This window comes from Cryptomeria japonica, chromosome 11 (assembly GCF_030272615.1).
Source record: "Cryptomeria japonica chromosome 11, Sugi_1.0, whole genome shotgun sequence".
NCBI lineage: Eukaryota > Viridiplantae > Streptophyta > Pinopsida > Cupressales > Cupressaceae > Cryptomeria > Cryptomeria japonica.
In genome coordinates, this window is record NC_081415.1 from 225,737,517 (window position 1) to 225,881,695 (window position 144,179).

Sequence of the window (144,179 nt, forward strand, 5' to 3'; positions counted from 1 at the left end):
TCTGAAATCTAGCAACAATACCAACCACATGGGAAATATTTGGTTTGTTGTGAACAACATAGTGTAATTTTCCATTCATTGACCTTGTAATGCCCCGCTAGGAACCCTAAAGGAAAACAACACAACTAGTCAACTAAAGGGTGAAATAATTTTATTTTTTTGTTAAAGACTAAGTGCACTAACTAAAACCATTGCACGTTTAACAACACAACGAAAGTCTACCATATGTTTTCCTAAGGGTAAGCAATGAAGATTAATTTCGTAGATTATATTAACACCACAGTTAATCCATTTAATTAGATAAATTGAAAACTTAAGTTTAAAGCTACACATACATCCAAATTTCATAATAAAGAAATAAAAGTATTCCAATGTATCCAATTTCCATAAACCATTTAAACATAAGATCAAAAAAATAACATTCATTTCACTGACAAAATAATATTACAATATCCATAAATACATGGCTTCCAATAATACCACTGATTACAAAAATATAATATCAAGGTTACATAAAAGTCTGATACAATGACCACAAGGTCTCAACTTAACAATGATCTCGAACAAGAACTGGTACATAAACCACGAACCAAGAAACACCAGCGAAGCCTTTCCTTTCCTAAAGATACAATCCAGAACATCCGATGGGAAGTGGCACTACCACCCGACCATGTGACCCTGAAATGGAACCACCCCACCGTGCTAGGAGATAGTAGAAAACCCTCAAGCAACCAAAGTAAGACAAGTATGAAAGGACTACAAGACTCTGCAAACATCCATGTGACTCAACTCACAAAACACTAGTGACTCTAAGAAGAGAGTGTCATTGCATAGCTTGATGGCTACCATGGTACAGCCTCCATAGGTCCCGGCCCCATCCTGGAGTTTCTCCTGGTAACCTCTCTTGAGACTCCAATTCCAACTAAGTCTCATGCAGACCCTACCAATCCTTTCGTGAAGACAAGGTGGTAAGTTTTCCATTCTAGGCCTTCTCGTAACATTATGAGCCTTGGACAAGCACTCACCTATGCACAAGGTACATTTATCTTAATTAATATTTAATCTACCCACCCCCTAATCAATTATTAGGTTATCACTTTTTAACTAACTTTCGACGGGTTATCCTATCATCCACTTCAGGCATGGCCCCCGCTCGAAAGCCACTCTCTCTCCTAGGACACTAATAGGAAATGTTTCTCTTTATGAGAACTCTATGGTGAAACAAACAACCATAAACAATCCTGACAAGCACAGGTGAAGGATACACAAATACCAACCCAAGATTGACCATTTGGACAAAAACACACAATGGCTCATATCAAATACGTTATACAACAACGCCTGGTCTAGGAGAAATAATAACATAGGACACAATGACAACTCAACCAGAATACCAATGAAATTTAAGCTTCACTGAAAAAACCATTTACACAAGATCCTAATACAAGCAATCTTTTCTTAAAACAGCCAAAGCATAAATTATTTGGGTAAGTGCACAAAGTTGTGTCCACTTAGTGTGGAAGTTTTACACTTAGAAAAAAAAGGCAAATCTCACAGAATGCATGAGAAACGAAACGGGATCCCATTTCTCATCGGGATCCCAAGTCAAAATTTGAAACGGGATCCCGTTTAGCTTCAGGATCCCAAGCCTAGATCTAGAAACGGGATCCCATTTCAAAAACAAAACGGGATCCTATTTTTTTTAAAAAATTTTTTTAAAATGCAAGCTTTATATACATGAAATATAAAATTTATATATAAGTCACATTTCTCTGTCTTTTTTTTCCTTTCCATCTCACTTTGTCCTCTCTCTCCCAAAATCTAAAACCATGTCTCTACCTCTCTCACATCCTTAACTCTTTACTCTTTATCTGTGCTATCTCTATACACCTCCCCTTACCATCTACCTACATAACATAGGTCCTATTATGTCATAATAGGTCCTATTATGACATAATACCCCTTAAGAAGTCCTAGTAAGGGGTATAAAGTCATAATAGGTCTTCTTAAGGGGTTTTATGATATAATATGACCTATGATGTCATAATAAGACTTATGATGACATAATAGACCTATTACATCATCATAGGTCTTATTATGTCATTATTAGTCTTATTATGACATAATACCCTTTAACGGGTCCTACAAAAGGATATAATGTTAGGTCCTCTTAAGAGGTCTTATGACATTATAGGACCTATTATGACATAATAGGTCCTAATATGTGATAATCGATCTTATTATGTCATAATAGATCCTACTAAGGGGTCTTATGTCATAATAGGTCCTGTTAAGGGGTCTTATGACATAATAGGTCGTATTATGTCACAATAGAACCTATTATGTCACAATAGAACCTATTATATCGCAATAGGTCCTATTATGACATAATGCCCTTAACATGTCCTAGTAAGGGGTATAAAGTCATAATAGGTCCTCTTCAGGGGTTTTATGACATAATATGACCTATGATGTCATAATAGGACCTACGATGACATAATAGGACCTATTACATCATCATAGATCATATTATGTCATAGCTGGTCTATTTATGACATAATACCGTTTAATAAGTCCTATTGAGGGGCATAATGTTATAATAGGTCCTCTTAAGGGGCCTTATAACATAATAGGACCAATTATGACATAACAGGTTCTCTTAAGGGGTCTTATGACATGATATGACCTATATGACATAATAGGTCCTATTATATGATAATCGATCCTATTATGTCATAATAAGTCATACTAAGGGGTGTTATGTCATAATAGGTTCTAGTAAGAGGTATAATGTCATAATAGGTCCTCTTAAGGGGTATTATGACACAAAAGGACCTATTATGTCACAAAGGGACCTATTATGACATAATAGGATGTATTATGATATTATAGGTCTTATTATGTCACAATAGGTCTTGTTATGACATAATACCTCTTAACAAGTCCTACTAAGGGGTACAAAGTCATAATAGTTCCTCTTAAGGGATTTTATGACATAATATGACCTATGATGTCATAAGAGGACCTATGATAACATAATATGACCTATTATGTCATCATAGGTCCTATTATGTCATAATCAGTCCTATTATGATATAATAACCTTCAATAGGTCCTACTAAGGGGTATAATCTAATAATACATCATCTTAAGGGGTCTTATGACATAATAGGACCTATTATGACATGACATGTCCTCTTAAGGGGTCTTATGACATTATAGGACCTATTATGACATAATAGGTCTTACTAAGGGGTCTTAAGTCATAATAGTTCCTATTAAGAGGTATACTGTCATAATAGGTCCTTTTGAGGGGTCTTATGACATAATAGGACCTATTATGACGTAATAGGTCATATTATGTCACAATAGGACCTATTATGACACAATATGACCTATTATGACACATTAGAACCTATTATGTACCAATGAGACTTATTATGACATAATAGGTTGTATTATGACATTATAGGTTCTATTACGTCATAATTTATAAGATCTTCTAAAATCTAGAATTTGTATATTATAACTCTTAGAGATCTGAAACCATTCTCAAACGTCCTGCTAATATATACATAAAATATAACTTAAAGTATAAGAAAGGAAAAAGACAAAGGGAAATATGACTTAAACTTAAATTTAATATTTCATGTATATATAGTTTGTTTGTTTGTTTGTTTTTTTTAAATTGAAAAAAAAAAATTAAAAAATTTAATTTTTTTTTTAAAATTTTAAAAGAAGGAAATGGGATCCTGTTTTTTTTAATTATTTTAAAAAATGAAACGGGATCTCATTTTGTAAACGGGATCCCGTTTCTAAAAATTTCAACTCTGGTTCGGTTGTAGCTTCAGTTTTTGGCTTGGGAAATGGCTTGGAGAGCCGACCCTTAGGCTTGGACCTGGTTTGACCTACAACTTGAAGGCCAAATCAATCTTCATATAAAATAATGACTTCAAAAATACATCTAAACACCAAATTTTCATAATTTTTTTAAACAATGAAAACCCATTATAGTAGAGACTATCTAGATTCTAAATATGTAATTTTTTAAAAAAAATTGATCAATATTTTTATTTTTAAAATAATTACTAATGAAAGAGGTCTATAAACTCGAAATAACATGGTTTTTTTGTTTTTTAATAACTTTTTTGTTTTAAAGTTTTTTGAAATTTTTTTTATATGGCATCAAACTAGAGACAATTCTATACAGCTTAAAAAAAAAAAAAACCCCAAAAATGTTAAGTTTAGGTCAAATTATGGTTGTCGTACACAAGAATTTTTCAAAACAATGATTATGCCCAATAAAAAATTAACAAAAAAAAAACTATGCAGAAACAAATTAAAAAAAAATATTCTCATCAAAGGTGAGTGAGTTATAGATCTTTCCCCAAAAGGATTTATAAAAAAAAATTCATTTAGGTCAAATTATGCTTGTCGTACACGGGCATGGTATGGTCCTGAAAAGTGACTTTTAAACTATAGGTTTTAGTAATGCCTATTCAAACTTCATTTTTAAGATCTCGGTATTAAAATAAATTACATATTTGAAAAGTAGACTTCGAGTACTACATTTTTTCAAGGTTCATTCTTTAAGTGCCTCAAATATTTAGGTCAAACGGGATGAAATCGAAAAAAAAGGGAAAAAACTAAATTTTTTCCCTTTTTTATTACTAAATTTTTTCAAGGTTCATTCTTTAAGTGCCTCAAATATTTAGGTCAAACGGGATGAAATCGAAAAAAAAGGGAAAAAACTTCCACTTTTTGGCCAAAAAGTGGACACAACTTCTTGCACTTACCCATTTGCGAATGAAAATTTTTCCAATAATAAGAAAATAACACTATTTAAAAAAAAACATCCTTCTTGTCATTTGTCCAAAAAGATTTAAAATAAAAATAATTCTCCTAATGTATTTTCAACATTTTTATAAAAATTATAAGCTCTATTCCTGAAACATTCCAAATTGTAATTAAATAATATTTAAAATATTATAATAACTACCATAAGAAAAACATATCTAATATATAAATATATATATAAACACATATATGAATACACATATATCTATTTATATACATATATACATAATAAATTTTATTTATCCAACCCCTGGGTACGAAACCTGAGACAGCCATACTGCAGTATGCACAGGGGTTAGAAATTAATTTTAAAAATTAAAACCAATTTAAAATTTGTTAAAAGCCCTTAGCACGGTAGCAGCTGCTACCACCGATAGCATTGCTACCGTCGGCAGTACTGTGTACTACCACCGGTAGCGGATGCTACCGTAAGTAGTATGCCCTACCCTTTATTTTTTTTAATTTATTTTTATTTTTTTAATTTATTATTATTTTTTTTAATAAAATTTTAACAGTAATAATAAAAAACAATATTTCTCCAATAACTCCATTTTCATAGAATTTAATCTTTCATCATCATCATCATCATATATATATATATATATATATATATATATATATATACCCAAATAAATTTAATGTGTAATTAAATTTATTTTCTTACGGTAATATATATATATATATCCAAATAAATTTAATGTGTAATTAAATTTATTTTCTTAAGGTAATAAAACCATTTCTTAGACAAATATCCTTTCTCACAAATATTTCAATTTACATGCATCCTAAAATCTTGACAAATTTTCTATAATAATTTCTCTTAATTTTCTCAAAATTACATACTTCCCATAAATTAGAAATACACATCAGGCATGGATTTTAAAACAAAACTCAAATTCACCAGAAGAGGGTTTGCATTTAAAAATAACTTTACACACACACATCAATCAGAGAAAAAAAATAGAAATATTTACTAAAACCCACAACTAAGAAATCATCCAACCTGGTAAAGCTTTCCTAGAAGAAATCTGTAAAAGAGCCCTAATCCCTTCAATAACTTCCAATAAATTTCTTCACCTAAATTCTGGACTTGTTCCTGTATAACTAAAATAAAGACCTAACCCCTATTTAAACTAAAATTCTAGGTTCAATAGTTTTTTCACAAAAAACACTTAAATTTAGAATAATAATAATTTTTATTTTATTTTCTAAATTTATCACAAAAGATAAGCTAATATGCAATAATTAAAAAAAATATTATTCTTTCTTTTTCTTTTCTCATGCACATTAATTAATTTTCTAAATAAAGAATTAAAATAATATTTTAATTCTAATTAATCCTTTTATTCATTTATTTAATTGTAACTTTAGAAAATAATAAATACAATTAATCTAATTTATTTTTCTATTTAAATAAAAAAATATTTCTAATACCATGCAGCTTAATTTAATAATTTCTTTAATTAACTAAATTTATAATCTCAATGTATAAACAATACAATAATGAGATAATTTCATAAACTTAATTAATTAATTAATTAAATCCACTAAAACACTCAAATTAAACAAATCTCAAGCAATTACCCATAAAAGATAAAATGACAAAATACAAAGACCAAACTAACTGACAAGACGACCAACTGACAACACTCATATGAGTGTAACTGAGTAAAAATATGGTCAACTACTATCTCCTCCACTTCCATCAAAAAATATAAAGCACGCTCAGACCTGTGAAGCTAGGTGGAGATGATACCCCGTACCTACCCGGTACTTGTACTTGCAATATCCTACATCACCAAACCACACATGCATATATATACAATATAGAAAACATGGCATACACACCGATGAAGGAGAATAGCGACGTTCCCTGTCTCACTGAAATGAGTGAAGGAAAATCATCCCCTTGCATCCAATATACTCGTAAACACACAACATATAATTACACATTGCACAAATAAAGTAAAATGTTAGTACATAGCAATAATCCATAAAATGCCATAAATCACAAGTACTGAAATACTGCAAATAAATTATACATCTCATCTCCAGATAAAGCGTAATGTCATAAAAATTTGAATAGCATATCATGGTAATGTATCCACTGAAAACAACCAATAATAAAATATGAGTTTAATGAGTTCAAACTAGTAGGGGTACTACATTCTCCCCCCCAAAACTTGGCTTACTCCTGGAAGCCTAAAATAAATAAGAATATAGTTCTCTCATCTTTGCTGCATCCTCCCACGTCGTCGGGGTCTTATCATTTGGGTCCCATTGGACCCTTACCTGGTCGATGGTATGACCCCTGAGGATCAATTTGGTGGTCATCCACCACTGCAAACACTCTATGGGATCTCCTTGCATCTCCCACTATAGCTCTGATGTTGCTAGCCTCTGACTACCTATATTGTGGAAACACTGAGGGCACTATGCGGCTTTGTGACCAAACTACCCACAAGAGAAGCAAGCTCCTCTACCTGGTCCTCTATTACCTGTTGGCATACTAGACTGTTGGAGAATTCCTTGGCTAGGGGCATGAGATTCACTCTGCGAGGACTGCCCTGAAGGGACCTGAAACTATTTTGGTTTCGATGGTTGCTGCTGTTGTCCACCCTTAGCAGGTGCCTAAGGAGTCCTAAATGGTACAACTGACTGGGACTGATTTCCCCGAGCTCTATTTCCACTGGAAGGTGCACTCCCTATCTGCACACTTGGTTGACCACCAAGTGCACAACTAAGGTTCAACTCAACTAATTTGGCTTTTACCACAACTATCTCCACTAAAGGTGGCTCAAAGACCCTCACTCCTCCACTAATGCGGTCATTCAAACCTCTCAAGAAGTGTTGAACAAGCATATCCTCATCATTACCTATCCTGGCATATTGTTTGAGCTCATAGAACCTGTGCTCATACTAGTCTACTGTCATCCAATAATGATGCAAGGCATAAAACTCATCTGCTCGAGTCTGCCTCCACTGGGATGAGAGGAATCTTGCCTTGAATCTCTCCAGAAATAGTTCCCATGTGATGGTGTTAATGCATACATCGATCTTCTCCTCCTCTAATCTCCACCAGATTGAAGCAAATTTATTTAGATGCATAATAGCACATCTTGCCTTGGTGTTATTGCTATATGGAAACATAGCGAAACACCGGTCCAAGACGATAAGCTAGGTCTCTGCCTTAAGACCAGTACCCATACCATCAAAGTAAGGAGGTTTGGACCTCATCAAGTCCTTTATGTGACCCCAAGGAAGGTGGATCTCGGATAGCTAGAATTTCCCCTTGCCTTGGTGATCTCTCTTTCTCTCTCTCTTTCCTCTGGAACCTGTTGAAGTGGCTCGTCAACCGAAGCACGAATAGGCTATTCAAACTCAGGCCTTTGGCCTAATCTAGCCAGAACCTCCTGAAACATTTGTCTCAGCTCTTCCCTTTCGGGAACATGTTCTCCTACATGCTAAGAGTTCTAATGAACAGATTGTTCCTACTCCTGATGAACTGACTATTCCGGCTCAACACTTACTTGAGTGGGTGGTGGTGAAGGACTGTGATGGTCAGAACCATGGCCCCATCCTACACCTCTGCCTCCTTTGTGACCACCCGTACGACCAACTCCTCTAGCTTTCCTAGCCATGACCTAGTACCATAAAAGAGAAAATGGTTCAGATCTATAGCAAGGATAAGACAAGAGAGATACAAACATTATGACCTAAGCAAGATGGTCAACTGAAAGGCACACTACAAACCCAAAGTACCCAGTGTTGAAACCTGGCTCTGATACCAAATGTAATGCCCCGCCAGGAACCCTAAAGGAAAACAACACAACTAGGCAACTAAAGGGTGAAATAATTTTTTTTTTTTGTTAAAGACTAAGTGCACTAACTAAAACCATTGCACGTTTAACAACACAACAGAAGTCTACCATATGTTTTCCTAAGGGTAACCAACGAAGATTAATTTCGTAGATTATATTAACACCATAGTTAATCCATTTAATTAGATAAATTGAAAACTTAAGTTTAAAACTACACATACATCCAAATTTCATAATAAAAAAATAAAAGTATTCCAATGTATCCAATTTCCATAAACCATTTAAACATAAGATCAAAAAAATAACATTCATTTCACTAAAAAAATAATATTACAATATCCATAAATACATGGCTTCCAATAATACCACTGATTACAAAGATACAATATCAAGGTTACATAAAAGTTTGATACAATGACCACAAGGTCTCAACTGAACAATGATCTCGAACAAGAGTTGGTACATAAACCACGAACCAAGAAACACCAGCAAAGCCTTTCCTTGCCTAAAGATACAATCCAGAACATCCAATGGGAAGTGGCACTACCACCCGACCATGTGACCCCAAAATGGAACCACCCCACCATGCTAGGAGATAGTAGAAAACCCTCAAGCAAGTAAAGTAAGACAAGTATGAAAGGACTACAAGACTCTGCAAACATCCATGTGACTCAACTCACAAAACACTAGTGACTCTAAGAAGAGAGTGTCATCACATAGCTTGATGGTTACCATGGTATAGCCTCCATAGGTCCCAGCCCCATCCTCAAGTTTCTCCTAGTAACCTCTCTTGAGACTCCGATTCCAACTAAGTCTCATGCGGACCCTACCAATCCTTTCGTGAAGACAAGGTGGTAAGTTTGTCATTCCAGGCCTTCTCGTAACATTATGAGCCCTGTACAAGCACTCACCTATGCACGAGGTACATTTATCTTAATTAATATTTAATCTACCCACCCCCTAATCAATTATTAGGTTATCACATTTTAACTAACTTTTGACAGGTTATCCTATCATCCACTTCGGGCACAGCCCCCACTCAAAAGCCACTCTCTCTCCTAGGACACTAACAGGAAATGTTTCTCTCTATGAGAACTCTATGGCGAAACAGACAACCATAAACAATCCTAACAAGCACAGGTGAAGGATACACAAATACCAACCCAAGATTGACCATTTGGACAAAAACACACAATGGCTCATATCAAATAGGTTATACAACAACGCCTGGTCTAGGAGAAATAATAACATAGGACACAATGACAATTCAACCAGAATACCAATGAAATTTAAGCTTGACTGAAAACACCATTTACACAAGATCCTAATACAAGCAATCTTTTCTTAAAATAGCCAAAGCATAAATTATTTGTGAATAAAGATTTTTCCAATAATAAGAAAATACCACTATTTAAAAAAAAACATCCTTCTTGTCATTTGTCCAAAAAGATTTAAAATAAAAATAATTCTCCTAATGTATTTTCAACATTTTTATAAAAATTATAAGCTCTATTCCTAAAACATTCCAAACTGTAATTAAATAATATTTAAAATATATTTAAAATATTATAATAACTACCATAAGAAAAACATATCTAATATATAAATATATATATAAACACATATATGAATACACATATATCTATTTATATACATATATACATAATAAATTTTATTTATCCAACCCTTGGGTACGAAACCCGAGACAGTCATACCGCAATATGCATAGAGGTTAGAAATTAATTTTAAAATTAAAACCACTTTAAAATTTTTTAAAAGCCCTTAGCACGATAGCCGAAGCTACCGCCAGTAGTTAGTACTACCGTCTGGTAGCACTGCTATCGTCGGCAGTACTGTGCACTACCGCTGGTAGTGGATGCTATCGTAGGTAGTATGCCCTACCCTTTTTTTTAAAATTTTTTTTTTTTATCTTTTTAAATTTATTATTATTATTTTTTTATTTTTTTTATAATAAAATTTTAACAGTAATAATAAAAAACAATATTTCTCCAATAACTCCATTTTCACAGAATTTAATCCTTCATCATATATATATATATATAATTAACCCAAATAAATTTAATGTGTAATTAAATTTATTTTCTTAAGGTAATAAAACCATTTCTCAGACAAATATCCTTTCTCACAAATATTTCAATTTCCATGCACCCTAAAATCTTGACAAATTTTCTATATAATAATTTCTCTTAATTTTCTCAAAATTACATACTTCCCATAAATTGGAAATACACATTAGGCATGGATTTTAAAATAAAACTCGAATTCACTAGAAGAGGGTTTGCATTTAAAAATAACTTTACACACACACATCAATCAGAGAAAAAAAATAGAAATATTTACTAAAACCCACAACTAAGAAATCATCCAACCTGGTAAAGCTTTCTTGGAAGAAATCTGTAGAAGAGCCCTAATCCCTTCAATAACTTCCAATAAATTTTTCACCTAAATTCTAGTCCTGTTCCTATATAACTAAAATAAAGACCTAACCCCTATTTAAACTAAAATTCTAGGTTCAATAGCTTTTTCACAAAAAACACATAAATTTAGAATAATAGTAATTTTTATTTTATTTTCTAAATTTATCACAAAAGATAAGTTAATATGCAATAATTAAAAAAAAATATTATTCTTTCTTTTTCTTTTCTCCTGCACATTAATTAATTTTCTAAATAAAGAATTAAAATAATATTTTAATTTTACTTAATCCTTTTATTCTTTTATTTAATTATAACTTCAGAAAATAATAAATACAATTAATCTAATTTATTTTTCTATTTAAATAAAATATATTTCTAATACCATGCATTTTAATTCAATAATTTCTTTAATTAACTAAATTTATAATCTCAATGCATAAACAATACAATAATGAGATAATTTCTAAAACTTAATTAATTAATTAATTAAATCCACTAAAACACTAAAATTAAATAAATCTCAAGCAATTACCCATAAAAGATAAAATGACAAAATACAAAGACTGAACTAACTGACAAGACGACCAACTGACGACACTCATACGAGTGTAACTGAGTAAAAATAGGGTCAACTACTATCTCCTCCACTTCCATCAGAAAATGTAAGGCACGCTCAAACCTATGAAGACAAGTGGAGATGATACCCCGTACTTACCCGGTACTTGTACCTGCAATATCCTGCATCACCGAACCACACATGCATATATATACAATATAGAAAACATGGCATACACACTAATGAAGGAGAATCATGACGTTCCCTATCTCACCGAAATGAGTGAAGGAAAAGCGTCCCCTTGCATCCAATACACTCGTAAACACACAACATATAATTACACATTGCATAGATAAAGTAAAATGTTAGTACATAGCAATAATCCATAAAATGCCATAAATCACAAGTACTAAAATACTACAAATAAATTATACATCTCATCTCCAGATAAAGCATAATGTCATAAAAATGTGAATAACATATCATGGTAATGTATCCATTGAAAACAACCAATAATAAAATATGAGTCTAATGAGTTCAAATTAGTAGGGGTACTACAAACCTGTATTCCTTTTCATCAACAGACTTAGATTCATCTTCCTTGGACAACTTACAACCTGTAACCCTTGGTGTTCCAACTGGTTTACAGTCACTCATGCCAAAAGTCTTCAAAACCTCTTTCACATACTTAGATTAAGTAATGAAAATACCATTCTTCATTTGTTGTATCTGTAAGCCTATGAAATTTTTTATTTCCCCTACTAAAGACATTTCAAATTCATTTTTTATTTCATTTGCAAAACCATTTCTCATGACATCATTACCTCCAAATATAATCTCATCAACAAATACTTCACTCACCAGTATTTCATCTCCTTCAGACTTGAGATAAATGTTACTATCATCACTGGTTCTTGCAAAGCCTATCTTCATCAGATGTGTATGAAGCCTTTCATACCATGCTCTGGGTTCCTGCTTTAATCCATACAATGCTTTATGCAATTTGCATACCATGTCTTTCTCATCTGTCAAAGTATAACCATTAGGCTGCTCTATGTATACCTCTTCTTCCAATATCCCATTAAAAAATGCAGACTTAACATCCATCTGGTAAACCTTGAACTTCTTATGGGCTACAAATGCAAGTAAAGTCTTAACACCTTCCAGTCTTGCTATTGGTGCAAAAGTTGAACAAGTGCATCAGGATATTCTTTACTAGTTTTTTATTTAATAGTTTCAGGTTGCAAAAGCAAAATGCAAGGATCTTCATCCTTTTTCTCTGAACTGGTTCCTTTTGAAATTTTAGGACATTCATCTACAAGAACATCAACACTCTCAACAATTATCTCTATCTGGTTGTTGAAGCAATTGTAGGCCTTACCCTTGGTAGAATAGCCAAGAAATATGCCTTCATCACTCTTAGCTTCAAACTTGTTTATATAATCACCTCTCCTAATAATACATTTGCAGCCAGATATCTTAAAATAGATAACATTAGGTGATCTGCCATACCAATATTCATAAGGGGTCTTGTCCTTACCTCTTTTTATCAGAACGCAGTTCATTGTGTATATAGTTGTACTTACAGCTTCTTTCCAAAATGTTTTTGCCACACCTGCTTGTATCAACATTGTCCTAGCAGCTTCAACCATTGACCGGTTGTTCCTCTCTGTGATATCATTCTATTGTGGTGTCCTAGGTGCACAAAGCTGTCATTTGATACCATTCTCATCACAGTACTTAGTGAATTCTGTAGAAGTAAATTGACCACCTTGATTTGTTCTCAAACATTTTATCTTTTTGCCACTTTCTTTCTTAGCTAAGGCTCTGAATGCCTTGAATTTACCAAAAGCTTCATTCTTATTATTCAAGAATGTGACCCACATCATCCTTGAACAATCATCAGTGAAGATCATGAAATATCAATCACCTTGGATGCTTCTTGTTCTTATTGGTCCACATAGATATGTATGAACCAAATCTAACAAGCGCTTTGCTGAGAAGGACTTGCTCTTGAAAGTTGAAGAAGTCATCTTTCCTAACAGACATTCTTTGCAAAGAGAATTAACCGGTTTGTCTAGTTGAGGTAGACCTCTTACTATTTTAGACTTGCTCACTTTAAAAATGTTATGAAAGTTTATATGAGAAAATCTCCTATGCTAAAGCTAGCTATCATCTATCTTTTCAATCAAATAGTTGCTAAATTTAGGATTAAAATAAAATAGACTACCTCTGGTTTGTTTGCCAATTGCAATAAATTCACCTTTGTTGTCAAATATTTTGCACATACCGTTTCTAAACTCCAGTGGGTATCCTCTATCATTAAGTTGTGCCACACTCAGAAGATTGTGCTTTAGACCTTCAACCCAATAGACATCGTTAGCACTGCTCTTCCCATTAAGAGAAATAACTCCCTTACCTTTAACCATAAAGGGTGAGTCATTTCCATATCTAACAACACCGCCATCAAATTCTTTCAAGGAAAGAAATTTGCTCCAATCACCGATCATGTGATGTGAACAACCACTATCAATGATCCAATCATCAGAATTATCCATCCTGGACACTAGTGCTTTCTGATCTGATCTCTTCCTTAATAGCTACAAACACAATATCTTCACTAGCATCATCATCAAACTCTTCATCAATAATACCACTGTCAACTGCTATAACACAATCTCTCTTGCCTTTACCCTTATACTTCTTGAATTTGTCTCTCTTGTATTCATTTTCACTATTAGGACAATTTGCTGCTATATGACCAATTTTGTTGCATGCAAAACATTTTAAAGGTAATTTACCTCTGTATTTCCCAGTGCCTCTAGGCAATCATTTTTCCAACAATTCTTCAAGTTCTACTAAGCTATCTTCATCATCAACATCTTTGCTGGATCTATATTCATAGCCATGACAAGTATCTTTACTTTTTCTCACAGATGGGTTAGAGATAGAAGCTCTGAAAGTATATTCTTATTTCTATACACTAACATCATAGCCATTTAATTTAAAAGTAGTAAGTTTTCCAATGATAGAGTCAAGAGTTACCTTAGTTTTGTCATTGGATTTCAACTCCTGAATAGCTACAACTTGAATAGTGTAGATCGGTAACAGGGTTCTCAGTACCTTACTGATTACTGTGGCATCTTCCACTTTCCTTCCTGCACTCTTTATTTCACCAACTATCTCTTTTATCCTTTGACCATATTGTTGGATATTCTCACCTTCAGACATTCTCATGTCATCAAACTTTCCTCTTAAACTATCTTCTTTAGCAATGTTAACATGTTCATCACCACTATAAATCTCTTCAAGTTTTTTACATACTTCATATGCAGTTTCAATACCATGAACATCTACATATTCAACATCAGACAGGGAACTTATGATAGCCTCTAATGCTTGATGATTCTCTTGTTGTTCATTCTTCTAATCATCAGTCATAATTCCAGTAGATGTAATAGACCAAATTTCTACATGATCCCAATACCGACTTCCAAGACTCTTGATGTAAATCTTGATTTTGTCACTCCATATCCTATAGTTTTCTCTATTGAACTTCAGACCTTCCTTCTTCATCATGATCTACAAGATCTTTTCATCAAGCTATTAGGCTTTTAGGTAAAGAGGACATGAGATGCTCTAATACCAATTGATGGTATGATGAAAGGATAAGTATCTGGTAGATAACTGAGAGGGGGGGGTGAATCAGTAATCTGAAAAATTGATACAAACTTCCCAAACTCAAACTTAAACACACAAAGTAAACTTTCACTTGACAAGATCAATACTCATAAGAATACTCAACATCAACCTGTTAATTTTTATACCAAGTTAACAGTAAACAACTTCAAACCTTGTAAACATCGAAATGCTTAACCATATATTAACATATTCAATCTCTCAATGCTTCTAGTTATCATACCTTATCAGAATAGGTAAGTAGTTAATCGAATCAACACATAAGATCATAACCACAAAAGCATTCACCATATGACACAAATATTTATATGTGGAAAACCCAAATAGGTAAAAACCATAGTGAGATGAGACTCACAAGATAGCTATCATGAACTCTTTTGAAGTTCACCTTGTTAGGAGCCAAGCCTATTAAAGCTTTTACAATAAGTCATGTTAAGAACTAATCCTGTTAGGAATCACCTGGTTAAGGGATTTCAATAATGGCTTGATGAAAAGAAAAATACCCTGTTAGGAGTAACCTCGGTAGAGGATTTGAAAATCCAAGCTAATGGACCACCTTGTTAAAGGATTTAAGATGTAACCAAGCCTGTTAGAGCTTACCTGATTAGGGTATTTCAATTCTGCTGTAATTGTTAGAAAACAACAGGTTTTCTTGATTTGTCTGAATAACACTACATTTTCTTGATCAAATCCTTTTAAGCTTCAATCTGCCTTTACACAAACTGCAAATCCATTCGCCGATTAGGCAACCAAAGACTGAACCGATTTCTACCAATTTTGCCAACACATTAACACAAAAACTTCATCGACCTTAAATACAAATCAACTAGTCGATAACACAAAAAAAACCTAATTCTCTCATAGAGATTATAAACAAATTGGTTCAAATGTGACTGTTGGATTTACATAGCAATTCATACATATTCTTCAAGAAAATTCCAACTGCTCCATGATCACCGCTTCATCGGACTTGTAACTCATCACGCACTATGCATTAGATGCAATCCACTTTTCTCATTCCCTAGATGATCAAACAAACAAATGTTCCAAAACAATCTGAACTTATCCTCATACAATGATCACACGTGTCTCCATCTTTACCACTCAACATTAGATCTTATTTCAACAAATCTTGATCGGCTAGGGTTTATCAAAAACAACTGGTAGGGTTTACCGGTTAACTAGAATAGAAAGAGTTTAACCTTATACACCGATTCACCTTACAAACTTACATACCAATTCCCAACATCTTCCACAAAGCCTTTCCAACCAGTTACAAGATAATATCAATAATAGCAATAACATTATCAATATCATAAATACCATTACCGGTTCAATTGACATTAATGACAACATATCATATCATTAATACAATCTTTATGCAAAATGCCAACAATCTCCCCCTTTGGCATTGATGGCAATACAAATAGCAACACCTCTGATTGTTGTTGTGGATGGGTGAATACGAATCCTGGTTAACATTACCAAGTATTCACCATACACTGTCTATCTTCAGCCTATCATTGGATTCTCTTTTCCAATCACATAATTCTTCTCATCAATCACATAATTCTTCTCCCCCTTTGATAGCAATCCAGAATTGAAAGTAAAACATGTAATGTTAAATTTTCATTGTGCATCAAATATCATTCTACAACTGGATGCTCCCCCTGTGGAATACATCCACTTCTACATCAATCCATGTAAAAGTATATAAGTGATTCAGGGAATGATGCAATTAGCATCATGCTCAACTAACTTCATGAAGGGGTACAAACCCTTGTTGTCTTCTAAGACACTCAAATATAGTCTTAAGTAGAGGTTTCGTAAAAATATCTGCAAGCTACTCCTTGGTAGAAACATGATCTAAGATAACATCTTTACTTTGAACTTTTTCCCTCAAAAAGTGATAATTCAATTCAATGTGCTTGGTGCGAGCGTGCAAAACATGATTCTTAGAAATATTTATGGCACTTGTATTATCACATAAAATCTTTATAGGTTCTAAGATCTTCATCTTAAAACCTTCCAAAATGTGCCTCATCCAAATAGATTGTGTGCAATTCATATAAACTCCAACAGACTCAGCTTCAGCAGTAGATTGTGAAGTACAACTCTTCTTCTTACTACTCCATGAAACTAGCCTTCCTCCTAGAAAGAATGCTCCACTCGTAGTACTTTTTGAGTCATCAACATTTTCTACTCAATTAGCATTTGTGTACACCTTCAAATCAAAATTTCCTCCATATGGATACCATAATCCATAGTCAACTGTACTTTTTAGATATCTAAAAATTCTCTTGGTTACTATCAGATGTTCTTCCTTTGGATTTTTTAGAAAATCTAGCAACAATACCAACCGCATGGGCAATATCTGGTCTGTTGTGAACAACATAGAGTAATTGGCCAATCATTGACCTATATTCCTTTTCATCAATAGAATTAGATTCATCTTCCTTGGACAACTTACAACCTGTAACCCTTGGTGTTCCAACTAGTTTACAATCACTCATGCCAAAAGTCTTTAAAACCTCTTTCACATACTTAGATTGAGTAATGAAAATACCATTCTTCATTTGCTATATCTGTAAGCCTATGAAATTTTTTATTTCCCCTACTAAAGACATTTCAAATTCATTTTTTATTTCATCTGCAAAACCGTTGCTCATGACATCATTACCTCCAAATATAATATCATCAACAAATACTTTACTCACTAGTATTTCATCTCCTTCAGACTTGAGATAAATGTTACTTTCATCACTAGTTCTTGCAAAGCCTTTCATACCATGCTCTGGTTTCCTGCTTTAATCCATACAATGCTTTATGCAATTTGCATACCATGTATTTCTTATCTATCAGAGTATAACCATTAGGTTGCTCTATGTATACCTTTTCTTCCAATATCCCATTCAAAAATGCAAACTTAACATCCATCTGGTAAACCTTGAACTTCTTATGGGCTGCAAATACAAGTAAAGTTCTAACACCTTCCAGTCTTGCTATTGGTGCAAAAGTTTCACCATAATCTTCTCCTTCTTACGCATATCCTTTGCAAACCAATCTTGCCTTGTTGCGAACTACAACATCATCATCATCTAACTTGTTCAAAAAACCCATTTAGTAGCTATAACATTTTTGTTTACTGGTCGGGGTACTAGGGTCCAAGTGTTGTTCTTCTCAATTTGATCCAATTCCTCATCCATAGCTTTTACCCAATGATCATCACCAAATGCCTCCTTAGCTCTTTTGGGTTCAATGGTGGTGATCATGCAAGAGTTCTCTTTTATTCTCCTTCTAGTTAGTACTCTCACATCCTTATTCCCAATAATCTGCTCAGGACTATGGTTCACTCTCACATACCTAGGAATAACATGATCATTCTCTTCAGGTTCAACTTCTTCATTATCTTCTTCTTCTAAAATTATTTGTTCCAATTGAACAAGTGCATCAAGATTTTCTTTACTGGTTTCTGATTTAATAGTTTCAGGTTGCAAAAGAAAAATGCAACAATCTTCATCCCATTTCTCTGAACTGGTTCCTTCTGAAATTTCAGGACATTCATCTACATGAACATCAACACTCTCAACAATTATATGTGTCTGGTTGTTGAAGCATTTGTAGGCCTTACTCTTGGTAGAATAGACAAGAAATATGCCTTCATCACTCTTAGCTTCAAACTTTCTTATATAATCACCTCCCTTAATAATACATTTGCTGCCAAATATCTTAAAATAGCTAACATCGGTTGATCTACCATACCAATATTCATAAGGGGTCTTGTCCTTACCTCTTTTTATTAGAACATGGTTCATTGTGTATATAGTTGTACTTATAGCTTCTTTCCAAAATGTTTTTGCCACACCTCCTTGTATCAACATTATCCTAGCAGCTTCAACCATTGACCAGTTGTTCCTCTCTGTGATACCATTTTGTTGTGGTGTCCTAGGTATAGAAAGTTGTCATTTGATACCATTCTCATCACAGTACTTAGTGAATTCTATAGAAGTAAATTCACTACCTTGATCTGTTCCCAAACATTTTATCTTTTTGCTACTTTATTTCTCAACTAAGGCTCTGAATGCCTTGAATTTACCAAAAGCTTCATTCTTATTATTCAATAATGTGACCCACATCATCCTTGAACAATCATCAGTGAAGATCATGAAATATCTATCACCTTGGATGCTTTTTGTTCTTATTGGTCCACATAGATATGTATGAACCAAGTCTAACAAGTGCTCTGTTGAGAAGGACTTGCTCTTGAAAGTTGAAGAAGTCATCTTTCCTAACTAACATTATTTGCAAAGAGAATTAACCAGTTTGTCTAGCTGAGGTAGACCTCTTACTATTTTAAACTTGCTCACTTTAAAAATGTTATGAAAGTTTATATGAGAAAATCTCCTATGCCAAAGCTAGCTATCATCTATCTTTGCAATCAAATAGTTGCTAACTTTAAGATTAAGATAAAATAGATTACCTCTAGTCTGTTTCCCGGTTGCAATCAATTCACCTTTGTTGTCAAAGATTTTACACATACCATTTATAAACTCCAGTGGGTATCCTTTGTCATTAAGTTGTGCCACACTCAGAAGATTGTGCTTTAGACCTTCAACCCAATAGACATCGGCAGCACTGCTCTTCCCATTAAGAGAAATAAATCCCTTACCTTTAGCCATACAAGGTGAGTCATTGCCATATCTAACAACACCGCCACCAAATTCCTTTGAGGAAAGAAATTTGCTCCAATCACCGATCATGTGATGTGAAAAACCACTATCAATGATCCAATCATCAGAATTATCCATCCTGGACACTAGTGCTTTCTGATCTGATATCTCTTCATTAATAGCTACAAACACAATATGTTCACTAGCATCATCATTAGACTCTTCATCAGTAATACCACTGTCAATTGCTATAAGACAATCTCTCTTGCCTTTACCCTTATACTTCTTTAATTTGTCTCTCTTGTATTCATTTTCACTATTAGGACAATTTGCTACTATATGACCAATTTTGTTGCATGTAAAACATTTTAAAGGTAATTTACCTCTATATTTCCCAGTGCCTCTAGGCAATCATTTTGCCAACAATGCTTCAAGTTGTACTAAGCTATCTTCATAATCAAAATCTTTGCTGGATCTAGATTCATAGCCATGACAAGTATCTTTACTTTTTCTCAAAGATGGGTTAGAGACAAAAGCTCTGAAAGTAGATTTTGATTTCTATACACTGCCATCATAGCCATTTATTTCAAAAGCAGTAAGTTTGCCAATGATAGAGTCAAGTGTTACCTTAGTTTTATCATTGGATTTCAACTCCTGAATAGATGCAACTTGAATAGTGTAGACTGGTAACAAGCTTCTTAGTACTTTACTGATTACTATGGCATCTTCCACTTTCACTCCTGCTCTCTTTATTTCACCAACTATCTCTTTTATCCATTGACCATATTGTTGGATATTCTCACCTTCAGACATTCTCATGTCATCAAACTTTCCTCTTAAACTCTCTTCTTTAGCAATCTTAACATGTTCATCACCGCTATAAATCTATTCAAGTTTTTTCCATACTTCATATGCAGTTTCAAGACCATGAACATCTACATATTAAACATCAGACAGGGAACTTATAATAGCCTCTAATGCTTGATGATTCTCTTGTTGTTCTTTCTTCTAATCATTAGTCATAATTCCAGTAGGTGCAACATACCGAGTTTCTACATGATCCCAATAATGACTTCCAAGACTCTTGATGTAAATCTTCATTATGTTGCTCCATATCCTATAGTTTTCTCTGTTGAACTTCAAACCTTCCTTCTTCATCATGATCTACAAGATCTTTTCCTCAAATTGTTAGGCTTTTAGTTAAAGAGGACATGAGATTCTCTGATACCAATTGATGGTATGATGAAATAATAAGTATCTGGTAGATAACTGAGAGGGGGGGTTGAATCAGTAATCCAAAAAATTGATACAAACTGTAGTCACATAAATCTGTCTAGTTTAGTTAAATGAATATTTGCTATTTATTTGATTAAAAATCCACTAGCCATCAGTTAATTAAATTAAATATTTAATTAATTCATCTTCAAATATTCTCTTATTAATTAAATAAATTATTCAATTTATTTTAATTAATTCATTCAACCAAACTCACAATCAATTAAATGAATAAATCCTATTTATTTCATTTAACCCTTTTCCTCTTTTAAATAAATTAAATAAAACATTTATTTAAATCATTTATTCCCCCCCCCCACTTGCATTTTCCTACAAATGCAACTTGCACAAATTTATTGAAATAAATTAATTTATTTTTAATAAAAATCCTATTTTCCCTCACCCACCTAACCCCCTTCTAGATTCTTCTAAGCCCTTCCTAATTAGCCTAATCCATTCCCTAATTATTGTCACATTCCTAAGCAACTTGGAGTCACTTCTCAAAGACTTCAAAGTCTTTGAAAAGCATTTAATGCTTTGTGTGTTCAACAATTTAACCTCCAAAGTCTTCCAAAACCACTAATGTCTCTTAAATGAGCATTAATGACTCTTACATAACCATTTATGGTTATTTCAACTTGCACTCATGTGTCTCCTCAAGTATTTATTGTTTTGACCATGGTTATCCCTTTTGCCTTTGCACAAGAGTTTATCCATTGGACAAAAGCTTTATTCTTTGAATAAAGAATTTATCCATTCAACTAACCTTGACCTTAACTCCCAAGGTCATGTCAAGCATTTAATGCTTATTCCCTCTCCTCTCAACCTATCTCACATTGACACTTGTCATCCTGGGATTGTGTCGAAAGCCCTCACATGGATCTCAAATCATTCAATCCTGACCCTTGTTGAGATTACTCCATCTCAACCATCCATTGCTCCATTTTTCCTATAAATAGAGCCCATTTCTTCATAATCCAGATCCTAGAAGCTTGTATGCATTTAAGCTATAGTGAATTTTAGAGAGCATTTTAGCATAATCAACTCATATATTGTCATTTTGGTTAAAATAAATCATTTAGTATCAATAGCATAGTATTAGCTTTTTATTCATATTTAGAGCAAATACTACAATCTCAAACCTCCATAAGCATCCATACTACAAAAAGTTGCTAAGAGCTACACTATTTTGGAACTTGGAGAGGAGAGGAACAAAGGAGAAGGAGCCAAGAGTATGGTAGAAGGCATTTGGAGATGTCTTCTTGCATTTACATTCCTAGTTAAATGTTTTACTTTGTTCTTGGTGTCTCTTTTGATATGCCTGCTTAGGTTCATCTTTGGTTGAATAAAACTAACCTTAACACTTGTTTCTTGTTGTTTGTGTGTTATTCCATCATAGATTTTTATCCTAACACTTGCCTTTTTTGCAAAGCATCACAAACTTCCCAAACTCAAACTTAAACACTCAAAGTAAACTTTCACTTGACAAGATCAATACTCATAAGAATACTCAACATCAACCGGTTAACTGTTATACTAGCTTAATAGTAAACAACTTCAAACCTTGTAAACACCAAAATGCTTAACCATATATCAACATATTCAATCTCTCAATGCTTCCAATTATCATGCCTTATCAGAATAGTTAAGTAGTTAATCCAATCAACACATAAGATCATAACCACAAAAACATTCACCATATGACACAAATATTTATACGTGGAAAAACCAAATAGGTAAAAACCACAGTGAGATGAGACTCATAAAATAGCTATCATGAACTCTTTTGAAGCTCACCCTGTTAGGAGCCAAGCCTGTTAAAGCTTTTACAATAAGTCTTGTTAAGAACTGATCCTATTAGGAATCACCCAGTTAAGGGATTTCAATAATGGCTTGATGAAAAGAAAAATACCCTATTAGGAGTAACCTCAGTAGAGGATTTGAAAATCCAAGCTAATGGACTACCTTATTAGATGATTTAAGAAGTAACCAAGCTTGTTAGAGCTTACCCAATTAGGGGATTTCAATTCTACTCTAATTGTTAGAAAACAACAACTTTTCATGATCTATCTGAATAGCACTACATTTTCTTGATCAAATCCTTCTAAGCTTCAATCTACCTTTACACAAACTGTAGATCCATTCACTGATTAGGCAACCACACACTCAACTAATTTCTGCCAATTTTGCCAACACATTAACACAACTTCATTGACCTTAAATACAAATCAACTAGGTCAGTAGCACAACAAAAACCTAATTCTCTCACAAAGATTACAAACAAATCGGTTCAAATATGACCATTGGATTTACATAGCAATCCATACACATTCTTCAATAAAATTCCAACCGCTCGATGATCACCACTTCATCGGACATGTAACTCATCATGCACTATGCATTAGATGCAATCCGCTTTGCTCATTCCCTAGACAATCAAACAAACAAATGCACGAAAACAATCTGAACTTATCCTCATACAATGATCATGCATGTCTCCATCTTTACCACTCAACATTAGATCTCATTTCAATAAATATTGATCGTTTAGGGTTTATAAAAAATAACTGGTAGGGCTTACCAGTTAACTAGCATAGAAAGGGTTTAACCTTATACACTGGTTCACCTTCCAAATGTACATACCGATTCCTGACATATTCCACAAGGCCCTTCCAACCAGTTACAAGACAATATCAATAATAACAACAACATTATCAATATCATAAATACAATTACTATTTCAAATCACATCAATGACAACATATCATATCATTAATGCAATATTCATGCAAAATGCCAACAATCATGCAAATGCCAACAGGGTCACTGACAATGGTCCTGGTTCTATATTCAGTCATCATGGAATTAATCTTTTCCAAGCCATCGACGCTATTGTTCATCACTTCCCCACTGATTTCCACCAGATTGTTCAGGTTTTCCTTGATCTCACTCACATCCTCTTCTAGCTTCTCAATTCTATGCTCTTGGTTAACCTTCAAGGTTTCCACATCCTGTGAAATTTTCTAGATCATACTCATGATCATCTCAAATTTATTGGGCCTAGGGGATTCCATGAAGGTTTCAACAATTCCTTTAATCCCATCTTCTAGGGATCCAATTTCCTTGTCCACCCACTTCCAACATTTCTCTTGACTTCTGGTAGCCTCCAGTAGCAAATTTCCCATCACCCTCTCCTCCTTTATCTCGCCTTTATTTTCCTTAATCACACTCCCCTAATTCTCATCATCCACCTTGATATGGATGTCCAACCTAATCTCGTGGTCCAGGACTTTGGACCTGCTAAATTTGGTAAGTTTTGATTTCTTTTTGGTGGGTGGCTCTAGGTCTTGTATTTTCCTGCTCCTAGATTTGAACTTACTAGCCACCCACCTTGGAGGATTGGTTTTTGCTGCTACTGTTAGTTCCCAGGGTCACCATAAACTCCCCTTCAATTTTTGGTTTATACTCAGGGTCCTCCATATCCTTGATATTCTGTCAGTCCATGGCCATACCACTGTCATCCTCATCCATTTTTGTATCAGAAACCAACTGCACATCAGGGTTAGAAGAGAAAATGTGGGTTTTATCCTTGGGGGAGGGTTTCACTTCATGAGCCTGGGTGTATTCCATAATCAACAAGATAAGCCCTTCATGAATCATAGGGTTATCCTAGTTTTTCAAAGTGTTCAACTAAACTATTCTCCAAGGACAAAACCAGATAAAAGGGAATGGAAATCAATCTACCATGCCTAAAATGGTTTAATATAATAAAATGATGAGAAAAAATACTAGGAAAAGGTAAGTTAAAGAAGCAAGATTCCCTCGGTAGGAATGAATGCTTCCATTAAAGTAATTCTCTGAAAGATCAAGATTTGTAAGGTGGGTGAGGAAACAAACATGAGGTAGAATCATCCCACTAAAGCTATTATCATATAAAACTAAAGAGTGAATATAGGGAAGATTGTTAAGGCAGTAAGGTATGCTTCCATTCAAGTTATTGTGAGAAAGATCATGGACTTTAAGGTGGGTGAGCAAACAAATGAAAGGGGGAATCATCCCACTAAAGCTATTATAAGATAAAACTAAAGAGTTAATATAGGGAAGATTGCCAAGGTAGGAAGGTATGCTTCGAGTCAAGTTAATGTGAAAAAGATCAAGGACTTTAAGGCAAGTGAGCAAACAAATGAAAGGGGAATCTTCCCACTTAAGCCATTATAAGATAAATGTAAAGAGTGAATAGAAGAGAGATGTCCCAAACAGGGAGTAATGGTAGTATCTGGTGTTACTACTCCTCGTATAGTGAGTGATGTGAGAAAATGAAGTTGGCACAGGCTCTCAAATATCACACCTTGAAAAATGCCTATTATTTCAACAGAAACAACGTGGTTGGTGTGATTGTTGTAGGATATGCCATACCACTGGGTGTAGTAGTATGTTCCATTTACCCACGAACTCAGATATCCCTGGGATATAATTTAAAAGTGAAAAATTATATATATTTTTTTCAAATATATAAAATTTGTTTATTAGATATTCTTTTATTAAATGGATAAGGGGTTTTTACTAGTTTTTATACAGTGAGGAGAAATAATTTTTTTAACATTTTTATTAATATATTATAAATAATTTTAAAAAATATAACAATAATAATATTATAATAAAGATATTGAGATAGGGTTTATAAATTGAAAGTAAAAATAAAAATTTATTATTTAAAATGTTATATTTGTACAGAAATAAATAAATTTCATTAATTTCTTTTTCTTTATAGATAATTAGGCATAGTTAAAACATTGAGAGTGATATAAATAATAATATAATAAAACTGATAAAAAGATAATAATATATTAATTATAATAAAATAAAATAATGTCAATATAATACACTAATAGTAATATAATTTAATTTAAATATATTAATAATAACATTATAATAATAATAATAATAATAATTAATATTGAATTTTTCCAATATTTTAATACAAAGGGTAGTGCTCCTTCAAGTCCATTCATTAAATAAATAATAATATTATATTAGAGTTTATAAGTGATGTTTTTTTGGGGGGGTTCATATTTAGGGTTGGGTTAAGATTTAAAGCATTGAATATAATATTTTAAAATCAAAATTATATTATAACATACAAATATTATAATAATAATAATCATATAATATTAATATTAGATATATTTTTATTAATAGCATTTATTAATTTATTAAAGGATGTATGTTTATCATATTTGAATTTAAAGTAATACAAAACATAAATTACTATATATAATTATTAAATATAACATATATATTATTAATATATTAATTAATTAGAATATAGGCTTAGATCTATAATATTAAAAAAATTGAAGTCTTATCATAATTTTCATTAAATCATACTTCTAACCTTAAAATTCATAATAACTTCAAACTAAACCAGAAACCTTAATTTTTTTATCTAATGTTAATAATATTAACTCTGACACTAGCCCTAAACCATACATTAATCTATTAATAATTCTCTTATATCCTCATTAAATTAAATTAATTTTTATTGTATCAATATAATTTAATATATTGATTAAATAGACTAATAATCTTCTTATATTCTCATTTATGATTAATGTTATACAAGCATAAATATCAATACAAATAGGATCTAATTTCATATTCAATAATATCTAGATTTCTATACACAATTTAAGATTATTTGTCCATTCACATCCATAATCATGGAGATTCTTCTTATAGCCATAAAAGTAATCCAAAATGATAAATAGAAAACAATATAATTCAAGCTTTCAGATATCAATATATATTGTTTTCATCTTTAATATTATACTATGTATTCTTTATTTTTTTAAATTTTAAAAAATTCTTCCCATACCTTGGCCAAACAGGTCTTTGAGGCTAGAAATATCCTCAAAAAATACCAGCAGGTTAAAATTAGAGGTGCTTTCATTAGAGCCTGTAACCACTGGCTCCAATTTGGTGATAAAGGCTCCAAAATTTTCTTTAATCTACTCAAGAAAAAATGAACTAGAGAAAAAATAGATAGAATAATGGTAGATGATAAGGAACTCCTAGATATCAATGATATCAAAGAAGCCTTTTAAGTGTTTTACAAGACTCTATTTACCTCAAAGGATAATGAGGCCTCGATAGATGCTCGTACCAAGTGTAGGACCATTATTCCTAAAAGAATCTCTAAGGATGAAGCTCGCCTCCTCAAAGCTAAGATAACTGTGCAAGAAATTAAGGATGCCATTAAGGCTCTCAAGGATAACAATGCCCCAGGCCCCGATGGACTTCCTGCTGAATTCTACAAAACCAACATTGAATAGATCTCTAATGACCTCTATGATATCTACAAGGAAGCCCTTGACACTGGCACCCTGGGGGAGTTCATAAATAGGGGTATTATTAAGCTTATTCCAAAAGAGGGGGACAAAGCCCTAATTAAAAATTAGAGGCCAATCACCCTCCTCAACGTCTCCTACAAAATCCTAGCCAAAGCCTTAGCCTTTCACCTTGAGAAGATACTTCCCAAATTCATCTGCTCTACCCAAACAGGATTCATTAAAAGCAGATATATCTTGGAGAATCTTGTAACTAGTTGGGAATCCATGGAATGGGCCAGAACCTTGAACCAAGACACTGCCATGTTCCTTGCTGACTTTGAGAAAGCTTATGACAGGGTGGAATGGGACTTCATCCTCATGATGCTCTCCACCTTCGGCTTCCCTAGCGAGTTCTATGATTATGTTCGGATCCTCCTCAAGGACGCATCCGCCCTAATCGAAGTCAATGGGACTCTCTCCCAACCTACTCCTTTGTCTAGATCAATTAGGTAGGGTTGCCCCCTTGCCCCTGCTCTGTTTGTCATTGCATCAGATGCCCTATACTATCTCCTTAGAGATGACACCCTATCCCCAAGAGTCCAAGTCATTACTATGCCAGACAACTCTGAACTGATCAACATCCAGTTTGCCGATGATACCTCGCTGCTCCTAAAGCTCTCAAGGCACAATATTGATTCCCTTAATCAAAAACTTGACACCTTTGGTAGAGCATCTGGAGCCTAGATATCTAGCACCAAATCCATTCTACTTGGGTGGAAAGATAATCCTCCAGACTGGCTTCACTAGTTTGGATATGCATGGGGAGGACCAAATAAATTAGTCAGATACCTTGGTATCCCCTTTTCTGTATCTCCCTCTCTTAAAGACATGTGGAGTTGGTTCAAGGGAAAAATAGACAATAAACTCAACAAGTGGGACAATAGGGTCCTCTCCCTTGCTGGCAAGATTCAAGTCTGCCAAAAAATCCTTTCTTCCTACAACATATACTACTCCTCTGTGTGGATGTTCAGCAACTACCAAGTCTTTGAAATCCAAAAGGCTATCAGATGATTCCTATGGTCTAATGGCAAGGGTAAAAGAAAAGCTCACGTGATCAAGTGGACTTGGTGCCACTTAGACAAAAAACTTGGTGGGTTCGGCCTCAAGGATCTTAGGCTGCAAGATATCTCCCTCACAGCCAAATGGATATTTCACTCACCGGAAGGACAAGAACCTTGGAAAATCCTCGTCAGAAGCAACATACAAAATGGTGTTCCCAAAACTGCCAAATCTTGGAAAGCCCTCCCGCTCAGTGATTTAATTGTAGGCAGTTTCCTTGTGTCTGTCCAAGGCATCTAGGTGTTTAAATCCATCTGGAAATCTTGGGAGCATGTGTGTGTTCTTATTAACAACTCTAGCATTAATTGTGACAATACCCTCCATGGTGAAAGGTCAATATGGTGGAACCTACATCATAACTGTAAACCCCTTGCTTTAACCCAAGGTTGCTCTACTAAGCACTGGCATAATAAAGGAATCAAGTATATTATGGATATCCTAGAACATGATGACCTTATCAGCGGGGAGGCTCTTAGCACTAATTATGATCTCCCTGCATCACATAAGAGGACCTACAACATGATTAAAAATGCCTACACTCACTTTAATCTCCCTAAGAACACACAAGTAGACACCCATAGGTACCTTACATTCCTATGGAAGGATGGCTCCACCTTCCTCAAGATCAAAGCCAAGTCTATCTATACCTTGCTCAATAGTGATACCTCGGTGATCGAACATATCAACACTCTATGGTACATCAACCATACCCCCCACACTTGGGAGAAAACCTTTGAGAAGCTTTGGCGATCCCCCATCCCCCCTAAGGTCAAATGCTTCAGATGACAACTTATATTAGACAGACTACCTATTAGGAATAAATCGACTGCATATGATTGGTGTTTTGTTTGCAGAAAACCTGAGACCACACGCTACATTTTCTTTGACTGCCCTTTTGCTAGAGAAATTCGGCTACTGTTTGAAATTTCTATTACAGAATATGTTTACACTCTTGATATAGTTACTGGTTTTATTCAAGGACCGAGGAAGGATACTAATCTAGTTTGGCAAATTCTATCTTCTTACATTCTCTAGTATATTTGGAAACATAGGAATGAGGAGAAGTTTCAAGGTATTACAAGGGAACGTACTGAGTTTTTTAAAAAACTCACACATTACAAAATTATTGTGCAGGTCTTCTTTCTGATGAACATTGAGAGAAACAAACTCTTGTGATTCCTCAAAGATGGCAGTGTGACCATGTTTGTTTATGAGATGCAAGATGGTTACGAATGGGCCAGGCTTGTAGAGAATCAGACCTCCTTTGATAAGGCAGTAAAGAAGCTGATAAAGGATCTACAGGACAATAGGGCTCCTCCCTTCAACAGGGTAGAGATGTGCTCCCAGATCCTAGCAAGAAAGAAGGTGGTATGGATGGAAGGAGAACAAGGCTGGACCACATGGCTGGAGGCCCAGGATGAGGTTCTCCAAAAGTGCTATACTCTGTTGTGTCCCCACATTTTAGAAGTCACAACTTAATGAAATTATTTACTGTTTCACTTTTTTAAAAGTCTTATATTTACATTACGCTCATCTGTGCATAGGAGACTGTGCATTCTTTAAAATGGAATTTAAAGGTGGGCCCACATATGATAGCACACACTAAGTCAATGCTTAGTGTGTGCCATTTAAGCCAGCCCGTTCTCAACCTACGTGTCGGTCAACAGGTCAACGATTATTTTATTTCTAAACTAGATTAATTTAGTACCACTGTTAATAATTTTCTTATCCATTTGATGTACAATAATTTGACAAGCACTTTTCAACTATAAGCTAAGTTTGTGGTGAAATCTTATTTTGTTTTCATTTTTAGGAGTCATAGTTTTGTGTCAGATAGATTCTTATTTATATATTTAAATAAAATCTTTTTTATTTTATTTTTTTATTATAGAAAAAAATCATTAACACAGCTGATAACCAAATCAGCAGCAGATTAAAAAGATTATCAAGAATCTTATTATATCTGAGCTAGAAAAGATCTCTTTATCTTTTTTTCAAGAATAATTTAGGATGTTAATACATGTTTCTACATCATCTAGAGTCCCATTATGTCTTGTTAAAAAAGATCTCTTTATCCTTTTTGTTTTCAATTTTTTCATTCAAGAACAATTTAGAAACTATGGTAGTGTATATTTTTCAATCTTTGTCAAATGTAATTTATTTTAACTTTTTATTTTGTGCTTGTAGGTTTATACATAGAAAAATCATTGCAAGGAAAGTATGAAATTTGGCATTATTTTCCACATTTTCTTTGTGGGTGTCTAAATAATTTTTCATGTTGGATACTTGTTATACTTTGACATGCATCTTCATAGTAGTTCACACGCAAGTCAAAACAGGACTAAATGTTGGGATAAGTGTCATATGTCTTCTAATCCTAATGTTTTAAGTTATTTAATTAATTGTTTATTTATTATATGCACATAGATGAGGCATCCTACTTGGAGCGGCACTTTATGGCACCTTTAATTTGAATATGGTAATTAGTAAGTCTCTATTAGTATCATGAAACTTGATAAATGCAACTATGAAAATTTTCAAGACATTTAATAATTGTTATATAAAATGAACTATAAGAAGAGTTAAGTGTTAGAAAGGAGAAAATCAAGTCCTATAGGTAATTGGTTTGTTATTACATCACTATACACCTTGGGACTATTGGACCAACACTCCCGAGCTAGGATGATTAATACAATAGCTTCCACAAAAAGAGAGAGATAAATATTTCACTAGGAAATGCTACATGATATTGCTAAGAGGATATACAAATGTACAATAGACTTGCTTAAATAGGCAAGAAATGGTGAGGTAGATACAACTAACCTTGATACCAAATTGAATGCATGATGAAATATAATAAATGCCTAAAATAAATATTAGCTAATGAGACATGGCGTCATATCTTCTAAAATGCCACTAGGACAACTAACATGATTCTATGAACATTATTAAAGGATGTAACTTTATGAAAAACTAACTTATGCCAACCAAGACCAAGTAATCTTAATGTGTAAATGATATTTACTCTAACACCCCCTTAAGTGCATCTTAAGGAGAAGAATTATTATGGATATGATGCAAGACTAATATGAAAAATACAGTATGGGCCTTGGAAACAATGCCATATTAGGTACCCATGCACAACCAATCATGCAACTGATCTCTCACAAATAGAGAAGAGGACAAAACCTCATAGGAAAATATTTCTCTCCAAAAATAGCTAATAAAAATCATGTGCAAGTGAAGAATGAGGTGATGTATGGAGGTCTCAATACCAATAGCCCCCAAGAACTACATCCATCATTGGGATATAATTGGCCTCCCCACATAGGAGGGATGGTGAGAAACTATGTGGCTCCTCTATAAAAAATTCCTACAAGAATGGTAAGTGATTGAAGGAAAAACATGATACAATGCATACAAAGAAGTTTTCTCCTTCTAGGAAAAAACAAAACCATATATAAATGTAGGAACATCATGAAATTTGAGTAAAAAATAATAATATGCACACTCTAAAATACTAGAGGGAATTGATGATGTGGATCCACAATCAAACTTGAAAAAATACTAATACAATAATTTGAGAGTGCAATATGAAGCATATTGGGTTGTGCCAAATGAATTGGTGGAGAGATATATTGCCAATCTTAAGACTCTCAAGATCTCAACAAGGCTTGTGAAGGGCCTCATGCTGGAAAGGAGAGAAAATTGAAAGGCTCTAATACCATGTTTGAGCAATATCCCAAGCTCAAATCATGACTACAACAATTGAAAATTGAGAGAGAGAGAGAGAGAGAGAGAGAGAGAGAGAGAGAGAGATATCACTAGGAAATGATAAATGATATTATTGAGATGATTTACAAATGTACAATAACCTATCTTAAATAGGCAAGACGTGATGAGGTAGTTGCAACTAACCTTGATACAAGATTAAATGCATAATGTAATAGAATAAATTCCTTAAAGCCAATATTGAATAATGAGACATGGCCTCATATCTTCTAGAATACCACCTAGGATAGCTAACTTGATCCTATGAACATTATTAAATGACAAGTTACATAAAGTAACTTTATGACATCTACCTTATGCGAACTAAGCCTACGTAAACTTAATGTGTAAATGATATTATAAAGGAAAATATCAAAATTTTATCCATACTAATAAAATTTTGTGTGAATGGTTGGTCTTCTTGAATGGTAGTACCTGGTATTAGTACTAGCCCTTAGGGTTAACTAGCAGTATTTTTCATACTAATGGATAAAATTTTGATATGCATACATTTACTACTTTCAAATAAAGAAGACAACAAATATATGCCCCAAATTCGCCAAAAAGAGATTTTTTTGGGGATTAGTTTATATTTGAAATGTGTACCAACCAAGCTATTTACATGGAAGATGGTGGACATAAAAGGGTACTCACATAATTAAATTACTACACACTCCTAACATTAAGGTGAAAAATGTGAGCAGATCCATATGGATAAGCACTTAGAATTAGGTATTATTTGTAATTGGATATTTTTAAAATTCTTTTTTCTACACACACACACATACATGTCTATGTGTGTATATGTGTGTGTGTGTATATATATATGTATACATATAGTTATGATGCAATGTATGTTACATTGCAGTCCTAAGCCTTATAAAAAAACATAAAATGAAATATATAATTAAATTCATTGAAGCCATCATGGAAATCAAACATAAATTGCATATGCAAGTGTGAAAGGAAATATTGTTTCTCACGTATATTCAAATTTCAAAAACAACTTCCACAAACTAATTATGTATTCATTGTTTGCATTTGAATGATTTAATAAGGGGGAATTTTCATAGTCATTTTTATTACAATTTCTTCTTTCTTTTCACTGAATATCCTTTGTAATATTTAGAGCTTGGGAATGTAACTATGACATGAGGATATTTTCATGTTCTCACAAATCAATATGCACATGTATATATGTATATTTGAATATGCTTATGTATATGCATATGCATATGCAAATGGATATAAATTTCTCAGCATAGATATGCATGAATTTTTGTACTTGGATCCAATTGCATTCAATAGTGTAAGGATGATATCATGTGAGAACTGTACTACCTATAGTTATTATGATTTTTTTTGTAGGCATGTGAAAGCCTTGAGAGCTAAACCAAGTAGATGATTGAGCCTTCCATATAATTGTTTTTGTTAACACACTTAATTTTTATAGGATATTTTTCATGGACACCATTAATGTGAATCCAAGTTGATGTATTACAAAAATTGTCTAACATCAAAATTTTATCCCTTAGTATGAAAATCGTTGAAATTATGATTAGATTCACTGGTTAGGGTTTGATTCACTCTTTCTAGATTAAAATTGGATGCAAATTATGTAATTAGGGTAAAAAATGAATAATCAAAGTAACTTGTCAAAAATAGACTGTTATGGATATCCCACAAAGCCACAAACTAAGAGGCAAAAGAAGAAGTTTAAAACTTGTTCCCAAAAGTTCATCCTAACTTTTTGGTACCAAGTAGTATGAATTCACCTTTGTCCTCCAAATTTTTCTCTATCTAAAGATGAACATGTTTTGTTTCATCAACTCTATTGCAATCCTTTAGTACATCTCCTGAACCTATTTCCTGCACATAGAAAGAGAGGGAAAGATGTTGTGGATAAGGGTTTTCCTTAGGTCAAACCCCGATTTGGGAATTAACCTTGAAATAGAAATTGAAATGGAAATTACTGAAAGATGCTTTCCTTTTGAGGGAAAGGCTAGATCTAAAACAAAATGCTTGTAATTAACAATGTATACCTTGACGAAGTGTTGCTTGATCCTTATGCAAGGTTTTTAGGATGTCTTATAGAATGTCTTCAAAGAAGGTTGACCATGGATGCCATCTTGATTGCATAAACTTGAATTCACTTATTCTCAGATGCTTGATGAGTGACTATTTTCTTGCTCACTTGAATTCGATAGAGTGTAATTGAGATCTTGATTGAGGTTAGGTTTTAAGTGAGGGGTAGACCTCCTTGTATAGTTGACTTACCAAAAATTAATTGAATTTCTAGAGTAGGCCAACACATTATCAAATTTCCCACTCATTTGACATGATCGTTATGAGGATCAAACAATGGGCCCTAATTGAGAGGACCAAGATGCTTAGTGCCCTGGTCCTTTCAATAAGGACTCAGGCTTGGAGGGAAGGCAAAGAAGGTGGTGAAAATGGAAATTTGGTGAGTGATGTGACCAAAATCCAAATAGGCATCAAGCAAGAAAATCCAAAGCACCAAGGTGAGGCCTAGGTGAGGACAAAATTGCATGTGGATACAATTTACAATGCTACACTATGACTCTCTATGGGTTGATTCCATATTTTGAAATAAATTTGTATGATGTGGATCTAATTTAGGTGTAGTCTTGATCTATTGTATTGCAAACATCTATTACCCAATTTGTGTGATATTTAGTGCACACTAATTATTAATAACTAGTTTTATTTAGAAATACCTTATTGAGATAACTTAATTTCTAGTATGTGGAAGCATATAGCCATGTGCCACTTGTGGGACATTTCACGAAAGTAGGCCATTAGAGGAAAAAAAATGATGAATATCTTTGAATGAAGAACCTTCATTAAAGTTAAAAGGAAATTTTGTTGAAAATGAGGTTTGAATGAAGGTATTGAGGTAGCTTTAAATGAAGGTAATTTTTAGTGTTTAAATATATAAAACTACATAGAACTAGGTATTCAACTACATGTACCTTTTAATGAAGGACCTTAATTCAATGACCCTTCATTATAAAGCCCATTTTAAACCTCTTCATTTGGCTATTCCTTTTTTTGGTCACCCATGTTTTCTCAAAAAATACCAAATTAGGTAAGTTTTGACAATTTAGAAAAGTCACCATGACCCATATTTTTTCTTGATTGTATCTTTTATAGTTTTCTTTATATAAAATATAATATACAATCATTTTTAATTTATTTAGTTTCTATTTTTTTATTAAACATGGGTTTTTACTAAGCATGCAAAAAAAATATTGAAAAAAATGAATACCCTTTATTATAATGGTGTGTCTATTTAAGAAACAATAATTAATTTGATTATATACAAAAGTATTATTCTAGATAAAAAAAAATATAATACTCTCAATTATTACTAATCATAATTACCATTTTTAATAATAACTAGATTACACAACAAAAAATTAAAATAAAATTATACCCTATATATTAGTGTTGATTATATATATATATTTATGAAATTATGAACTACTATATTTATTTCTAAAAAGATTACATCTAATGGGAAAATATCATTTATTAAAAAATTATAAAGAATAAGAAACAAGTTATTACCAAATCTTTAAAATTGAGGCATATTATTATTTGAAATTGAAAAATATATATTTAGAATCTACACATGAAATCTCAAAAATTGTCAGTTCACATATTTTTCAAATTCTTAATTGTTTGCTTGTTATATAAGTGACAAATTTGAAAATTTAATTATTTTTTATTTCAGTGTCCCACTTAGACTAAAAAGTGGGATACACCTTTATGCTTCAACCCTAGTGTTAGGTTTCTATAGGTTAAGGCCTTTAGTGATAATTTATACGGCCTTGATAAATGTTGGTAGACAACAAGCAAGCAATATAGTGTCCTATCTAAAAATGTTGAGACAAATATTGTTCCTTTTAATATTATAAAGTGGCATGTTCATGTAATGTATTCTCCTTGAAGTGATAGGATTGAAAATGATTCTATGATGATCAAATGATTTCTTGATGTGCTAAAATGTTCAAGTAGTGAGAATATATTGGATTGTGTCTCTCTGTTTTATTCTAAATTTGAAACATATGGAAAGTAATTCACCATGGCAAATCCAAGATAGAACTAAGAAAACACATTTCTACTTTTAATGCTCAATTTAGTTTCATTAATGCCCATTTTTTACTACTGATTTCATTGTGTTGGTATCTTCGGGTCTGTTTTTCATTTTGTTCTTTTTCAATTCACTTTAATTCTTCCTTGGTGAGGAAAATATGTGTGGTTGGCATATGAGGAAGCATATGACTTATCAATTCAAATTGGATCAGTTATAAGGAGCTGTGATGTTAGTTCGGTGAGTATTATTTGACGTAACAATTGATTGTCTATTTATTGACTTAATTAAAATTATTTGGTTTTTTTAGATTAAAACATGTATTTGGAATAAACTGTGTAATTTTTTTATCAATGTTTTGGATCACATTTAGTGATCCATCAGTAGAGTGAGGAAGAAAAACAAATTAGATTGTGGATTAGTCTCCTAAAATACTACAATCCATCATTTCTTCTCATTCTCTACACTTTTTCCCTCTCTTTCCCTCTTATAGTATTTAGAGAGACTAATCTATAAACTAATCTAGTTTTCATCTTCATCTTGATGGTAGATCACTAAGTGTAATCTAAAATATTGACGCAAATAAATTACACAAATTATTCATAAAACATAACCTTATTATCCGATTTTTTATAAAAGATAAACTTAAAGACAAAATTTGATCTCAAAATCCACTTGAAATGTTAATCATATTCTACTCCTCCCTTCCATTAATTAATCTTTAATGGTGACAACAAATTGTCATAGGTTACAAAAATTGTGCCAGTTTCTAAAGTTTCCAAGATGCCAACAGCTTAATGACATGACTATATATTTATAAAACGAAATGCTTTGCAATGTAAACATTTTGCAGACATTAAAAATAATTTCAATATAACATACTCAACAAGTCAGAATTGATAAACCTAAGAATATTGTCATAGGTCCTGGCATTCATTGTTGGCCTTGCAATTTCAAGAGGTTACATATGAGTTCCCACTAATCATTTGACTGTAATTATTTGTGATTGTTAGTGTCAAATTATAATTATAACAAAATTCCCTCCATTATCACACTTTAAAATTGTTTGATTTTTTTTATTTAATAATTTTGTAAAAATATAAGACTATAGATTTATCTTTCAGACTATTCCTAAAATTAATTTTAGTTTATGAAAAGAAGTTATTTCCTGAGTGTTTGTAGATTTAATTTTGTGAGGTTTTGGAAGAATTATTCTGGCAAAATCTTGCCAAGATGTTTTACCATGCTTAAAAGTTGCAAGTTTTGGTAGAAAATGGGTTTTACTAGAGAAAATATTCCCTCTTGTTTGGGTTGGGTTTCAATATTTGGCTATGGTTGTTCTGTCAATATTTGTGTAATCTCTATGTAATTATTTAGTTACTATAGTAATAAATTTAATTTCAATTAAATTTATTGGGTTATTAAAAGTTTTTGGGAAATTATTTTATTTTATTATTTTGGAGAAAATCTGTACAAATTAGATTCCTTGGAAATAAATTTTATTGAAAATAAAATTTAATATTTTTTTTAGGTTATTGAAATTTAATTTTTTTATGTTATTGTTGCTATCGATGGTAGTACAACTACCGTACGGTAGCAGTACTGTCGGCGATAACACCTGGTGTGTTTCCAAAATTTCGGGTATTCGAGCTTTGTGCCCAATTTTATTTAATTCGATTTTTAATATATATATATATATATATATTTTTTTTTTTTAAATTTTGGGCATTATGTCAAATAAGAATTATTTAATATACTTTAATTCATGTTTTAATATATATATATATATATATATATGTTTGTAATATGATTATAAGTATATGATATATATATACAATAAATAAATATATATATTCATATACTTATATTATTTTATTATATATATATAATTAATTCAAAATTTGGTTATTTCCAGAAAAGCTTATAATTTAATATTCTATATTTATGCTTGGAAATACATTAGGAGGTTAATTTTAATGTGAATTTATTTAACTTTATTGGACAAATGACAACATTGATTTCATTGTGTTAATATAGTTGTATTTTCTTATTTTTTGGAAAATCTTTAATTGCAAGTATTTTATGCTTTTGGCTGTTTAAAGAAAAGATTGTCTGTATTAGGATTTTGTGTAAATGGTATTAGCAGTCAAGCTTGATTTCTTTGCAATTCAAGTTGAGTTGTTGTTATGTCATATGTTGTTATACCCCTTGGTCAGGTGTTGTTGTATAACCCCATTGATGTGAGTCATTGTGTGTTATGTTTCTAAATGGTCAATCCTAGGTTAGTGATTGTGTATCCTTCACCTATGGTTTGTGAGGATTGGATATGGCTATCAGTTTTGCCATAGAGTTCTCATAGAGAGACCTTTCTTATTAGTGTCCTATGAGAGAGAGTGGCTTTCAAGTGGGGGCCATGCCTAAAGTGGATGGTAGGATAACCCCTCGAAAGCCAATTAAGAAGTGATAACCTAATAATTGATTAGGGGGTGGGTAGTTAAAAGATTAATTAAGATAATGTGCCTCGCACATGGTTGAGTGCTTGTATAGGCTTAGGATGTGGTGAGAAGGTCTGGAATGGTAAACCTATCACCTTGTCTTCATGAAAGGATTGGTATGGTCCACATGAGGCTTAGATGGAGCCGGAGGTTCGAGAGAGGTTACTAGGATAACCCAGGATGGGGGTCGGGACCTATGGAGGCCTACTAGGGTAACCACCTTAAGCCATACGATGACACTCTCTCCTTAGAGTCACTAGTGTTTGTGAGTTGAGTGACATGGATGTTTGCGGAGTCATGTAGTTCTATCGTACTTGTCTTATTTCACTTGCTTGAGGGTCTTCTACTATCTCCTAGCATGGTGGGGCGATTCCATTATGGGATCACATGGTTGGGTGGTAGTGCCACTTCCCATTGGATGTTCTGAATTGTATCTTCAGGTGAGGAAAGGTTTCACTGATGTTTCTTGGTTCGTGGTTCATGTACCTACTGATATTCATGATCATTGTTCAGTTGAGACCTTGTGGTCATTGTATCAAACTTTTATGTAACCTTGATATTGTAACTTTTGGATTTCATGGTATTTTTGGAAGCCATGTATTTATGGATATTGTAATATTATATCGGTGGAATGTATGTTAATTCAGTTGCTTTGATCTCTTGTATAAATGGTTTATGGATAAATAAATGCATTGGAATACTTTGATTCTTTCATTGTGGAATTTAAATGTATATGTAGGTTTAATCTTAAGCATTTAATTTAACTAATTAAAATGGACAATTGGATTAACCATTGTGTTAATGTAATCTATAAATTAATCTTCATTGGTAACCCTTAGGAAATCATGTGTTAGACTTTCGTTGTGTTATTAAACGTGCTATTGTTATAATTAATGCACTTAATCTTTTAAAAAGAAATATTTCACCCTTTAGTTGCCTAGTTGTGTTGTTTTCTTTTAGGGTTCTTGGTGGGGCATTACATTTGGTATCAGAGCCCAAGTTTCAACATTGGGTACTCTGGGTTTGTAGTGAACCTATTTAGTATGACCTTTTTGCTTAGGTCTTAATGTTTGTATTTCTCTTGACTTATCCTTTCCATAGATCTAAACAGTCTCTTTTGTGGTGCTAGGTCATTGCTAGGAAAGCAGGGGGAGGTGATCATATAGGTGGTCACAAAGGAGGTAGAGGTGGAGGATGGGGCCATGGTTCTGACCATCACAGTCCTTCACTACCACCCACTCATGTGGGTGTTGAGCCAGTATAGTCAGTTCATTAGGATCCTCAGCATGCAGGAGAGCAGGTTCCCGAAAGGGAAGAGCTGAGACAGATGTTTCAAGAGGTTCTGGTCAGGTTAGGCCCCAAGCCTGAGGTTGATTAGCCTATTCATGCTCAAGTTGAGGAGTCGCACCAGTAGGTTCTAGAGGAGAGAGAGAGAGATCACCCAGGAGAAGGGAGATTCTAGCTGGCCAAGATCCACCTTCTTTGGGTCACATAAAGGACTTGATGAGGTCCAACCATCCCTTCTTTGATGGTATGGGTACCAGTCTCGAGGCAAAGACCTAACTTATCAATTTGGATCAGTGTTTCGCTATGTTCCCATATAGTAGCAACACAAAGGCGAGATGTGCTATTATGCATCTCGATAGTTTTGCTTCGATCTGGTGGAGATTAGAGGAGGAGAAGATCAGTGTGTGCATTAACACCGTAACATGGGAGCTATTTTTGGAGAGATTTAGGGCATGATTTCTCTCACCCTAGTGGAGGCAGACTCAAGTATATGATTTCTATGCCTTGCATCAATATGGTATGACAGTAGACCAGTATGAGCATAGGTTCTATGAGCTCAAACAGTATGTCAGGATTGGTAATGATGAGGCTATGCTTGTTCAACACTTCTTGAGGGGTTTGAATGACTGCATCAGTGGAGGAGTGAGTGTGTTTGAGCCACCTACAATTGAGATAGCCGTGGCAAAAACCAGATTGGTTGAGCAAAATCTTAACCATGCACTTGGTGGTTAGCCAGGTGTGCAGATAGGGAGTGCACCTTCCAGTGGGAACAGAGCTCTAGGAAATCAATCCTAATCAGCTACACCATTTAGCACTTCTCAGGTACCCACCAAGGGTGGACAGTAGCAGCAACAACAACTATCTAAACCGAAATAGTTCTAGGGCTAGTAGGGTGGTAACTCTCAGTATAGGAAGAACAGGAACTGGCAGAGGGGCAAACATGGCCCTTTAGATTAGTCCTCGCAGAGTGCATCTCACACCCCTAGCTGGGGAAGTTTCCAGCAATCTAGTGGGCCGATAGGTAATAGAGGACTAGGTAGGTGAGCTTGCTTCTCTTGTGGACAATTTTTTCACATAGTCACGCAGTGCCCTCAGTGTTCCCACTATAGAGGTAGTTAGAGGCCAGCAACATCAAAGCCTATAGTGGGAGATGCAGGGAGATCCCATAGAGTGTTTGCAGTGGTGGACGACCGCCAAGCATATCATCAGGGTATAGTTATTGAGGCAGCAGGTATGTTGCATGGAATCCCTATCTCTATACTTTTTGATTCTGGTGCTTTAGATTCTTTCATTTCTTCATCCATTGTGGAGCGATGCGAACTCACATCTGCTAAGCAAGTAGATAGGTGGCAAGTAGAGTTGGGTATAGGTGTCTGTGTTTCTATAGATGCCTTTATTCCCAGTTGTGAGTTGGACCTAGGAACCATAGTTACCTCTGTTGACCTTCGAGTCATTCCTTTGGGTTCTTATGGAGTTGTGTTGGGGATGGATTGGCTATCATCTCATAATGCTCATGTGGACTGTCACAAGAAGACAGTGGAGTGTTTAGATGACCTTGGTAGAGAAGTGGAGATTCTTGGAGTTCAGAGACCAATATCCCTACGTATGATCTCTGCTCTACAACTTAAACGGTGCATGCATAGAGGGTGTCAGCTTTTTACAATTACTCTCGAGGATGTAGATGAATCAGAGAATTGAGAAATCACTCTTGATAGTCACCCTATTCTTCAAGAGTATGCTGATTTGCTTCTATTGGATATTCCTAGTATGCTTCCAAAGTGAGACACAGACTTTTGCATTGACTTGGTTCCTAGTGCTAAACCTATTTCGAGAGCTCCATATCAGATGACTACTCAAGAGTTGAGTGAGTTGAAGTTGCAGATAGAAGAACTGTTGGCCAAGGGATTCATTCATCCTAGTGTTTCTCCTTGGGGTGTGCCTATTATCTTCGTTAAGAAGAAAGATGGTTCTCTTTGGTTATGCATTGATTACCAACAGCTGAATAAGGTAACCATCCAAAATCGATATCCATTGCCTCGTATAGATGATCCTTTTGATCAGGTAAAGGGAGCCAAGGTGTTCTCTAAGATTGACTTGAAATCTAGATACCATCAGTTGCACATTCAGGATGTAGACATTCATATGACAGCTTTTCGTACTTGTTATGGTCACTATGAGTTCACAGTGGTGCCATTTGGGTTGACGAACGTGCCTTCAGTCTTCATGAGGCTCATGAATGGGGTTTTTTGTACCTACCTTGATCATTTCATCATTGTAATCTTGGATGACATTCTGATTTATTCTAGATCTATGGAAGAGCATGAGGGTCACTTACGTCAGGTATTGCAGTGCTTGAGGGAGAATCAACTTTATGCCAATTTGGCAAAGTGTGACTTTTTCTAGTCTGAGGTGAACTATCTTAATCATGTGGTTTCAGGAGAAGGTATATCCATGGATCCTTCAAAGATCCAAGCCATTGTTGATTGGCCAGTGCTGACCAACATTTCAAAAGTTTGGAGCTTTATGGGTTTGGTTGGATATTACCATCGCTTTGTTGAGGGCTTTTCGAAGAGAGGACACTTGATTACTTCTCTTCAAAGGAAAGGGAAGAAGTTTGTTTGGTTAGAACAGTGTGAGTCAGCTTTTCAAACCTTGAAGGAACTCCTAGTTAGTGCTTTGATTTTGGCAGTTCCTGATCCATCTAGAGATTTTATGGTATGCACAGATGCCTCTTTGGAAGGTATAGGTGTAGTGCTTATGCAGGATGGACGTGTGGTTGCTTATGAGTCTCGCAAACTCAAGAACCATGAGTTGAAATATCCAGTTCACAATTTAGAGTTGGCAGCTGTAGTTCATGCTTTGGTTAGATGGCGACATTTTCTGTTAGAGAGTCAGTTTGAGCTGCATAGTGATCATCGCAGTCTATAGTATATATTCATGCAGCCAAACTTGAATGCTCGATAGCAGAGATGGATGGAATTCTTCTGTGAGTATGATTTTGAGGTTCATTATATTCAGGGGAAAGAGAATGTAGTGACAAATGCTTTGAGTCGTAGGCGGCATGAAGTTTCGACATTGTCCCTTGGAGTAGACTTGAGAGAGAGGGTTCTTGGAGTTCTTCCTTAGGATACCTGGTATCAGGATGTTAGAGCCATGATAGAGTCTGAAAGGCTTTTAGAGGGTAGATTTTCTAGATATAACCTTGAGGCAAATGGACTTCTTCGTCACCTTGGACGGATCTATGTACCTCCTTTAGAGGGTCTTTGCATTTTGATCATGACTGAGGCCCATCGTGTAGCTTATTTGACACATCCAGGTGTCAAGAAGATGCACGCAAATCTTAGACAAATTTATCATTGGGGTGGTATGAAACGCGACATTACTGATTTTGTGTCGAAGTGTTTAGAGCATCAGCGGGTGAAGGCAAAGCATCACGACTCAACAAGGCTTTTACAGCCTAATTTAGTACCAGATTAGAAATGGGATATCATTTCCATGGATTTCATTATTGATTTGCCTATCTCTTCACATCATCACGATGCCATCATGGTCATAGTTGACAGATTGACAAAGGTTTCTCACTTTGTTCCTATTCAAGCTCCCTATATGGCAACAGTGGTGGTGCGAGTCTTCTTGGAAGATTTAGTGAGATTGCGTGGGATTCTGAGGCAGATCATCTCTGATAGAGATCTTGTGTTTACCACAACATTGTGGACCTCACTTCAACATGCTTTGGGGACTTAGTTGAACTTTATTTCATCTTATCACCCAAAGATAGATGGTCAGACTGAGAGAGTGAATTAGGTTTTGGAGGACATGCTTCACATGTATGTTATGGACCAGCAGTCGTGCTAGGAGGATTATATCTATCTAGTGGAATTTGCTTATAACAATGGATATCATAGCTCCATAGGTATGTCCCCCTTTCAGGAATTGTATGGTCATCCTTGCCGCACTCCTTTGAGTTGGGATCAGCTAGAGGACATGGTGCTCGTACGACTGAATATTCTTCAAGAGATGGAGTAGCAGGTTGAGTGGATTCATGATCATTTGGTAGCTACACAGGATAGGCAGAAGAAGTATGCAGATGCTCACAAGATAGATCATCAGTTTTCTATTGGTGACTATGTGTTCTTGAGAGTGCGTCCACATAAGAGTCCAATCCGTTATGGAAACAGTTTTAAGTTGGTGCCTCGGTTTGTTGGCCCTTTTGAGATCCTTGAGAGGATAGGACCTATTGCCTACCATCTTACCTTGCCACCGAGTCTATCCCACATCCATGATGTCTTTAATGTTTTAGTTCATCGACCTTATCATCCTGATGTGACACATGTTCTTGATTGGAACTTTTTGCAGGTCGAGAATGGGCAGCTTTCCATGGAGCCTATGTGCATTCTTCAGCATTGGGATTTGATCCTCAAGGGTCGCACCATCGACCAGGTAAGGGTTCTATGGGACCCAAATGATGAGACCTCGGCGACTTGGGAGGATGCAACAAAGATGAGAGAGATGTACTTTTATTTGTTTTAGGCTTCCAGGAGTAAGCCTAGTTTTGGAGGGGAGAATGTAGTACCCCTCCTCGTTTGAACTCGTTAGACTCATATTTTATTATTGTTTACTTTTAGTGGATACATTTCCATGATGTGTTATTTAGACTTATATGACATTATTTCATGTTTTATTTGGATATGAGATGCATAATTTATTTGCAGTATTTCAATACTTGTGATTTATGGCATTTATGGGTTATTGCTATTTACTGACACTTTACTTTATTTATGCTATGTGTAATTATATGTTGCGTGTCTACGAGTGTACTGGATGCAAGGGGATGATTTTCCTTCACTCACTCTGGTGAGATAGGGAATGTCATGATTCTCCTTCATTGGTGTGCGTGGCATGTTTTCTATATTGTATATATGCATGTGTGGTTTGGTGATGCAGGATATTGCAGGTACAAGTACTGGGTAGGTATGGGGTATCATCTCCACCTGCCTTCAAAGGTTTGAGCATATCGTATATTTGTCTGATGGAAGTGGAGGAGGTAGTAGTTGACCCTATTTTAACCAGTTACACTCTTGTGAGTGTCGTCAGTTGGTCGTCCTGTTAGTTTGTTCGGCCTTCGTATTTTGTCGTTTGACCTTTTTATGGGTCTTTGCTTGGGGTTTTCTTAGTTTGTGTGTTTAGTGGATTTAATTAATTAATTAAATTTATGGAGTTATCTCATAGTTGGTGTTTTTGAATTATGTATTTTATGCATTGAGATATTAAATTTAATTAATTAAAAGAAATTATTAAATTAGATTGCAAGTTGCATTGTATTCAAATTATATCTTATTTAAATTTTAGTGAAAAATAAATTAGATTAATTTCATTTATTGTTTCCTAGAATTTTTAAATAAATAACTGAATAAAAGAATAAATAAATGAATAAAAGAATAAATTAGAATTAAAAAATTTCTTTATTTTCTTTGTTTAGAAAATTAATTAATTTGCATGAGGAAAGAAAAGAAAAAATGATTTTTGCTTATTGCATGCTAATTTATCCCTTTGTTATGAATTAGAAAAGAAAATAAAATTGGTTTTATTACTAAAATTAAATATTAGGGTTTTTGAGAAAAATATATGCAGCCTAAAATTTTGGTTTAAAAAGAATATATTTTTCTCTTTTTGGGACACAAGGAGGTAGAGATTTTGGGAAGAAAATTATTTTTGAAGTAATATTTTGTTGAAGAAGAAATTATCAAAGGATTGTTGGAAGGGGGATTGGCTTGGATAACTGGTACAAGACTGAGTTCTTCCACGTGAATCTTCCAGGAAAGCTATACAGGTTGGGTGGCCTCTTCTGGTTGTTTTTTTAAAGAAAATATTTTATTTCTTCCCCTTTTCTGAATGTTGCGTGTTAAAATATTTGTCAAATCCCAAACCCTTTTTGGTTATCTCATGTTCTTGGCTAAAATTCATTCCTCAAATTAATTTTAGTTTATGGAAAGAAGTTATTTCCTGAGTGTTTGTAGATTTAATTTTGTGACATTTTGGAAGAATTATTCTCGCAAAATCTTGCCAAGATGTTTTACTATGCTTAAAAGTTGCAAGTTTTGGTAGAAAATGGGTTTTACCAGAGAAAATATTCCCTCTTGTTTGGATTGGGTTTCAATATTTGGCTATGGTTGTTCTGATAATATTTGTGTACTCTCTGTGTAATTATTTAGTTACTATAATAATAAATTCAATTTCAATTAAATTTATTGGGTTATTCAAAGTTTTGGTGAAATTGTTTTATTTTATTATTTTGGAGAAAATTTGTATAAATTAAATTCCCTGGAAATAAATTTTATTGAAAATAAAATTTAATATATTTTTTAGGTTATTGAAATTTAATGTTTTTATGTTATTGTAATTATATATAAAAAAGGTTTCGGTAGTTGCTACTGATGGTAGTACAGCTACCGTAGGGTAGCAGTACTACTGACAGTAGCATGTGTAATGCCCCGTCAGGAACCTTAAAGGAAAACATCATGATCTATGCAACTAAGGGTGAAATAATTTTTTTTTTTTTTTTTGATTAAGTGCATGAATTGAACCTTAGCACATCTAATAACATAGCGGAAGTCTAACACCTGAATTTCCTAAGGGTTACCAACGAATATTACTTCGTAAATTAAATATTTAAAATAAAATCACCACAATGAAAGAATCAAAAATACTTCAAGCAATCATATACATCAGAAATCAGTAATTGAAGTAGCATATATTACAATATTTCTTTGCTTTCAATATTCAAAAATACATGTTTTCAAAAAGAAATTACATCATGAGCTAAAATGTTACAAAATGAAAGTTACATATAGTTTCTTTTCAAAACCTCTAGTATTTAACTGAAAGATGGATAGGAACAAGAGTCGGTACATGAATCACGATCCAAGAACATCAGCAATGTCCTTCCTCGCCTGAAGATACGTACTAGAACATCTGATGGGAAGTGACACTACCACCCGACCATGTGATTCCGAAAGGGAACCACCCTACCGTACTGGAGATAGTAGATAACCCTCAAGCAAGAAAAATGAAACAAGAACGAAAGGACTACAAGACTCCACTTACAATCATGTGACCTAACTCACAAAACACTATTGACTCTAAGGAGAAAGTGTCATCACATGTCTTATGGTGGATACCATGGTAAAGCCTCCATAGGTCCCGGCCCCCATCCTGGGTTATCCTGGTAACCTCTCCTGAACCTCCGATTCCAACTAAGACTCATGCGGACCTTACCAATCCTCTCACGAAGACAAGGTGGTAAGTTTTCCATTCCAGGCCTTCTCACTACATTATGAGTCCTATACTAGCACTCACCTGTGTGCAAGGCACATTGTTTTATTTAACTTTTATTCTACCCTTCCCTAGTCATTTATTAGATTTTCACTTTCTTAACCAACTTCCAATGGGTTATCATGTCACCACTTTGGGCACGGCCCCCGCTCGAAAGCCACTCTCTCTCTTAGGATACTATGGGTTAGTTCTATCTATAGAACTCTATGGCGACCTAGACAGCCATTCCCAATCTTGACCTACCTCGAATGAAAGATACATAATTAACTAACCTAAGGTTGACCATTACAAACAACTCACAGTGGCTCATTTCCTTAAGTTTAAACATCTAAATAACTGGCCAAGACACAACACACAAGACATACTGACAACATGACTTAATGTACTTAGTTGCGACCACCATATAAAACAAGGTAATCTTACGTACCAACACCTATCACAAAATTAACTTGAAATATGAATATACGTTGAAGAACAATATGGTTGGTATAACACAAAATTTTACACTTATTGACAAGTCTAAGAGTTTTAATTACTCTTGTTAACTACTATAGGTACGCCACCTTAATAATTTCCATTTATACAATAAACAAAGATTTAAATAGATATATTTATTTCATCAAGGAAGTCTTACAACCAGACATAATACATTTCTTCATAGAATAATGTCTTTATTTTTATTTATTTATTTTTACACTAGAGTGTTACATCATTCTTCCGAAAAATATGGAGAAGTGCACTCATCAAACTCTACATGATCTAAAGGAGTATATCCTTCAGATTTGCTTTCACTCTGGGGAAGGTACCCCATAGACTCATTATCACTTAAGGGGGTATACCCCTCCGACGAGTCAGAACTTATAACTATTGGCTTTTCAGGCGAGCACTCTGGCTTGGGTTCTTTTCCTTTCTCAATGGTAACTTCTTTAGTTGAACTCTGAATAGGACCTTTTTCTATATCTTTGCTCTCTTCTAGAGCTAGGTTCTCTTCAGCAGGGTTGTCATCCACAACGGGCTTGATAGGTGTCAAAGAATCCTTCTTCACTTTCAAGTAGTGAGCATAACCTGCTATGGATTTGTGTGCTGTCTGTTTAACTCATACCATCTCTGTAACGTATCAATAGTAAACTATTGCTTCCCAGCCTCTCCTAGAGCTACGTCTGATAAATCTTAATAACTATGTTTTGAACGCAACCATACATTTCTTCCATATAATAACAAGTATGCAATTTGAACTTAAACAATATTCCACTTCTATAGTCATAATGTAATCACAACTTCTATTGTATGATTTTATTTAACAATCCCTAATGATAAATAAAACATATTCATAACTATTTCATAAGCAAGACAATAAACATGACATATAATAGAGATTGTAAATGTTGATGCTAACAAACTAAGAAATTCCTGACCTATTGAATTGTTGATCAATGAGCAAGAACTTAACACCCTTTCTCTGATAAATGCACCTTGCTTGCGATCCTTTTCACCAATACTTTCCAACTCTATAAAAAACAACTCTCTTGACACTATCAAAACAATATCCTCTCTAAAAAAAAGCAACTCTCTAACTCTCTTCTTCTTTATGCAATCCACCATCTTTTCTTGGATGCCAAAATGACTTCTCTCCTTAACTCTCTTCTTCTTTCTGCAATCCACCATCTTTTCTTGGATGCCAAAATGACTTCTCTCCTCCTTTCCTCTCTACTCCCACCCCCTATTTATACAAAAATCATCCATCGCTTCTCCTAAATCTGGGGCTTAGTGATAGTTATCAACTAAATGTCTTTTACCTCCAACTCTTCTTCTTTCTCCACGTAAGGAGTCCATCTCCAGTTAACTACAGCTCTCTGCACTCCTTGATACAGGTTATAGCAATTATTAGCTGGGTGGAGAGATCGGTATGTTGGCATTCAGTGAAATGTATGTTTAATCTGCCAGGTCTTGAGTCAACTAAGGTTGATGTTTTAGTCTTTACCTTACATGCCAATCTAATCCCCTCCTCAATTGGTGAATCTGCTATTAGATGCCAATGAACTGGAGCTCGTGGAGAAACTGGACATGGAGAGTAGTTGTTTATCGCTTTGAAACAACGAGAGGGCAAGAGGTGTCATCGCTGATTGCAGAGTTAACGGAGGAAACCTCTCTATGCCTACTGACTGCAGTGTTTAATGGAGGGAGTACATGTTATGTGAAGGAGGAGGGTAGTCGGTGGTAATATCGACCCCTCCCTATATTAAGGGGGGGTGGTCGATATTACCATTGACCACCGTTGACCAAATTGCAACTTTAACCCCCGCCACCTTTTATAAGGTCGAATTCTATTTTATTTGCTTTCGTATAATTTCATTATTATACTTTAATAATTAATTTATAACTTTCATTTAATATTTTAAACGTTAATCTTCCTAGAAATTTTACGTTTAAATGTATAAATATATACTTTGTTTTCAAATGCTTGTAAATTTATATTCGAACAATCGAATTATATATATATATATAACTTGTTCGAAAAGCTCATTAAATATAACATATCTATAATTCTAACTTATACATGCATAAACCAAAAACATAATAACCCGATGGGCGATATCAACTATGGATAATACGATCACCTTATCTTAACTCCAATAACTACTTATAAGTGACTATTGCCTTCCAAGTATATTATGTCCTTACATATATTCAAATGATCGAATTGCAACTATCGAGCTAACAAGCTGATAAAATTCATATCAACTCATACCAAGATATTAACTCATTCTTTATAAACAATATTAAGTCACTAGATCACTTGATTCTTTTTCCTCCAATTACCAAAACTACTCTTATGGACGTAATAAACGTAACATTTACCAGTGACATACAAAAATTGGGAACACTGGACACGCAAACTGAGCAAGCATCATGCGACTTTTATAAAGATCAAACAATATAATATGAAGACCAAACCAATTGATAGAATGACTAACTGAAGGCACTCACCCGAGTGTAACTGACTAAAAATAGGGTCAACTACTATCTCCTTCACTTCCATCGAAAAATATAAGGCATGCTCAAACCTGTGTAGCCAGGTGGAGACGATACCTCGTACCTACCCGGTACTTGTACCTGCAACATCCTGCATCACTGACCACACATGCATATATACATATATAGAAATTTCAACATACACATCGATGAAGGAGATTCGCGACATTCCCTATCTCACCGAGATGAGTGAAGGAAAATCATCCCCATGCATCCCATACACTCGTAGATACACAACACACAGTGCATAGATGAAGTAAAGCGTCAGTACATAGCAATGAACCATATAATGCCATAAAACATAAGTACATAAATACTGCAAATAAATCATATGTCTCATAATCAGATAAAACATGGAACAATGTTATATAATTCTAAATAACCAATGATCATGTATCCACTAAGAATAATAAGAACAAAATATTAGTTCAAATGAGTAAGGGTACTACATTCTCCCCCCCAAGACTAGGCTTACTCCTGGAAGCCTAAAACAAATATGAATATAACTCTCTCATCTTCACTGCATCCTCCCAAGTTGCCAAGGTCTCATCATTTGGGTCCCATAGGACCCTTACCTGGTCGATGGTGTGACCCTTGAGGATCAAATCCTGACGCTGAAGAATTTGCACGGGTTCCATGGAAAGCTGCCCGTCCTCAACCTACAAAGAGTTCCAATCAAGAACATGTGTCACATCAGGGTGATAAGGTCGAAGAACTGAAACATGAAAAACATCATGGATGCCGGATAGACTCGGTGGCAAGGCAAGCCGGTAAGCAACAGGACCTATCCTCTCAAGAATCTCAAAAGGGCCTACAAACCAAGGCACCAACTTAGAACCCTTCCCATAATAGATTAGACTCTTCCGTGGACGCACTCTTAGAAACACATGGTCACCAACAGAAAATTGATGATCTATGCTATGAGCATCTGCATACTTCTTCTACCTATCCTGTGCAGCTACCAAATGCTCTCGAATTCGCCCCACCTGTTGCTCCATCTCTCGAAGAATATCCGGACCTATAAGCACCCTATCCTCTAACCGGTCCCAACTCAAAGGAGTACGGAAAGGATGACCATATAATGCCTGGAAGGGGGTCATACCTATGGAGCTATGATATCCATTGTTATATGCAAACTCTACAAGGTAGATATAATCCTCCGAACGTGACTGCTGGTCCATAACATACATGCGAAGCATGTCCTCCAAAACCTAATTCACTCTCTCTGTCTAAACATCCATCTCAGGGTGATAGGCTGAACTAAAGTTCAACTAAGTTCCCAAAGCATGGTGAAGTGAGGTCCATAAAGCTGAAGTAAAGATAGGATCTCTATCAGAGATGATCCACCTCGGAATCCCATGCAGTTTCACTACTTCTTCCAAGAAGACTTGTGCCACCACCGCTGCTGTATAGGAAGCTCGAATAGGAACAAAATGAGCAATCTTATCAACCTATCAACTATGACCATGATGGCATCATGCCGATGTGAAGAGACAGGCAACCCAACAATGAAATCCATGGAAATGATATCCCATTTCCAATCCGGTATCAAATTAGGTTGAAGAAGCCCTGCCGGGTGTTGATGCTCTGCCTTCACCCGCTGACATTCTAAACACTTTGACATGAAATCAGCAATGTCACATTTCATACCTTCTCAATGATAAATTTGACTAAGATCTGCGTGCATCTTCTTGACACCTGGATGTGCCAAATAAGGTGCACGATGGGCCTTAGTCATAATCAAGACGCGAAGACCCTCTAAAGAAGGTACATAGATCTGCCCATGGTGACGAAGAAGTCCATCTGCCTCAAGATTATATCCAAAATATCTTCCCTCTAAAGGCCTTCCAGACTCTATCATGGTTCTAACATCTTGATACAAAGTATCCTGAGGGAGAACTCTAAGAATCCTTTCTCTCAAGTCAATTCCAAGGGACATTACCGAAACTTCATGCCGCCTACGACTCAAAGCATCTACCACCACATTCTCTTTCCCTTGAATGTATCAAACATCAAAATCATACTCGCAGAGGAATTCCATCCATCTCCTTTGTTGAGCATTCAAATTTGGTTGTGTGAAAATATACTGTAGACTATGGTGATCACTATGCAGTTCAAAACGATGTGCTAACAGAAAATGATGCCATCTAACCAAAGCATGAACTACAGCTGCCAACTCCAAATTATGAATGGGATAGTTCAACTCGTGGTTCTTGAGTTTGTGAGATTCATAAGCAACCACTCGTCCATCTTGCATAAGCACTGCACCTATACCTTCCAAAGAGGCATATGTGCATACTATAAAATCTCTAGATGGATCAGGAACTGCCAAAATCAGAGCACTGACAAGGAGTTCCTTCAAGGTACGAAAAGCTGACTCACATTGTTCTGACCAAACAAACTTCTTCCCTTTCCGCTATAGAGAAGTAATCAGGTAACCTATCTGGGAAAAACCTTGAACAAATCGACGGTAGTATCCGGCCAAACCCATAAAACTCTGAACTTCAGAAATGTTGGTTGGAACTGGCCAATCAACAATGGCTTGGATCTTTGAAGGATCCACGGATACACCTTCCCCTGAAACTATATGACCAAGATAGTTTACCTCTAATTGAAAAAAATCACACTTTGCCAAATTAGCATAAAGTTGGTTTTCCCTCAAGCACTGCATTACCTGTCATAAGTGACCTTCATGTTCTTCCATAGTTCTAGAATAAATTAATATGTCATCTAAGAACACAAGGACAAAATGATCAAGGTAGGTGAGAAAAACCCCATTCATGAGGCTCATGAAAACTAAAGGCACATTCGTCAACCCAAATGGTACTACTGTGAACTCATAGTGACCATAACGAGTGCGAAATGCTGTCTTATGAATATCTGCATCCTGGATACGCAATTGGTGATATCTAGATTTTAGGTCAATCTTAGAGAACATCTTGGCTCCCTTTACCTGATCAAAAAGATCATCAATACGAGGCAAAGGATATCGATTCCGGATGGTTACCTTATTCAGCTATCGATAATCAATGCATAACCGAAGAGAACCATCCTTTTTCTTAACAAAGATAACAGGTGCACCCCAAGGAGAAACACTAGGATGAATAAATCCCTTGGCTAACAATTCTTCTAGTTGTAGCTTCAATTCACTTAACTCCTGAGTGGTCATCCGATATGGAGCTCTCGAAATAGGTTCTGCACCAGGAACCAAATCAATGCGAAAGTCTATGTCTCTCTTTGGAGGCATACCAGGAATATCTAATGGGAATACATCAGCATACTCTTGAAGAATAGGGTGACTATCAAGAGCGATTTCTCAACTCTTTAACTCATCCATGTCCTCAAGAGTAACTGCAAAAAGCTGACACCCTCTATGCATGCACCGTTTAAGTTGCATAGCAGAGATCATATGTAAGGATATTGGTCTTTGAACTCCAACAATTTTCACTTCCTTGCCAAGGTCATCTAAACACTCCACTGTCTTCTTACGACAATCTACGTGAGCATTATGAGAAGATAGCCAATCCATTCCCAACACAACTCCATAAGAACCCAAAGGAATGACTCGAAGGTCAATTGAAGTAACTATGGTTCCTAGATTCAACTCACAACTGGGAATAAAGGCATCTACAGAAACACAGACACCTGTAGCCAACTCTACTTGCCACCTATTCATCTCCTTAGTAGACGTGAGTCCACATTGCTCCACAATAGATGAAGAAATGAAAGAATTTGAAGCTCCAGAATCAAAAAGTACAGAGATAGGGATTCCATGCAACATACCTACTGCTTCTATGACTGTACCTTGATGATCAGCTTGGCGGTTATCCACCGCTACGAACACTCTATGAGATCTGCCTGCATCTCCCACTATAGGCTCTGATGCTGCCAGTCGTTGACTACCTATGTTGTGGAAACGCTGAGGACATTGCGCAGCTCTGTGACCATACTGCCCACAAGAGAAGCAAGCTCCTCTATTACTTGTTGGACCACTGGATTGCTGATAATTTCCCTAGCTAGGAGCATGAGACGCACTTTGCGAGGATTCCCCTGTAGGGCCCTGTCTACTTCTCTGCCAATTTTTGTTTTTCTTAAATTGAGCATTGCCACCCTTCTGGCTCTGGAACTATTTTGGTTTTGACAGTTGCTGCTGCTATGGTCCACCCTTAGCAGGTGCTTGAGGAGTTCTAAATGGTGCAACTAACTGAAACTGATTACCACAAGCTCTATTTCCACTGGAAGGAGCACTCCCTATCTGCACACCTATTTGCCCACCAAGAGCACGGCTAAGGTTTAGCTCTACCAATCTGGCCTTTGCCATAGCTGTCTCCACTGAAGTTGGCTCAAACACCCTAACACCTCCACTAATGTGATCATTCAAGCCCCTCAAGAAATGTTGTACAAGCATAGCCTCATTATTACCAATTCCAGCATACTACTTGAGCTCATAGAATCTATGCTCATACTGGTCTACCATCATACCATACTGTCGCAATGCATGGAACTCATTTGCTTGAGTCTGTTTCCACTGGGGCAAGAGAAACCGTGCCCTGAATCTCTCTAGAAATAGCTCCCATGTCACAGTGTTAATGCACACACCGATCATTTCCTCCTCCAGTCTCCACCAGATTGACGCAAAGTTTTCGAGATGCATAATAGCACATCTTGCCTTGGTGTTGCTACTATATGGGAACATAGCAAAACACATATCTAGACTGATAAGCCAAGTCTCTGCCTCTAGACTGGTACCCATACCATTAAAGAAAGGAGGGTTGGACCTCATCAAGTCCTTTATGTGACCCAAAGAAACTGGATCTTCATTGTTTGCAATCCCTCTCCTTCTGGGTGATCTTTCCCTCTCTCACTCTTCTGGCATTGGCTGAACAACCTCAGGCCTAGGGCCTAACCTAGCAAGGACCTCCTGAAACATTTGTCTCAGCTCTTCCCATTCGGGAACCTATTCTTCTGCACGAGGTAAGTCCTAATGAACAGACTATTCTGGCTCAGCACTAACATGAGTAGGTGGTGGTGAAGGACTATGATGATCAGAACCATGGCCTCGTCCTCCACCTCTTCCTCTACCTCTACCTCTATTCCGACCACCCATACGGCCACCTCCCCTAGCTCTCCTAGCCATGATCGAGTACTACAAAAGAGAAAAGATTCAGATTTATGACAAGGATAAACAAGGAAAAACATAAATGTTAAGACCTAAATAAAAATCAAGTTGAATAGGCACACTACAAACCCAGAGTACCTAGTGTTGAAACTTTTGCTCTGATACCAAATGTAATGCCCCGTCAGGAACCTTAAAGGAAAACATCATGATCTATGCAACTAAGGGTGAAATAATTTTTATTTTTATTTTTGATTAAGTGCATGAAGTGAACCTTAGCACATCTAATAACATAGCGGAAGTCTAACACCTGAATTTTCTAAGGGTTACCAACCAATATTACTTCGTAAATTAAATATTTAAAATAAAATCACCACAATGAAAGAATCAAAAATACTTCAAGCAATCATATACATCAGAAATCAGTAATTGAAGTAGCATATATTACAATATTTCTTTGCTTTCAGTATTCAAAAATACATGTTTTCAAAAAGAAATTACATCATGAGCTAAAATGTTACAAAATGAAAGTTACATATAGTTTCTTTTCAAAACCTCTAGTATTTAACTGAAAGATGGATAGAAACAAGAGTCGATACATGAATCACGATCCAAGAACATCAGCGATGTCCTTCCTCGCCTGAAGATACGTACCAGAACATCCGATGGGAAGTGACACTACCACCCGACCATGTGATTCCGAAAGGGAACCACCCCACCGTGCTGGAGATAGTAGATAACCCTCAAGCAAGCAAAATGAAACAAGAACAAAAGGACTACAAGACTCCCCTTACAATCATGTGACCTAACTCACAAAACACTAGTGACTCTAAGGAGAAAGTGTCATCACATGTCTTACGGTGGATACCATGGTAAAGCCTCCATAGGTCCCAACCCCCATCCTGGGTTATCCTGGTAACCTCTCCTGAACCTTCGATTCCAACTAAGACTCATGCCGACCTTACCAATCCTCTCACGAAGAAAAGGTGGTAAGTTTGCCATTCCAGGCCTTCTCGCTACATTATGAGTCCTGTACTAGCACTCACCTATGTGCGAGGCACATTGTTTAATTTAACTTTTATTCTACCCTTCCCTAGTCATTTATTAGATTTTCACTTTCTTAACCAACTTCCAATGGGTTATCCTGTCACCACTTTGGGCACGGCCCCCGCTCGAAAGCCACTCTCTCTCTTAGGATACTACGGGTTAGTTCTATCTATAGAACTCTATGGCGACACAGACAACCATTCCCAATCTTGACCTACCTCGAATGAAAGATACATAATTAACTAACCTAAGGTTGACCATTACAAACAACTCACAGTGGCTCATTTCCTTAAGTTTAAACATCTAAATAACAGGCCAAGACACAGCACACAAGACATACTAACAACATGACTTAATGTACTTATTTGCGACCACCATATAAAACAAGGTAATCTTACATACCAACACCTATCACAAAATTAACTTGAAATACGAATATACGTTGAAGAACAATATGGTCGGTATAACACAGAATTTTACACTTATTGGCAAGTATAAGAGTTTCAATTACTCTTGTTAACTACTATAGGTACGCCACCTTAATAATTTCCATTTATACAATAAACAAAGATTTAAATAGATATATTTATTTCATCAAGGAAGTCTTATAACCATACATAATACATTTCTTCATAGAATAATGTCTTTATTTTTATTTATTTATTTTTACACTAGAGTGTTACATCATTCTTCCGAAAAATACGGAGAAGTGCACTCATCAGACTCTACATGATCTAAAGGAGTATATCCTTCAGATTTGCTTTCACTCTGGGGAAAGTACCCCACAGACTCATTATCACTTAAGGGGGTATACCCCTCTGACGAGTCAGAACTTATAACTATTGGCTTTTTAGGTGAGCACTCTGGCTTGGGTTCTTTTCCTTTCTCAATGGTAACTTCTTTAGTTGAACTCTGAATAGGACCTTTTTCTATTTCTTTGCTCTCTTGTAGAGCTGGGTTCTCTTCAGTAGGGTTGTTATCCACAACGGGCTTGACAGGTGTCAAAGAATCCTTCTTCACTTTCAAGTAGTGAGCATAACCTGCTATGGATTTGCGTACTATTTGTTTAACTCGTACCATCTCTGTAACGTATCAATAGTAAATTATTACTTCCCAGCCTCTCCTAGAGCTACGTTTGATAAATCTTAATAACTAGGTTTTGAACGCAACCATACATTTCTTCCATATAATAACAAGTATGCAATTTGAACTTAAACACTATTCCACTTCTATAGTCATAATGTAATCACAACTTCTATTCTATGATTTTATTTAACAATCCCTAACGACAAATAAAACATATTCATAACTATTTCATAAGCAAGACAATAAACATGACATATAATAGAGATTGTAAATGTTGATGCTCACAAACTAAGAAATTCCTAACCTATTGAATTGTTGATCAATGAGCAAGAACTTAATGCCCTTTCTCCGATAAATGCGCCTTGCTTGCGATCCTTTTCACCAATACTTTCCAACTCTATAAAAACAACTCTCTTGACACTATCAAAACAATATCCTCTCTAAAAAAATAAAAACTCTCTAACTCTCTTCTTCTTGCTGCAATCCACCTTCTTTTCTTGGATGCCAAAATGACTTCTCTCCTTAACTCTCTTCTTCTTTCTGCAATCCACCATCTTTTCTTGGATGCCAAAATGACTTCTCTCCTCCTTTCCTCTCTACTCCCACCCCCTATTTATACAAAAATCATCCATCGCTTCTCCTAAATCTGGGGCTTAGTGATAGTTATCAACTAAATGTCTTTTATCTCCAACTCTTCTTGTTTCTCCACGTAAGGAGTCCATCTCCAGTTAACTACAACTCTCTATGCTCCTTGATAGAGGTTATAGCAATTATTGGCTGGGTGGAGTGATCGGTATGTTGGCATTCAGTGAAATGTATGTTTAATCTGCCAGGTCTTGAGTCAAATAAGGTTGATGTTTCAGTCTTTACCTTATGTGCTAGTCTAATCCCCTCCTTAATCGGTCAATCTGCTGTTAGATGCCAATGAACTGGAGCTCATGGAGAAACTAGATGTGGAGAGTAGTTGTTTATCGCTTTGAAACAGCGAGAGGGCGAGAGGTGTCATCGCTGACTGCAGAGTTAACGGAGGAAACCTCTCTATGCCTGCTGACTGCAGTGTTTAATGGAGGGAGTATGTGTTATGTGAAGGAGGAGGGTAGTCGGTGGTAATACCAACCCCTCCCTATATTAAGGGGGGGTGGTCGATATTACCATTGACCACCATTGACCAAACTACAACTTTAACCCCCGCCACCTTTTATAAGGTCAAATTCTATTTTATTTGCTTTAGTATAATTTTATTATTATACTTTAATAATTAATTTATAACTTTCATTTAATATTTTAAACATTAATCTTCCTAGAAATTTTACGTTTAAATGTATAAATATATACTTTGTTTTCAAATGCTTGTAAATTTATATTCGAACAATCGAATTATATATATATATATATATATATATATATATAAAACTTGTTCGAAAAGCTCATTAAATATAACATATCTATAATTCTAACTTATACATGCATAAACCAAAAACATAATAACCCGATGGGCGATATGAACTACAGATAATACGATCACCTTATCTTAACTCCAATAACTACTTATAAGTGACTATTGCCTTCCAAGTATATTATGTCCTTACATATATTCAAACGGTTGAATTGCAACTATCGAGCTAACAAGCTGATAAAATTCATATCAACTCATACCAAGATATTAACTCATTCTTTATAAACAATATTAAGTCACTAGATCACTTGATTCTTTTTCCTCCAATTACCAAAACTACTCTTATGGACGTAATAAACCTAACATTTACCAATGACATACAAAAATTGGGAACACTGGACACGCAAACTGAGCAAGCATCATGTGACTTTTATAAAGATCAAACAATATAATATGAAGACCAAACCAATTGATAGAATGACTAACTGAAGGCACTCACCCGAGTGTAACTGACTAAAAATAGGGTCAACTACTATCTCCTTCACTTCCATCCAAAAATATAAGGCATGCTCAAACCTGTGTAGCCAGGTGGAGACGATACCTCGTACCTACCCGGTACTTGTACCTGCAACATCCTGCATCACCGACCACACATGCATATATACATATATAGAAATTTCAACATACACATCGATGAAGGAGATTCGCGACATTCCCTATCTCACCGAGATGAGTGAAGGAAAATCATCCCCATGCATCCCATACACTCGTAGATACACAACACACAATGCATAGATGAAGTAAAGCGTCAGTACATAGCAATGAACCATATAATGCCATAAAACATAAGTACATAAATACTGCAAATAAATCATATGTCTCATAATCAGATAAAACATGGAACAATGTTATATAATTCTAAATAACCAATGATCATGTATCCACTGAGAATAATAAGAACAAAATATCAGTTCAAACAAGTAAGGGTACTACAGCATGCTATCAACAGAAGGTAGCAATGCTACCTATGATAGTACCTACTATTGTGTGATAGTAGGGAGTTATTATAAATTAATTTTCCCTGTGTTAAAATTTGTGTTTGTAGAATTTGGGGTATTTGGGCTTTGTGCCCAGTTTTATTTAATTTATTTTTTAATTGATTTTTGATATGTAATATGTCTGTGGGTGTATTGACAGAACGACTAACTAAAGGCACTCACCTGAGTGTAACTGACCAAAAATAGGGTCAACTACTATCTCCTTCACTTCCATCAGAAAATATAAGGCACGCTCAGACCTGTGTAGCCAAGTGGAGATGATACCCCGTACCTACCCAGTACTTGTACCTGCAACATCCTGCATCACCGACCACACATGCATATATACATATATAGAAATTTCAACATACACATCGATGAAGGAGATTCGTGACGTTCCCTGTCTCACCGAGATGAGTGAAGGAAAATCATCCCCATGCATCCCATACACTCACAAATACACAACACACAATGCATAGATGAAGTAAAGCATCAGTACATAGCAATGAACCATATAATGCCATAAAACATAAGTACATAAATACTGCAAATAAATCATATGTCTCATAATCAGATAAAACATGGAACAATGTTATATAATTCTAAATAACCAATGATCATGTATCCACTGAGAATAATAAGAACAAAATATCAGTTCAAACAAGTAAGGGTACTACAGCATGCTATCAACAGAAGGTAGCAATGCTACCTATGATAGTACCTACTATTGTGCGATAGTAGGGAGTTATTATAAATTAATTTTCCCTGTGTTAAAATTTGTGTTTGTAGAATTTGGGGTATTCGGGCTTTGTGCCCAATTTTATTTAATTTATTTTTTAATTGATTTTTGATATGTAATATGTCTGTGGGTGTATTCATATTTTTAAATTTTTGGCCATTATGTCAGATAAGAATTATTTAATATTGTGCTTTAATTCATGTTTTAATATATATATATTTTTGTAATATGATTATATATATATATAATTAATTCAAAATTTGGTTATTTCCATAAAAGCTTATAATTTAAGATTCTATATTTATGCTTGGAAATACATTAGGAGGTTAATTTTAATGTGATTTTATTTAACTTTATTGGACAAATGACAACATTGATTTCCTTGTGTTAATATAGTTGTATTTTCTTATTTTCTAGAAAATCTTTAATTGCAAGTATTTTATACTTTTGGTTGTTTAAATAAAAGATTACCTATATTAGGATTTTGTGTAAATGGTATTAGTAGTCAAGCTTAATTTCTTTGCAATTCTAGTTGAGTTGTCATTATTTCATATGTTGTTATACCCCTTGGTCAGGTGTTGTTGTATAACCTCGTTTATGTGAGCCATTGTGTGTTATGTTTCCAAATGGTCAATCCCGGGTTAGTGATTGTGTATCCTTCACCTATGGTTTGTGAGGATTAGATATGGCTATCAGTTTTGCCATAGAGCTCTCATAGAGAGACCTTTTCTGTTAGTGTCCTATGAGAGAGAGTGGCTTTCAAGTGGGGGCTGCGCCCGAAGTGGATGACAAGATAACCCCTTGAAAGTCAGTTAAGAAGTGATAACCTAATAATTGATTAGGGGGTGGGTAGTTAAAATATTAATTAAGATAATATGCCTCAGACATGGTTGAGTGCTTGTATAGGCTCAGGATGTGGTGAAAAAGCCTGGAATGGTAAACCTATCACCTTGTCTTCACGAAAGGATTGGTATGGTCCACATGAGGCTTAGATGGAGCCAGAGGTTTGGGAGAGGTTACCAGGATAACCCAGGATGGGGGCCAAGACCTATGGAGGCCTACTAGGGTAACCACCTTAAGCCATGTGATGACACTCTCTCCTTAGAGTCACTAGTGTTTGTGAGTTGAGTCACATGGGTGTTTGCAGAGTCATGTAGTTCTGTCATACTTGTCTTATTTTGCTTGCTTGAGGGTCTTCTACTATCTCCTAGCACGGTGGGGTGGTTCCATTATGAGATCACATGGTTGAGTGGTAGTTCCACTTCCCATCAGATGTTCTAGATTGTATCTTCAGGTGAGGAAAGGCTTCGCTAATGTTTCTTGGTTCGTGGTTCATGTACCAGCTCATATTCATGATCATTATTCAGTTGAGACTTTGTAATCATTGTATCAAACTTTTATGTAACCTTGATATTGTAACTTTTGGATTTCGTGGTATTTTTGGAAGCCATGTATTTATGGATATTGTAAAATTATATTGGTGGAATGTATGTTAATTCAGTTGCTTTGATCTCTTGTATAAATGGTTTATGGATAAATAAATGCATTACAGTACTTTGATTCTTTCATTGTGGAATTTAGATGCATGTGTAGGTTTAATCTTAAGCATTTAATTTAACTAATTAAAATGGACAATTGGATTAACCATGGTGTTAATGTAATCTATGAATTAATCTTCATTGGTAACCCTTAGGAAATCATGTGTTAGACTTTCGTTGTGTTATTAAACATGCTATTGTTATAATTAATGCACTTAATTTTTTTTAAAAAAAAAATTCACCCTTTAGTTGCCTAGTTGTGTTGTTTTCCTTTAGGGTTCCTGGCGGGGTATTAGATGAGTTCCCACCAATCATTTGACTATAATTATTTGTGATTGTTAGTGTCAAACTATAATTATAACAAAATTCCCTCCATTATCACACTTTAAGATTGTTTGATTTTTTTTATTTCATAATTTTGTAAAAATATCAGACTATAGATTTCTCTTTCATCCCCTTATCGACCCCTTATCATTCCATGTACTATTTCATAATTTTGTAAACATTCACCTATACTCTTTCACCCCCTAACATTCCCTATTCCATCATTAACTTCAATATTTTTGTTGTGTTTCTTTCTGCATAAATACTATTGCTTTTCTTAACACCAACAGGATTCGCATAAGCTCTAGCATTCTTGCTAGCAATGTATTATTTTGACTACTCTCTTGTACTTATTTGTTCACAGTGGGTTGTTCTTTATTTTCAACCAACCTTCCCCATAACACTATGCTTGAGTCTTCCCCTATATTTGGAATTTATTTTAATTAATATTTTATTTCTTGTTACAAATTGTTTTATGATTAGACTTTTTTTTATAATTTAAAATGTGTTATTCATGTATTGATTTTATTCTTGATTTCATTTGAGATATATGTTTTATTCTTATCATAAACTTAAGTCAGTTAAAAGAATATAAATAACAACTCAAACATTTTTTTTTGGATAGTAAAAATACATATTATCTATGTATCCTTTGATGAATTTGATGTTAAAATGTTTATTAATGTTAGTTGTGAAATATGAAATGTGCAAGGTTCATTTGGATAGGAAGAAATAATACAAAAACAAATGCCAAGAAGTGCTAACTTAAAAGATGTCCATATCTTAGTTGTAAATAGATTTGTGTATTGATGATGAAGACTTGAATTATTTGTAAGCATTTCTTAACAATTGAATTAATAAAAAAAGAAAAAAAAAAAATTAGGAGGGGTAGAAATACCTCTACGAAAACTCTTAAGGATGGCCATGGGCATTCTTCAAGAGGTTTTTATTGTTCTTTTTTATGATATTTTTTTTAGTTTTTCTATTTTAAAATTTAATTTAATTAAATCATTTTGTTAATCAAATAATTATCTTGAAAACAAATAAAAGTAGTTTAATCATTGCTAATTATACAATTGTAAATATATTTTTTTATAGGTATGATCAAAGAGATTTCAAAATAATAACATTTTAAGTTTTATTTTTATGAATTGTTTTTTTGTATTTTTGAAACTATCTAATTATTTAATTTATGATGTGTTTGTAATTGTTGAATGACATTAATTTGTATGCATCAACACTATTTTTTGTTGAGTATAGAATGGAATGAGACTTGTCAACACCATTAATTATTATATAACTTTTGTGTGAAGGCTCTAATGGAAATATAACATTCACTTAGTCTTATGGGAATTGTGTAAAATCTTCATGTATAATATGTATTTATTGATTATTGAGGGCATAAAATATTCTTTTATATTATGTATTTATGGATTATTGAGTGCCCATTGTACTTGTGTATTAAGATTAATGATATCGACTATGTACTTAATTCGCCTATATGTCAAAGTTTTAATGGAATCCATTTTTATATAGTCTTTTGTTGTGAAATAGTGTATTCATGTATTAAAATTAATGACATTATTGAGATTGTCAATGTGCATCAAAGTATTGATGTACCAAGTATACTTGTCCATTCACAATGGTTGACTAATATGAACTCTATTGTGTGATGGTTCTAACTAAATATGGCATATATGGTGGTGTGCATTAGGTTAATGATTTAGTATCCTTTGATTTTCATTCTTTTGAGTGAAGCTTCAATCATGAATAGTGTGCGTCAAACTCCTACAGTATGTTTAGTGTTCATAATCATGAATTGTGATTGATGACATTTATGTTCTAGTGTTCTAAATTGTATGGGTTTCATTTTTAGTTTGGATGGTGTATATATCATTGAGTTGTATGGGTTTTGTTTAAAGGTTGTATCTAATTCCTACCATGTGTTCTTAATACACTTGTTATTCATCATGGCTGCATCACATTTACTCTTCTACATGATGATTATATAGCTTTTGTATTAAGGTTTTAATGCTACATCTAAATTATTTGTATGGATTTATTTGAATGTTTAATAGCCATGTCATTGAGTTGAATGGGTTTCGTTTGAAGGTTGCATCAAAATTTTTATAGTGTGCTTAGTGTGTTTTCTTAAGTTTGTATATAATTCCTATCATGGGTTCTTAATGCAATTCTCTATTCATCATGGTTGCATGATACTTACTCTTCTGCATGAATATTGTATAGCTTAAATATATGAAGGTTTTAATGATGCATCTAATTTATTTGTATGGATTTGGTTGAATGTTTTAATAGAACATGTCATTGGGTTGAATAGGTTTTCGTACCCATTTTTATGATCCATTTTTAGTATTTATTTTTAATATCGATTTTTAGTACCCAGTTTTATGGTCAATGTGGATCAAAGTATTGTCATGCCAAGTATACTTGTCCATTCACAATGGTTGGCTAGCATGAACTCTATTGTGTGATGGTTCTAACTAAACATGGCATATATGGTGGTGTACATTATGTTAATGGTTTAGTATCATTTGATTTTTATGTCTTTTGAGTGAAGCTTCAATCATGAATAGTGTGCATCAAACTCCTATAGTATGTTTAGTGTTCGTAATCATGAATCATGATTGATGATATTTATGTTCTAGTGTTCTAAATTGTATGGGTTTAATTTTTAGTTTGGATGGTGTATATATCATTGAGTTGTATATATCATCATGGTTGCATCACATTTACTCTTCTACATGATGATTATATAACTTTTGTATTAAGGTTTTAATGCTACATCTAAATTATTTGTATGGATTTATTAATAGCCATTTCATTGAGTTGAATGGGTTTTGTTTGAAGGTTGCATCAAACTTTTTATAGTGTGCTTAGTATGTTTTCTTAGGCTTGTATCTAATTCCTATCATGTGTTCTTAATGCAATTCTCTATTCATCAATGGTTGCATGATACTTTGGTTGCATGATACTTACTCTTCTGCATGAATATTGTATAGCTTTTATATGAAGGTTTTAATTATGCATCTAATTTATTTGTATGGATTTGGTTGAATGTTTTAATAGAACATGTCATTGGGTTGAATAGGTTTTCATACCCATTTTTATGATCCATTTTTTATATTTATTTTTAGTATCGATTTTTAGTACCCATTTTGATTATCTATTTTGATGACCCATTTGAAGTAGTCACTTTTAGAATCGATTTTTATGACCCATTTTTAGTATCCATTTTTAATGACCCATCTTTTAGTACTCCTTTTAATGACCCATTTTTTTATGACCCATTTTTCAGTACTTATTTTTATGACTCATTTTTAGTACCCATTTTTATATCTAATTTTTTGTGACCCATTTTGATGACCCACTTAACCCATTTTTTGATGACCCATTTTTAGTATCTATTCAGATGACTTATTTTTAGATTTTATTTTGCTGACCTATTTTTAATATTCATTTTGATAACTCAATTCTAATAAGTATTTTTATTACACATTTTTATAACCCATTTTTATGATTCATTTTGATGACCCATTTTTAGTATTGATTTTTAGTACCAATTTTTTATAAACCATTTTGATTACCCATTTTATGATTTATTTTGATGACCAATTTTTTATGACCTATTTTGATGACCCATTATGAGTACCCCTATTTTTATGACCCATTTTTATCAGTGATATTTTAGTACCCATTTTTATGACTCATTTTTTAGTACCTATTTTTATGATTGATTTTAGTACCCATTTTTTATAACCCTTGATATGGTTTTAGTATAGTTTTTTATGGCTCATTTTGATGACATATTTTTAGTATCCATATTTATAAATAATTTTTAATACCCATTTTTATAATCAATTTTTTAGTAACCACTTTTATGATCCATTTTAATGATTCATTTTTTGTACCCATTTTTTGTATCCATTTAAAAAACCCATTTGTTGTAACCATTTTTAAGACCCATTTTTAATATCCATTTTGATGACCTATTTTTAGTATCCATTTTGATGACCCTTTTTTAGTATCCATTTATATGACCAATTTTTATAAGTCTTGTTTATGATTCATTTTTAGTACATATTTTTAGTACCCATTTTTATGATCCATTTTGATGATCTCCTATAAGTATCAAGTTTTATGACCCATTTTTCCTGACTATTTTTACAACCTATTATGATGACTCACTTTTTATGACCCATTTTGATGACCCATTCTGAGTATCCATTTTTATAATACATTTTTATGACCCATCTTTATGACCCATTTTTATGAACCATTTTTTAATACCCATTTTTAATTACTCATTTTTAGTACCCATTTTTAGTAATTGGTTTGATAACCCATCTTTATGACACATAAATAAGGGCTAGAATCAAGCATTCATAAGCTATAATTCCCTCCATTAATCAACATGCTTTCAATAGTTAGTCATTCAAACTGTTAATTAATTAGTTCATTTGAGAAAGACCCCAGGGAACTTCTACCACCCACCACCATAGAATATTAGGGCAAGTGTAATGCCCCGCCAGGAAACCCTAAAAGGATAAGCTAAAACACAAGAATAGAGTGAAAATAATTTAAAAAAAAAATTAAACACAACACAATGATATAATGAGATATCAAAATTCAGATTACACAGGTAGAAGACTTCAACTAACACCTAAAGAGTTTCCCAACATGATCACTTAATTCCACATTTAACTCAACTCACGCTAATTAATTCAATTAAGCTGAATGACTTAATGACAAGATAATACTTAAGCAAGGGATCACTTCTTTTAGAAGATAAACATATAGATAACATGATAAGGTTCATTCGTTGAGGTTAAAAGTATAGGTAACCTGATCAAGTTCATCCAATAAAATTTAACCAACCATTACATTCAAACTTTCATTAAAACTTAAGACATGCATATAATTTCAAAACGTACTTAAATTCATCATAAACTAATCAATACTTTCCAAGCATACTCTAATTGCATTATCAATAACTGAATCCATTCCATTATTCAAATCTACAATCCTTCATGATCCAAATCACTGCATTTAATAAGATGACTAGGCACATGCATTTAAGATTAATTTCATCTAATCCACTTTATACTTTCTAACAAAATGCCATCCATACATGCTAAAACTAAAAAGAAAACATAAGAACATAAGCATCACATAACACCAAATTGATATCGGAGTTCACCCTTAGTGTGCTACATCTTCGGATCTACTCAACTACAAGACCCCTATGATAAATAAATAATAGACAAGAATACATAAGGTCACATCATTTACAATCCTGCCATCAAGACGAACATAACCAATAATACATATGACCACATCGGTCAAATAAATACATAAATGATCCCTGAATAGGAAAGGATCCAACTGAACATAATAGAAGCAAATACAAAGATCCACTGGAGCATCTGTGAAACTAAGTCTTCGCAACCCATCATAAGCAACCCAAGGTCTCACATGATATCAGGTACTCACAAGGGCATAAGCAACATGACGACTCCACAATAATGCTCCTATCAAGACAACACAACAACACACTAGCAAACATAACCTAGCATGGTTATCATGGTAGGTCTTCATAGGTTCCAGCCCCATCCACTGGGTTACCCTAGCAACCTATTCTAAACCTCCGGCCCATCCAAGTCTCATGTGAACCCACACATCCTTTCATGAAGACAAGGATGATGGTTTTCCATTTCAGGCCTTCTTACTGCATGTCGAGTCTGTGTTAGCACTCATCCCATGTGTGAGGCACAATTATCTTACTAAGTGATTCATTAACTAACTCTCTAATATTCTATTAGATTATCACTTATTTAGACACACTTCTGATGGGTTACCCAATAGCCACTTTAGGCATGACCCCCAATCGAAAGACACTTTCCCAAATGACACTAGGCTATACTCAAATGAACTCCTAAACCAAAGAATACACAAGGTTAAGAAAATAGAGTTCAACATGGTAGGAATACCCACTTGATCAAACAAGACTTCATACGAGGTGCACTGACTGATGGTACTCTAACTAGAGACCGGACCAGCTATGGCCAACCACGAATCAACATTTGACACCCGCATAAAGGACATGACTAGTTACAACACCATCACAAGAAAATAGTCAAACTCAGGATCGAGGATAGAAACAGGTACCCAATTCAATCTTACGACAGGGTCGAACAAACAAAATCAAAGACTTGCTATTTCTTAAGCAAATGAGAATACATAAAATTAAACATGCATAGAAATAGATTGGAAAAGACAATCTTCTTTCCTATTGTTTACACACAACAATCGATCCAGTTTTCTAAAGGATCTAAGTTGATTGCAATTTGTTTACCTTGTCTAGGTACAAGTCGTTCATGGTTTACTAACTCACTAAAGTTCGATTGTATCATACAATCATTTAAATATTTCATCATGAGTTTTCAAACCAAAATCACATGATAATAGTTATAATGTATGCAATATACACAATGATATAAAATCAATTATTCATTACTCGCATAAAAATATGATATTCATTTAAAAAAATAAAACATCATTTTCATCCATGGTCGAACACAATAATCTAATCTCATATTCCAATTAAAAAAAAATTGAAATTGGAAATTACAGTTTACAAATGAAAAATTACAATTAGATATATATATATTTCACTGAAATGAAAATAAATTATTTAATTCCAAATTAAATTTATTTTTATTTCTTACTTTCAAATTCCCAAATTAACATAATATTTAATCCTCTGATTAAAAATAAATAAAATAACATTATATAAATAATTCATTGAAATATTATTCTCTTCCCAATTTAAATCTCTTTTTCATATGAAAAGAAAATCTTAATGAATTCTCAATTAAAACAAAATCATTTCCTACCTCCAAAATAATTTAAAAATTATTTATATCACTAAAATATATCACTAATATATATATATATATATATATATATATATATATATATATATATATATATATATATATATATATATATATATATATATATATATATATCTATATATGTATATGTATATGTATATATATATGTATATATATATGTATATGTATATATGTATATATATATATATATATATCAAATAACAATATTAAATAAAACAAAAACATTGATTACATTAAATATTAATTAACAGCCACTTTTAAAAATAAAAAAATAAAAATAGAACTTTAGCTTAAATAATGTTTTAAGCCCACATAGGCTGGCCCACCACGTGGGTTGTATGTTCCCATGTATGGGGGACAAGCATTGCTCCCCATATATTCAATTAAATTACCCCCATTGTGGTGTGTGGGTTGAGTCTCATGCTCCCCACCCACCACATTAATATATATATATTTTTGAATAAAAAAAAAGAGTCACTTTATTTTTATTTTTTTTTACACAAAAAATTTCACTTCCCATAAAACAAGGAACAACTCAGAAATTTGAGTTTTCCAAAAAACTCATAGCTTCCTTCACATAAATTTTTTTAACAGTTAATTTGATTTATATATATATATATTCAGAGGTTATGAATTTTTTATTTCTTTTTGTTTCTGTAAAAATCAAACTCTCATTGCCAAGTTTATTTGGAAAATTTTCTGAGTGAAATAAGCAGGGAATGATTTTTTTATTTTTTTGAAAACAAATTAACTTCTGTGCAACTAAATTTAGGCTTTTTCCAAATTTTGACAACATATCTATACTAAAAATCAATTTACTCACAAATTGAAAAACAAATTAAGAAGGAAAATGAAGATTTCATTTACAATCAGACAAACTAACTATCAAACTAGAGAAAATTCAAGAAATTTAGAGAGTTTCAAAATTCAACAATACTAAATCAAAATCAAAATCAACCAACCTGCAAATGCTTTCCTAGAAGACAAATTGTACAAGAGCCATCCCAAATTCTTCAAGCAAATAAAAAACCCCCAAAATTTGTATGCAAATTTCTCCTCCAAATGCCCAAAATTTTCCATTCCAAAAAATAACTATCTAAAAATAATCCTCCCAAAAATATTTTCAAACCTAGGTTAAATGGGAGATTGTTGACCAAATTTTTTTAACCACACACAAACACACAACCCAAGAAAGTGAAGCAAATAGACGACCTACATACCCACCCAAAGGGAATACCAACGATGACTGACGACACTCACTTAACCACGACTATGGTCAAATGAGGGTCTTACGACCACCTAATCCAAAATCTAACAACCAAAGAGATACACTCAAACCTACGAATCGAGGAAGAGATGAACCTCGCACCCATGCGGCACTGTACCTAAAATCTCCTACAACCAAGAGTCATACATGCATACATATATATACTTAATGAAAGTGTTAGCCCGAGATTAATAACACGAAATAGGAGAACTAATAAACTTGCACATGAATTGGTGCGAAAACCACATTAACATGTACACACAAAAATCAAAACATCTGACTATAACATTATAACATGATAAACTAAACAAGGTCAAACTGAGATGAGAAATTGATTAGGGCAGGGGTACTACATTCTCCCCCCCTAGGTTCCGACTTACTCCTAGAAGTCGTAAGGCTAGATGGAGAATATGTCACACGCATTAGCTCTAAAACTCAATCAACAATTATCAAATTGCACATAGGAATCTTTCCATAAATAAATGAAACATTATTGCTAAAACCTTTACAACTGTCCTTATCCATTGACAGGATACATCTAAATCCATACCTTTCTTATAACATTCTAGAAACTATCTACAATCATAGCAAAGAAACAAGAATTTTCTCCCTTTCATCACACCAAATTAAAGTATTAAAAGAGGTAAACAACAATTACCATACTCATCTATCAAATATGACCAGAAAACATGCCATCATGATCAATTTCTTTTACCAATCCATCCTCATCATAAAAATTTATTGCATAGAACTAGCTTCAAAATTCAATTTCTACAACCAAGTTAACTTTCAATAAATAAGAGCAACATATAGTACACAATTGTTTACACTTGCCAGGCATATAGATACCTTTCCAATGACTATGTCCCATAACATAGTGACAAGTTACCACAATTTACTCCATGATTACACATAATAATCATCCACATAACTAGAATGCACAACTCAAAAGACCACATGTGAGCATGTCTAATGCTCGGTCAAAAATAACATGCACGATCAACATCTCTATGCCTAATGTCAGAACAATAATATGATCATAAATATTGAATATCTCACTCAAGGCTCGATGGTGCTAGGGCACACCATAGCGGTGCTACCTTCCATACAAGACCTTTGTGAACATCCCTTGTTGAGTAAGGTGGTTAGCCTCCAAGAGATAGTCACCACAAATAGGCAGGTAGTGGATCCTAGCTGCATCACAGCCTCACATACCCCCATCCTCAAGGTTCCCTATGTCTACTTCCTTGTGCACACTCAACCAAGACCATCTCATACGTCCTTGGAGAGGAATTTCACATTTCAAGACAAGACAAGCATACAAAAACAATAAGGATAAACCAATTTAGCCACCAAAGTACAGAAGAATACGGATAATAAATCATCAATTCCAATAGTAAGGCAAGAAAATAATCCGAAATTTGCAACACCAAATCAAGTAAGAAAAAGATTGAAAGATCATGGCTAAACCTTCAAAGTCAAAATAGAATAAATTGTTGATCCACAAAGAAATAAATAAGAATATCACAACTGCACATAACATAACTATGTGACTAGCATCTAGCCAACAATGAGGAAGGAAGGAACAATCATCTAGCTACTACAGTAGCTCATCATGTGGTGCGGTCTAGTCACACATCCACACAACATGACAATGTGCACTTCGACATCACCTTGCATCATGTCATTATGTGGCATGGCAATACTCCAAGTGGAGAAAACACGCAATGGACGTATCTCGCATGGTAGTGTACCTCACGGAAAAAGGCATGCATAGGTCACGTTCCGCATAGCGACGTATCTCTCAAGATACTTGTCGTAAGCCAGAGGCATACATGGCTAAGGTCAACCCACATGTCTACCAACACCTACCAACTGGAAGCTCATGTAAACAAAACCTACCTTTCATGAAGACAATGCAACAAGATCCTCCAAGATACATCATCACTATGCTCAAGAACGACCATCAATTTGCTCAAATAAAAGAGAGGAATAGGCTAGCACACATAAACCTTATAAATAGATTCATCAAAAGGGAAAGTATTGAGTACACCTTTGATACCATTTTATTGTATAACTATATCTTTCCTCGAAATAGAGAAGCTAAAGTCGCTTCACGCCGACATTACTCGTATGTCGATCCATACTATTCAAGGAATGGTTGCTTCAAATACTACCCCTTAACATACTGAATTACCAACAACCTGAGGTTTGGTACTCAGTAGGGAAACAAATAAGAAACATCACATAAATAGTATGGTTTTCCATACTCATAAGCAACATATCCTCCATGGTTGATTACTTCACCAACCCATGGGCACATATAGCAAGCACGAGTTTCTTACAATACATAAAGAAAGCACCAGTACTGGTTTAGTCACATTAACGAAGAGTACTTTTTAGTACGCTATCATCTACTCCAAGAAGGTTTTAACTATGCTCTCCACATGAATAATTGAATAAAGTTTATTCTAGATACAAGTACTGGAATTTTTAACAATTCACCATTACATAAAGAAATAACATCATTCCTATATGTTTCTTTGATTCCACTAAGCATTCATAACCACATTACTAACTATGCAAATTTATTTTCCAAAGCTTACGACTTCCATCTTTCAATATGAAGCCAAAATGCAAAATTACAATTTCACATGCTTTATAAACATTCTATTTAAATCAATGCATTCTTTTGTAGCATTCCTAAAAATATTATCATCTAGGTAAAGAGAAGGGAAAAAGAGTTTGATCTATTTCATACATAGACACAAGATCAACAAGGTCACACTACATTATAAAATTTCTCACTATAAGTCTATCATCTTAATTGCATGGTTTTTTGTTTCACTGCCATTTAGATGAATTGCCAATAGGCCTAACATGACATTTCCAATTATTATGGTTGCAACAGAATGTCCTAGTTTTCCAAACAAGAAATTGTGACAGACAATCTTTTCAATAATACAAGACCTCTTGAGAACACTCACTATTCTTAATTCTCTACAAAACATATCATAATTTGCAACTGTTTATTGAAAATTCAAGGTACAATAAGAAGGTAAAAGAGGAGCTATCAACTAAATAATACATAATTACGCATGCACATCAAACAAGCCTTTCATTTACACTTTCTAATCATAATAAGTCAATTATATATATGTCGAAAAGAAAGTTCAATGGAGCATTGTTAAAATAGGTCCTCAATCAAATTGGTTTACTGAAACACATAAAACAATATTTCATGGAACACATTAATACACTCTCGAAGCTACTATAACATGTTCCCTTTTAATACATCTTTTACAAACAAGGCAGTTTCACATAACAACTATTCACATATTAATTCACCTTACTTAAGACATAATTTAATTATGTTACTCCTACAATACACATGAAGAATTCTTTAATGTAAACATACAATTTTCTCCCAATAACCAATATGAAATTTCAAACCCATAGCCCTTTTATTTTCTAAAACCACATAAGTGTCATAAGGCTCACACAAGGGTTCAAGAAGTCACAACCTTTCTCTTGCAAAAAGAAAACTCACATAAGAGATAAACACACATATCACTAACATTATAATTTCTAGAGAGAGAGGAAGAAGGGTGATAATCATTCAATATCTACCATACTAGTCCTTCAAGTGGACAACACTAAGCTAGATCATAATCTTAAACAAGCACATTTCATACTCTCAGATTCAAGACAACACTAACCAACCCAAATGGATTAGTCTAAAGAGTACAACAATCAATAAGGAAGGTACCTACAACTTTCTTTCCAAATAAGATTAATCATAGACCAAGACATCAATACGCAAACAAAGCACATATAATCACTCCAAAGCACCAACATCAAGAAGGTGAAAACAAGGTGTGAAGACACATGTTACACACCAATTAAGGTCTGCTCAATCAAACACATACAAAAGGAGGACAAGCATACAACATAAGGTCTATACACCTCACACTAAGTAAGGGCACAAGCAAAACCAGAGATCCTAGTGTTTGCAACTTGGCTCTGATACTAAATGTAATGCCCCGCCAGGAAACCCCAAAGGGATAAGCTAAAACACAAGAATAGAGTGCAAATAAATTTTTTATTTAAATTAAACACAACACAACGATACAATGAGATATCAAAATTAAGATTACACAATGCAAGACTTCAAGTAACACCTAAAGAGTTTCCCAACGTGATTACTTAATTCCACATTTAACTCAACTCACAGTAATTAATTCAATTAAGTTGAATGACTTAATGATAAGATAATACTTAAACAAAGGATAATTTCTTTCAGAATATAAAAATATACACAACATGGTAAGGTTCATCCATTGAGGTCAAAGTATAGGTAACCTGATTAAGTTCTTCCAATAAAATTTAACCAACCATTACGTTCAAACTTTCATTAAAACTTAAGACATGCATCTAATTGCAAAGAGTACTTAAATTCATCATAAACTAATGAATAATTTCCAAGCATACTTTAATTGCATTATGAATAACTGAATGCATTCCGTTATTCAAATCTACAATCCTTCATGATCTAAATCACTTTATTTAATAAGATGACTAGACACATGCATTTAAGATTAATTTCATCTAATCCACTTTATACATTCTAATAAAATGTCATGCATACATGCTAAAACTAAAAAGGAAACATAAGAACATAAGCATCACATAACACCAAATTGATATTGGAGTTCACCCCTAATGGGATACATCTCTGGGTCTGCTCAACTGGAAGACCCCTCTGATAAATAAATAATAGCGAAGAATACATAAGGTCACATCATTTACAATCTTGCCATCAAGGTGATCATAACCAATAATACATATGACCACATCGGTCAAATAAATACATAAATGATCCTTAAATAGGAAAGGATCCAACTAAACATAATAGAAGCAAATACAAAGATCCATTGGAGCATCCGTGAAAATAAGTCATCGCAACCCATCATAAGCAACCCAAGGTCTAACATGATATCAGGTACTCACAAGGGCATAAGCAACATGATATCAGGTACTCACAAGGGCATAAGCAACATGATGACTCCACAATAGTGCTCCTGTCAAGACAACACAATAACACACTAGCGAACATAAGGGACAAGTGTCATCACATAACCTGGTATGGTTACCATGGCAGGTCTTCATAGGTTTCGGCCCCATCCACTAGGTTACCCTAGCAACATATTCTAAACCTCCGGCCCATCAAAGTCTCATGTGGACGCACATATCCTTTTGTGAAGACAAGGATGATGGTTTGTCATTTTAGGACTTCTCAATGCATGTCGAGTCTGTGTTAGCACTCATCCCATGTGTGAGGCACAATTATCTTACTTAATGATTCATTAACTAACTCTCTAATATTCTATTAGGTTATCACTTATTTAGATACACTTCTGATGGGTTACCCAGTAGCCACTTTAAGCGTGGCCCCTAATCAAAAGCCACTTTCCCAACTGACAGTAGGCTATACTCAAACAAACTCCTAAACCAAGGAATACACAAGGTCAAACAAATAGAGTTCAACATTATAGGAATACCCACTTGGTCAAACAAGACTTCATACGAGGTGCACTGACTGATGATACTCTAACTAGAGACTGGACTAGCTATGGCCAACCACGAATCAACATTCAACACCCGCATAAAGGACATGACTAGTTACAACACCATCACAAGAAAAAAGTCAAACTTGGGATCGAGGACAGAAACAGGTACCCAATTAAATCTTATGATAGGGTCCAACAAACAAAATCAAAAACTTGTCATTTCTTAAGCAAATGCGAATACAAAAAATTAAACATGCATAGGCATACATTTGAAAAGACAATCTGCTTTCCTATTGTTTACACACAAAAATCGATCCAATTTTCTAAAGGATCTAAGTTGATTGAGGTTTATTTACCTTGTCTAGGTACAGGTCGTTCATGGTTTACTAACTCACTAAAGTTCGATTGTATCATACAATAATTTAAAAATTTCATCATGAGTTTTCAAACCAAAATCACATGATAATAGTTATAATGTATGTAATATACACAATGATATAAAATCAATTATTCATTACTTGAATAAAAATATGATATTCATTTTCAAAAATAAAACATCATTTTCATCCATGGTCGAACACAATAATCTAATCTCATATTCCAATTAAAAAAAAAATTGTAATTGGAAATTACAATTTACAAATTAAAAATTACAATTAGATATATATATTTCACTGAAATGAAAATAAATTATTTAATTCCCAATTAAATTTATTTTCATTTCCTACTTTCAAATCCCCAATTAACATAATATTTAATCCTTTGATTAAAAAAAATAAAATAAAATTATATAAATAATTCATTGAAATATTATTCTCTTCCCAATTTAAATCTCTTTTTCATATGAAAAGAAAATCTTGATGAATTCTCAATTAAAACAAAATCATTTCCTACCTCCAAAATAATTTAAAATTTTTCTATATCACTAAAATATAAAAATTATATATATATCAAATAACATTTTTAAATAAAACAAAAACATTGATTACATTAAATATTAATTAACAACCACTTTTTAAAATAAGAAAAAGAAAAAGAACTTTAGCTTAAATAATGGTTTAAGCCCACATGGGTTGGCCCACCACATGGGTTGTATGTTCCCGACTGTAGCTATTCTGGCTCCAAATTGTTAGTGTCGTACCATGATGCACCTCGGAAATCACATGCCCTCCATGATGCCATGAGGCACATTCTGGGATCCAACATGCCATTGGGCTGACATGGAAGCATATTGCCATGGGCAATTGACGAAAACCATTTGCATGCAGCTAAAATTTGAAATGGCTACAAAATTTTGGTGGATGACAGCGGACAACAATGTCATTAAGGGGATGGGAGGGAATTTTTTGAAATTCTTTTCTCGCTCAAACAATTCAAAATTTTTATAATACCTAAAACTAGTTTCTTTTTAATTTTTCATATGAGGTGCAACCATGAATGAAAGCCAGATGAAGAAAGCATGAAAGGAATGAAAGATGCAATGGGATTTGACTGTTTTTATCGAAAGGTTTGATTTTTTTTCATAGCCTTCAATATATGATTTTCCTTACATGATGGTGAGATGTTTAGATTTTTATGATTCTGAGTTTTTTGGGGGATTTTTTCACATCATTTTTTCCTCATTTAAACCCTGATCTCCTTCCTTCAACGCGGGGCTAAAATGATCATTGTATTCATTTTTCTATTTTGGATAGTTGTAGTCAAAGCCATGAAAACAAGTCTGGATTGTTGGAGTCGATGAAATATGAATTTTGTTTATGCAAGTCTTTGAATTTAGAAAGATATTTTTTGTTTAATAAATGTGTTGTTTTTGGTTTTTTATGGGTGCCAGGTTGAATTCCTTCTACCCTACAGCATGTATATTGTTTTAGGAAAAAGGATAATCATGAAGTTTATTTTTTTTAATTTTCAGTCTTTTCTCTTTCTCATTGCTTCAACTATCTAACTCAAAGAAAATAAATCTCAATTGGGTGTTTCCATCTGCATTAAATTAACTGACCCAGTTCATTCTATTTGCTTGCAGATGGAAGAAGCCTGTGATTTGAGTGTGACTGAAATAGTGAAGGCTTTGCAGACTCTCTTCAATAACATGACTTAGAAATGTAACAATGGCAACTTTATTAAAAGGAAGCAACAATAAAACCTTTAGTGTTTGATGTATTTAGATAGTAGTGAACAATATTTTTCTTTTTTAAGATAACTTGTAAAATCTTTTTATCAAATTCATGTCATTCATGTACAAAATTGTTTGCAGAAGCCATTTGTTTCAGAGGGTATTTTTTTATAGGTTCAGTAGCCTTGTTTCATCCCTTTGTTTTTGGTAATGCTTCTCACGCAATGGGCTATTTGGAATTTGTCACATATTCAGGTAGGAAGAGTTGTGACAATGAAGTTTTTATGGGGCTTTCACCGTGTCAAGAGATGGAGCAGTTTCTGGTGTGGTAGATCAAATATGAAAACTATTTGGCACTCTAGTCGCCCTTGCACCAACAACATGAAGCATTGTTATTTGGGTTTTTTAATTTATACTTAAAATTGACTATAATATTGTAAAAGTTAAAATTTTGATTCATTAAAAAATTCATTGATTTTAATTATGCAAGCTTTGGGTTGTTTAATTTAGGGCATTTATAGAGGAGATTTTAAGCAAAAAGGAATTAAGATTGGTTCTTAATTTCTAAATCTAATTATTTGGGTGAATATATCTCATCTCATGATTTTGATTTTTAAATAAGATGATTGTTGTGAAATTTATATTTTATAAAAACCACACCAACTTATATATTATAGCCATTGTATAGGAGGAAAATTTGTTACACTTGGATCAAGTTTCATTTATTGACCAAAAAAATTCACATTTCTATAGACAAACAATTCACATGTATTTGAAAAAAGTCAATTAAAATAAATTTATTTTAATTCAGAAGTTGTTTCGTAATTTAGTGATAGCTAAAGTTTTATTGAAAAAAGCCACATCTAATTTCATTAGATTGAATCCAAACATTGTTTTGTAGTTTCCAATTAATACTATAATTACATCTACTCAAATATTAGTTGTTCTCCGATAGTTCCAATCACTTAAAGTTTTCTTATTTGAATCTCTTTGTAAAATAACTATAAAAATTTAAAATGTTCTTATATGATGTTTAAATTAAATGCAAAAATTTTAGAATGTTCTTTAATAGGAATATTTTTTAATAATAAATTACATTTAAATTTATTATATTAATAAATAGAATTATATTTTTATTAATAATTTTAATTATATGTCTACAAGATTTAATTTTTTTAAAATAATTTAAAATTTATATAATTTATTTTTCTTAAATAATATATTTTTTTTTGCTCTTATTTTTTATAGCTATGTCATACGTTTATTATATTTTAACATATATAATATTTTATTGAAAAACCTTCAAATCAATGTTATCATTAAAAATTATAATTAAATATGAATAGAAAATATAATATTTTCATTTATAGTAATAATAAATCAAATAATTGTGGAATTTAAATTTACTCTACTATTGACTTGTGTTTACCCAAATATTTGAAAAGATCTAGATAAATTTCACATAATTTTCCATTATAAATTTAAGTACAACACATTTTGAAATATTATATATATTACTTACATTTTCAATTTGTATAATCTTAATACTCATTTATGACATATAATAGAGTATAAATTATGTTATATGGTAAATATGTAATTGTTTTTCAATTCCAAATATTTTTTTAATTTTTGTCCAACCATTCCACCTAAGCTATATATGTGCAACAATTTATTTCTTATTTTGAATAACTATGATTTTATACACTTTTATGGGGTGAACATAGCTCTGTTATTTGAAGAGGAAGGTTGTGATATCAAATCATTCACTTAAGATAACAAAAAAATAAACCATTGGATCATAAACTTTTCAAACATCCTCCTTGTACCAAGATTGGATCTTTATAACAAGACATGGGCATCCTTCAAGACACACAAGACACAAACCTCTATAGCCTAATTGTTGTTTATGTAAGTTTATTATTGTATTCACATAACATTATCCATCAAAGGAATAGCAGGATAGGTTATTGACAAGATGTCGTATAACATGAAGGTAACCATAAGATAAAAATGCAAATTATTGACTAGATTTCATATAACATGAAGTTTATTACAGGATAACATGAAGGTTTTTTACATGATAACATGACAGATTTTTTACAAGATTTCGTAATACATGAATGTATTATGAGATAATATGATCGGGTTTCGCCAAAGTCAATAACACAATGTTTATAACCACTTTTACCCCCATCGGGATGCAAATAAACTGACTCCAAAAAGTGGTTATAAAACTCGTGTTATTGACTTTAGTAATGTTTTTGAAAAATCAAAGTCACAACTAGTTATGGTGACACGATCAACGATCTGTAATTTTTGATTGATCTAATTTGCGAAAATTTTTGCTCATCCCTCCAGTCGGTAGCATCATTGTCTTTCCTTCTTTTAACCCACGGGGTGGCGGGGAAGTCACTTTTGCACATGGCTCATTATATACTAGATTTACATATAACATGGCGGTTATAATGAGATAACATGATAGATTATTGACATGACGTTGTATAACATGAAGGTAACCACAAGATAACATTGCAGATTATTGATCGGATTTCATATAATGCGAAAGTTTTTACAGGATAACATGATAAATAAGATTCATAGAGGGACATACAAACATAGAGAAGTAGAGCTATAAATATAGGGATGGAGAGAAAGAGAGATACAATGAGATCTAGATAGAGGAATAAAAACATAGAGAAGTAGAGATAGAAAAATAGAGAAGGAGAGATATAGAGGGAGATAGAGAAATAGAGAGAGAAAGAGGGACAAAAAGAGATATATTGGAAGAGAAAGCGAGAAAGAGATAGAAAGAGATAGAGAGAGGAGTAAGAGGGAGATAAAGAGAGTAATAGAGAGATAAAGATATAAAGCAAGAGAGATGTGGCAAATAAGAGAGAGATATAGATAATGAGATATAGATGGAGAGGGATAGGGAGATATAGATAGAGGGAACAATAATGAGAGAGAAAGGTGATGAAGACAAGTAACAAAGAGATAGATAGAGGTACAAAGGAGATTTATAGAGAGATAGAAACAAGGAGTGTGTGTATGAGTGAGAGAGATAGTGAAGTGTTATAATTTGTAACCTTGCACAATTTACACAACTTTATGTGCCCCTACTTTCATGTGTCCCATCTTAGCTCTCACCCGAGTCTATTTCAGGCCTTTTTACCTCAAAACTAATGTCATTGTTTTGCACGGTAATCTAAACCGTAACATTGAGTTGTTTGCTCTTCATTTATCATTTATTTTCCTTATTTTTGATGAACAGGTGGTGTAGGAGCACCCTTCCAAACTCTTTCTCTTTCTTTTTTTTGTTGGTGTTATGCTTCTTTAGAAGCCATTGTACATGAATAAGAGTCATGAGCTCATGTGTGCTAGACTAGGTCCTAGTTTTAGGTCCTTAGTGTTTTTGTTGTGATTACTTGTGCAGGAGAGGTTGAGTGTGCTTGGAATGTGTGTTAGGCCTTATTGGCATGTTGATGTCCTTAGGATAGCCAAAAATAGGCTTAGGAGTCATGAAAAGCAACAATGGCAAAGTTGCTCAAAAGATGCAAAAGTTGTCAAGCAACTTTTCTACCCAACATGGTCATAGACCCTTGTTGTGTGTGGACAACCCAAAATTTGGCACACCAGCCAAGGTATGGGTGGTATAAGATGTTGCAAACCCTAATTGGATGGGTTGGATGTCAGACATTGTACGACCCTAGCAAAAAGACTAGACTGAGACTGCAAAACTATTACCAGTTAGTTTTAATGAAGCAAACAAGCAAGTTAATGGATTGAGATACATCCACAACTATGTGGAATATCTTTCATGGTGTAAATACTTTCATTTCAAGAAATTATTTTAGGTTTTTATTTGCAGATTGAGTGTCTTTGTAAATAGTTTGTAAATTCTCTTCTTATTGTTCAGTTTTGGATAGGATTGTGTAAATGGCTGCACAACTCCATTCCCCATTGTGGAATCACCATGAAACCATGGGGAATGAGAGTAGATACCTTGTACCATAGTACAATGCAAGAAAGGCCCTTGAAAATGTAGCGAGGCCAAGCAAAGACCCACTGCTAGGCGAGACTGGACAGTGCCCGACTAGGAGAGGTCAAGTTGTAGAGGTCTTGGAGAGCAAGGTTGTTCAGAGGAGAGAGTATCCTTTGGAGGAGGTGCAGAGGAGTGTGTGAAGCATCACTGGTGTGAAGGAGGAGCATCCACCAATCCAAACAAGGTGGCTAAAACACAAAACCTTCACTGTGACCCAAGCAGACCCTAAAAACCCTCACAAAAACCCTTGAAAACCTTAAATTCCACCTAGGACAATGTACGAACACTTGGAGGCCTAAAACCTAGAAAATCCTTGAGTCCTTGCCAAATGAATGGTAGCCCATTTTGGGAGTTAGGGTTGGTTGTGCACCATTTGTGAGAGGGAGCCCTAAAAGACTGAGTAGGAAGCCTAATTGGTCTTAATCCTTGTAGCCCTGTTTTGTAAGCAAAAACACAAAACAGTGAAATCAGTAGAAAGGATGAAGGTAGCAACTTCTTGGGGGCACATGGAGGGATGTAAAACATGATTTAAGACATGTTATAACCTCTCTAAGACCTTAAAAGGTGAGGAACAATCCTAGCCCTTATTAGCCATAGTAAGGGGTTTGAAGTCTCATGAGAAGGTGAGACCTTAGGAGCAATAAAGCAACTCATTGGTGGGAGGATTGGGCAAGGTCAGGGGATTCCTTAAGTAAAGGAAGTCCTAGAGACCCTAGGGTGTGAGGAGAACACCAGGTGATCCAAGGAAAGGATCCAAGAGAATAGACTAGGCTAGTCTATCCCAAACCCCATCCCATCAGATTGGTATCAGAGCAAGAAAAAGACTTGTTGGACTGTGTATGTCACTATATACTAGTGAATTAGTAGGGGAGAGTAGAATGGTTACTAATGCAGAGCTGGCTAGAGAGGTAGAAGAATAGAAGGAGAAGAATAGAATCCTTGAAGAAGCAATGAGTGAGAGAAGGGATAAACTGCAGGAAGTGGTAGATCAGAGGACACAAGGACCTTGGGATGAAGACACCAAGGGTAAAGGCAAGAAGATTATAGACATAGATGACATTATCCCTGAACCAGATCCCTTGTTCAATAAAGAACCATATGTAAAAGCTATTAAAGCTTTGAACACCAAAGCCTTGAAGGATTGCCACATTTCAGTGGAAGAATGGACATAGACACTGTTATGGAATGGATTGAGGGCACGGAAAACCACTTTGAGTGTGAGGGAGTGACAAAGGCTCAAAAGGTTAAGGTTGCCAAATCAAGATTAAGGGGAGCAGTTTTGACATGGTGGAAGTACCTGCAAGAAGAGAGAGTTAGTATGGGAAAGCTACCTATTGCAAATTGGAAAGCTATGGTGAGCAGGATCAAGGAGAACTACTTACCAAAGGATTATGAAGTCCAACTTTATAAGAAGAGACAAGGATTGAAGTAGAAAGACCTTGATGTAACCTCCTACATTGAAGAGTTTCAAAAGCTATGTCTTAGGTCCAAAGTCCAAGAAGATGAATCCATTAAGGTGGCTAGGTATCTAAGCGGCCTAAAGTGGAACATTCAAGAGGAGATAAGCCTATCGACTCCTACTACTATTCAGAAATGTCATCACCTTACTACCAAGGTAGAAGAGAGGAACAAAAGGAAAGGAGACTCCAATAACAGGGGTAGAGGCAGAGGTAGAGAACAAGTGAATCACCGAGGTGGTTACCAAAGCAAGACAAATGAACAAAGGAACCAAGGAGAAGCCAAGTTGACTGAGCATGGCAGTGAAGCCAATCTCAGAGGAGGACATTCTAGATGAAGAGGTGCACAAGGTGGTCCAAATAGGTGTAGAGGTACCAGCAGAGGTAACTCCTTCTTTGCAACAATGAAGTGTTACAATTGTGGACAATTGGGACACTCGGTATATAGATGCCCTGACAAGCCTACCTCATCAAATAGTGGAAAGAGGGTTGCATATGCACATGAAGACTCTTCAAGTAGCAAGACACCTGAGGTGGACCATATTGAATCAGAGATTGGAGAAAATCTGATGTTTAATAGGGTGTTGATAAGACAGCCAAAGAAGAATGAACCTAAGCATAGGAGAGCACTGTTTAGGGTGAGATGCAAGATTCTTGGTAAAGTTTGCAAGGTGATAGTTGATTCAAGCTCAACTGACAATATCATATCAGAAGAGGTAGTTAGGAAGTTGAAACTCACAAGGATACCCTACACTAACCCATACAAGGTGACATGGTTGAATCATGAGCAGAGTGTGCTAGTCAATGAGCAGACTTGGGTAGAGTTTTCCATTGGAGGATACAAGGACAAGATCCTTTGTGATGTGTTACCCATGGATGCATGTCATCTGCTGCTAGGAAGACCTTGACAATTTGATAGGAAGGTGATCTATGATAGAGAGGAAAATTCCATTTCCTTTAAGAAGGACAACAAGACTTTCAAGATTCAATCTTTGACAGAGAATGAAGAGGGAACTTCAAGAACACCTAGTGTTTTATTGGCTACCGGTAAAGAGTTTTTGAACTTGCTACATGGGGAGGAGATAGTGAAGTGTGCCATCTTTGTGAAGCCAAAGGAGGAAGAAGACAAGTTGTAGGTAGAGATACCCAAGGAGGTGAAGCACATGTTGCAAGAGTATAAGGACATAGTGAGTGATGGAGCACCTGCAACACTCCCACCAAGAAGGTCTATAAGTCATCAGATAGACTTTGTTCCCACTGCATCCTTACCGAACAAGGATGCATATAAGCTCACACCTGATCAAAATAAGGAGGTAGCAAGGCAAGTGCAGGAGTTATTGGAACACGGACTGATTAAGAAGAGCATCAACCCATGTGTAGTCCTGGTAGTGCTAGCATCCAAAAAAGGAGCTAAGTGGAGAGTTTGCACTGACTCTAGAGCAATCAATAGGATTACCATAAGGTATAGGTTTCCTATTCCTAGAATAGAGGATTTGATGGACTGTTTAGGAGGGGCTATGCATTTTTCCAAGCTAGACCTTAAAAGTGGTTATCACCAAATAAGAATTAAGGAGGGTGATGAGTGGAAGACTACTTCTAAAACCATAGAGGGGTTGTATGAATGGATTGTGATGCCATTTGGACTCACCAATGCTCCAAGCACCTTCAAGAGATTGATGAATGAGGTGTTGAAAGACTTCATAGGTAGATTTGTGGTAGTGTACCTAGATGACATACTCATCTATAGCAGAACCAAAGAGGAGCATCTTGAGCATTTGAGGTTAGTCTTAGAAAGGTTGCATGACGAGAAGCTATCCATCAACCTAGAGAAGTGTGACTTCTTGAAGCAAGAGCTGGTATACTTAGGATTTTTGGTGCCTAAAGGAACCTTGAAGATGGATCCAAGCAAAGTGGAGGCAATCTTAAATTGGCCTGCACCTAGAATAGGGACTGAGGTAAGAAGTTTCCATGGATTAGCTCAATTCTATAGGAAGTTTGTGAGGAATTTTAGTGGCATATGTGCACCAGTCCTTGACACCATTAAAGGAGGCCTTAAAACCAAGTTTAAATGGACTGAGCAGGCTAACAAAGCATTTCAATTGTTGAAATAGGAAGTAGCCACAAAACCCATCCTTCTCCTACCTACATTGGATAAGATATTCACTTTGGAGTGTGATGCAAGTGGAATTGTAGTAGGTGGTGTGTTGAGTCAAGAGGGAAGACCTATGGCATTTTTCAGTGAGAATCTTAATGAAGCAAAGAAGAGGTACTCAACTTATGACCTAGAGTTGTATGCATTAGTGCAGTCTTTAAAGAAATGGAGGCATTACCTACTCCCAAAGGAATTTGTAGTGTTCATAGACAATCAGGCATTGAGTTACATCAACACTCAAGAGAAGCTAAGCAATAGACATCTGAAATGGATGGAATATCTCCAATCCTTCACCTTCACCATCAAGCATAAGAAGGGGCAACTTAATAAGGTGGCCAATGCATTAAACAAGAAGTTGTTGATTGTTCAAGAATTACAGTTACAGAGCATAGGCATAGAAGGTTTCACAGACCTCTATGAAGGGGATGAAGACTTCTCATCAGCTTACAAGGTTTGCAAAGAGTTTGAGAACCATTTCCATGGTGAGTATGTAGATTACACTCTCCAAAATGGTCTCTTGTTCAAGGGGAACCAGTTGTGTGTACCTAGAGGATCCATGAGGGAGAACCTCATCCAAGAAAAACATAATGGCCGTTTAAGTGGACACTTTGGAGTCAACAAAACCTTGGATTTAGTATAGAGGTACTATTATTGGCCTAAGTTGCCAAGAGATGTAAAGAGATATGTAGAGCAATGTGGAGTATGCCCAAGAGCAAAAGGAGGATCAAGCAATGCTAGTCTCTATCAACCATTACTGGTCCCTAACAAACCTTGGGAATGTATAAGCATGGGCTTTGTAGTAGGACTTCCCAAGGCTAAAATAGGTATGGACAACATCTATGTGGTAGTAGATAGATTTTCCAAGATGAGTCATTTCATACCATGTAAGACTACACACGATGCTAGCTATGTTGCACATCTCTTCTTCAAAGAGATTGTTAGGATTCATGGACTCCCTTTAAGCACTGTTTCAGACAGGGACAACAAGTTCATGGGTCATTTTTGGCAAACATTATGGAGGAGACTAGGAACTAACTTGTCTTTTAGCTCATCTTACCATCCACAAACAGATGGTCAAACTGAAGTCATCAATAGGGTGTTAGGCAATTTGTTGAGGTGTCTAACTAAGGAGTATGGATAGACATGGGACCTAATCATTCCTCAAGTAGAGTATGCATATAATGATAGTGTGAATAGGACCACTGGTAAAAGTCCTTTTGAGGTTGTGTATGGTAGACATCCAAGGGGAGTATGTGAGTTGAGAGACCTTGGTAGTTTGGAAATGAAGAGTGGGCAAGCAGAGGACTTCACTCAAACCATCAAGGAAGTCCAAGAGAAATTTAAGAAGGCCATCCTTGAATCCACTCAAAAGCTAAAAACCAAAATGGATGAGAAAAGGAGAGAGGTTCAGTTCAAGGTGGGTGACTATGTGATGGTACATTTGAGCAAAGCCAGGATGCAAAGTGGTAAACCTACCAAACTGCAAATGAGAAGGGTAGGACCTTGTAGAATCCTGTCGCAATATGGTAAGAATGATTACAAGATTGACCTACCTTCAAATTTGGCTATATCACCAGTCTTTAACGTTGATGATCTGATCATGTACAAGGGGGAAATAGAAGGGCAGACTGAGAATCAAGCCAAGGTACTGCAGGACATAGATGTTAATGCCTTACCATAGGTAAAGAAGCCAATAGCAGAGGAGATCTTGCAATCCAAAGAAAAGAAGTCCACTAGACACTAGGTCTACATGGAACACTTGGTGAAGTGGGTAGGAGAGCCTGCATCTGAAGCTACCTGGCTTGAAAAGAGCAGGTTCAAGACACCTGGCATAGACCTGCCTCTCATCTCTTCTTATATTTCTTAGTTGTGTGTAGAGGGGAAGTATGGTGTAGGAGCACCCTTCCAAACTCTTTCTCTTTCTTTGTTTTGATGGTGTTATGCTTCTTTAGAAGCCATTGTACATGAATAAGAGTCATGAGCTCATGTGTGCTAGACTAGGTCCTAGTTTTAGGTCCTTAGTGTTTTTGTTGTGATTACTTGTGCAGGAGAGGTTGAGTATGCTTGGAATGTGTGTTAGGCCTTATTGCCATGTTGATGTCCTTAGGATATCCCAAAATAGGCTTAGGATTCATGGAAAGCAACAATGGCAAAGTTGCTCAAAAGATGCAAAAGTTGCATGACAACTTTTAAAAGTTGTCAAGCAACTTTTAAAAGTTGTCAAGCAACTTTTCCACCCAACATGGTCATAGACCCTTGTTGTGCATGGACAACCCAAAATTTGGCACACTGGCCAAGGTATGGGTGGTATAATATGTTGCAAACCCTAATTGTATGGGTTGGATGTCAGACATTGTACGACCCTAGCAAAAAGACCAGACTGAGACTGCAAAACTGTTACCAGTCAGTTAGAATGAAGAAAACAAGAAAGTTAATGGATTGAGATACATCCAAAACTATGTGGAATGTCTTTCATGGTGTAAATAATTTCATTTCAAGCAATTAGTTTAGGTGTTTATTTATAGATTGAGTGTGTTTGTAAATAGTTTGTAAATTGTCTTCTTACTGTCTAGTTTTGGACAGGATTGTGTAAATGGCTGCATAACTCCATTCCCCATTGTGGAATCACCATGAAACCATGGGGAATGAGAGTAGATACCTTTTACCATAGTGAAATGCAAGTAGGGCCCTTGAGAATGCAAGGAGGCCAAGCAAAGACTCACTGCTAGGCGAGACCGGACAGTGCCCGACTAGGAGAGGTCAAGTTGCAAAGGTCTTGGAGAGCAAGGTTGGTCAGAGGAGAGAGTATCCTTCGAAGGAGGTGCAGAGGAGTGTGTGAAGCATCACTAGTGTGAAGGAGGAGCCTCCACCAATCCAAAAAAGGTGGCTAAAACACAAAACCTTCACTGTGACGCAGGCACACCCTAAAAACCCTCACAAAAACCCTTGAAAACCTTAAATTCTACCTAGAATAGTGTACAGACACTTGGAGGCCTAAAACCTAAAAAATCCTTGATTCCTTTCCAAATGAAGGGAAGTCCATTTTGGGAGTTAGGGTTGGTTGTGCATCATTTGTGAGAGGGAGCCCTAAAAGACCGGGTAGGAGGCCTAATTGGTCCTAATCCTTGTAGCCCTGTTTTGTAAGCAAAAACACAAAACAGTGAAATCGGTAGAAAGGATGAAGGTAGCAACTTCTTGGGGGCACATGGAGGGATGTAAAACATGATTTAAGACATGTTATAACCTTGATAAGACCTTAGAAGGTGAGGAACAATCCTAGCCCTTATTAGCCATAGTAAGGGGTTTGAAGTCTCATGAGAAGGTGAGACCTTAAGAGCAGAAAAACAACTCATTGGTGGGAGGATTGGGTAAGGTCAGGGGATTCCTCAAGAAAAGGAAGTCCTAGAGACCCTAGGGTGTGAGGAGAACACTAGGTGATCCAAGGAAAGGATCCAGGAGTATAGACTAGGCTAGTCTATCCCAAACCCCATCCCATCAACAGGTGCACTCAAGGCACCCTTATCTGTATAGGGGTGCCCAACACATGCTTGCCTTCCTTAAAAAAGGCATATTTAAATATGCTAGTGCACTTCCCCTTCTTGGTGATTTTGGATCTTGGAGTCTTAATTTAACCATTGGAGGTCACCCTAATTGGTGCGAAGATAGGGAGAGAGTGAGAAAGAGAGGTAATGAGAAAGGGAGAGAAGGAGGGGAGGAGAGAGGGAGAGACTAAGAGAGAGATACACCTAAGAGAAGGGTAGAGTGAGATAGAGAGGATGAGAGGGAGAGACTACAAAGATAAAGAATGGGAGAGATAGAGAGAGAGAGAGAGAGAGAGAGAGAGAGAGAGAGAGAGAGAGAGAGAGAGAGAGAGAGAGAGAGAGTTAAGTGAAAAAGAGAAAGGGAGGGGGGAGGTAGGGAGAGAGTGGGAAAGAGATACACTTGACAGAGGAGGAGAGTGAGATAGAGGTAGAGAGGGAGAGAGACTTAGGAGAGAAATAATGGGAGAGAGAGGGAAAGAGAGAGAGAGAGAGAGAGAGAGAGAGAGAGAGAGAGAGAGAGAGAAGATTCATAGAACATTGTTTAGGCACATAGCGTGTTGATGGAAGATTTGACTAACATAGCATGTTAGTCACTTTCATTGATTCACAGACTATGTTGACGCCATTTCCTTTTGCCCCATGAAAGAATGGGAGAGGGAGAAAGAGAGAGAGAAGATTCATGGAACATTGTTTAGGCACATAGCGCATTGATGGAAGATTCAACTAACATAGCATGTTAGTATCTTTCACTGATTCGCGAACTGCATGGCCGCCATTTCCTTTTGCCCTGTGAAATAGCGAATTTGACTAACATAGTGTGTTAGTAGCTCTCGTTGATTTGTAGGCTACATGGCCGCCATTTCCTTTTGCCCCATGAAACCTGTGAATTTGACTAACATGGCGTGTTAGTCTCTTTTGTTGATTCATGGACTGCATGGTCGCCATTTCCTTTTGCCCTGCAAAACAACGAATTTGACTAACATAGTGTGTTAGTCACTTTTGCTGATTCATAGGGTGCGTGGCACAAACGAAGTGACTACATTAGGGAAGCCTATGCCGATAAGACCGAAACAACTCAATAAGGAGAGTAAGGTGCAAGAAGACTCATCGAGATAGCTTACGCTACCAGAGAAACATTTTTAGAGTTGTGCCAATGCCCGATAGGCAAAATGCCATAGAGGGCAAATCTATCAAGGAGACTATAACTATCGGAAGCAAGGAAAATACGCTATGCCTATTGCCAATAAAGTAATCAGTGAAAGTTAAGCTGATCAAAAAGAAAGTTAGATCTCATGGGTTGAAGCTATTCTGGCTCCAAAATAGACCTTTTGTACAATGTGTTAGTGACAAGTTAGTCAATCACAATCATTTATTGCAAAATCGATGGTGTAAAATGCATGACTAACATGCGTGTTAGTCAATCCATACTGTCATTTTGGAGCCAGGAATAAACCGAAAAAGGTTTCATCAGAGAGAGACAAGATTCATGGAACATTGTTTAGGCACATAGCATGTTGATGGAAGATTCGACTAACATAGCGTGTTAGTCGCTTTCATTGATTCACAGACTGCGTGGCTGCTATTTCCTTTTTCCCCATGAAACAACGAATTCAACTAACATAGCATGTTAGTAGCTTTCACTGATTCGTGGGCTACGTGGTCGCCATTTCCTTTTGCCTCGCAAAACCTACGAATTCGACTAATATGACGTGTTAGTCACTTTTGCTGATTCACAAACTATGTGGCCACCATTTCCTTTTTCCCCATGAAACAACGAATTTGACTAACATAGCGTGTTAGTTGCTTTCGCTAATTCATGGGTTGCGTGGCACAAACGAAGTGACTACATCGGGGAAGCCTACATCGATAAGACCAAAACAACCCGATAAGGAGAGTAAGGTGAAAGAAGACTCATCGGGATAGCTTACACTACCGGAGAAACATTTTTAGAGTTGTGTCGATGCCTGATGGGCGAAATGCCACAGAGGGTGGATCTATTGAGGAGACTATAACTATCGTAAGTAAGGAAAATACACTATGCCGACACCCGATGAAGCAATTGGTGAAAGTTACACCAATCAAAAAGAAAGTTAGATCTCATGGGCTGAAGCTATTCTGGCTCCAAAATAGACCTTTTGTACATCGTGTTAGTGATAGGTTAGTCAATCGTAGCCATTTATTGAAAAATCAATGGTGCAAAGCATGCGACTAACACACATCTTAGTCAATCCATACTGTCATTTTGGAGCCAAGAATAAACCAAAGAAGGTTTCATCAGAGAGAGACAAGATTCATGGAACATTGTTTAGGCACCTAGCGTGTTGATGGAAGATTCAACTAACATAGCGTGTAAGTCATTTTCATTGATTCGCAGAGTGCGTGGCCGCCATTTCCTTTTGCCCCATGAAATAATGAATTCAACTAACATAGCATGTTAGTAACTTTCATGATTCGTGGGCTGCATGGCTGCCATTTTCTTTTGCCCTATGACATAGAAAATTTGACAAACATAGCGTGTTAGACCGCAAATCAACAAAAGCAACTAACATGGTATGTTAGTCGAATTCGCTGTTTTGCAGGGCAAAAGGAAATTGCGGCCACATAGTCCATGAATAAATGAAAGTGACTAACACGCTATGTTAATCAAATTCATTATTTCATGGTCCGAAAGGAAATGGTGGCTACGCAATCTATGAATCAGCAAAATCGACTAACACACTATGTTAGTCGAATTTGTTGTTTTGCAAGGCAAAAGGAAATGGCGAATACGCAGTCTGCGAATCAGTGAAAGTGACTAACACACCATGTTAGTCAAATTTGTAGGTTTCACAGGGCAAAAGGAAATGGCAGCCATGCAGCCCACGAATTAGCGAAAGCTACTAACATGCTATGTTAGTCGAATTCATTGTTTTGTGGGGCAAAAGGAAATGGTGGCCATGAAGTCCACGAATCAACGAAAGTGACTAACACTCTATGTTAGTCGAATCTTCCATCAACACACTATGTGCCTAAACAATGTTCCATGAATCTTCTCTCTCTCTCTCTCTCTTTCCCTCTCTCTCCCATTCTTTCTCTCTTAAGTCTCTCTCCCTCTCTCCCTCTATCTCTCTATCTCAATTTCCTCCTCTATCAAGTGTATCTCTTTCCCACTCTCTCCCTACCTTTCTCTTTTTCACTTAACTCTCTCTCTCTCTCTCTCTCTCTCTCTCTCTCCCTTCTCTGTGTTGCTCTCTATCTCTCTATCTCCCTCTATTTTACTTTATTTCCCTCTCTCTCTCCCTTCATCTCTCTTTCTCTCAATCTTTATCTCTCTATCTCACTCTCTTCCTATCTTAGGTGTGTCTCTCTCCCATTCCCTCCCTCTCCTCCCCCTCTCTCCCTCTCTAAGGTCATATGGTATTCTTAGGGTTCATATGGTATCCTAGGGATCCATGCATGTGTCCTACAGGGTCATAGGACACCATATGACTCCTTAGGACACCATATGACCCTTAATGACACATAAGATGTCATATGGAGTCCTAAGGGGTCATATGACACCATATGACCCCTTAGCACACCATACAACTGATAATGACACCAAATGGTGTCCTAAGGGGTCATATAACACTATAAGACCTCTTAGGACACCATACAACCCATAATGACACCATATGGAGTCCTAAGGGGTCAAATGGTGTTGTAAGGGGTCATAGGAGACCACATGACCGCTATGGACACCATACAACCCCTAACGACATCATATGGTGTCCTAAGGGGTCAAATGGTGTTGTAAGGGGTCGTAGGAGACCATATGACCCCTTAGGACACCATACGACCCCTAACGACACCATATGGTGTCCTAAGGGGTCATAAGACAACATAAGACACATAATGACACCATATGGTGTCCTAAGGGGTCATAGGACACCATATGACCCTTAGGACACAATATGACCCCTAATGATATCTAAGGGGTCATAGGGTTTCCTAAGGGGTCATAGGACACTATATGATCCCTTAGCACACCATAGGACCTATAAGGACACCAAATAGTGTCCTAAAGGGTCATAGAACACCATATGATCTTTTAGGACACCATAAGGTGTTGTTATGGGTCGTATGGTGTCTTGAGGGATCATATGGCATCCTATGACCCCTTTTGACAGCCTATGGTGTTGTTATTGATCGTATGCTATCTTAAGGGGTCATATGGTGTCCTAAGGGGTCATAGGACACCACATGACCCCTTAGGACACCATATGATACATAACAACACCATTTAGTGTCCTGAGGGGTCATAAGACACCATCTGACCCCTTAGGACACAATATGACCCCTAACAACACCTAAGTGGTTATATGGTGTACTAAGGGATCATAGAACACCATATGACCCCTTAGGACACAATATGACCCTAGAGAGGGAGGGAATGGGAGAGAGAGACACCTAAGAGAGGAGGAGAGTGAGATAGAGAGATAGAGACTGAATGAGAGAGACAAGAGATAAATGAGAGAAAGAGAGATGGAGAGAGAGAGGAGGGGGAGACAGAGATAGAGAAAACATAATATTGATGAATCAACACCTCGAGGTCAACATAATTTGCATTCTGATGATGTTTCAAAATCATTGTTGAGTTATTATAGATGCATATTCTTATTCATAAATAGCATACAAAGGTAGCTCATTAAATAAAACAAGCATTATCCCATCATCTTTCTCAATATAACAAGGTAACTCATTAAACAAAACAATAAAAAACTCATTATCAACACTTTTTCCTTGCTCTTTAACCTATTGTTCTATATCATCATACATATCATTTTATTGCAATAAATTTAATTTTTCTATTTCTACATCATTTGCAGGTGTATTGACAAAAGACAACTTTGTTTCTACCTCAAAAAACTCTTTGTTTTGTTCAACAAAATAGCTCTTTTGATATATAATAGGACCCCTTGGACAAAGGTAGATGATGCTAGGGCATTAAAGTTGATTTGCAAAAGGACTTTGATAAGATTTGGGGATTCCTTGAGGTGGAGACATCTCTTTAAAGGGTTTCTCTTGGGGAATGATGACCTAGTTTTCTACATACATATAACATCTTGCATGCATTGAAAGCTTCTAAATGTTGGGATTTCAACTTTAGAAGACTAACTTGAAGGTTGAATAGGCTTACCTTTCCCAAAAATTTTGAATTTTTACTTACGAACCTCTTCTTTCATAAGATGATCTATTGTAGTTGAGGGAGCTTGTTTGGGGATAGGAATTGAAAGAGCCAATTAAGTCTCCGACCTCTAAAATTGAGGAAGAAAAACCTTCATCTACTTCTCCTTGGCTTTTATCTCACTGCAAGATATTCTTCATACTGCTTCATTTGATCCTCTAAATCTTTCTCATGATGATAGGCTTGATAAGCCCACTCATCCTGTTGCAAAGTACACTTATATTCAAGTTCCCAAGGGGTTTGAGCAGGGATGGGTGGGTGTTAAGCATATTGAATATGCTAATAGCTTGTTGTAGAAAGTTTGTCTAGGATAAAACTAGTAGTATTGTGGGTCTAATATAGATAATATGGTGTAGGAATATCACTCTCATGAAATAGGGTTTGATAAAGTATACACATATTTATTCATTCAAAGAGCCAGAGAATCAAAATAAAATAGATTTTCTTTGAAACATACCAACACTTGGACTATTGAACCAATAGATTTGAACTCAGAGTCACTATGCATGTGAAGATATTCCTCAAAAGGAAGATATCATTGATATAAATACCAATATAAATAATATATGGAAAATCCTTGGACTGAAACAGTCCGAACTATCCCACTTGGTGTGCCAAAAGCCGTTGTTACTAAGGATTGTGTCCAAATGCTAAGATGCAAAACTCAGTAATCTTGCACAACATGGGGAGTTTGTCAAGCAATGAGTGACCTAAAACAAGGATGAACCTCCATATTATGGGATACTTCCCTTGGAAAACCTCCTAAAATTATTACACTTGACAAGAGAAAATGATAGAAAGATTGCTTTTGAATTGAAAACTACTAGCACTAGGAGGTGATGCACTAAAATTTTGAGATTCTACTTGCTATCCTAAAATCACAATCAACTTCAATGGAGATCAAATCTCATTTGCAATTCAAATTAGAAACATGTAGTATATAATTAATTCATAGGAAAGTTTTAAATTCAATAATTGATTGAAGGAAAATGATTGTATTCACAACTTCAACTTGTCAAAACACTCAACAGAACTTACAACCTCTACTAACATGACACTTCTTGCCTTGAAAATGCATAGATGAGACAAAATTGAAAGATCTTTAAACAAACCATAGGAACATCATCATATCATCCATTTAGGAGCCAAATAACAAGTTTAGATTCTATTTATTGGCTACATGTTATCTCTAATAGCTACGTCTATGGAAAACTATAAAATTTTGTAGGCTAGAGCAAGTGTAGATTATGTCATTGAAATGCTCATTCAAAAGAAATAATACTGAAGCTTTAAATAAAAACACCATGCAACAAAAGAAATCAAGCTCATGATTATAGTTTTTACATTCATGATGAGTGTAAATGAGACAATGAATTCAATTATCAACAACATGTGATGTCAACTAGAGGGGAGATTTGTCACCAATATATTGAATATTGGGGCACATATTAGTGTGTTCAATTGTGATCAAAGATAAGAAATGATTTTGTATGTGTGTGTGTGATAGATTCCATCAGTTTTGATGTTAAACCATTTGTGCATATTTAGGATTAAGATTATATATGTTATATACACAAAAATGTGACTATATACATAGAGAATTAAAGAATGAAGTTAACCAATATAGCTCACATGGACACACAATTTAGTCGCAACAAAAGAAAATTAATATAATGAAAGCATACAATTTTTTTTTGTCCACCATGCCTTATCAATGCACCAAGCTATGATATTCATATCCAGGGATATAAATTGGGTAGACTATAATATTAAATTCTCATAATGACAAAACAACAATGTGTAACATCTAAGAATACAATAATGATAAAATTCCTCAGCAAATATTCATCATCTTCTCAATATCTCCTGCACACAAGATAAGCCAATCAAATTCCTTGATTTAAAAATTAAACATATTCCACCTTAGATTTTAGTTTGAAAAGTCAATAATCTTTATATTAATATAAATACTTGTTTAAAACAATTCAATAAAACCAAAGTATTTACATTTTAAGAAAATAATTTTGCAAACATAACATCCATTTATATAAAATAACATATATAAGTTTCATCTTGATGTGCATTCAAATAATAACATAAGGTAGTGTGATATGATAAAAATATACTTCCCTTTTGGAAAGTACATGGAAAGTACATCTGTGAATCAATATTCCAACCATGTGATAAGAACATATTTTCACCCTTTTAGGGCAATTCCAATAGAACATATACTTGCAAAAATCAATCAAATCATTAACTATGTGATAAAAATAATTTACCCTAATGAACATATTCAATTTATTAACTTAGGGCAAATAATATACATATGAAAATATTTCCTCAAAACACCAAAATCCATTTTAATAAATTCTATTCATCATTTTACCTTGGGTAAAAAGAACTTTTCAAAATACATTTTCTTCTTTGAACAAAATATAATATTCACACTTTGCTCCTCAAATACATTATTCATACAATAAAGAATAGTATTTACCCTAATATGGATTCAATTCAAAAAAATTAGGGTAAAAACATGATGAGAGACAATATCATTAGGTCACCATATTGAAAGCACTTATGTATAAATATAATTTCACCTTTGTCAAAATATATTCTTTTATAACTTCTTCAAAGGCAATTAGAATATTATCATAATTATATTAAAGACTACAAATAAGATTTTTTTTCAAAGTGCTTTTGCAAGTAAATAAAGATCATTATGTGGTGAGAAATAATCCATGCTCAACATGTGTTCATATTACATAGAGATATTTAATAATTTACCCCTTAAAATAGAATTTTAGGGCAAATGTTTACATAAATAAGAATCCCTAACATTCAAATGATTTTCAAAGATATCTTTCAAAAGTTACACTAATCATTTTAAAATTTCTCAAAGATTTGTCTATTTACATTTAATAATGTTTAGAGAAATTTTTACTTAATAAATTCCGAAAATTTCCAATAGTAACAAATCCCTTTGGAAATTTTATTTCTCTTTAAATCAACCAAAGAGAAAAATAATAAAAATATACTCATTCTTTGATTATTCATAAATAAAATTTACCCAAAAATATATACTCAACTCATTAATTTAAGGTAAAAATATTTATGAAAGCTTAAAAGATCATACAATTAAAATCCACTTATTAATCAAATATTATGCATTAAAGAACATTCATATGTAAAATATAATTATTCCTTTTACACAAATATTTCTCTTTCAAAAAAATAATTCAAAGTTCATAAAATGTGGAAAATATAGTTTTAAAATAATAATAATAATTTTGAAAGAAATAAAATCTTACCAAATGTTTCCATTGGCAAAACATAGAGTATCAGAGCAATGCTTACGGGTGGAAAAAAGAGGTTGAAAAAATTAAACTTTAAGTGGGATTACGGATGACAGAAATGGTAATGGCAAAGCGGGTGGGTCAGAGGGCCCACACTAGCCACTCTAAGCGGTCAACGCTTCTAGTGTGTTGGTTAAGCATTTCTGTCAACCGGAAAATGACAATATGCCTCCAAGTCAGCTCGATGGTGGGTCCCAGAATGTGACTCATCGCATAATGGGAGGGCATGGGAGGGATGTATGTCAATGGGCTCCGGATGCATGTTGTTCATACGACAGTGCCATTTTGGAGCCAGAATAGCTGCGTCCTATGTTCCCATGATGGGGGACAAGCACTGCTTTTTGTGTAGTGATCCCCATACATTCAATTAAATTACCCCCATTGTGGTGTGTGGGTTGAGCCTCGTGCTCCCCACCCACCACATTAATATATATATTTTTTTGAATAAAAAAAAAGAGTCACTTTATTTTATTTTGTTTTTTTACAAAAAATTTCACATCCCAGAACACAAGGAAGAACTCAGAAATTTGAGTATTCCAGCAAACTCATAGATTCGTTGACTCAAATTTTTTTAACAGTCAATTTGATTTATTTATTTTTATATATATATTTTCAGAGGTTATGAATTTTTTATTTCTTTTTCTTTTTGTATAAATCAAACTCTCATTACCAAGTTTATTTGGAAAATTTTCTGAGTGAAATAAGCAGGGAATAATTTTTTTATTTTTTTGAAAACAAATTAACTTCTATGCAACTAAATTTGGTATTTTTCCAAATTTTGATAGGATATCTATACTAAAAATCAATTTAATCACAAATTGAAACACAAATTAAGAAGGAAAATGAAGATTTCATTTCCAATCAGACAAACTAACTATCAAACTAGAGAGAATTCAAGAAATTCAGAGAGTTTAAAAATTCAAAAATACTAAATCAAATGTTAAAATTAGTCTCAGTCATAACTCTAAACAAAATTGTAATCTGATAATTAGCACCCAGAAATTTGATTTTATGTTATTGCAATTTATTGGGATTTAATTAAGTTAGTATTAAACTAACATATTAGTTTACAAAATGTGATGTTTGGTTTAAAGAAATTCCACCGGTGTAGAAAGATCATGGCTCCACACAGGGGTCACAATCCAATGAAGACATAAGATATATATCCACCTCCCATTATTGGATAAGAAAACAAGTACAATACATGCGGTGATAGGGAGAATACATATAATTAGTTGATCTTCGTATCTACAGAGGCAAACTGATAAAACATAAAAAATTAGTTTTATATTTCTTCATATCAAACAATAACAATATAAATTCATTGTCTCAGAATTTTGATTGTTCTGAAGTCATCATAGTCTGTTTACATTTACATGGTATCAGAGCCTAACTACTTAAAGATCTAAATAGACTGAAAGAAAAGTTTACAAAATTGGAGAGTTCTAAAATGGCGAACACAATCAGATTCAAGGACAGACTCGAAGGAGCAGCAGATTTTTTGGCTTGGAAAGTTAGAATTATGATAGTGTTAAAAGAGAACAAAGTAATCAAATTCATAAAAGAAGACAAGACCGAACCTATAGACAAACTTGAGAAAACTGTATAGAATGAAGGAAATGATAAAGTTGTAAAAATCATGATAGATGCAATAAGGGATCACATAATACCACTTATATTAAAATATCACAATGCATATGAAATGTTCAAAACCCTTGAAAGGACGTATGAAATAAACAATCCGAGCAAAACCCTAGCTCTAAAAAGACAGTTGAACCACATAAGTATAAATAAAGGTGAAACAATAAACTCATACTTCATGAGGATAGGTTCACTCAGAGATCAACTACAAAAACTTGATTATCATGTCAAGAAGAAAGAACTATCAATGATTACCCTAGATGGATTACTTGAATCCTGGGAATCATTCAAACAAGGCATAAATGCAAGGGATAAATTCACAGAATTTGATCGACTAAGGGATGACTATCTTCTTGATGAATCAAGGCAAATGAAAGGGGGAAATCACAAAACTAAAGATGAAGACCTCCACATTCTGAATACTGACTCCCGTAAGAAAGGCAAGAAGAGAAACTTCAAGAAGAGAAAATCCCATCATGGGAAAAGCTTTCATAAGAAAGACATGTCAAAAATCCAATGTCATAGATGTGATCAGTACGAACATCTGTCATTTATCTGTCTTGATAATGTAAAACAATAGGCATCATTCACCAAAGTAGAGAGGAACACAGAACTTGAATCTGAGAAGTTTGTATTATATTCAGCACTATCGAGTCAAGCTTCAAACAAGTTTAACACTTGGGTGATAGACAGTGGATCGTCAAGACATGTCACCAGATTTAGAGAATTACTAGACTCAATGGAAAAGGGATCAAATGAAGAGGTAATAATAGAGGATGACTCTACACATCCTGTAAAGGGTGTCGGGACATTTACAATCATACTGAAGTCTGGAATCTCAATCCAACTCACCGGGGTACTATTTGTACCAGGCATCAAAAGGAACTTAGTCTCTATCTCTGCACTTGAGGATGACAGATATAGAGTCTCATTCATAGAAGGAAAGGTAATGGCATGGCCAAAAATAGCCACCTTCAAAAGAGAACAAGTGATTGGTTATAGACAAGGGCACCTATATGAATTGTGTAATGAGCCAAATCAAACCTTACTTCATGAAGTCATAGATCAAGTAGAAATTTGGCATAGAAGACTAGGGCACTTCCATTTTCGTGCTCTACCCTCTATGGATAAATTAGTCATAGGACTGCCTAAACTAAAGCCAATTCATTCAGATGTTTGTAAAGGATGTGCACTAGGGAAAAACACTAAAAGCTCTTTTCCTTACAGTTCTAGAAAAACTAAAGGGGTACTAGAACTAGTTCACTCTGACTTATGTGGGCCTATGTCTGAACCATCACTAGGAAACACATTATACTATGTAATCTTTGTAGACGATTTTTCTAGGAAAACTTGGATTTATTTCCTTAAAAGTAAAGAATCTAAAGATAGTCTTAGGAAATTTAATGATTTCAAATCTCTTATAGAAAATCATTCTGGTAGCAAAATAAAAACTCTTAGGACTGACAATGATAGGGAATACACATCAAAAGTGTTTAAAGAGTTTTGTAAAGATGTTGGGATTAAGAGGGAGTTCACTGTACCTTACAATCCTCAACAAAACAGGGTTGCTGAAAGAAAAAATACAACAATAGTAGAAGCGGCAAGAGCTATGTTGTTAGATCAAAACCTAGAAACTACACTTTGGGGAGAAGCCACTAATACCGCTATATACATTCAAAACAGATGTCCTCACTCTCATATTGGTGACAAAACTCTTGAAGAAGTCTTTACTGGAATTAAACCTGATATTAGCCATCTCAAAATATTTGGATGTCCTGTTTATATTCATGTACCTAAGGAGAAAAGAACTAAATTAGAACCTACTGGACAGAAAGGGATTTTTGCAGGATACAATGAAACATCTAAAGCCTACCGAATATTCATCCCTGGTCAAAGACAAATAGAATTAAGTAGAGATGTCATATTTGAGGAAGATATAGCTATTAACAAAACAAGGAGTTCCATCAAACTTGAAATCCCAACTAATTCCATAATTTGGAAGAAGATTCTCTTTCTAAAACTCAAAGGGAGCATCCTGAGGATAACACCTTGGAACTTGAGAACACTATAATAGAGAATCCCAGGAAGAGACCACTATGGGCCACTAAAATAGTACAGGAAGGAGAATCCTTTGCAGCACCTAGAGGAACAATTATAGAAAGCAAAAGACCTTCAAAGTTTTCTAGCTATGTTACTCTAATGGCAGACCTCATAAATGCTAAACCTTCAAGTGCCGAAGAGGCTCTTAAACAACAAGTATGGAAGGATGCCATGGTAGAGGAATATCAATCTATCTTAAAGAATGATGTGTGGAAAATTGTGCCTAGACCTAAAGGAAAATCAGTTGTATCTTCTAAATGGCTCTTTAAAATTAAGCATGATGCTGATGGCAGTATAGAAAAACATAAGGCAAGATTTGTTGCTCAAGGCTTCTCACAGAAGGAAGGAATTGACTATGAAGAAACATTTGCACCTATTGCATGATACACTTCTGTCTAAACAATCCTGGCTATAGCAGCATCTAAAGGATGGAAAGTTCATCAAATGGATGTAAAAATTGCATTTTTGAATGGAACAATTGAAGAAGAAGTATATCTAGAGCAACCTGAGGGATTTGAGGTAAATAATGCTAAAACACATGTATGGAAGTTAGAGAAAGCACTGTATGGATTAAAACAAGCTCCCAGAGCATGGTACGAAAGAATTGACAGTTACTTATTAGAGATAGGTTTCTCTAAGAACATTGCTGATCCAAATCTATATTTCAAAATAATCAAAGGTGAAATGTTGATACTCATATTATATGTAGATGACTTATTAATTATAGGAGAAGATCATCTCATTACAAAATGTAAATAGGAACTAGCTTCAGAGTTTGTGATGAAGGATTTAGGTCTACTCCATTATTTCCTTGGATTAGAAGTATGGCAAAAACCAGATGGTATTTATCTAAATCAAGGTAAATATACCATTGACATTCTGAAGAGATTTGGAATGATGAATTGTAAGCCAATGTCATCTCCTATGGAAACAAACCTACATAAACTATAAGAAGCTATAGCAGATTCCAAATTTACAAATTCAACTTTATACAGACAGATTATTGGATCATTAATGTACCTAGTCAATACCAGACCTGATATATGTTATGCAGTGAATGCACTCAGCCAACACATGGTTGAACCGAAAGAAATACATTTGGTTGCAGTAAAGCATATATTGAGATATCTACAAGGTACCTTGGACTATGGACTGCATTATGAACACACTGCATTGAACCTACATGGATACTTTGATTTAGACTAGGCTAGAAGCATGATAGATAGGAAGAGCACTTTAGGATGTTGTTTCAGCTTAGGATCAACTATGATATCTTGGATCTACAGAAAACAATCATCCGTAGCTCAGAGCTCCATAGAAGCTGAATATATAACTGCATCCATGGCAGCTAAGGAAGCCGTATGGTTGAGAAAATTTATAATAGGACTATTTGGTGAAAGTCTGAAGCCTACTATCATTCATTGTGACAATCAAAGTTGCATTAAACTTTCAATGAATCCATCTTTCCATGATAGATCTAAGAACATTAAGATCCCATATCACTATGTAAGAGACATGACAAAGAGAAAGGTAATAAGACTAGAATATGTCAATACAGGAGATCAGACGGCTGACATTCTCACCAAACCCCTAGCAAGAGTGAAAATTGATCACTTCAAGAGGTATCTTGGTATGGTTAAAATGTGATTGATGTCTAAAATTATGTAAACTTATTGGTCATATATTTAAGTATATGAAGTATGTAACCTTTCCCTATGTTCATTCCTAAAGGATGACGATTCTTTAGTTAATAAACACCTGCATTTTAACATTGTAAGGTGACGATCTTATAAATGTTCGAAAGATCATATAAACTAAAAATCAAAAAAATTGAATATCAGTAATATGATAAGTTATAGTAGACATTGTGTAAGAAGATTAATGTCAGTGCACATACTATAACAAGGATATCAAAGTGAGTATATCCTTAGTATCACATGTTGATACTTAAAATTGGATATCAAAGTGAGTATATCCTTAGTATCACAGGCTGATACTTAAAATTGGATATCAAAGTGAGTATATCCTTAGAATCACAGGATGATTCTTCACACCTAGGTGATGTAATTATCATGAGATTATTGTTGAGCTAAATGAAGTTTTAGATCTATACTCCTAAGACTAAGAGGGAGTGTTAAAATTAGTCTCAGTCGTAACTCTAAACAAAATCATAATCTGATAATTAGCACCCAAAAATTCGATTTTATGTTACTTGCAATTTATTGGGATTTAATTAAGTTAGTATTAAACTAACATATTAGTTTACAAAATGTGATGTTTGGTTTAAAGAAATTTTGTGGTGTAGAAGGATCGTGGCTCCACACAGGGGTCATGACCCTATGTGGAACCACGTGGTTCCACATAGGATCGTGACCCCCTATGGAGGCACAATCCAATGAAGACATAAGATATATATCTGCCTCCCATTATTGGATAAGAAAACAAGTATGATACATGCAGTGATAGGGAGAATATATATAATTAGTTGATCTTCGTATCTACAGAGGCAAACTGATAAAACATAAAAATCAGTTTTATATTTCTTCATATCAAACAATAACAATATAAATTCATTGCCTCAGAATTCTGATTGTTTTGAAAGTCATCACAGTCTATTTACATTTACATCAAAATCCAAATCAGCCAACCTGCAAATGCTTTCCTGGAAGACAAATTGTAGAAGAGTCATCCCAAATTCTTCAAGAAAATAAAAAACCCCCAAAATCTGTATGCAAATTTCTCCTCCAAATGCCGAAAATTTTCCATTCCAAAAAATAACTCTCTTAAAATAATCCTCCCAAAAATATTTTCAAACCTAGGTTAAATGGGAGATTGTTGACCAAATTTTTTATTTTTGGACTTAACATATTTTCATTTAAAATTAATCCCCAAAAATCATTCTTTTAAACTATATCGATATATTAAACTTGCTTTTCAAATTAAAATTGATATTCCCAAATAACTTAAATTACCCTTTTCTATTCCAAAATGCCAAAGAAAATAAATCATTTCTTATTTCAATTAAATTTAAATCTTTCCTTTCATAAAGCATAATTGAAAATATTTACCATTAAAATTAACCATTTAAACGAACTTGCTATCAACTTGAATTGAGCAATTCTAATTAACGATAAATTGCATAAAGGAACCTATTTAATTTAGTCCCCAAAATACTAATGCGTAAACACACATTAAATCAAATTAAATATTAAGGATTAAACACTCAATTTAACCACACACAAATAGGCAACCCAAGAAAGCCAAGTAGATAGACGACCTACATACCCACCCAAAGGGAATATCGATGATGATTGACAATGCTCACTTGAGCACGACTATGGTCAAACGTCGATCTTACGACCACCTAATCCAAAATCTAAGTACCAAAGAGGTATAGTCAAACCTGCAAATCCAGGCGGAGACGAACCTCATACCCATGCGGTACTATACATGAAATCTCCTACAACCAAGAGTCATACATGCATACATATATATACTTAATCAAATTGTTAGCCCAAGATTAATAACACAAAATAGGAGAACTAATAAACTTGCACATGAATTTTTGCGAAAACCACATTAACAAGTACGTACAAAAATCAAAACATCTGACTATAACATTATAACATGATAAACTAACCAAGGTCAAACCAAGATTACAAATTGATTAGGGTAGGGGTACTACATTGTCCCACCTAGGTTCCAACTTACTCCTAGAAGTCATAAGGCTAGACGGAGAACATGTCGCATGCATTAGCCCTAAAAATCAATCAACAATTCTCATGTTGCACATAGGAATCTCTCCATAAATAAATGAAACATTATTGCTAAAACCTTTATGAATGCCCTTATTCGTTGACAAGATACATCTAAATCCATACCTTTCTTATAACATTCTAGAAACTATCTACAATCATAACAATGAAACAAGAATTTTCTCCCTTTCATTACACCAAATTAAAGCATTAAAAGAGGTAAACAACAATTACCATACTCATCTATCAAATATAACCATAAAAACATGCCATCATGATCAATTTCTTTTACCAATCCATCCTCATCATAAAAATTTATCGCATAGAACTAGCTTCAAAATTCAATTTCTACAACCAAGTTAACTTTCAATAAATAAGAGCAACATATAGTACATAATTGTTTACACTTTCCAGGCATATAAATACATTTCCAATGACTATGTCTCATAAAATAGTGACAAGTTAACACAATTTACTCCATGATTACACATAATGATCATCCACATAACTGGAATGCACAACTCAAAAGGCCACATGTGAGCATGTCTAATGCTCGGTCAAAGCTAACATGCACGATCAACATCTCTATGCCTAATCTCAAAACAATAATATGATCATAAATATTGAATATCTCACTCAAGGCTCAATGGTGCTAGGGCACACCATAGCGGTGCTACCTTCCATACAAGACCTTTATGAACATCCCTTGTTGAGTAAGGTGGTTAGCCTCCAAGAGATAGTCACCACACATAGTAGGTAGTGGATCCTAGTTGCATCACAGCCTCACATACCTCCATCCTCAAGGTTCCCTACATCTACTTCCTCGTACACACTCAACCAAGACCATCTCATACGTCCTTGGAGAGGAATTTCACATTTCAACACAAGACCAACATACGAAAACAATAAGGATAAACCAATTTAGTCACCAAAGTACAAAAGAATAAGGATAATAAATCATCAATTCCAATAGTAAGGCAAGAAAATAATCTAGAATTCGCAACACCAAATCAAGTAAGCAAAAGATTGAAAGATCATGGCTAAACCTTCAAAGTCAAAATAAAATAAATTGTTGATCCACAAAGAAATAAATAAGAATATCACAACTACACATAACATCACTATGTGACTAGCATCTAGCCACCAACGAGGAAGGAAGGAACAATAGTCTAGCTATTGTAGTAGCTCATCATGTTGTGCAGCCTAGTCACACATCCACACAACATGGCAATGTGCACCTCGACATCACCCCATATCACATCATCACATGGCATGGAAATACTCCAAGCGGAGAAAACATGCAATGGACGTATCCCAAATGGTAGTGTACCTCATGGAAAAAGGCACGTGCAGGTCATGTCCTGCATAGCAATGTATCTCTCAGGATACTCATCGTAAGCAAGAGGTATACATTGCTAAGATCAACCCACATGTCTACCAACACCTACCAACTAGTAGCTCATGTGAACAAAACATACCTTTCATGAAGACAAAGCAACGAGATCCTCCAAGATACATCATCACTATGCTCAAGAACGACCATCAATATGTGAAAATAAAAGAGAGGAATAGGCTGGCACACATAAACCTTATAAATAGATTCATGTAAAGGGAAAGTATTGAGTACACCTTTGATACCATTTTATTGTATAACTATATCTTTCCTCAAAATAGAGAAGCTAAAGTTGCTTCGCACTAACATTACTCGTACGCTTATCCATACTATTCAAGGAAAGGTGACTTCAAATACTACCCCTTAACATACTGAATTACCAACAATCCAAGGTTTGGTACTTAGTAGGGAAACAAATAAGCAACATCACATAAACAGTATGGTGCCCATTATCATAAGCAACATATCCTCCATGGTTGATTACTTCACTAACCCATGGGCACATATAGCAAGCACGGGTTTCTTACAATACATAAAGAAAGCACCAATATTAGTTTAGTCACATTAATAGAGAGTACTTTTTAGTACGCTATCATCTACTCAAGGAAGGTTTTAACTATGCTTTCCACATGAATAACTGAATAAAGTTTATTCTAGATACAAGTACTAAAATTCTTAACAATTCACCATTACATAAGGAAATAACACCATTCCTATATCTTTCTCTAATTCCGCTAAGAATTCATAACCACATTACTAACTATGCAAATTTATTTTCCTAAGCTTAAGAGTTCCATCTTTCAATATGAAGCCAAAATGCAAAATTACAATTTTCACATGCTTTATAAACATTCTATTTAAGTCAATGCATTCTTTTGTAGCATTCCTAAAAATCTTATCATCTAGTTAAAGAGAAGGGAAAGAGAGTTTGATAACTAAACTATTTCATACATAGACACAAGATCAACAAGGTCACACTACATTATTAAATTTCTCACTATAAGTCTATCATCTTAATTGCATGGTTTTTCATTTCACTACCGTTTAGATGAATTGCCAATAGGCCTAACATGACATTTCCAATTATTATGGTTGCAACAGAATGTCCTAGTTTTCCAAACAAGAAATCGAGATAGACAATCTTTTCAATAATATAAGACCTCTTGAGAACACTCACTATTCTTAATTCTCTACAAAACATATCATAATCTGCAACCTTTTATTGAAAATTCAAGGTATGATAAGAAGGTAAAAGAGGAGCTATCAACTAAATAATACATAATTATGCATGCACATCACACAAGCCTTTCATTTACACTTTCTAATCATAATAAGTCAATTATATATATATGTCCAAAAGCAAGTTTAATGGAGCATTGTTAAAATAGGTCCTCAATCAAATTCGTTTAGTGAAACATATAAAACAATCTTTCATGGAACACATTAATACACTCTTGAAGCTACTATAACATGTTATGCTTTTATACATCTTTTACAAACAAAGCAGTTTCACACAAGGAAGAACTCAAAAATTTGAGTTTTCTAGCAAACTCATAGATTCCTTGACTTAATTATTTTTTAACAATCAATTTGATATATATATATATATATATATATATATATATATATATATATATATATATATATATTCAGAGGTTATGAATTTTTTATTTCTTTTTCTTTCTGTATAAATCAAACTCTCATTGCCAATTTTATTTGGAAAATTTTTTGAGTGAAATAAGCAAGGAATGATTTTTTTAATTTTTTGAAAACAAATTAACTTCTATGCAACTAAATTTGGGCTTTTTCCAAATTTTAACAGCATATCTATACTTAAAATCAATTTACTCACAAATTGAAACACAAATTAAGAAGGAAAATGAAGATTTCATTTCCAATTAGACAAACTAACTATCAAACCAGAGATAATTCAAGAAATTCAGAGAGTTTCAAAATTCAACAATACTAAATCAAAATCAAAATCAACCAACTTGCAAATGCTTTCCTGGAAGACAAATTGTAGAAAAGCCATCCCAAATTCTTCAAGCAAATTAAAAACCCCCAAAATTTGTATACAAATTTCTCCTCCAAATGCTGAAAATTTTCCATTCCAAAAAATAACTCTCTAAAAATAATCCTCCCAAAAATATTTTCAAACCTAGGTTAAATGGGAGATTGTTGACCAAAATTTTTATTTTTGGATTTTAAATATTTTTATTTAAAATTAATCCCCAAAAATCATTATGTTAAACAATATCAATATATTAAACTTGATTTTCAAATTAAAATTGATTTTCCCAAATAACTTAAATTACGCTTTTCTATTCCAAAATGCCAAAGAAATTAAATCATTTCTTATTTCAATTAGATTTAAAGCTTTCCTTTCAAAAAGAATAATTGAAAATATTTATTATTAAAATTAACCATTTAAACTAACTTGCTACGAACTTGAATTGAACAATTCTAATTAAAGATGAATCGCATAAAAGGAACCTATTTAATTTAGTCTCAAAAATACTAATGCACAAACACACATTAAATCAAATTAAATATTAGGGATTAAATACTCAATTTAACCACACACAAACACGCAACCCAAGAAAACCAAGCAGACAGACGACCTGCATACCCACCCAAAGGGAATACCGACGATGACTAACGACGCTCACTTGAGCACGACTATGGTCAAACAAGGGTCTTACGACCACCTAATGCAAAATCTAAGGACCAAAGAGGTACACTCAAACCTACGAATCTAGGAAGAGATGAACCTCACACCCATGCGGTACTGTACTTGAAATCTCCTACAACCAAGAGTCATACATGCATAAATATATATAATTAATGAAAGTGTTAGCCCGAGATTAATAACACGAAATAGGAGAACTAATAAACTTGCACAAGAATTGGTACGAAAACCACATTAATACGTACACACAAAAATCAAAACATCTGACTATAACATTATAACATGATAAACTAACCAAGGTCAAACCAAGATTAGAAATTTATTAGGGCAGGGGTACTACATTCTCCCCCCAGCTTCCGACTTACTCCTGAAAGTCGTAAGGCTAGATGGAGATGATGTCGCACGCATTAGCCCTGCAACTCAATCAACAATTATCAAATTGCACATAGGAATCTTTCCATAAATAAATGAAACATTATTACTAAAACCTTTACAAATACCCTTATCCATTGACAAGATACATCTAAATGTATACCTTTCTTATAACATTCTAGAAACTATCTACAATCATAGCAGACAAACAAGAATTTTCTCCCTTTCATTACACCAAATGAAAGCATTAAAAGAGGTAAACAACAATTACCATACTCATCTATCAAATATGACTATAACATGCCATCATGATCAATTTCTTTTACCAATCCATCCTCATCATAAAAATTTATCGCATAGAACTAGCTTCAAAATTTAATTTCTACAACAAAGTTAAGTTTCAATAAATAAGAGCAACATATAGTACATAATTGTTTACACTTGCCTGGCATATAAATACATTTCCAATGACTATGCCCCATAACATAGTGACAAGTTAACACAATTTACTCCATGATTACACATAATGATCATCCACATAACTGGAATGCACAACTCAAAAGGCCACATGTGAGCATGTCTAATGCTCGGTCAAGGCTAACATGCATGGTCATAATCTCTATGCCTAATCTCAAAACAATAATATGATCATAAATATCAAATATCTCACTCAAGGCTTGATGGTGCTAGGGAACATCATAGTGGTGCTACCTTCCATACAAGAGCTTTGTGAACATCCCTTGTTGAGTAAGGTGGTTAGCCTCCAAGAGATAGTCACCACACATAGGTAGGTAGTGGATCCTAGCTGCATTACAACCTCACATACCCCCATCCTCAAGGTTCCCTATGTCTACTTCCTCATACACACTCAACCAAGACTATCTCATGCGTCCTTGGAGAGGAAATTCACATTTCAACACAAGACCAACATACAAAAACAATAAGGATAAACCATTTTAGCCACCAAAGTATAGAAGAATAAGGATAATAAATCGTCAATTCCAATAGTAAGGCAAGAAAATAAACTAGAATTCGCAACACCAAATCAAGTAAGCAAAAGATCAAAAGATCGTGGCTAAACCTTCAAAGTCAAAATAAAATAAATTGCTGATCCACAAAGAAATAAATAAGAATATCACAACTGCACATAACATCACTATGTGACTAGCATCTAGCCACCAACAAGGAAGGAAGGAACAATCGTCTAGCTATTGCAGTAGCTCATCATGTTGTGCACCCTAGTCACACATCCACACGGCATGGCAATGTGCACCTTGACATCACCCCACATCACGTCGTCATGTGGCATGGCAGTACTCCAAGTGGAGAAAACACGTAGTGGATGTATCTTGCATGGTAGTGTACCTCACAGAAAAAGGCACTCGCTGGTCACTTCCGCATAGTGACATATCTCTCAGGATACTCATTGTAAGATAGAGGTATACATGGCTAAGGTCAACCCACATGTCTACCAACACCTACCAACTAGCAGCTCATGTGAACAAAACCCACCTTTCATGAAGAAAAGGCAACAAGATCCTCTATGATATATCATCACTATGCTCAAGAATGACCATCAATATGCTCAAATAAAAGAGAGGAATAGGCCTGCACACATAAACCTTATAAATAGATTCATGAAAAGGAAAAGTATTGAGTACACCTTTGATATCATTTTATTGTATAACGATATCTTTCCTCAAAATAGAGAAGCTAAAGTCACTTCACACTGACATTACTCATGCACCAATCCATACTATTCTTTTGTAGCATTCCTAAAAATCTTATCATTTACGTAAAGAGAAGGGAAAGAGAGTTTGATATCTACACTATTTCATACATAGACACAAGATCAACAAGGTCACACTACAAATTATAAAATTTCTCTCTATAAGTCTATCATCTTAATTGTATGGTTTTCATTTCACTTCCATTTAGACAAATTGCCAATAGGCCTAACATGACATTTCCAATTATTATGGTTGCAACAGAATTTCCTAGTTTTCCAAACAAGAAATCGAGACAGACAATCTTTTCGATAATACAAGACCTCTTGAGAACACTCACTATTCTTAATTCTCTACAAAACATATGATAATCTGCAGCCTTTTATTGAAAATTTAAGGTATGATAAGAAGGTAAAAGAGGAGCTATCAACTAAATAATACATTATTATGCATGCATATCAAACAAGCCTTTCATTTACACTTTATAATCATAATAAGTCAATTATATATATATGTCCAAAAGAAAGTTCAATGGAGCATTGTTAAAATAGGTCCTCAATCAAATTGGTTTAATAAAACACATAAAACAATCTTTCATGAAACACATTAATACACTCTCGAAGCTACTACAACATGTTCCCCTTTTATACATCATTTACAAACAAAGCAGTTTCACATAACAACTATTCATATATTAATGCACCTTACTTAAGACATAATTTAATTATGTTCCTCCTACAATACACATGAAGAATTATTTAATGTAAACATACAATTTTCTCCCAATAACCAATATGAACTTTCAAACCCATATCCCTTTTATTATCTAAAACCACATAAGTGTCATAAGGCTCACACAAGGGTTCAAGAAGTCACAACCTTTCTCTTACAAAAAGAAAACTCACATAAGAGATAATTACACATATCACTAACATTATAATTTATAGAGAGAGAGGAGGAAGGGTGATAATCATTCAATTTGCTACATAATAAGCATTCAATATCTACCATACCAGTCCTTCAAGTGGACAACACTAAGCTAGATCATAATCTTAAACAAGCACATTTCGTACTTTCAGATTCAAGACAACACTGACCAACCCAAATGGATTAGTTTAAAGAGTACAACAATCAATAAGGTAGGTACCTACGACTTTCTTTCCAAATAAGAGTAATCATAGACCAAGACATCAATACACAAACAAAGCACATATAATCACTCCAAAGCACCAACATCAAGAAGGTGAAAACAAGGCGTGAACACACACGTTACACACTAGTTAAGGTCTGGTCAATCACACACATACAAAAGGAGGACAAGCATACAACATAAGGTCTATACACCTCACACCAAGTAAGGGCACAAGGGAAACCAGAGATCCCAATGTTTCCAACTTGGCTCTGATACCAAATGTAATGCCCCACTAGGAAACCCTGAAGGGATAAGCTAAAACACAAGAATAGAGTGCAAATAATTTTAATTATTTTTAATTAAACACGACAGAATGATACAATGAGATATCAAAATTCAGATTACACAGTGGAAGACTTCAACTAACACCTAAAGAGTTTCCTAACATGAATACTTAATTCCACATTTAACTCAACTCACGCTAATTAATTCAATTAAGTTGAATGGCTTAGTGACAAGATAATACTTAAACAAAGGATAATTTCTTTCAGAAGATAAAAATATAGACAACATGATAAGGTTCATCCATTGAGGTTAAAAGTATAGGTAACTTGATTAAGTTCATCCAATAAAATTTAACAAACCATTACGTTCAAACTTTCATAAAAATTTAAGAGATGCATCTAATTTCAAAGGGTACTTAAATTCATCATAAACTAATGAGTACTTTCCAAGCATACTTTAATTGCATTATACATAACTGAATACATTCCATTATTCAAATCTACAATCCTTCATGATCCAAATCACTGCATTTAATAAGATGACTAGACACATGCATTTAAGATTAATTTCATCTAATCCACTTTATACATTCTAAATAAATGCCATCCATACATGCTAAAACTAAAAAGGAAACATAAGAACATAAGCATCACATAACACCAAATTGATATCAGAGTTCACCCCTAGTGGGATACATCTCCAGGTCTGCTCAACTGCAAGACCCCTCTGATAAATAAATAATAGAGAAGAATACATAAGGTCACATCATTTACAATCCTTCCATCAAGGAGAACATAACCAATAATACATATGACCACATCGGTCAAATAAATACATAAATGATCCCTGAATAGGAAATGATCCAACTAAACATAATATAAGCAAATGCAAAGATCCACTGGAGCATGCACGAAACTAAGTCTTCGCAACCCATCATAAGCAACCCAAGGTCTAACATGATATCAGGTACTGACAAGGGCATAAGAAACAGGATGACTCCACAACATTGCTCCTATCAAGATAACACAACAACACACTAACGAACATAAGGGACAAGTGTCATCACATAACTTGGTATGGTTACCATGGCAGGTCTTCATAGGTTTCGGCCCCATCCACTGGGTTACCCTAGCAACCTATTCTGAACCTCTGGCCCATCCAAGTCTCATGTGGACCCACACATCCTTTCATGAAGATAAGGATGATGGTTTGCCATTTCAGGCCTTCTCACTGCATGCCGAGTCTATGTTAGCACTCATCCCATGTGTGAGGAACAATTATCTTACTTAGTGATTCATTAACTAACTCTCTAGTATTCTATTAGGTTATCAATTATTTAGAAACACTTATGATGGGTTACCAACAACAACTTTGGGCATGGCCCCCAATCGAAAGCCACTTTCCCAAATGACACTAGGCTATACTCAAACAAACTCCTAAACCAAGGAATTTACAAGGTCAAGCAAATAGAGTTCAACATGGTAGGAATACCCACTTGGTCAAACAAGACTTCATACGAGCTGCACTAACTGATAATACCATAACTTAAGACCGGACTAGCTATGCCCAACCACAAATCAACATTCGACAGTCGTATAAAGGACATGACTAGTTACAACACCATCACAAGAAAATAGTCAAACTCAGAATTGGGGATAGAAACAAGTACCCAATTCAATCTTACGATAGGGTCCAACAAACAAAATCAAAGACTTGCCATTTCTTAAGCAAATGCGAATATAGAAAATTAAACATGCATAGGCATAGATTGGAAAAGACATTCTTCTTTCCAATTGCTTACACACAACAATCGATTCAATTTTCTAAAGGATCTAAGTTGATTGCAGTTTGTTTACCTTGTCTAGGTATAGGTCGTTCATGGTTTACTAACTCACTAAAGTTTGATTGCATCATACAATAATTTAAATATTTCATCGTGAGTTTTCAAACCAAAATCACATGATAATTGTAATGCCCCACCAGGAAACCCCGAAGGGATAAGCCAAAATAACAAGAATAGAGTGCAAAAATTTTTATTTTTTTTTAAAGTTACAACACATAAGATGCAACATGATAACAAAGATTCAGATTACATAGCGGAAGACTTCAACTAACTCCTAAAGAGTATCCCAACAAGATTACTTAGATTTCACAATTCACTTAACTCATACAATTAATCCATTAAGCTAACTATCTTAATAACGAGATAATTCATAATCAAGACAATTTCTTTCAAAAGAGGGAAATATAAATCACAAGCGAAGATTCATCATTAAGATCCATTCATAATCTTCATTCAAGCTTTTCATTTAAAATTACAAACCATACATCTAACATTCTAATACACTAGGGTTTCATCATAACATAAGAGGTCTTTCCAAGCATATTTAAAATTACTTAACATCAACTGAGTATAATTCATTACTCTAAGGTACATTATTCCATATTCCAACTTATTGCATTTCAAAAGACGATTACATACATACATCTACGATACATCACATCTAAAACACTTACGCATTCGATCAACATGGCATTCAAGGAAGAACTGAATATAAGCATTTATAGTTAATTCCAATTATCCACTTAACCATTCTAACATAAGTTAATCATACCTGATAAAGCTGAATAAAGGAAACATAAGAGAATACATCACATAACACCATAATGATCTCGGAGTTCACCCCTAAAGGGCTACATCTCCGGGTCTGCGCAACTGCAAGACCCCTCTGATAAATAATATGGTTAAGAGTACAAAAGGTTACACCAAGTACTATCCAGCCATCAAGGCGATGCATAAGCAATATACAAACGACCACATCGGTCAATAATACATAAACGATCCTTAAAAAGAACAGGATCCAGCTGAACATAATCAAAGCTAAAACAAGAGTCCAAGAGAGCATCCATAAAACTGAGCCATCACCACCCAAGGTCTAACGTGAAACCGACACTCACAAGGGCAGAGACAAAGGGACGACTCACAAAGGTACTCCTAACAGGACAAAACGACAACACACTAGCGAACGTAGGGACAAGTGTCATCACACAACCTGGTATGGATACCATGGCAAGTCTTCATAGGTCCCGGCCCATACACTGGTAACCCTGGCAACTTAATCCGAACTTCTGGCCCATCCAAGCCTCATGTGGACCCACACATCCTCTCGTGAAGACAAGGAAGATGGTTTGCCATTTCAGGCCTTCTCACAGCATGTCGAATCTATGATAGCATTCGTCCCATGTGTGAGGCACATTATCTTATTTATAAATTACATTCTAATCTACTTAGGTTATCACTTATTAGACTCACTTTCGACGGGTTACCCAGCAGCCACTTTGGGCACGGCCCCCAATCGAAAGCCACTTTCCCATACGACACTAGACTAACTCAGACGAACTCAAACCAGGGAATACACATGGTCTGACAAACGGAGTCCAAGAAGAGATACACAATCATCAGGTCACACATGACTCAAAAGTAATCACTTACTGACGGTACTCTAACTAGAGACCTGACAACTAAGGTTAACCATGAATCATCATTCGACTCACACAAAGAGGATATGACCAACTATGACAACATCACAATACGACAGTCAACTCGGAAATCGAGCACTAAAACAGGAACAGCAAATCATCCATACGATAGGGTCCTTTTACACAAAGCAAAACATGCCATTTCATAATTAAGGCGAATACAGTAATTAAACTCGCAAGGCAATAATCAGACAAGGCAATATTTCCTCAAATTGATTTAAACATTAAAATCGATCCATTTTTCTACATGATCTAAAAATAGGTTACAGTTATCTACCTCATCAAGGGATAAGTTGTTCTTGGTTTTCTAACTCCTAAGTTTCAAAGCATCGAACAGGCAAATTACGCCATAATGAGTTTTTAAACCAAATTCATACTAATTAAACTCAAACAACCATTAATCAATTAAACAAGGGATTTAATCTCCAATAGAACATCATTAACATACTGGGCTAAAACCAACCTCTACAGATTCATAATTTCAATCCCAGATGCATTATACGGATCACAAAAAAAATATAAACGTAGACAGAGAATCTAAAAGGAGATAATCACTTTCAAGACATATCGTTTAAATTTCTAATGCCCAACGATAAATATTTCACTACCTTTCAATTACTCAAATAATATGTACTACGATAAAATTTATCCTCATCAAGTAATAATTACCTCGTATATATCCAATTAACATAACAAGATTAATGCCACCTTTAATCGTAATTAAAAACTAATTAACACTAATCATTAAAATAATAATCAACATATGATAAGCATTTTTTTTTTTTTTAATGGGAAAAACATACATTAAAAGAAGGAAAAAAACCCATTTTATAATATTCCACATTAAAATAACATACATCAAATAGTCATCACATAACATATGCATTTTTTTTGATAAAAAAAAACACATTAAAAAAAATGTTTTATAAACTACGCTAAAAATGAAGTGCATAAAAAGAAAAGGGCAAAGCGAGGCGGCCGTGCCCTAACCCTAGCCAAGGGAAAGGGGCGGCGGCGCTCGCGGGCCGCACCACGGTGGTGCCCGCAGGTGCCGCGGCGCCCTGCGGCCACCGCCGCCCCTGCGGCCACCGCCGTGGGCCACAGCCGAAGCAACAACACAGGCGAGTGGGAAATGGTGGACGTGCGGGGGGGGGAAGGGGAGAGGGAGCGGGTGGAGCTCCGCTCCCCGCCTCCCATCCCCTAAACGCAGCCCGAAACAAAAACAATACGCCCAGATTTCCAACGTTTAATTAAATTTTCACGGTGCTAAAAAAATAAATTAAAACCCAGTTCCAACGTTTTTAAAACAACAACGCCCAGTATAATGTTAAACACAGTGCTAACCAATGCAAAACATGGTTCGAAAATGATAAATTTCCTTCGTACACACAGTTCGGAAACAACACAAACGCCCAGAGCGATAACAAATCATTTAACTTTTTTTTTTTTTAACACACAGTCCGAAATTCCATACTAAAACGCCCAAAAACAAGAGGAATTAACAGCACCTCTAAATCACTTCTAGCCAAGCTGGTAATTTACCAAATCGATCCATAAACATGGCATTCGAAGGAAAATTTAAATCCAAGATAAAACCCCCATTTCATTTTAAACAAAAACTAAAAAAATGAGAGTTGGATCCTACCTGATCTCGCGTTCCTGGCAAGATCGGCTGAAGAATCCCAATCTCAGCTGCCAAAGCCTCCAATTTTCCATCTCCACTCCAAAACTTCCCAAAAATGTCCATCCCCTCCAAATTTCCCAAATTGGGTTATATGGAAGAGTTGACCCAAAATTTCTATTTTTGGAATAAAAACTCTTATTTACAAAATAACTCTCAAAAATTAATTCTTTCTCACAAACACAACAAATAACTTGCCTTTTCAATTCAAAATTCGATTTCCTCATTTAAACAAATTTAACTTTCAAATTATAAATGCCAACAGAATGCAATTAACTTAATGGCGATAAAATCTAAAACTTTCTTTTCCACAGCATATATAAATGCATTAATATTCAAAATCAGTCATTTAAATCAAATTTGCTTCCAATTAAAATAGGCAATTCATTAACAACGAAAATCGCATAACGAATACCTGATTAATTTAATCCATTAATCCTCAATGCACAAACGCATATATTTAATAAAGAAAATTACTAAGGACTAATTCATCAATTAACCAAACACACCAGGCATGCAAACCGAGAAGGTCAACCAAACAGACGACTCGCAAACCCAAACAAGAAGGGATTACCGACGACGACTAACGATGCTCACTTGAGCACGACTAAGGTCGACTAGGGTCTTATGACCACCTAATCCAACTCTAAGGATTAAAAGGTATGCTCAAACCTGCAAAACCAGGTGACGACGAACCTCGCACTCATGCGACTTCGTACCTGAAATCTCCTGCAACCAACGATCATACATGCATACATATATAATAACTTAATCAATGCGTTAGCTCAATGAATACCATGAAATAAGAACACTAACAACTTGCATACAACTAGTGTGAAAATCACATCAACAGCTATGTGTTAAATCAACATCTGACTATAACATAACATTACGATTAACTAATCAAGATTAAACCAAGGTTAGAAGTAGATTAGGGTAGGGGTACTACATTCTCCCCCCCTAGGTTCCGACTTACTCCTGGAAGTCGTAAGGCTAGATGAAGAACATGTCGTACGCATCAGCCCTGAAACTCATTCAACAAAGATCAAATTACACATAGAAAACTTTCCATAAATAAATGAAATATTATTGCAAAATTCTTTACAAACGCCATTATCCATTGGCCAGATACATCTAAAACCCTACATTCCTTACAATATTCTAGGAATTATCCACAATCATAGCAAAGAAACAAGAATTTTCTTCCTTTCGTAACATCAAATTAAAGCATTTTAAAGAGGTAAACCACAATTACCATAATCATCGATCAAGAATGACAAGAAAACATGCCATAATGATCAATTTCCTTTACCAATCCATCTTTATCATAAAATTTAATAACATAGAACTAGCTCAAAATATCGATTTCTACAACCAAGTTAACTTTCAATAAATAAGAGCAACATAAATAACTCAATTGATTACACTTGCCAGGCATAAGAACACCTTTCCAATGACTATGTCCCATAACATAGTGACAAGCTAACACAATTTACTCCATGATACAAATAATAACCATCCACATAACTGGAATGCATAACAGAAAAGGCCACATGTGAGCATGTCTAATGCTCGATCAAAGGTAACATGCACGATCAGCATCTCTATGCCTGATCTCAGAACCACAATAAGATCATAAATATCCAATATCTCACTCAAAGGCTTGATGGTGCTAGGTACACCATAGTGGTGCTACCTTCCATACAAGACCTTTGTGAATATCCCTTGTTGTGTAAGGTGTTTAGCCTCCAAGAGATAGTCACCACACATAGGTAGGTAGTGGATACTAGCTGCATCACAGCCTCACATACCTCCATCCTCAAGGTTCCTTGCGTCTACTTCCTCGTATACACTCATCCAAGCCCGTCTCCTACGTTCTTGGAGAGGAATTCACATTGCAACACAAGACCAACTTCCGAAAACAATAATGATAAACCAGTTTAGCCACCAAAGTACAGAAGAATAAAGATAATAAATCCTCAATTCCAACAGTAAGGCAAGAAAATAATCCAGAATCTCGACACCAAATCAAAAGTGCAAAAGATCACAAGATCGTGGCTAAACCTTCACAGTCAAAGTAGAATAAATTGCTGGCCCACAAGGAAATAAATAAATAATTAAAAGAAAATCATAATTGCACATTACATCACTACGTGACTAGTAGCTAGCCACCAACGAGGAAGGAAGGAACAATCATCTAGCTATCCTAGTAGCTCATCATGTAGTGCAGCCAAGTCACACATCCACATGGCATGGCAGTGTGCACCTCGACATCACCCCGCATCACGTCATCACGTGGCATGGCTCTACCCAATACCTAGCGGTAGGCCGCATGGAAATGTCTACTACATCCCGCATCATGTCTCAGCACGGCATGGCAATACTCCAAGCAGACAAAGCACGCAATGGACGTATCCCGCATGGCAGTGTACCCCGCGGATAAGGCACGCACTAGTCACACTCCGCATAGCAATGTTCCTAGAAGGATACTCGCCGTAAGCCAGAAGTATACATGGCTAGGGTCTACCCACAAGTCTACCAACACTGGTCAGTTGGCAACTTATGTAAGAACAATAACACGCCTCTCATGAAGACAAGGCAACAGATGCTCCAATAAAATCCAACAAAATGCACAAAAACTGCCATCTATAATCTCAAATAAAGGAGAGGAATAGGCTAACACATATAAACCTATAAATAGATTCATCAAAAGGGAAAGTATTGAGTACACCTTTGATACAGTTTAGTAGTACAACTATATCATTCCTCGAAGTAGAGAAGCTAAAGTCGCTTCGCGTCGATATTACTCGTACGCCAAACCATACTATTCAAGGAACGGTTACTTCGAATACTACCCCTTAACATACCGAGTTACCCACAACCCAAGGTTTGGTACTCAGTAGGGAAACAAATAAGCAACATTACATAAACAGTATGGTTTCCCATACTCATAAGTAGCATATCCTCCATGGCTGATTACTTCACCAATCCATGGGCACAAATAATAAGCACTGGTTTCTCACAATACACACAATACACCAATACTAGTTTAATCACATTTACGGGGAGTACTTTTCAGTACGCTAACATCTATACAAGAAAGATTTCAATTATGCTTTCTAAATAAATAACTGAATCAAGTTTACTCTAGATACAAGTACTGAATTCATTAACAATTCACAATTATATAAGGAATTAACATCATTCCTATAGCTTTCTCGAATCTCCCTAAGCATTCATAATTAAATTACTAGCTAAGAAAATTCATTTCTAAAGCTTAAGACTTTCATCTATCCCTATGAAGCCAAAAGCAAACACACAATTTCACATGTTTTATAAACATTCTATTTAAATCAATGCATTCTTAATATCATTTCTAAAAATCTTATGACTAGGCAAAGAGAAGGGAAAAAGAGTTTGATAGCCAAACTATTTCCTACATAAAATGCAAGATCAAACAAGATCACGCTGCATTATACATTTCTCACTATAAGCCTATCATTTCAATTATACGGTTTTCATTTCGCTACCGATTAGAAGGATAAAATTAGCCTAACAAAACACTTCCAATAATTATGGTTGCAACAGGAGGTTCTAGATTTCTTAAACAAAACAGAGATCAAGAGAGGCAATCTTTTCAATAATGCAAGACCTCTTAAGAACACTCACTTATAATAATACAATATAGACACATGTCATAACTTGCAACCTATTAGAGAAGATTACATTACGATCAAAGATAAGCAAGAAGCTATTACCCCAAATAAAACATATTAATGCACGCACATCAAACAAGCTTTTCCATTCGCTCTTTCTAAACACATCAAGGTAATTCCACATACCCAAAAGCGAGTTCAATGGGGCATTTGCTAAAATAAATCTTCAATCAAACTGGTTTAATGAAACACATAAGACAATCTTTCGGAAAACACATTACTACTCTCTCGAAGCTCCAATAACATGCTCCTTTAATACTTCTTCTACAAACCAAGCAGTTTCACATAATTCAACTATTTGCATAGCAATGCACCTTACTAAGGTAGAATTTAATCATGCTACTCCTACAAAGTACACATGGGGAATTCTTTAAACATACACATACAGTTTTCTCCCATCACCCAAAATAAATTTTTAAACCCATAGCCCATTTAATAATCTAAAAACATAAGCGACATAAGGCTCACACAAAGGTTCAAGAAGTCACAACCTTTTTCTCTCTTGCAAACGAGAAAACTTGAATCAAAGATAATTACACATATCCTAATCATTTTAATTTCCAGAAAGAAGAGAGGAATGGTGATGATCATTTAATTTTCTAAAATATAAGCATACAATAATTGCCATACTAGTCCTTCAAGTGGACAGCATTAAGCTAGATCATAATCTTTAAACAAACATAATTCGCACTTTCAGATTCAAGACAAGCATGGACCAATCCAAATGGATTAGACTAAAGAGTACAACACTCAATAAGGGAAGGTACATACGACTCTCTTTCAGAATAGGAGAAATCGTAGACCAAGACATCAATAAGCACACAATGCACAAATAAGCACTCAAACACCAACATCAAGAAGGCGAAAACAAAGTGTGAACACACACACGTTACACACCAGCTAAGGTCTGCTCAATCACTCACATGCAAAGGAGGACAAGCATACACATAAGGTCGATACACCTCACACCAATAGAGGGCACACGTGACACCAGAGATCCCAATGTTTGCAACATGGGCTCTGATACCAAATGTAATGCCCCACCAGGAAACCTCGAAGGGATAAGCCAAAATAACAAGAATAGAGTGCAAAAATTTTTTTTTTTTTTAAAGTTACAACACATAAGATGCAACATGATAACAAAGATTCAGATTACATAGCGGAAGACTTCAACTAACTCCTAAAGAGTTTCCCAACGAGATTACTTAGATTTCACAATTCACTTAACTCATACAATTAATCCATTAAGCTAACTATCTTAATAACGAGATAATTCATAATCAAGACAATTTCTTTCAAAAGAGGGAAATATAAATCACAAGCGAAGATTCATCATTAAGATCCATTCATAATCTTCATTCAAGCTTTTCATTTAAAATTACAAACCATACATCTAACATTCTAATACACTAGGGTTTCATCATAACATAAGAGGTCTTTCCAAGCATATTTAAAATTACTTAACATCAACTGAGTATAATTCATTACTCTAAGGTACATTATTCCATATTCCAACTTATTGCATTTCAAAAGACGATTACATACATACATCTATGATACATCACATCTAAAACACTTACGCATTCGATCAACATGGCATTCAAGGAAGAACTGAATATAAGCATTTATAGTTAATTCCAATTATCCACTTAACCATTCTAACATAAGTTAATCATACCTGATAAAGCTGAATAAAGGAAACATAAGAGAATACATCACATAACACCATAATGATCTCGGAGTTCACCCCTAAAGGGCTACATCTCCGGGTCTGCGCAACTGCAAGACCCCTCTGATAAATAATATGGTTAAGAGTACAAAAGGTTACACCAAGTACTATCCAGCCATCAAGGCGATGCATAAGCAATATACAAACGACCACATCGGTCAATAATACATAAACGATCCTTAAAAAGAACAGGATCCAGCTGAACATAATCAAAGCTAAAACAAGAGTCCAAGAGAGCATCCATAAAACTGAGCCATCACCACCCAAGGTCTAACGTGAAACCGACACTCACAAGGGCAAAGACAAAGGGACGACTCACAAAGGTACTCCTAACAGGACAAAACGACAACACACTAGCGAACATAGGGACAAGTGTCATCACACAACCTGGTATGGATACCATGGCAAGTCTTCATAGGTCCCGGCCCATACACTGGTAACCCTGGCAACTTAATCCGAACTTCTGGCCCATCCAAGCCTCATGTGGACCCACACATCCTCTTGTGAAGACAAGGAAGATGGTTTGCCATTTCAGGCCTTCTCACAGCATGTCGAATCTATGATAGCATTCGTCCCATGTGTGAGGCACATTATCTTATTTATAAATTACATTCTAATCTACTTAGGTTATCACTTATTAGACTCACTTTCGACGGGTTACCCAGCAGCCACTTTGGGCACGGCCCCCAATCGAAAGCCACTTTCCCATACGACACTAGACTAACTCAGACGAACTCAAACCAGGGAATACACATGGTCTGACAAACGGAGTCCAAGAAGAGATACACAATCATCAGGTCACACATGACTCAAAAGTAATCACTTACTGACGGTACTCTAACTAGAGACCTGACAACTAAGGTTAACCATGAATCATCATTCGACTCACACAAAGAGGATATGACCAACTATGACAACATCACAATACGACAGTCAACTCAGAAATCGAGGACTAAAACAGGAACACCAAATCATCCATACGACAGGGTCCTTTTACACAAAGCAAAACATGCCATTTCATAATTAAGGCGAATACAGTAATTAAACTCGCAAGGCAATAATCAGACAAGGCAATATTTCCTCAAATTGATTTAAACATTAAAATCGATCCATTTTTCTACATGATCTAAAAACATGTTACAGTTATCTACCTCATCAAGGGATAAGTTGTTCTTGGTTTTCTAACTCCTAAGTTTCAAAGCATCGAACAGGCAAATTACGCCATAATGAGTTTTTAAACCAAATTCATACTAATTAAACTCAAACAACCATTAATCAATTAAACAAGGGATTTAATCTCCAATAGAGCATCATTAACATACTGGGCTAAAACCAACCTCTACAGATTCATAATTTCAATCCCAGATGCATTATACGGATCACAAAAAAAATATAAACGTAGACAGAGAATCTAAAAGGAGATAATCACTTTCAAGACATATCGTTTAAATTTCTAATGCCCAACGATAAATATTTCACTACCTTTCAATTACTCAAATAATATGTACTACGATAAAATTTATCCTCATCAAGTAATAATTACCTCGTATATATCCAATTAACATAACAAGATTAATGCCACCTTTAATCGTAATTAAAAACTAATTAACACTAATCATTAAAATAATAATCAACATATGATAAGCATTTTTTTTTTTTTTAATGGGAAAAACATACATTAAAAGAAGGAAAAAAACCCATTTTATAATATTCCACATTAAAATAACATACATCAAATAGTCATCACATAACATATGCATTTTTTTTGATAAAAAAAAACACATTAAAAAAAACGTTTTATAAACTACGCTAAAAATGAAGTGCATAAAAAGAAAAGGGCAAAGCGAGGTGGCCGTGCCCTAACCCTAGCCAAGGGAAAGGGGCGGCAGCGCTCGCGGGCCGCACCACGGTGGTGCCCGTAGGTGCCGCGGCGCCCTGCGGCCACCGCCGTGGGCCACAGCCGAAGCAACAACACAGGCGAGTGGGAAATGGTGGACGTGCGGGGGGGGGAAGGGGAGAGGGAGCGGGTGGAGCTCCGCTCCCCGCCTCCCATCCCCTAAACGCAGCCCGAAACAAAAACAATACGCCCAGATTTCCAACGTTTAATTAAATTTTCACGGCGCTAAAAAAATAAATTAAAACCCAGTTCCAACGTTTTTAAAACAACAATGCCCAGTATAATGTTAAACACAGCGCTAACCAATGCAAAACATGGTTTGAAAATGATAAATTTCCTTCGTACACACAGTTCGGAAACAACACAAACGCCCAGAGCGATAACAAATCATTTAACTTTTTTTTTTTTTAACACACAGTCCGAAATTCCATACTAAAACGCCCAAAAACAAGAGGAATTAACAGCACCTCTAAATCACTTCCAGCCAAGCTGGTAATTTACCAAATCGATCCATAAACATGGCATTCGAAGGAAAATTTAAATCCAAGATAAAACCCCCATTTCATTTTAAACAAAAACTAAAAAAATGAGAGTTGGATCCTACCTGATCTCGCGTTCCTGGCAAGATCGGCTGAAGAATCCCAATCTCAGCTGCCAAAGCCTCCAATTTTCCATCTCCACTCCAAAACTTCCCAAAAATGTCCATCCCCTCCAAATTTCCCAAATTGGGTTATATGGAAGAGTTGACCCAAAATTTCTATTTTTGGAATAAAAACTCTTATTTACAAAATAACTCTCAAAAATTAATTCTTTCTCACAAACACAACAAATAACTTGCCTTTTCAATTCAAAATTCGATTTCCTCATTTAAACAAATTTAACTTTCAAATTATAAACGCCAACAGAATGCAATTAACTTAATGGCGATAAAATCTAAAACTTTCTTTTCCACAGCATATATAAATGCATTAATATTCAAAATCAGTCATTTAAATCAAATTTGCTTCCAATTAAAATAGGCAATTCATTAACAACGAAAATCGCATAACGAATACCTGATTAATTTAATCCATTAATCCTCAATGCACAAACGCATATATTTAATAAAGAAAATTACTAAGGACTAATTCATCAATTAACCAAACACACCAGGCATGCAAACCGAGAAGGTCAACCAAACAGACGACTCGCAAACCCAAACAAGAAGGGATTACCGACGACGACTGACGATGCTCACTTGAGCACGACTAAGGTCGACTAGGGTCTTACGACCACCTAATCCAACTCTAAGGATTAAAAGGTATGCTCAAACCGGCAAAACCAGGTGACGACGAACCTCGCACTCATGCGACTTCGTACCTGAAATCCCCTGCAACCAACGATCATACATGCATACATATATAATAACTTAATGAATGCGTTAGCTCAATGAATACCATGAAATAAGAACACTAACAACTTGCATACAACTAGTGTGAAAATAACATCAACAGCTATGCGTTAAATCAACATCTGACTATAACATAACATTACGATTAACTAATCAAGATTAAACCAAGGTTAGAAGTAGATTAGGGTAGGGGTACTACAATAATAGTTATAATATATGCAGTATACACAATGATATAAAATCAATTATTTATTACTCACATAAAAATATGATATTCATTTAAAAAAATAAAACATCATTTTCATCCATGGTCGAACACAATAATCTAATCTCATATTCCAATTAAAAAAAAAATCGAAATTGGAAATTACAATTTACAAATTAAAAATTACAATTAGATATATATATTTCACTGAAATGAAAATAAATTATTTAATTCCCAATCAAATTTATTTTCATTTCCTACTTTCAAACTCCCAAATTAACATAATATTTAATCCTCTGATTAAAAATAAATAAAATAAAATTATATAAATAATTCATTGAAATATTATTCTCTTCCCAATTTAAATCTCTTTTTCATATAAAAAGAAAATCTTAATGAATTCTCAATTAAAACAAAATCATTTCCTACCTCCTAAATAATTTAAAAATTATTTATATCACTAAAATATAATATATCGAATAACATTATTAAATAAAACAAAAACATTGATTACATTAAATATTTATTAACAACCACTTTTAAAAAAGAAAAAATTAAAAGAACTTTAGTTTAAATAATGTTTTAAGCACACATGGGCTGGCCCACCACGTGGGTTGTATGTTCCCATGTATGGGGGACAAGCATTGCTCCCCATACATTCAATTAAATTACCCCCATTGTGGTGTGTGGGTTGAGCCTCGTGCTCCCCACCCACCACATTAATATATATATTTTTTTCAGTCACTTTATGTTGTTTTATTTTATTTTTTTAAAATTCACTTCCGAGAACAAAAGGAAGAACTCAAAAATTTGAGTTTTCCAACAAACTCATAGATTCCAACAAATTTGAGTTTTCCAACAAACTCATATATTCATAGGTTATGAATTTTTTATTTCTTTTTGTTTCTGTATAAATCAAACTCTTATTGCCAAGTTTGTTTGGAAAATTTTCTGAGTGAAATAAGCAGGGAGTGATTTTTTTATTTTTTGAAAACAAATTAACTTTTATGCAACTAAATTTGGGCTTTTTCCAAATTTTGACAGCATATCTATACTAAAAATCAATTTACTTACAAATTGAAACACAAATTAAGAAGGAAAATGAAGATTTCATTTCCAATCAGACAAACTAACTGTCAAACCAGAGAGAATTCAAGAAATTCAGAGAGTTTCAAAATTCAACAATACTAAATCAAAATCAAAATCAACCACCCTGCAAATGCTTTCCTAGAAGACAAATTGTAGAAGAGCCATCCCAAATTCTTCAACCAAAGAAAAAACCCCCAAAATTTGTATGCAAATTTTTCCTCCAAATGCCCAAAATTTTCCAATCCAAAAAATAACTCTCTAAAAATAATCCTCCCAAAAATATTTTCAAACCTAGGTTAAATGGGAGATTGTTGACCAAAATTTTTATTTTTGGATTTAAAATATTTTCATTTAAAATTAATCCCCCAAAATCAATCTTTTAATCTATATCAATATATTAAACTTGCTTTTCAAATTAAAATTGATTTTTCCAAATAACTTAAATTGCCCTTTTCTATTCCAAAATGCCAAAGAAATTAAATCATTTCTTATTTCAATTAAATTTAAAGCTTTCCTTTCAAAAAGCATAACTGAAAAATATTTATCATTAAAATTAACCATTTAAACGAACTTGCTACCAACTTGAATTGAGCAATTCTAATTAACGATAAATCGCATAAAAGGAACCTATTTAATTTAGTCCCCAAAATACTAATACATAAACACACATTAAATCAAATTAAATATTAAGGATTAAATACTCAATTTAACCACACACAAACATGCAACCCAAGAAAGCCAAGCAGACAGACGACCCGCATACCCACCCAAGGGGAATACCGACGATGACTGATGATACTCACTTGAGCACGACTATGGTCAAATAAGGGTCTTACGACCACCTAATCCAAAATCTAAGGACCAAAGAGGTAGACTCAAACATGTGAATCTAGGCGGAGACAGACCTCGCACCCACGCAGTACTTTACCTAAAATCTCCTGCAACCAAGAGTCATACATGCATACATATATATACTTAATTAAAGTGTTAGCCCGAGATTAATGACATGAAATAGGAGAACTAATAAACTTGCACAGGAATTGGTGCGAAAACCACATTAACACATACGCACAAAAATCAAAACATCTGACTATAACATTATAACATTATAAACTAACCAAGGTCAAACTGAGATTAGAAATTGATTAGGGCAGGTGTACTACAACAAGCAACTTGTTAGAGTCAATTAATTAACCTACTAGCCCTTGCTGAATAATAGGGGGAATCAACTTGTTATTAACTAACCCATTTTGATACCACATTTTTAGTACCCATGTTTATGACCCATTTTTAGTATCCATTTTTGTGACCCATTTTTAGCACCCATTTTTATGACTCAATTTGATGATTAATTTTTAGTACCCATTTTTAAAACCATTTTTTAGTAATTGTTTTGATGACTCATTTTTAGTATCCATTTTTATGACACATTTTTATGATCTATTTTTATAACCTAATTTTACTACCATTTTATAACCCATTTTTTCTCCATTTTGATGACCTATTTTTAGTATCCATTTTGATGACCAATTTTAAGTATCCATTTATATGACCCATTTTTTAGTATCCTCTTTTATGACTCTTTTTTAGTACCCATTTTTAGTATCAATTTTTATGATCCATTTTTAGTACACATTTTTATGAACTAGTTTTAATGACCTATTTTGAGTACCAATTTTTATGACCCATTTTGATAACTCAATTTTAATGACCCATTTTGATGACTCAATTTTAACGACCCATTTTGAGCACCCATTTTTATGACCCATTTTAAAAGTTAAATTTTAATACACATTTTTACAACACATTTTTATGTATTTTTAATATCCACTTTTATTACCCATTTTTAATACATTTTTATGACCCATATTTATTACCTATTTTTATGACCAATTTTTAGTATCCATTTTTTACGACCTATTTTAAGGATCCATTTTTTAGTACTCATTTTAATGACCCACTTTTAGTACCCAATTTTATGACCCATTTTTAGTACTCATTTTAATGACCCATTTTTAGTACCCAATTTTATGACCCATTTAGTACTAAAAATGGGTCATTACAATGGATCATAAGACTGGATCATGTGTTAGGATGCTTATTTATGGAGTATGGTTGATGATTTCTTTGTAAATAATTTAATGATTAGTTGAACTTTATGGGTTCTATATGAAATTCTAATATAGCTAATTTATATTTAACCATTATAGATAATTTGGTTTTCTTGTGCAATAAGATTAATGGTACTAGCCAAGTCCACTAATTATATTACTTTTCTAGTAAGGGTCTAATATGAGGTATGCCATCAATTTTTAAGATGGTTCTTAGTGTGCATGTATTAGGGTCAAATGATGTTATTATATAGTTTACATTTGTACAACAAAAACCTTTGTTATGCATAATGTGTAATACATCTCTAACCCTCACACAATAAAGCAAGTATTATGACACTGAACCTACACTTAGATGTGAATGAAGTAAGTAATGAAATGATAATAAATGTAGACAGAGGTGTTTGCTAGATTTAGTGGTCACTATGATGATAACATTTCTACTAATATTACTAATTATTGAAAGAAACATGGTTATGTTTTTATGGATGCTAGATATAAATAGATGATATCGCATCATCTAAATAGATGAGAACAGATGTGATGTTAAAATCTCATTCCAATAAATTCAATATTTTGGTTACCTTTATGTCATGAGGGTGTTTGGGTATAATGTGAAAATATCTTGATTGTGCTAATTAGGATACTCTATTAATGTTAGAATGTGTCATTGACCAGTGGATTTCCTAACTACATTTACTATGTGATCCCTTTTGGGGAATGAACTATGATCTAGAGTAACACCTTCTATGTTTGTTTCTTGATTATATTTCTTTAGATTTATGTTGTCTTTAGTGGTATGTTATTTGTTAGAAGTAGATATACTTAGTTGATTTATTGAAGGTTTATTATTAATAATGGATCTATGCTTCATTATATGATTATGATCTAATGATTTATATTTCTAAAAACCTATTCGTTGTATTAGGATTTATGGTTACAACTATGATTTCTTGATGATTAGATGTGAGATGAAGTATTATGATAATGATGGAGTATGATGTCCTAATATGTGTTTTAAGTGATTCTATTATAGGATTAAATTATAATCACTAATGTTATTGTTATATATATGTATGGATATATACATTGTGCAGGTGTTTATGCTTTAGGTGATGCAAGTACAAGGCACAAACTCCACCTAGCTTCATAGATCTGAGTGTGCCTAAACAATCCCTGATGGTGGTATATGGAGATAGCATTTAGGCCCAATTTGAGCCAGCCCTAGCCATTGTCCAAAATTAGGGCAATGATCCTAGTCTCAAGTTTCACTATTTGGATCACCCTAAAGGCAATGCATGTATCCCTAAATCAATTAGCTTTGGTTATGTGGTGATTGACATTTTAATCTTGGCAATATCTGTGTGCATTCATGTGTTGTATTTTTAATAATACTTATGTTGATAATAATGTCATTATGGTGTAAATATTTATGATTATTATTATTATTGTTACCAATATTATTAAGTAATATAATTGTTTATAATAATTAATATTTGAGTATAATTAATTTATTTACCTTTTTGTGATATTGAGTATAATTAATATTTGTAAATTACATTTATGGTGGTGGAGCAATATATAATTAATATTTTTACTTGAGTAATAATACTTTTAGTGGGGATAAATATTAATTGTTGATTATTATTTTTCATTAGTAGGAGTTGGTTGTATATGTGAGTTTAATTAATTGATTTATGTCTTAATTTTTATAGTTTTTTTGGGGGGTGGTTGTGACATTCCTGTACAAGTTTCTGGGAATGAAATTTATTATTGTTTTTTTTTGGGAGATCTTTAAGAATTTTATTGATAGAGTTTTGGAGAGAGTTTTTGTGAGAATGGAATTGTGGGTTTTGGAGAGGGGGTTTTTGGATGAATTTTCTTGCTTGTGGAGAGAGGGTTTTGGAGGGATTTTGGGAGATTGAATCTGTGTGTTGGTAGAGGATTTACTAGAGGATTGTTTTTGCACTTTATCTTGCTTGTTAGTTGGAAACTCCTTGTTGTTCATGAATTGACTTCATGCTTCATTCCTCCTCATTTCTCCTTCTTCTCTTTGTCCTCATAGGACCCAAGGTAGGGTTTATAACTTTCTTTGTTGGATATTTGTTTCTTTTATTTGGAAATAGAAATATTATGTATTTTATACCTTTCTATGCAACCTAAATGTGGTTTTGATTTCTAGTTATGTGTGTTTAATTTCAAGTTGGAATTCTCTCTTTAAATTGAGTGTTTTATAGGGTTATTTTTAGGGTTTTGAGTCTTGTTTTCAATTTATATATCTTGGGAGTGAAGTCAAGGGTTTTTTGAAAGGGAAACAAGCACACCTCAAATTTATCTTCACCTATTTTTGCTTTGGAGGTCCAATCAATGCTTGTTCATGAGCCCCAAGTTAATCTTATGCAACTGTGTAGTTGTTGGTGCAAATGCACAGTAATAGGCATCAAATGCCCAACATTATGTGTCAAATGCATAACAATATATGTAAAATACACATTAAAATATTGTAAAATGCACAAATTGAGGCATCATATGTCCAGGTTTTCAGTTTGGGCCCATTTGGCATTGTTTTGATTAGTATTGGTTCCTCAAAGTGTTCTAGAGGTTCGGGATAACATTGTACTATATTGTTTCTATGTTTTGGGGGTCTGTATGGCTTGATTTGAGTTAATTCATGTTTACATATGTTTATCTATACTTGAAAGGAAATAAATTTTGTTGGTACTGCATATGGAAGTGGATTCATTAATGTATCTTAATGGATAAGGCCTAGTATGTTTATGATTTAGTTTTTAGATTATGAATTCAAGTATGATTCGTTTGGGATATCTGCTTATCCTCCCTTGGAATTAAATAATAGGTTAGAGTTGTCAAGGTGCAATTTAGGGGGAGTGGCTCTCAATGGGCATTATGGCCCTAAAGTGACTACTAGGGAAACTAATTTGATAGTTTTGTAATAAAGTGGTATCCTAATAAATAAACTAGGGTAAAACATTAAACATGATAATTATGGTGCTCGGCCCATAGACTTCAATTCTAATACAAACTAAGGATAGGAGTGGGAAGGAATGTCCATCTTAGGGATGTTGATCAAGCATGACTGAACCTACTTGTCTCCATTAAAGGATTGTTTGGTTCTGCATGAGCTATCAAATGGGCAGTAGGGCCTAGTGAGATTGCTAGGAACACTCATATTAAGGCCATGTGATGACACTCTTTCCTATTTGTGCCCTAGGACCCTATCCTATGTGGTTGTGTATAGGAGCCTCTGGTGGAGCCTTGTGTATCTAATTTGTCCTTGTGTATTGCTTATGTTTCCTTGATAAAGGTGTTGGGTTTAGGGCATTGTGTCTATCTCCTAAGCATATTGGGGTGGACCTAAGGGTTCTACATGGTCGAGTAGTTTTTGCTAACCTTCATTGAGGATTGGTGGACCTATTCATGTACATTAGATGGATCTTGTTATCTTCTCTCTAGGATCTCTTTATTCATTATGTAGATTCTTCACATATTGTATTAGCATATGACATGTATTCATTATGAATCAATGCAATTATAATTATTGTTATTGTATTTTGGGCACTCCTTATGGATGATTATGTAAATTGAATTAATGTAATTAGTTACAAAAAGGAAGATTATTCAAACTGTAAAGTAAAAAATTGAACCCTAGTGACTCCCCACCTAGGAGAGAGAAAGGAAGTCACTAGGATGATTTTCACTTGGGAGAAACTTTACATTCAAAAGAGGGACTTGAATCCACTAGATCCAAATCTAAGAGGAACAAGGATATGAATTCCAAGTGGATTGCAAGGGTTAGAAAGTGATTTGCCCTCTTTTGTAATAGATAGGTTGAGTTGTTGACTATGTAGGAAAGAGAGATAAAATGGATGAATGGAGAAGACACATGAAGAAGAAGACTTGATGAATTATTGAAGACTTGAACACTTGATGAAAACCTTTTCACTTGAATTTTGAATATTTGTGTATGTCGTATGTATCATCCATATGCAAATGAGAAGAGTAACTCCCTTTTATACATGCTTGAGAGAATTAATTCATATCACCAGAGGCTGACATTAGGGAGATTTGAAATCTTGAAATATAGATAGGGCCGGAGGGACCTATCTTAAGGCCACCCTAAGAGGGAGGGACAAGGGTTCTACTCTCCTCTCCTGCCCTATCTTGGGGCCTGGATAGGGTCCTAAGGCAATCTCAGAGCTGAAATGGGAGGAACTCGAGATGAAGGTTCAAAAAGGGGTCTCAATTGAGAGAAGAGATGTTGTCGCCAAGGTGAGGGCCCAAAATATGGTTGAAATTGTGGGGGTCACAATTTCATGATGCTACATTTATCCCCCACTTTAGTGGGAGGATGGCTTATGCCAATACTGTCAGTAAAGTAGAAGAAAGAGAGAAGGAAATGAGAGGTGTAGAGGTGCAGAGAAATACCACAAAGAGTATAAGACATCACTAGTCTTGAGGAACAAAAGCCCCCAATCTTAGGATCTTAACTCACTTAGACATATGCAAGAACACACAAAACAAAAGAGAACAAGACAAACAAAACAAGAAAAAGCACAAAAGACACGTGACAAAGACAAAACACAAGACCATACATCAACTAGCCGTAGAGACCCCAATACAAATGTCTCAAACAACTAATTGAAACACAAAGACCAGTGACATTACATAAACACCAATATTTACATAGAAGAGCAAAGTTGACATCATCCATGAACCATCAATAGAAAAACTATGAGTTCATGAGAGGAAGGAGAGAGAGGACATGAATACACACTTTGGTGATCCATGAGAAGAAAGGTGAACCAAAGGAAAAACATGGAAATCTTTCCCCTAGAATTAGGTGATCCATGGAGAAAAGGACATGGAAAACTAGCCCCTAGAGTCTGTCTAGGTGATCCATGTAAGGGAGGAAGGTGAGAATTCTATTAGTTCCACTCAACCATGTGTGTGTGTGTGCAAGTGAGGTTCAAAGCACCTCATAGGAATCTATTCCTGAGTATGTTACAACCTGTATAAGATGTATAGTAAAAATATCATGAAAGGCATGGCATCTTGCTCTAAGAGACCGTGCTCTAGTTCCAAGAATAATCACCCTATATAAAAGAAAAAGAGGTGACATCTCACTCTAAGAGGTTGTCGTCTAGTTCTAAGAATGACCCAATGTACAAGGGAAAAGTGATGACATATCGCTCTAAGAGGTTGTGCTCTAGTTCTGAGAATATCCCACTATATAAGGAAAAAGCAGTGACATCTCATTGTAAGAGACTATGCTCTGGTCCCGAGAATATCCTACTGTATAAGGAAAAAGAAGCGACATCTCACTCTAAGAGACTGTGCTTTGGTTCAGAGAATTTCCCACTGTATAAGGAAAAAGTGACAACATCTCACTCTAAGAGACTATGCTCTGGTTTTGATAATATCCAACTATATAAGAGACACAATAAACAAGAGAAATATAGTACAAAATGAGAAATATGGGTGCCCCCCACCTTAAGATGTCAACATTGTTCAATGTTGATATCTTAAGGAAAGTAGAACAAGGATACCTACCTTCAACACAAAGAAGATATTCATTATGCAACAATGTCATAAATCCAAGAAAGAGAGGAAATACTCTTCAAGAAAGGGTAAGATAGTTGAAAAGAGATATATTTTTGTAAGTGTAAAGGAGATCCTTGGAGGAGAAGAGATCTTTGTTCAAAATACATCTACCCCCAAGAGTAGTTGTCATGGACAAATATAACATCTTCTAGAACGAAGCATAGAAGAGAACAAGAATGCAATCCTTTTGCCTATTGCTAGGTGAAAGGGATTCTTGACAAAGGATAACTCAATTTTTATCCTAATGAGGATGGGGGAATTTATTATAGATGTACATTACCAAGTGTAAAAGAGGTTGTAGTCAAAGACTTACACTTCTTGTATAAGAGAGAACCCTTGAGAAAACAACAACAATTTCACACAAGGAAAGACATCAAGTAATGAAACTCACATCATCCCCAATATAGGAAAGAGTGGATCCTTAGAGAGAGAGAGAGAGGTATAGAGAAATCATTTCCCCCAAGTGTAGAGACAATGAGAAGAACTTACACAATCTTCTACAGAGAGATTAAACATAAGCAAATGCACAATTAACTTACATGAAAATATGCAAGAAAAGACATTAGTAAATGTAAAATACATCTCAAGAAGTGGTGATCTTCTTAAGAAAGAAAAGAAATAAAATCACATATTCCCCAAGAGGGATTAGTCATAAGAATGTACCATTGTAAGAAATGACAATCACATTTAAAAAATGCAGCCTCTAAAGGAAAATAGAAAGAAAGCCAAAGAAGTGGAATCCTTGCCCCCCAAGTGAGAAGAACAAGGAGAAACATTAAAAATCTTCTAATGGTGATCATTTTCAAGTGATATGCCCTTCTAGTGGAACAAATCCTCTCAAGGAAGGGACATGTACTTCATAGGAGACCATTTCATGCTAGGAGCATATCATACTTATGAATAACCAAAACCATAGGAGTGGTAAGTTTTCTAAGAGAATGAAGGAAAGAGAAGAAGAAGTGTATTATTCATTAAAGATGCTCCTCTTCAAGCAAAGAGGAAAAAATCAAGAGCAATTGTATGCTCTCATAAGATTAACTCTATGCAAGAAAGGAGATCTAATAATGAATAATGCACAAAGATACAAAGAGGAGGCAAAATTAATCTCATGTTACTACCCCAAAGTATTAAATTTGAAACAATACCACCACAAATGATAAAGAGCCCCCAGTTAAGTTGGCTAGTTATGCTAAAGAGTAACATGAAAAGAAAGGAAATGCTAAGGCACAATCTTCATGTCAAGGAAGACAACTAAATCTATTATAAGAGAAATTCATGTATGATCATATTACGTTTGAACAAATTTCCTAAATGAATGACATTTCCCAAGAGAATGTGAATATGAATCATGAAAAATGCAATATTCCACACCTTTCACTTGCTTGAGATTCTTGTTTTGGTTTTTAGGAGGAAAGGAAATATTCTTATCATATTTCAATCTCCAATAGATTCTCATAGCTAGTCTTGTAGGATGATAAATATGTTTTGATTCTTTTTCTTGACATGGGAGGGAAGAATTATTATATGTTTTATCATCCATGATTCTAATTTTGCCACTGTCTATGCCATCTTGGATGGATTTTTGAAAATCAGGGCAATCTTTAGCATCGTGACCATGGGTTTAATGAAAGAAGCAAAAAGGACATTTTGAAGAAGAAGAATTCTTGCGGGATCTTTTGATTTGTTGTTTTTGAAGATAATTCTTAAAATTTTCAAGCCTAAGGAGTTCATCCTTAGAGAGAGGAGTATTGCTTCCTAGACCTTCTATAGTAGCTTGCATAGGAGGGTTTAGAGGGACACGAATTCCTTGTTCAAATTTACCAATTCCTTGTCCTCTAACACCTTGTTTTGTTATTATATTAAAGCCATGACTATAAGAATGTTGCAAATGAATAGATGGTGGAGTAAGGTCACGAATTTATTTGAAACCAGATGTGTAAGGAGGAATATAGGGTGTTGTATAGATTAAGAAGGGATATCATGTCAAAGGATGAGCTTCTTTGCTTTGTCAGGCTTGTCCTCTTTAGGAGATTCAAGATGAACATCTTCTCTAAAGGTTCATCTTTACTCATCTCTATGCGAGGGGAAAGATCATGAATAAAATGCATAACATCATCCTCTCTACATATATTTTGGTGTTGAAGATAGGTAAGAATATTAATAGTTTGATGTCACCCCTCTTTCTCGAGGGTATGCATATGAGAAGAAGATGGGTCCATATTGATTTCCAATGCTTTCTCTTTTGTAAAGAGATCATTGGTTAGAATATTAGCTCTCACCTTATTCACACAAGATACCCTAGGAGAGGTATAAGGATTAGAGCCTCTTGGATTGGGATCTACAAAAGCCTTAAGGTGATTAATGTATAAAATACATTTTGTTAATAACATCACCATCATGCAACAAAAATGATACATGAAAGATTTTAGATCAACTTGGAAAGGAAATGACCTTGAAACCCTAACAACACAATATGACCAAGTGCTATGAATGAAAAGAAGCAACATGAAATGAAGAAAGCCATTATCCAACACATGATTGTAATTAATAAATGTTAAAAACAATGTGATCATATGTGAAATAGAAAATAAATCTAATCCATTGATTGCCATTGAAAGTCCTTTAATTAAAATCTTAATTTACTTGAAAAGAAGATCTAAAATTAGGACTTTTTTATGAAAATTAATTTAAAATGTAAGTGTGAAAATTTAAATTTGTATTTGAACTTAAGGGGTACAAAAATTGATAAAGTATGCCAATTTTATGGATTTAAGAAGAAAAATACGGTCAATTCTGACTCCCGAAATTTCAAGAAAAAAGCCAGGGACTGTGTTGGAAGTGCACATAGTCTGACCAACTTTTTTCAAAATTTTTAGGGATGATAAAAATTATGATTTTAATATGGAATCCAAAAAGCCGATTTGGAGATGTCTAGATCAGTAAAATTAGCAGTCAAAGGTTGAAAATAAAATATGCAAAAAAATTAGGGTTTTTCTTTTTAACCACTTAATTTTCAAAATGAAAAGACAGATTCTAATTGCAAATTTGAAATAGAAATCAGATTTGATATAGGCAATTAAAATTCTACACTTCGCAAGCTCAATTTTGTCAAAAATAAAAAATTAGGTTTTTTATGCAATTAACCTCTACATTTTGCAAAAAGATCAAACTTGGAAATGAAATTTTGAAATTCAAATTGCAATTAATCAAATCTAACAATAATAAATCAGAATTAGTGTGTAAGATGTCGGGTTCACCATAATGTAAAGTGGAAAATTGAACCCTAGTGACTCCCCACCTAGGAGAGTGAAAGGAAGTCACTAGGATTATTTTCACTTGGGAGAAACTTAATATTCAAAAGAGGAACTTGAATCCACTAGATCCAAATCCAAGACGAATGAGGATATGAATTGCAAGTGGATTGTAAGGGTTAGAAAGTGATTTGCCATCTTTTTTAATAGATAGGTTGACTTGTTGACAATTTAGGAAAGATAAATAAAATGGATGAATGAAGAAGACACATGAAGAAGATGTTGGCAATTGACACTCATTGGAATCTTATGTTGTCATTGATGGAAACAAGATTCTCTAGGAGGTATATATTGGCACTTAGAAGCTTATACCTATAGGTACCGACATTGGAGATATCAAGGTCATCACCGGCACCGACACCGACACCGACATCCAGGACTATGGTGAAGCCAACATCAGGGTTTATTTATAAAATTATTTTGTAATTATTGTATAGGGCCGACATTGAATATCTTTTGTAATACATTGTAAGCCTACATAAGGCATATTGTTTGTAAGGGTATATAAGTAAGTTTGGTTAGGTCTTTTGACAAATAGAAGACAAAGAAAATAAAGATAAGGATAAGACAAGGAAGAGGAATATTATGATGCGAAGGATATGTATGTAGATCATCTATATATGAAAGTTATATCATGCAATGATCTGTAAATAGTGTGTAAGGTATTCTTGGAAGCAAGGAGATACCAACAAGAGGGTTTATGAACTAGTACAGAACAAAGCTTTAACCAGAACTCTTTTTGGCATTGTAGATGCATTTTTTGAGTTCATTGCATTTTTTTACTTCAGCAAAAGCTTGTAGTCAGTGAGAATCTTTTGTGTTGAGTAGTGTGCCTTCCTACATGTGCAGGCCCCATGCTATGTAATATCTTTCATATGGCCAGTGAATTGATATTGTGGGTCACAAATCCCACTGTGGTTTTTCCTCATGGAGGTTTTCCACGTATAAAATTTGTGTGTTATAGAATTCATTCAGGTGGATGGTTTATTTACTTCATGTTATATGTTTCTTCATTTACCGATTTATATGTTTATGTTATAATAATGAAAAATATTATATTACCGGCAGAACATTGATTCACCCCCCCCCCTCTCAGTGTTCTTGGGTTCATTGTATTCTAACAATTGGTATCAGATTTTGGTGCCTTGGAGGAATTTTAATAGCTTGAGGAAGATCCTAAAATTGGAATCATTGAACATGGCTATGGAGAAGCAACTTGAGATGGCTCTTGAGGATTATGATGTTGAAAGGATGAATAACTTAAAGCTACAAGATGAATTGAATTCATTCTTATTCTACAAGAAAGGTTATCATCAACACAAGCTAAGATGAAGGAACTTTTGCAAAACCAGGATGATGAGGAGAAAAATGCTCTTAAGCAACAATGTCAGAAGTGGAGTCAACAAAACATGCTCATTAAGAATGAAATGCAAGATCTGGCTATGAGGATGTCTAAAGAGATTGAAGATAGAAAGAAGAAGGAAGAAAAGATTGTTATATCCTTGAAAAACAAATTTGAAGAATGTGGCAGATTGGGTCATGAGAATGGTATGTTGAGAAATGAGTTGGTACAATACTAGAATAATGAACAAGAGTTGGAGAGACCAATAATAACTCTGAGATATGATCTTACTACTGCAAGTGAGTATAAAGAAAAATTCAGAATTAGTGCTACACAGTTGGATGATTTGCTAAAAACACAAAGGTAGATTGAAGATTCTAGAGGACTTGGATTTGTACAAGGTGAAAGCTTCTATATTTTAAATAAAGATCAGACAACCGGTATGCAAAACTCATCAGAACAGAGGAAACTGATAAGGAAATCTAATGCTTACAAATTCAATGGTAGATGCTTTGTATGTGATAAATTTCGGCATATGGCTAGACAATGTAGAAATAAAGCAAATCAGAATTATCATTCAGTTCCTGGTCAATGCACAAACTGCAAGAAATATGGTCATAAATCTGAAGATTGCAGAATGAATGTTAAGTGTCATGCATGTGGAAAATTTTGACATTTGGCTAATCAATGTAAGTCAAGGAATAACACTGGATATGACAAAGCAATTCAAAAGAATAATGTTACATGTTATGCATGCAATAAAATAGGTCATATTGCTAAGTACTACAAAAGCAAAACTACACTGGTTAATAATGATAAAGCAAATGAGAAAGGAAAGCACAAGGTAGATGAAATACAACAGGATCACACCAAGAGATAGGTTAGAAAATTTGAAGAACCAAGTGGAGATGCTAATACACTGGTAGCTGCACCAGTTACTCCATCTATAGAACAAAGCATTCCTGCATCGACAAGCAATTCAATTGGTAACTAAGGCATACACCTTAGGGGTTGGCAAATTCATTGCAAAATCTTTCTTATTCCCTGGAAGAGATCTTGGAAGAGATTTGGAGAGTGATATTTGATGGAAGTTTATCTGGCATTAACTATGAAACCAACATTCAGTAGGGCATATCACTAAGCATTTATTATAGTGAAGGATTAGGGTTTACTCATTGATAAATAGGGAAAATGATATCATTTTCACTCACCCAGTACTTGAGAAAACTAGAGCGAAGAAAAGGAAAATCTTAGGTGATCAAGAGCGAGTAGAAGCATTCTGAAAGATTTCCAGCAGTTATCTGAGGAGTGATCAAATATTTCATTCAACAATCGTTAATCAGGTATTTCTTTGAAATGACATCTAGATCATCATCTGCTCCCACTTTTATTGTGAATCCTACTATTGTGGAGGTTAAGGATAGGATCCGACCTATTTTTAAGGAAATTCCCTAGATTGCTATGAAGGAAGATTCAACAGGCGCATTTTCTAGGGTTCCTGATGGCATAATGTATGTAGAAGATGTCAAGGGTTATACTCATTGCATCTTGGAGGATTTGGGAACTGATGAAATCAAAGGAATATATCATTCTATGATACTTGGCAGCTCGAGAAAAATCAAGCCAAAATACAAGATCATTGAGGATTTAGGGTTAACCGGAATACTGCACATCTCAGAATTCAAACATGAAGTAATCAGATATGTTCTGAGCAGGGTTCACAAAAAATTCATGTGGCTGGATCGGCCTCACATGATCACCCATGAAGCAATTTAGGTAGTGTCTGGCTTACCTAAAGCTGGATAGGAACCAGGGAAGAAGATCTCCAACACTGAGGTTGAGAAGCTCACCGATGCAACCCATGATGGAAGATCTATGAGGGTTAGTACCATTATTGATACTAATGTGAAATTTGCCAACATGATAATTGGATACAAGGTAACTCAATCTAGTCAGTTGAACTCTATTTCCAGCTCCTACATCCATGCATCATATTAGATGTTGAGAAATAATGGAAAGTATGATCTTTGTGAATGGTTGAGAAGTGAGTTAATGATAAATCTTGTCAAAATTAAAGGAGTTAAGAAAGCTACATTTCGGTTCAGCAACCTTATTGTCTGTTTGATCCTATATTTCATGAATGAGGTATCAGGTGTGGGAAAGAAGCATTGGGATCATGATATACTAGTAGGTATGCAAATAAAAAATGCAATCCCTGGTCTTGGAAGTATTAGGGATAAGGAATTGTGGGGATATTTCAAAACTTTTCAGGAGAACATGCAACAGAGGGAGAGAATATCTAAACACATTGTGGAGAAATATTCCACTGAAATTTGTTTTATGGTTAAAATTGATGAAACACTTATGGAGGGGGTGGAACCAAGAACTATTTGGGTCGCTGAGTTGGGATATGAAGTTTATGATAGCATTTTGGAACTCTATGCTAAGATGTTAATTGATGCACCTTTGGATGACAATGCTGAACATTTTGGTAATGCAGGGGAGAAGGCTTTAGAAGTGAAAATTAGTTTCAATAAGAAGAGGAGAGAAAAGAAAATTGATAAAATGTCTGCATTTGTTCAAAATGTAATACAGAACTAGGTTCTGGATCTAAACCGATAGAGCAACCGGCAATAGCTAGTGCTCCTGAGGTGGAGAGGACAACAACAATCATAACTCCTGATTTTGATACAAAGGATAACCAACCTCTTTCTTTCAAAAGGGTTCTGA